This window comes from Ascaphus truei, chromosome 3, assembly GCF_040206685.1.
Source record: "Ascaphus truei isolate aAscTru1 chromosome 3, aAscTru1.hap1, whole genome shotgun sequence".
NCBI classification, from domain to species: domain Eukaryota; kingdom Metazoa; phylum Chordata; class Amphibia; order Anura; family Ascaphidae; genus Ascaphus; species Ascaphus truei.
The window spans coordinates 312,928,778-313,072,956 of NC_134485.1; the positions used below are offsets into that span (position 1 = coordinate 312,928,778).

Sequence of the window (144,179 nt, forward strand, 5' to 3'; positions counted from 1 at the left end):
CAGGAGGGGCCAGGCGCAACTGAAGGGTCACCAGCAGGGAGGCAGGCCCCTAGACTGACCAGGTCTGGGAAAGCAGTCCAGACTGTCCCTTCCTCTCGGCGGCTATGGTCCCAAGAGCTATATATATCACCTCAAACACACCTTCAAACAACACGTAGACAGACGCCCATGCTTATAGGAGTTATTTACATATACTTTGCATATCCTATTAGCATATATTCCTCTATATCTCTATCTCTCTCCTATGAAAAAACTATATTTTAGGGTCTGGGCGAACTTCTGGGCGATTCGAATTTCAGGTTGAAGTGAATGTGGCTGCAGTCGGATTTGCATACATTCGCTCGAATTTATATACACCATCTTTGCATTCAAATATAATCGTGTGGGAATCAAATGTTGTACAAAAACAATATAGCGAAGAATTTGCAGACCAAATTTTGACACATTCGCTCATATATGATGTAGTCAAGTCTTAGCTCGGTACCTGACAAATTTTTACAGGTTTCAAGTGTAACCCCATTTCCTTATGCCTATGGGAAACTGCGGGAGATTATGCGTGCTGCTGTTACCTGTAAGGCTCACAGGAGGCCAAAGCCTCCACTTCTGGGGAGCCTGGTGTACTATATCTTGCTGTGCAGCGCCTCCACCTATGAGGATCCCAGCATAAGCGGGATGACTCCTCATAGGACACAATAATTACTATACAACGTGGTATAATATAACTGCTTTACAGTACAGTACAGTATAACAAACGATAACAATAATCACATCAATACAATACAATGCATTAACACCAATGGTGGTCCCCCAAAGTACTGAGGGTACTGTGGCACCAATACCCCTGGTGTCCCATCCCAGCAAGTCCCACCCAAATGTGAGGTAGCGCTACCCCTGTGTGAACCGTTTGTACATGTGTATACCTTCCTGGGTACTCCTGTACCCAGTTGCAGCTGATGGAGAAAGGAACAGTCAGGTCCCACGCAGCGGGGCCTCCGACACCAATCCCCTCACTCCTTAGGGTCCTGATCCTCCTCACGAGGTGAGCTCCAGCAGGAGGGTCTCACCTGAATGTCTCAGGGTCCTGTGGCCTGGTCCTAGGCCGCAGGACAATGTGTGGCCGTCCGGTCACCGATGCCTCAGCACTACCACTATACTAAAGGGGAAGAGTCCCTATCTGGAGCCTTTCCAGCGACACCCCACTGGGTGGGGCTGGGGCCTAAGGGGCAAGGCCTAGACCTTGTCCAGGAGACACTGCTCCCTGGACCCTACCTTCTCCCTTGGGTCCTCCGTCAGGAATAACCACTCTGGCTCCTTGTACCAGAGGATATCCTGTCCTTTCAGGCTGCTTCAATCCCATTGGCTGGGACAGCCGACCTGATTTCCCCCTGAGGATTCTGGGACATGTAGTCCCGCAGTACTCTATGCGGAGCCATTCCAACATGGCTGCCACGCTATTCCCACAAAGCATGCTGGGGATTGTAGTCCTGCAAAGCCCTTCCAGTCAATTTAAGATGGCAACTGCGCCGATTGCCACTGCGCATGTGCCGAGCTCCAGAATAACCGCCGCGCTGTTCCCTCTATTCGCGTGGGGGCTTGCAGCGCAACTGGCCTGTTCCACGCACCGGAGCAGAGCAGGTTAGAGGACTCGGCTACACAAGGAAAGGAAAAATGTTTCTACGTTTTACATTTTACTTGTTACTGAGGCTTTTCAGCCTTGTTATTTCCAACACTCTCAACAAGATGAATGAAAAGACCTGCAGACAAAAAAATATTCACATCTCGTTACTATGGATAACAGGTGCAAATGTAAAAGCAAATGCCTTATATTTAACTAGAACCAGCATCTGAATATGTTTTATTAGATCTGAAATCACTTCTAAGAGTAGGTTTTCTGTCGCCTGTCTCAAGCTTGTTCTCAGTAATATAAAAAACATGAGGCTGTGCAGAGAGAGTAATGGGCTTGGCTTTCATACGATTTTCGTCTGACAATGACAAACTGCTAGGACCTCTCTTGTGTGCATGTTTGATATTGGCAAAGCTCCACAATACCTTAAGTTCCCTTCAAGCATAGTTGGCTGCTACTTCTTATGCTTCTTTAAATTCCTTGGAGAACACAACCATAACTGGATAACCAAAGATTACTTTCCATTTCCCCTGGGTTTATTCTCATCCAATACAATTTAGATTACTGTTTTTACTTCAATACATATTATATGTGTAGGCTTTACAGCGTGTCAGTGACACCAAAGCATTAATCCGTAGAGTAATGAAAGGAGAGAAATCAGATTTAGAATTGCTGTTTTGTTATGAACATCAGAGACTATAGAAAAAAGAGCCCTGACGTACATACCTTAAGGCAAGGGCGGTTTGACCGCAGTGCCGGGCTGCTCCTCTTCCTCTTCTCCCTGTTTTATTAGCAGTGTTCACCCACCCCATTGGTTTAACTAAGTGAGGGGTGAGGCAGGGGGGTGGCTGGTGGTGGGGAGGAGCAGAGAGTGGGCTGTGGATGTTATAAAGGGGTGAGGGAGTGGCATGGGAGCGCAGTCACGCGCTCCCAATCTAGGGAGGGGGGGGAATCTCCCACCTACCCTTCCTTTTTTTGGATGGTAGAAAAAAAAAGGAGAAAAAAATGGAGGGTATATATAATGCTTTTAGAACGGTTAATATGTTTGTCACCGCTGTGGCAATGTTGGTACATTGGGTGGGATAAATCACTGTCACAGTGGGTGGAATTACAAGATGAGGCCTAGGATAGGAAATTCGGCAGAGGAAGCTGCATCTGCTGGGCGGTGGGTACAGGGACCTTCTCTCAGCTGAGTTTGGTTAGTCTGGGAGGAGCCAGAGGGCTGGGCAGTACCTGGGTGGTTTCATGTGGTCACAGTCATGCGGTGATGGCTTGGTAACAGTTTGGGCACTCTGGCAGGGTAAAGTTGGTTTGAAAATTTAATAAATGTAATATATATATATTTATGGTTTAATAAAAGCTGCAGCAGTTTTATCTCCAGCTCAGGGTTTTGTTATTACTGCACCTTGTGCATTAATGTAGGTCGGTATGTTGGGGGTGGAGTATGGGTAGAGAGTTTGAAGGTTAGAAGGGCATGTTTCTAGCTAAAAGCAATACAATGGTTAGGGGAACATTAAAGAATGTTGTTAGTTACTTCAAGGAACCTCCAAATATTATGATACAACGAACATATAATGTTACTGTAAATTACACATACTCTGTTAAATGGAATCGAAAGAACTTATAAAGGCAACTCAAGTATTCTGTAAGAAGCTTCAACGTGACATTGACCCAAGTTGGAAAAGATGTTCCCCTATTATAGCTGCAGACAGACTTATCCTTGTCTGTTTTATGAGCTATTCTGATTTAAGGTGCCTTCAACCTACCAATCTATTGTTACTAGCACAGAATCTGTTCTGCAATGCACCTTTGGTTGACCCCCTTAGATTTTCAGCAAACTTTAGAAAACTTAGCTGCAAGAAAAAGGGAATTTAGACTAACAGTAAGACTTAATAGCAGTCACGTCAACGCCGTAAAACGGCTATCCCAAAATAGAACTAGGCTGACGTACAGGTAGTGATATCTTTAATGGGTTAAATCAGTGGTAGGCATGCTTCAAGGTTGCTAAAAAATGTGCAAAATCGCAACATTTAAGAAAAATATTCAAAAATAAGGCCTCTGAGCACTGAGCCCCTGCAGCCGCAATGAGAGCAGCTTTAGCAGGGGCTGCGCACACGTCCGCACGCTTGGGGAAGCGTGTCTCACGGAGGTTTCAAATTTGGCGCTCGCCGGAGCGCAGGGCCGGTCACGTGAGCGGTTCGCCCAATGAGGGCGAACCAGCTCCGTGACGTCACTGGCCCGCCCCCGACACGCCCACAGAGGGCGCGCTGTGTAAGGCCAGGGAAAGCACCGCTTTCCCTGAGCCTCAGCGCGCATCCGCCCGGATACAATCACTATGCCCCAGGCCTAAGATATTTAAACATCTCTAGTTTGTCACTTTTGTTTACTCACCCTAACTTGTTTTGTGTCTTGTAATACCCACTTACCAGCATCACGTTGCAAAGTCAGGATAACCATCCTCACACTGATAAGACCCAAAAGGTTGACAAAGCGGTCTGTGAGTAAGTTTACTGCATCTGCATTTCTTTAACCCAGGCTGTGCAGAAAAAGCGGTGTAATACAGCAGGCATACACTTATAGGGGTATATGTTAAAATGGACAAGAAACACAGTGTGTGTTCGTTTGCATGTCATTACCCAGAATCCTTAGCTCCAGTGGATGCATTGTATGCTAAGAGATAATGGGGAAAGGCAGGGTTCCAGACATGCAAATGTACCCACGAGTTGTGTTTTTATTTGCTGAACACACCTCTAGTAATAACCCTACTGAAGAGAAGGAGTGAGGCTGCACAATAAAAATGTGTACATGTGTATTCACAGCACAACATGAATGCTCTCCAACAAGAAAAAAAAACCCTGTATGTAATGTTCTTAATTAAAATTGTATGAGGTGGCATTTTTTCATTTATATATGTACTGTACAATAATCCAAAACACAGATCAAGGATAATCCTTGTAAACCTTATACATTTTGGGTGAATCCACAGACAGTAGCTGCAGGTGAATCTTGTAGGATGAGTAGCACAAGGTAGTGAAGGAGAGTTGGATATAGCAGGGGTTATGTCACTTTCTTGAGTTCAGTCTGATGCTGAATGAGGAGGGAGTAGTTGTGACTGAGGGACAGTACTTGAAATAGGTGCTAAATGACATCTAAAGTAGCAGGGGCATAGCTGTCAATGTCAAAACACCCAATTGAGTGATATTTCAGGACACAAATCATTGTGCTGTGTAAATCCCTGCTTCTGGTTTATTTAAGTATAGCTGGAGCAAAATATATTTCTGGATGTCTGTAACAAGCATGGTAAATAAAAAAATATCACTTGTGAGCACATTCACATGTCTCAAACAGGTCTGAAACCCTGCCTTTCCCCATAAACTCCTAGCATGCAATGCTTCCACTGCAGCCTGGGATTCTGGGAAATGACATGCAAATGAGCACACAGTAACAAGCACATAAACACATAATCAGAATAAGGCACAGTAAAATTAGTCCCAGTAGCATTAGACCATAGATCACTAGGATCAGTGAGTGAGAGACTATGTGTTAGGAGGGTGTCAAATATTAAAGTCCACACTGTTACATGGGTGTTAACACCAGTGCAAAAGCCCAGTCAGATGGTTAGCATTTAGTAAATGCTATCGTTTTTCTTTGTAGTTCTGGTGCTATTTGTACATTGGTTTTTCACCAGAAACCCTGTGCACAGGAAACCCAACTGGCTTAGCTAATCTGAGGGTGTGAGTGGAGGTTAGAGCATCAGTGAATTGCTGCCATATAGTATCAATTGTTTGAATTTAGCAAGCGTGGTGCTTTTTTTTTGCTCCTCTCTCAGTCCCGGGTCCTCCCATGTGCCCGTGACTGCTGTGTGAATCCTTGAGAACCCATGCGAGGTGTATTTGGCTGCTCTGACTGCTGAACTAACCACAGCCTCCTTAAAATGAGTGCAACTTCATGGAAAACCACTGGCGTGTGGAGTGAGCGGGGAAGCTTGCAGTGAATGAATGATGTTGCTGTCTCCAAATGCGAACAACCTGGCAGAGGCCACACATGCCAATACTTTCAGAGACATTTGGGAGGGAACATTTTTTTTTGCAGGGAGTAAAGTAAACAGTGGCACATTTTTCTTCTAAACTCTAGTCTCCCCAGCATGTTGGGAGTGACTGAGGAGGAGGGGGTGTGGGTGCATAAGGTATGGGTGTGACACTGGGCAGGATGCACCGCCTCTGTGGGTAGGTGGGCAGGTGCTCGGGGCACGCTTGGTAGGCGGGGTCACGTGGAGGTCCCCTGTCTCCCTGCACACGTCGCAGAGCCTGGGGTCTCAGACTGGGATCCGCAGCACACAATGGCAGAGACCTCGGAGAAAGTTCCCATTGCCCTGGCGGGACCTGAGGACGTGGAGCAGTGCCTGCCGCCTGTGAGTAACGGGGAGAGCACAGGACACTCACCCAGGCCACTGTGCAAACTCCCGCAGCACTTTGTGCCAGGCACATTACCACTGCACTCTTCAACCTGTCAGAGGAATGCGTTGCTACCCTCCCTCCCGGCAGAGAAGGGGTTAAGGGATCTCTGCACAGAACAATTATTTGCTGCCCTCTCTGCAATGATGCGATCAACATAACCAGGCTCAGATCCCCGTTTGCTCCCTAAATTTATGTTATTGGATCTATTTTTGGTTAGGATTTAGAGTTGGAGTTTTTTTTATGGGAAGTTGATCTTAGTGCATGTGGCAGTTTTGGGGTGGAGGATGTTCCCTTCCTAATGGGCTGCAAGGTGATATAATGTATTATGGGTGAATTAGTATAGTACAGTATGTTTTGTTTTTTTTCAGGTATGAATAATAAGCCAAATCCATAGCGTGGCATTTTACAGTTAACATACCTAAAATCATGTCACCTTTGTATACAATATTGGGATATTTGCAAACTGTGGCACATTTTATGGAACCTTCTTAAAACTTTTAGTTCAGGAGCCCAAGACCACATACACCAAGTTCTGTGACTGTGAAAGTTTCTTGATGTGTATCATTTCATATTGGTCCATATGCTGCAAAGAATTCCTACAGCTCTATGCTACATTAGCACCATGAGAGTAGGAGTTAGCTTTGTCAACATTAAAATGGCTAAATGCATTATACACACAATTATTAAATGAATACAAAATGGGAAAGAGAATTGTGCACAAATTATAATGAAAAGACTCAAAAGAAATAGGCTTAGTGAATGGGGATTTGGAATATGGAGGAGCTGGATATAACAGAGTTGGAAAGGTTAGAGCAATTAATACCACTTTAAACACACTTCCCTCATATTCTCCTACATAAACATGGATTTACAAAGGAGGGAACATTACGTGATATAATAGTGCGATTTTGTTCAAATTGTTTGCATCTCCCGTGTTTGGTCGCTATTTAACTTTAGTTCCAGGGAGAAGTTTAGTAAAATAATGTCTTTTACCGGCTCCCCTCAGCAGACTGTCCTGCAGACCAGTGTCAGAAATGTCCCATTAACCCCGTTTCTGCCAGAGAGACCAGCAGTGCATTGCTCAGTAGCAAATAGGTTACAGCATACTTTATAAAAGCCAATATTATTCTTGTTTTCACTATCACCTCTCCCTGCAGATAGCAGTATCACATGGGCTAGGGCTGGTAGACAGTGTGATGAGGAACCCAAAAGAAGAAGTGTAGGTAATTGTTGAACATCTGCAGCTACCTGACTGGTAGTTTCAATGAGAATGTGAGTTGACAAAAGGCAGTCACACAACTAAGACAAAGTATTAGAGGAGACTGGACCAAAACCTCAAGATTTTTAGTACAAGTGAAGCCAGAAATGGGACACCGGAAACATATCGAAGGCCCTTTACAGGCTGTCACTACAGTAAGTGGTTGCATTGCCACTAACATAACAGTAATGCACTCAGGTCCTTTTGGGTGATATTATGTGACAATGACCCAAGTCCTAATTTTGTCAGTACATGTAAAACCCTTGTATACAATACGTGAAAGAATACATGGTTGCATAATGTAATAATTGTTGGGAGGGCTGCAGCCCCTGGATGCCCATCTGGTGCGTTCACTTTGGTGGGAGTGACAGTGTGCTGTCCCCTCTGGCTTCAGGCATACACAGCGGTGACAGTGAAGCCGCCCAGCAGCAGTCGGCTGCTCAGAATCGGAGCTGTGGTTCTCATCTCTGGGGCACTGCTGCTTCTCTTCGGAGCCATTGGAGCGTTCTACTTCTGGAAAGTGAATGACAAGCATGTAAGTGACCGCCTAGATCTCTAGCTATCAAAGGGTATAGCAAGTGTTGTCAATTAAGACAGTAATAATAATAAACTAGGCACAATGAACATCTGTCCTGGAGACCTTACAATCTCACTGTTGTTTCCGAGGAGCAGATGTGGGATGCCCAAGGGCGATCTGAAAACCAAAAAGTCTATTTCACTTACTGTAAGTGAAATAGCCATTGACATGTCAGTGGTCATTCATAAATAGTAACACACCGCTTAGAGAAATTACTCTTTATCCTAAACCTTTTCAGATCTGCCCATGTATCACTGTTGCTATCAATGCAGTGCAGACCTCTCTCACAGTGATAGGGTTAATACTTTAATTTCTCGAGGCACCAGTCTAAGACTTTCATTCTGCAGCATATGTTATGGGGAAAGTCCCTTTACACCATATACCCCAGGTATCCACATTTAGGTTGTTAGCTCTGTAGAGCTAGAATTAATTCTGCATGTACAATGCTGACGACACTGGCCAGTGGATTGATGACTAAACCTGAGTCGTTGTGACACTGTGGTCCTTTCCAATTGTTGGTTTTCTTTGTGTAATACAGAACAGTCCCAGGATGCTTTGAAAGAGATGTTAAAAAAAAAAAAAAAACAACCAGAACTCATTCAACCTGTATAACCTAGGACCAGCTGGCAACCCTAATTGGCAGCAACATAAATACATGCATTATTAAAATGGATCAGTACAGCGGTAGTGGTGAACAACTTGTAACTTGTCATAATAATTGGCTTTGGTGGAATAATTAACTATGAGAATTGAGCTGCAGTTTCTTAGTATAAGAAAATAGAGACAGTACTTAAAATATTTTTTTTTTAAACTAAGTGATTGTGTTGTTCTATATAAAGTGTGATAGTCCTTGATGTGCCTTCAGGGCGCATGTATGGGGCTGGCCTGCTCCTGCTCTGCAGCTTGTGGTCTTGTAGGCTGAGCCGGGGTCAGTGGTGACTGCTTCCAGACAAAAGCCCCTTTATGTCTGACTCAATCAGCTCTTGTATATCGGCCAGACACTTCCCCCAGCACTACCTCCAACAGCAGCAAGCGCTGAAAGTAGCCTACAGTATTTCTAAACCCAGCCATTCCTGTGCTGTGCACATACAGCCAACCTTATGTTCATTTTTGTTTTGTCTATAAAAATACACAGACCTTAAAATAATATATTGTAGGAGTTGTTGTTGGCCTTGTACTTCATCTCTGTAAGGTCCTTTGTTTGCCCTTAAGGCTGGCAAGGCATCTTTCTAAGTTGCCGCTAGGTTTTCAAATTACAAAGTGGCTGCACATGAGCCTATATTCTGTTTATATATCAGTGTTTAGGGTGTACTAAGGACAGATTAGATAGTGGGGGGGGGGGAATATAACGCAAGTGGATATTTTTTTTTTAATCAAGAATAGACACATTTTTGACTGTAAATGGCTAAAAACCCCTTTGTGATTAAACATGATAAATCTCATGACCATGAACTCAGATACTTCTTACTTTGTTTCAGGATGGTTAAAATCAGCAATTGCTATGAGGTGCTAGTAATACGCATTCATTTTAATGGACCATCTTTGCTGAGAACCAACAGACATAATTTACAGGAAAACATATAACTTTTATCGTTTTGATCTATTGCTGCATTTAATAGGCTGCTTCAATCTTATTACAAAAGATCCTCATACTTATTTGTTTATTTCTGCTTAACAGTGACCAGTATTTGCAGGGCATTCCATACAGAATCATTTATCGCCAACCCTACACAAATAAACTAAAATAACACACAAAGCCTAATTTGTACACTTTAAGACACTTGGGAACGGATGTTAAAAAGGGGGGATCTCGAGGTTACTTTGCATTGCAGAAAAAGTGCACCTTTGACAGAGTATAGAATGACATTTTAATAATGCAGAACTACTGTAGAAGCGGAAAACGTTTAGAAAGGCATAATATTTGAAGGACAAACTGGAATGGACAGAGAGACTTTCAAAAGTTCACAAGAAACCTTAAAAAGTGTACAGTACCTTTTGGGCATGCACATAATAACATTCATTTTAAATACAACAACATTTCTAATCATTTCACTGGGCAAAGCTTGGGGAAAAAAATCAATGCAAAATAGCTGTGCCAGATTTATATTAAAAAAAATCTCACTGCTTTATATGGGATTCTTATTTAATAAATCTGCTGCAGTTTTATCTGGTGTTGTGGCCAGGAGACTGATAAATAAACCCTTATGTTTGACACAATTGTATACTTATATCAGCTTTCCATTTGCACCCATCTTAGCAGAGAGGCAGTTGTGTGAATGCAATATTGTTGATATGCAGCTTAATTGCCGTCATAGTTCCAATGGTTTGGATTTGCCTCACGTAAGCTCCATATAACTGCCTCCATATAACTGAACTATTGTAATAACCACATGGATGTGCCACACGTCAGAAAGATCAAAATGACAACGTTTCATTATAGTCAAATCTTGTTGAGCCAGGAGAAGGATTGAGCGTAACATCCCATCCCAGAGTAAATATTTGAGGATGCTGGAATGTTCCAGGGCAGACGGCAAATGTTTTAACTATCTGCAGGCGACCAGAACATGCAGTGCCGGATTACCCACTAAGCACGTGCCATGGGGCCCCTAAGGTTAGGGGACTCCTGTAGGTTGCGGTGGGGCGGTGCAGAACCCATGCAGCAGCCCTGGGCTCACTGTCTGCCTCCTCCAGTCGGCGCCGGATCCAACTTCAGCCCGACCGGAGGAGGGAGCTTCAGAGTCCCAGGCACTCACCCAATGTAAGATGTGTGTGTAAGGCCGGGGCCATGGTAAAAAAATACAGCACTGAGCCGCACTGAGCCAGAAAACTTACCTCCGGCATGTGTGGGGCTTTGGTAGACGCTCAGCGCTGTATTTTTTACCATGGCCCCGGCCTAAGAAAGAGACAGGGGTGTCTCTTACCTTCTACGGAGCAGCCCAACTCCTGCAGCGTCACGTTGTCATGGCGACCCGACATCAAATTACACTGCAACGTCATGACGCTGCAGGAGGAGGGCCACCTCGAGAAAAGGCCCCCAATGTCTTGGTGCCTAGGGACCCCAGATGGTCTTAATCTGCCACTGAGCACACTTATGTCCTGGGGGCCCCAGGAACACTTTATAGGTCAGGCCAAAGCATTTTTTTTAAATGTATATTATACATATAATATTAGCACATTTAACTTATTTCAAATCAATGTGGAGAACTGATGTCTTTAAACAGTTTGCATTTAAGCCTTTCATTCACCATACAACAACTATAAATAAAAGAACCAGAAGACGGTATAATAATTAGGTTGTTGTAAAACTGGCCACAGCGGGTATTTTTCACGGTCTTTTTTTTTAGTTTTCCAATATTTTATTCACTACTTTTACCTGTTAATTATTTCATTTCTCTTTCTGTTGCGTCAGTGCATGAGTGGAATAAAAGTTGGATACATCCACCATCAGCCTCTGTTACTTTGAAGAGAGAGTATTTCATAAACTCCCAAATCAATTAATCACATTCCTGAACTGAGCAGCGCTGCTTGCAAAATCGTTTCCTCGTTTATTGACACTATTCCATCTTTGATATGGGTGTTATTTATCAGTCTCAAGGGGGGGGGGGGGGGGGGACAATACATGTGCAGAAAAACAGCAACAGATTTACCAATGGGAAATAAAATCCCTTGTGTCTTGTCCCTTTGATAAATTTGTGCTCTTTTTAATTCTGCAAGTGGAGAAATCTACACCACCTACTTTGCATTTTGAAATGAAATTGCTTTATGGTCACTGCTGAACTTAACATCCCCGTCCTTCAAGTGTATCGCTCTTTCACTACTGACAACCGGAGCCAATCAGCTGCTGCTTCCTGTGCAGTCAGTCACAGTACTCACAATACAACGAATACCTTTCCTAGGATCAATAGGGAGTGTAGGATACAGGTAAACCAAAACAGAATATGTTTCCATGAATGATTATCATTGAATATAAATATTAGCAAGCTTACATGCCAGCAGAATATAAAGTTCTGTAGGTTTGGTAACAACAGCCTAAATTCACTAAACAGTGCTATTCCAACCTTCTGGCGCCGGAAGACCCATTCTGGTCTATTGTAATGAATGGGCCCATACTGGGTCTTCTGCTATGGGAGGGTGTCTTGTGGATTAGCACTCCTTAGTAAATATGACCCAATGTCTTTTTTTTCATATATTTAATTAACAAGGCTCTTCTAACTTAATAATTTGAATGTGTATATATATTATTATTATTTTTTTTGCAGGTGTACAATGTTCATTACACAATGAGCATAAATGGCAAAGTGCAGGAAGGGTCCATGGAAATTGATGCTGGTAACAATTTAGAAACCTTTAAGACTGGGGCTGGAAACGAGGAAGCGGTGGAGGTGCACGATTTCCAAATTGTAAGTACCCATGTACCACCAGCAGGAGTACAAAGAAACCCGTCTTCACTGCTCCAAAGGTACACCCCCAAAACAGATCCCCTTAACTGGAAAATCAAAGAACTCCTCAATAGTTTCATCTTTACAGAACATGCATACATATTACATGTAACAAACTTCACAGAACCATTTGCTGTCAGGATTAGTTCTAGCACTGATTATGACACATTAGTATTATACGCATTCATGTATGTGGCACCAAAATATATATTTATTGTATACTAGCAGAGAGACCCGGTGTTGCCCGGGATGTGAATCCCTAATAATTGTTTTGTGGGGGGGGGGAGGAGGAATCTTGGGTGGGTGGTGGGGGGATGAATCTTGGGTGTGTAGGGGGGGTGAATCTTGGGGGGGTGAGGTGAATCTTGGGGGGGTGAATTTTTGGTGGGTGGGGGGTGAATTTTTGGTGGGTGGCGGGGGTGAATTTTTGGTGGGTGGCGGGGGTGAATTGTTGGTGGTTGGGGGGGGGGTGATTTTTTGGTGGGTGGGGGTGATTTTTTGGTGGGTGGGGTGGTGATTTTTTGGTGGGTGGGGTGGTGATTTTTGGGTGTGTGAGGTGAATTTAGGATGGGTGGGGGGGTGATTTTTGGGTGTGTGGGTGGGTGTTGTGAATTCTGGGTGGCTGGGGATTGTGAATTCTGGGTGGCTGGGTGTGGGGAGGGGGGGGGGGGTGAATCTTGGGGGGTCAAAATCTTTGGGGGGGTTAATTTTGTATGGGTGGGGGGTGAATGGTGGGTGGGGGGGTGAATGGTGGGTGGGGGTTGTGAATTCTGTGTGGCTGTGTGTGTGGGGGGGGGTGAATCTTGGTTGTGTGTGGGTGGCTGACATCTTCCCCCCTGCATCTTCCCTCCCCCCGCACCCTCCATATCTCATGCGGCGGCATGAAGATAGTGGGCAGCCCGGCATCCCCCCCACACCTCCCATACCTCACGCGGCGGCGGAGGCATGTAAATACCTAGCGCTCCGCCAACCGGCGGTAGGAGTGTGCAGTGGCGGCAAACGGGAGGTAGCGGGGAGGTGAGCTGCGGGTGAGGGGGGTGATGGAGGGGGGGTAGCCGGCGGGAGGTGAGATTTGGGTGATGGCGGGGGGATCCAGCGGCCCAGGCCGCGGGGTGAAGAGGAGAGTGGCCGGGTGGTTGTGCGTGTGTGTTCCCCCCCAGCTAAGCAAGCAAGCCAATGAGAGGCGTGCGGGGGCGGGTCCGGGCCACGGACCAATCTGTGGGCCAGAGGGTGAGTGACAGACCAACTGACCAATCAGATTGCCCATAAGCACAGCAAATACACAAGGTTTTCAAAAAAATATATATAGATATATTATTGTAGCGCACTTTCCCCCACCCCCTGGGAGATATACTGTGTTACCTGTGGCTCACAGGAGGCCTGAACCTCCGCTTCTGGTACCCTAGGGTGTACCTGATCCATCTGATGACAGGGCCCCCACCTCCGCGGGATTCTAACAGTGTCGGATAACCCAGTCACAGGACAATGTACTCAATAACCCACCAGGATATGCTATAACGATATTTACAGCAGGGCCCCAGGCATGCGGCGAGTTCCGTTCTATGGGCCCGCCGCAAAGCGAAAATCGCCGGAAAGCGGAACCGGGAAATGTGAGCATGCGCAAACCGGCAATTCCCCCATTCTACGCATGCACACCCTCGTCAACCGCCCGTTCTGCGCATGCGCGACCCCTGACTTCCCCGTTCTGCGCATGCGCAGACATGGCGGCCCCCTTCTCGGTACCGCCGTATCAGCGGATCGCCGAGAAGTGGGGCCTTCCTGTACTAAGCACAACGGATAACACATATATATTACACACCCACACCGTATAGTACATATAGCAATAGTCCCACACTGTAGTCCCACAGTAACTGGGTGCAGGGGCACCAATGTCCTAGCATCCGGCCCCCAATTGGCACTCCCACCCCAAGTGTGTGTGACAGTGCTGCCCACAACTAACGTGTGTAAAGTTGGTGCACTTGATGATGCCTGCCGGGTGCTCAAGCACCCTGTTGCGCCGACTGTAGACAAAGGGCCTGTCTGGTCCCACGCCGTTGTCGTCAGCGACGAGTCTGCCTCCGCGTTGGGTTGTGTCCATCAGGAGTGTCACAGCTTAATAGTCTCTTACTCACTCTCTGTATGGTGGTCTGATCTCAGACCACCGGATTGCCAGTTCGCCGCCGCGTCCCTCACACTGGTACTACAGTGGCAGTGTCCCTAACTACTGGGCCTGCCCCTGCAATGACCACAAGCTGAGGGGAGTCGGGGCCTAGCTTGTGCCTAAGGGGGTCTCTGGCCTAGTGCAGGGGTCACAGATGCCCTACACACACAACCTACCCTATCCTGGTCTCAGCTCAGACTGGCGTGCTCCTAGCGCGCAAAATGTATCTATATCTTCAGAAGAGAGAATAGTGTAGCCCTATTGGCTGGTTCGCGCTATGTGAGCTGCAGTCCCAGGGGCTGCTGGGGCTTGTAGTTCCCATGGAGGACCTTCCCTGCTATATCCGCATCGCGTGCCCTCAGCCAAGATGGCGATGCCTTGCAATGGGAGCCGCCAGTAGCCTCCAGCGACCGGGTCGCCTACCGCAATCTCCCCATGCTCCTCCCCCTCCCCCCCCCCCCCCCCCCCGCCAGCCTCCGCTGCCAGACGCAGCTGTAGCCAGAAGTAGGGGGCAGACATGGGACCAGCGGGACTCAGGCTATATCAATCTATATATATATATATATATATATATATATATATATATATATATACACACACACACACACACACTAGCTTTTGTACCCGGCTTCGCCCGGGGAATGTAATATTGAATACATGACCCCCCCCCCGCCTCCCCCCCCCCCTTGCTGGCGGCACATCTCCTTGGCCCTCCCCCCCACTGCTGGATGTAGTGCGGGGTGAGATTTGTGTCTGTGTGTGTGTGTCTCCCCCTGCTGCCGGAACATGTCCCTGCCCCCCGTTCCCCCCCCCCCACTGGCACATCTCCCCCACTCCCCCCTGCTGGCACATCTCTCCCCGCCCCCCCCCCCCCCTCCACACTGGCACATCTCCCCCCCTCCAGCTAGCACATCTCCCCCGCACATCTCACAGAGACACAAACACAGCTCCGATCCAGGCAAGGACACACACCCTCCCTTAGTAGCCACGCCCCCCACCCCCTGCTCTAACATTATTGCTGGACAGCCGAGGGAAACTTAGAATGTCCATAATTTAGGAGGCGAGTCACATTGGACGCTCAAAATAGTTGTGTTGACCTACAAATCCGCAGCAGAATGTACAGTGAAAGTTTAGTTGTGCTACGTGGTGCCGTTTCTGAGATTTCGATGCTTCTGACATACAAACAAACGGAAAACGGAATCCAACTTAGAATTATAGTGTATATATAACAACACAGAAAAATGATAGCTCCAAATGTGAATATCAAAAGGGAATTACTATATAATAAAAACAATAAATTGACATGTATTGTGTAAAATCACTAAATAGTGAGTGATGAGTGAGAAAAATGAGTAAATACTTTACCGGTATATATGTACTAACTGTGAATATATCCAAACAGAGTCTGTTAGATGAGAGGGTTTGGGGAAGGAATAGGAGGTGTATAGAATCAGAATATACTGTGGGGCTGCTTCTAGCGGAGACCAATCCGATAAGAGAAATAGTGTATGTGGAATGAAGAGCTCACCGCAGATTATACATTTTGTGTATTGACAAAAGATACAATATTAAATTGTACGCAAAATGTATTATCTGTGGTGAGCTCTTCTATCATTCTACATACAATATATATACATGATGGTATCTCAGATGGCGAGCTGTTCTTGAGCAATTATGAGCCCTGCTGTATAATGTGCGATAGCAACGATCCGACACCACCACGCGAAAAGTCCTATTGAAGTCAATGCAGTAGCACTGGAACTATGCTCTCACCCTTTATAGCAAAAGCCCAATGTGATGCTATGATATATGGTTTCATCTATTTTGCTTTTCATGTGTGCATGACAGACTATAATAAACTAAAATAATAATCAAGGGTAAAAAAAAGAATGGTTCTGTTGTATTCATCGATTCAGCCTTTTTTTAATTTAAAGCCATAGTGAGTGGAAATACTTGTATTTATAGTATGTCCAGAGGAAGACAAAAAAAACCTCAGTGCAACATTTACCAATTATGTTTCACATGGGAAAATACACATTCCTTCCTTACTGCAGTAACTGCGAAGCACATTTTCTCTGGATCAATCGATTTTATAACTTGTTCAGCAAGCCCCCGTTTACCTCTTTTTCACTAAGAAATCTAGTTTTCTGACACTGTGTTAGATGGCTCTGCAATGCATGCTACAGAGTCCCTTTTGTTACTGAGTGTGTCTAAGGCCTGGGATACCCTGAAAGAACTTAGTCAAGTACAAGCTAACGCACTGATCATTCACTTGTACCAGCCGTAAGGGAAGACCTAGAGACTCTGTGAGATTTATGAGCTCCGGGATTAGACTTCCACTTCAATTACACATCACAAACAAGATGCACTAGGAGCTATATTTGTGAGATGTCAGCTAAAATGGAATTATATTTTTCTGATGACAACCGCAAGCACTCTGCATCGCATTTCTGCTTCTGTTGCTGTTTATCAAGTGTGAATATAAAATCCAGTTTATACTTCTGTTGTAGAGGCTACAGGATATCCCCCTTATGGGAAAACCGTGCTGTAGAATTACTGCAGAACACACATGGGATAACCTACAAGTGCAGCATTGTAATGAGCAGTGTTTTAAATAAATTAGGCCTGCGAATATTTTATTTTATTCTTTACTAAACTGTCATTCTAAATGTGACGGCTAACAACAAATCTGCAGAAGTGACATTTGTCATCCTAAAATCTCTGGTAATATATTTTATTGTTACGTAGTGCTGTCAGTGTACAGAGCAGAATTTAAAGGCACTGTGGGGATAATTCACAATGGCACAGTGGCTGTACTGCATGCGGTAATCCTTTTCTATTCAGTTGGCTTACAAAGTCTGCACAGCTACTGTCTGTTAGTAAAACAAAAGCCTTAAGGAGTCTGAGCCCGGAAGAGATTACAATCTAAACTTGGTGCTCAATAAAAGGATTTCTGCATCGTCCCCAGTACCTGGCGAGACTTGAACTGGAATATTTAACTCTTCTCTTATAAGGAGTTTCATGTAGTCATTAAGAAAAAGATGCATCAGTATGCAACAGAATGTTTTTGCAGGGACAGTATGGTAGGTAATATTTATCTCTATTTATCAAAGGCTACATTCAATATGTTGTCAGTTCTTTTATAAACGGAGCTCCGCTGTGCTAAGTTATTATACAATGTTCCAAATGTCACAATGATTAACATAGACAGCATCGGGTTCTAGCTTATTTGTAAAATTCCTCCTGCGAGATATTATTACAGTGCAGGCTGTGCTATGGGAACATTTCTTGCATTTTAAGCTACTCTGACACTTTCTCAGCAACCTTGTGTTAAGGTTCTGTGTCACTTATTTGAAGGTCTCAGATTCTTTGATCTGCTCTCACCTGTAGGGAGAGGAATAGTGACTGGGGGCTTTATTCTATATTGTCAGGTACGGCCATTTGACGCTGTTTTCTCTCGCAAATACCCATTGAAGTCAATAGGAATTTTCAACTGAAAACACTTTAGACAATATAGATTGACCCCCTAAGAATTGGGTTACGTCTTCCATTACTACTGAACAATGGAATTGTAAATCCAATTGAACCATTTTTTTTACCAAATCCATTTTGTTTAATTCGATTTACTTTACAGTAAGTTCACATTCCTTCCTTCTAAAATTAAACACATCCCAAGTTTCCATGTGCTACTCGCTGAAAACCCAAGAAGCAATTAGAATATGGGAATTACTTTCAGATGTATTAGGGCTCATGCTGTTTGTAACATGATGAATAATCTAATTGTACATATCTTCCAGGGCATTACTGGCATTCGTTTTGCTGGAGGGGAGAAATGCTACATTAAAAATCAAGCAAAAGCACACATCCCAGATGTTGACAGCATGACAAAGGACAGCCTCTCATTTGAGTTGGTAAGAATGGTACAAGGGAATCTGAACATGCCATTGTCTGAAGTCATTGTGTCACAGAAGGCTGAATGAAAATATATATTTGTCATATTTCCGGCATATTAGAAAGCTGTATTAAAGTGCTGTATACACTGGTGAACAGTGCAACGAACACTCCAAGCTGTACTATGGATGAAAAACTTTGGGGAGGTGGCACTCATGAGAGAAGCCGTCATATTTCTGATACCCTCCATAGGGTATCAGTGACGTACAGTAGCTGTACCCCAATCTGATTTTCAAACAAGATTTTGTTGTGTGAAGCAATTCCACGTACACAGGTGCTGTCCGTGTCCAGGGCATGTGGCTGCAGCCCCGTGCATTTGGCGCGTGCAGCCGAATTTCCAGGTCTGCAGAGAGCTGCAGGGGGAAAGACAGCGGGGGCTTGACGGGGGTGTGGCCATGACGTCACCCGGCAGGTTCGCTCTCATTGGCTGAACCGCCGGGGGCGTGGCCTAGCGCTCCGTCACGACTCCTGATCTCAATTTTATTGAGCAGGAGTTTCTGTCGGCGCAGCGCCCCCCCCATTGTGGGGCAGCTCTTGTAGCCAGCGGGGACCTAAAGGGGTAATTTTATATTGTCCGAAGCGGCGGGTGGCAGTTTCGATCGGGCACTTTGGACAATATATACAGGCATACCCCGCATTAACGTACGCAATGGGACCGGAGCATGTATGTAAAGCGAAAATGTACTTAAAGTGAAGCACTCCCTTTCCCCCACTTGTCGATGCATGTACTGTACTGCAATCGTCATATACGTGCATAACTGATGTAAATAACGCATTTGTAACAGACTTTATAGTCTCCCCGCTTGCGCACAGCTTCGGTACAAGTAGGGAGTCGGTATTGCTGTTCAGGACGTGCTGACAGGCGCATGCGTGAGCTGCCGTTTGCCTATTGGGCGATATGTCCTTACTCGCGAGTGTACTTAAAGTGAGTGTCCTTAAACCGGGGTATGTCTGTAATGACTCCCTAATAATAGATACTCAGCTGCTCCTTTGTACAGAGTAATTTGGCATTTACAGCTTCCTTTCTGAGTTTTAGAACAATTTAATCATTGAGTTAATTCATATTAGCTCTACTCCCTGTATCTTTCCTCATGCCAGCTCATTACCTCCTAGAACCCCTTTCTCAGATACAACCCTCTGTGCTAAGGTTGGTTCTCTTCCTCCATCTTGTATGGGAATGAGCCTCTCCCAAAGTGGAACTTGAACAGTAATAAAAAAAAAAATACAAACAAAGCGCACCAAGGTAAGTATATACAAATCTATTACAGATTTAGAAAATCTAAAAACAAACGTCCATAATCCAAAATATCAGTTCTGTGGTAGCATTTTTTGTGCGACCCAAGCGCCTCCAAAATGCCAACACCATGGAGAAGTCAAGGAAGCATTTAGACGAACCAGAAATGTAATCTCCGAGTACCCAGAAAACCCCAAGTTTTTCACACAGATGGTGCTTCATACTATATGTGCATGGAGACGCAAAACTAACCTATATGGAGACGCAAAACTAACCTATATACAGCAAGCATAAATCTGATTGGATATACAACACTGAATAATTATAATAAACTAAAATCTGAAATATAAAAATATATTTTTAAATAACATTCTCTGTAGGTCTCTATTTCTAGAAACCCTAATATTTCCCTCCTTAACACACTATCTTCTATTCTTCTGTATTTTCCTTTGCCTTTCAATTTGTTTCAAGTGCTTTATTTGTCCCAGCATTGAAGTCAGCCCTTTCATTGTTCTGGTCGAATATCTGATTTTATCTTTGTCTCTTGAGTACCCGCGTGAGGGAGAACAGAGGCCAGATATCGGATACCGGCAGAATAAACACCTAGAGGTGCTCTGAGTCCAGCGTCACACTCCTCTTTTTGGGAGCATAAATTAGACCAGACAAGAACTTCTACTATTACGGCTGTACTGGGCTTGAAGATCAGCCAACTGGGAAGCAGGGAGATGGCTTCCTCCCTGCTCATTTAAGGAGACTTGGCCAGCAGTGCATTATAGGTGTAACATGTCTGGTATTTAATATAAGTGTCAAACCATCCAGAACAATCCATTGCATAATATATCAACTCAGAAAAAGGTTTTACGACAGGCTAGTGAGTAGGAAGTATCTATCATTATGTATATAAGCTTCAATATAGTTATTATATCAATTATTTTCTGAACTTTAAGAAGATATGTGCGGCTTCTATATCATTCATATCCCAAACATGTGACATGGTTATATATTGTCCGTCATACATGTTAAACAAAATTATTACCAGGCAATATTCATAATTTTTCTAGACGATGATGAACATATTCAGTAAGAGTTATCTGGAAAATAAACAACCTTCAATGTATTAACTTAAAAAAAATAAGAGAATATCAGTGATGAAAGAAGAATGCATTGAAAGATAAATTCCTTCTTCAATTCCAATTGAAAAACAAGGCTGTGGCAAGGGATTGTAAAATGATCCACAATACAATTAACAAAATTAAAACAACATTGTTGAGTTTTAGTCGGCTATCAAAACATGTTTCCTTTAAAATCAATTACGAAAAATATTTAAAAATGAAATATGAGTCAACTCATCCTGTGTGCAGTGTCAGCTAACCCCTCCAAGGGATTTTATCTGTGTAATAAATGTTTTAGAGTCAATTTATATTTCAGAAAATCAACATCAGCTAATTTCAAATGGTGTCATAAACCAAAGGGGATATGAATTATGCACTGCTTCACAAGCCGCACTGGATTATGAGTTTATTCATCTGAAGACTGAATGCAAATCAATGTGTACAATAAAGGAATCCCCTTGGAACATTAACTTCTACAGCAGAAAGTCACATCAAACTAAACTCCTGAAATTCTGAAGTTAAATTTAATATGGCAGCATACATTGTTGTGTAATGTTTACAAATGTCATATTTGTAGGAATGGGGTAATTACTGTAGTAATGTCACATTCATACTGAATAAAATAGGAGAGTTTGATCACAAGGGTGTAATAATGTGTCCTATCTGATAATAATAATAATATAGGGGTTGTGTTTTTATAGAGACGTTGTATTTACTAATGCAATGACTTATGTACAGTATCCAGAAGGAAAATGTCCCATCTAACTGTCATTACCTATTACTTTTCCTGATACTGTTTATGGAACACAAGTCAACACATACGGTATACAATACCGTTGCAGTTTGTTAATATTGTTAAATACGTGTATTGGTGTTTACTGTACATGGCAAAATCACTTGAAGATCGCTGAGTTTATAGTCAGATGTAGCCATTTATATGGCAATGTAATAATTATAGCAATACAGTACTGTCATATTAAACAATAATGTTGTTATAGTAGTTTAGAAATGCTGTTTATTACATTGTGGTAATGTCTTTAGTACATAGTAATATTTATAGAAATGTAGTACCTACATTGTTATAGTTATGCTGCCAGTCATAGAGTACTGTAATGTTGTAGTAGTGAAGTTTTGTTTATATAAAGATCATGTTTAACAGAACACAGCGATTCCTATAGTAAAATAATCATTTCTTTTACGTTAACAGTCAGATGGTATACCAATTAAACATTTACAGCAAAGTAGTAATTCCACTCGTAATATCGGGTCATATTAACTTAGCGGTGCTATTTTACAAGACACCTTTTGGCTTATTTGGTTAAATGCATTGTAAGGTGTCTTCTGGAATAACCACTGCTATATGGGCCACAATCTTTATAGTAATATATAGGTATTTATATAGTATGTCATATCTGGAGGGATTATGGTAATTCTCACAGGTAGCAGTGCTATAATTTCTGTACATACAGGCATACCCCGGTTTAAGTACACTCACTTTAAGTACACTCGCGAGTAAGTACATCTCGCTCAATAGGCAAACGGCAGCTCACGCATGCGCCTGTCTGCACGTCCTGAACAGCAATACCGGCTCCCTACCTGTACCGAAGCTGTGCGCAAGCGGGGAGACTATAGAGCCTGTTACAAATGCGTTATTTACATCAGTTATGCACGTATATGACGATTGCAGGACAGTACATGCATCGATATGTGGGAAAAAGGGAGTGCTTCACTTAAGTACATTTTCGCTTTACATACATTCCGGTCCCATTGCGTACGTTAATGTGGGGTATGCCTGTATTATATTATATATAAATGTATAATTTGATAGCAACCTAGTAATTTATGTGCTAAAATAGTAGTTACACCCATTGTAATGTAGTACACTCCTTAGCAATATATTAATACCACACTTACTGTATAGCCACATAGACGTTTCTAAATGATTGCAGCACAGCCATATTTAATGCAATGTAATAATTTATTTAGTAATGTTATGCCTACAAGCAAACAAAACTGCAATGAGATAACAAAGTATTCACTCAGTTGTTAAGTGGCCATATGTTACCTTGGCAGAATTTGCATGATAACCTGACTCGGGAGCACCTTCCTGCTCTAAATATCAACTGGCACCGCCTGCGCACATTTGTAGCATGTCATGCAAGTGGTGCTAATTTCGGGCAGACGGCCTGCAGTTTTCTAGTGATTTGAAGTAATTGATATGACTTCCAGGGAGGCAATGGCATAAACACAGCCCAGTGACGGGAGAGTGGAGACTAAACCGGTGCCGGCACAATTTCAGGGTCAAACATTTTGAAATTCAAAAATTGTGACAATTTTACTGGAAAGTACCAACAGGTTTTTCATTTATGTTGTTCATGGCCGGGTACCAAAATGGCTGTAGGAGCCAGATAGATGGACATGTGAATGAGATATAGATCATTACAGAGCAAGCTCTCACAGTCTTCTTCGCCATTTCTGAAATGTCCTAATACATGCGTGGCTGCCAAAGAGCTACCGACATGAAGACTTGGGGTCCCAGAATCTTCACTAGTGTCACATTGTTATGGTTTAGGAAAAGAGGCATCCCATCAGTAGTAAAATGCACAGCACTAAGTAGAATACTTCCCCACCCACATTTGACACATTTACAGGTAAACCATTAGGCAAACACTCACACACAAATATAGTATCACATTCAAACTTTCAATTTATATGTATTTCTCCTATTCTTCATTAATGCATACCTGTATGTCATAGGAAGCTAGCTGTGTCAATATGTTTTAAATAATGGATAAAAAGATGCTTGTCATGGAGGCCTCAATTAAAAACAAAATATTTGTTGTGGGATAACAAATGTATAGGCCAAATATTAATGGGGGAAAAAATGCAGGTGGGTTGAGTGTAAATTTGGTATGTTGTCGATTGTTTACGGGCATTTTGTATGTTGGCAGGAAGATGAAATCATGCCAGCGAAGTTTGATGAGAATTCTCTTATCTGGGTGGCTGCAGATCAACCTGTGAAGGATAACAGCTTTTTGAGCTCAAAAATCTTGGAACTTTGTGGAGATCTACCTGTCTTCCGGCTCCAACCAATATACCCGAAAGGTACACTGCATAGTGGTCAAAAGTGTGGCAAACAGTAATAGACTGAATTATGCAAAAAGCATGTGATATTGGTATGAAGGGCACTACATTGGTATGATAGAGATAATAAATATAAGGCTTGAAAACTAATATATAACTCTTCTAATATAAAACACGGGCAAAAGAGCAAGCTAAAGTTGGAAAGTGGTTGGCTTAGGGTAAATGTGACAAATATATTTCTTCACTGGTAGCAGATGAAGAAGGTATGTGCTGAACTCCGCATACTAAAGCAGGGGTCCCCAACTTTTTTGTGCCCAAGAGCACACTTGAGCATTCAGGAGATGGTGGGCACCAACCAATGCGCCCGCACACACAATACACTTACCTTAGGCCGGGGGACACCTCCAGTGTCGTGCTGGTCCTGCTCGCGGATGAAGAAGTTGGGCCCGACTTCCGGCGCGGACCAGCACACAGCAGCAGTCGGCGGTACTGAGGTTGTGGGCACCAACAAAAGGCTTGGTGGGTGCCATAGTGCCCTCGGACACTGCGTTGGGGGCCCAAGATTGTCTTGTTTCTTCCAAATGCACTTCATACCATCTTCATTCTCCTATTGATTTCATTCAAAAGGGTCCCGTCCATTGTTACTAGCCATCTACGGTAGACATAGTCTGACTTTTTCTAGTTCTAGTCCATTTGTTCAACGTCACTTTGGTCTTGCTGAGATTCATACAGAGGCCCACTTTCTTACTTGCTTTGGCAAGTTCACTGATTTGTTGCTAGAGGTCTTCTGAACTTGTGGCAAAAATAACAATGTGATCTTCAAATCATAGGTGAGTCAGGAATTCACGGTGGATTTTGATTCCTTTTTTTTCTCAATGCAATATCTTGAACAATTCTTCGAGTTACTGTGAAAAGCTGTGGTGACATGGTGTCTCCCTGTCGTACTCCCTTGCGGATCCTTATCTTTCTTGTGTCTTCATGTAGTCTTAATGGTTGATATTGCATTCCAGTAAATGACATATTTAGCCATATGAAGTACGCTTCATCGATTATTTGTCTTAATGTATTTAGAACAGATGAGTTGTAGACAGAATCAAATGTTTTTTTTTTTGTAATTTATTAATCCTAAGCTAAGTGATAGATCGTATTGATTACTTCAAGAAATCACTTCTCCTACAACTTGGATGTTGTCCATTGTGTTGCATTCACTGCAAAATCCCACTTGTTCTCTAGGTTGGGCAAAGTCCAGGGTCTGCTACAGCCGATTAGCAAGTATCTTCATAAAAATCTTGTAAGTGATTGGAAATAGACTGATTGGTCTGTAGTTCTTGAGGTCTCCTTTGTCTCGTTTCTTGTGGATGAGGATAACTATGGAATTACTCAATTCTTCTGGAATTTACCTGTTCTTCAATGATCTTGTAAAGAGTTTTGTAAGGATTTTCTTTACTTCTCCAGCTTCTTTCCATATTTCAGGTGTAATTCCATCTTCCCGAGGAGCCTTCCCATTCTTCATGGATTTTATTGCCTTTGCCATTTTTTCTGGAACGACGCATGGTACATCATTGTTACCACGTTTTACAAACCACCAATCAGTACTCATACTAATCAAAGTGGTAAAAAAAAATATGTAATGGTACTGGGAACCCATAGGAACCCTTATATCCCTCAGAATAAATGTAAACACCAGAAAGTGGGAGCCCACACTGAAAAAAATCAAAACCAAATCGCGATAAGTAGGTAATGTACTAAATATCTGAAAAGTAGGACACCCTATGGAACATGTGTAAAACCAAAACGGGTACACAAATCAGAGCTCAGGAACAGCAAAATGCAGTAGTGGCAAAATGACATATGCAATAAAGAATGATAAAAGATACTTATTTAAGCTTCTTCGCTAACCTCTGATGCATACTCAACAAAAAAGGAGAAGGGGAGGAAGGTGGCTAGTAATAAGGGTTGGTAACTATTGAGATAGGCAGATCAAACAAGAAAAAGGCGAAACAAAAGTACTAATAACAACAAACTAAAATAGAGAAAAGGATACAAATGTTAAGATAAGGAGGGCAACGTTGAGTATGCATCAGAGCTTAGACAAGAAGCTTAGATAAGTATCTCTTATCCTTCTTTATTGTATATATCATTTTGCCACTACTGCATGTTTCTGTTTCTGAGCTCTGATTTGTGTACCTGTTTTGGTTTTACACATGTTCCATAGTGTATGTTACTTTTCAGATATTTAGCAAATTACTTCATCTTATATCGATTTGGTTTTGATCTTTTTGAGTGCGGACTCCCACCTAGTGTTTACAATCATTGGTGGTTTCTTCTCGCTCGTCCTCTGCTGCATTATGCCCTGTGTTATCTGTGTTCTCATAGAATTTAATGTAGAAGACCACAACTCACTTTGTGCATGGTCTTTTGTGTGGATCTATCGTCTTGGTTGAGTGCAGTAATTTGCTTCTTCCCAATCATAATTCGCTGGTCATCTTCTGTAAGCTTTTGTTATCTTCGATAGTCTTATTCACCATATCACAGTAGTACATTTGCGGATCGTCTTTCATAGCTCTGCATATTCAATTCTTGCATCTTGGGATTGCTTCATTTCTTGTGGTCTCCTAAGTAACTGCTTTGCCTAATCAAATATTTTCTTAACCTGATTTTTGTTAGCGATTCCTCCAGTGTTTTCCGCACTGTCAACTACAATATTCATAAGTTCTTCCTAATTGTTATCGTGTCCCCATGCATTTCGAACAATTTGAAGCCATTTTTCAGCTCTAGTTGAAATTATCTGCCGTTATTCTTGAGGTTATTGATGTTGAATGTTTTCTTTTTAATCAGTTTTCTGCTTTCCAACTTCGCGTTCAGATGTAATTTGCAGCGAACCAATCAGTGATCACTCCTTGTGTTAAAACGGTTAAGGACCGTGCAGCCTTCAATCACGTTTATCTTGTTAACTGGAATCTTGTCAATGTCAGTCTTGATTCCATTGGGTCCATTCCATGTCCATTTTCTATTTGGATTCTCCTGGAAGAATTAATTCATGATGTAGAAGTTTTCACATTTGCAAATTCTGTCCATGTTCATTCCTGTTACAGTAATCATACTTTGCAACTGATGCTTCTTCTTTCTGCTGGGCATTGAAAAATCTGCCATAATGATCCAGAGGTGACAACTTGATTTGTTGTGAAGTTGGTTTACTGCCACCAAATATAAATAAATATATATATATATATATATATTTATAGTGTGTATGTATGTGTATATATATATATACACATATATATATATATGTGTGTGTGTGTGTGTGTATATATATATATATATATATATATATATATATATATATATATATATATATATATACAGTGTGTATCTATATGTATATATAATGTGAGAACAGTGGCACGCCTTAAAAAAGCAATAAAAACTAATGCGTGTGCATGTATATTGAATAAATAAAAGGCTATATATCACCCAACCCGGAGCTATGAAGAAATAAGAAGAGCACACGGATATTATTGCATATACAGAAGTATATTAACGTCCAATTATTACAAAGGACCTTCCAAAGAACTCTGAGGAAGGCCCTCTGTAATAGGGCCGAAACACTGCCTATAATTGAACTTTAATATACTTCCTTATACTTGCTAATATCCATGTGCTGTTCTCATTTCTTCAATCCTTTTTATACCAGATGCTCTTATATCTGTTTTATATTTTACTTTGCCAATGTAGATATGTTAATACTATGAGATGCTTAATTAAGTAGGTGACACCATGTACAATGATATTACATGGATTAATATAGGTGTTTGCAAGTTTCTTATCATATGATACAAATGTAGTTTGTATAGTACATTTATAATCCTAATTTGTGTGCATATAATGCATTACAACTGAATAAAGATGACCATGTTTTTTGCAAGATCAACTGTACGTGTACCAGCCAACAACTTTTTTTTCAAGAAACAATTGGTGCATTTATAATGTACAGATAGAAGGAGATATGGAAATTAAATAAAGGTGGGATACTGGCCAACAATTGTCTAAACCTAAACAAAGCAAAATGTAGCCTCATGCCTAACAGAGATACATGTCTGGCATTAAATAGGTTTGTCAATGTTCATTATGGAAGCACTAAATCAAATGTTGCTAGGTTTTCTTTAGATTTGTGTTATACGAGTGACTTGTTCATCTGTTCCAAAATTATCTAATAGAAAATACCCCCAGGATGGTCTTATCCAAAGTTATAAACTGTGATGCAAACATCCCTGGCAACATTTGTTGTGTGCCATTGTGCTGCTAGGAAGGTTTGGGGCCTACATTTGTGAAATGACTAAACTTGTACTGTATAATGAAACAAAAGATAAACATGTCAGAGAAGATGATCCATGGTTGAGTGTTTTCCCTTGCAGATGCATTGTTTGCTAAGAAGGACCCCTTTTAAATAATGCCCCTAATAATAATAAATAATACTTATTTCCAGAAAGTCAAAGAGGTAAAAGGGAAGTTGGAAGAAAAGTTCGACAAGCTCAAAACAATCTTAACACTGACCAGTTTGAGGCCGCAGCAGAGGAAGTAAACACGAGACGCCAAGGAAACCGGCGTGTTCCGAAAGCCAACGAAACACGACCAGAACCTGAGCGAGACTCAACTCCACCCTTCAACCCAGAGAACCCATATCATGTAAGTTTGAAACTTTACTGTAAAGTATACTGTATGTGATTTCAATGGTGAGACAGTGTGGGCTGATTTAGTACAAACATCTATAAAGAACACTGTGTTTGTTCATTAACAAGTTTGCAAACGTGCAGAAGGATTTACAAAACATAGCAAAAGTAAGGCCTTGAGGTAAGCATGAAAATGGCAGAAAATGGATGAAGTTATGTATTGATAAATATTTTAACTACATGGAGAATTGACATGTCCAGCTCAGCATTCTAAACATAGATTGGACTTAACCCCTCTCAGTGGGAATGTTAAGTATCTTATATTTCTTATCCTTTTACTACTTTTGTGGTTAAAATAGCCAGCAAGTATATACAGTACTGCGAACATCATGATACTTTATATTAAAACCACGTAGGAACCAATTTTCATAACTGTTCTTTTGTCAAGATTGCAAATTCAACTTTTCACGGTATACCATGCTCTCAGAAACTAATGTAAATCATGAATTCCATGATGCGTACACACTACTTTTTCTTTCCTTACCCGAAAATATCTTAGTAATTTAAAGTATATTAAAAAGGATTTAAAGAGTATGCTTTGAAAGGAAAATTCAAACATATTGTCAGTGGAGAAAAACATAAAATAGATACACCTAGTAGAAAAGCAATATGGAATATGTTTAGCATTGGAATCAATGTAATTCCTATGTTTTTAAAGCGGGGTTATTTAAACAAAATGTACACTTTCTGAAGCTCACAGAATGTAGTTTATCAGTATTCCACAATACCCTTCCCTCTAGGGATTATTGCCAGTTCTTCCAATAAGGTATTGTTCATCAACCTCTTACCTTACAAAGTACTGACAAGTTTGCAGAATAAATGAACACTGCAGCTGCACTTTGAGCAACACCAGACTTGAAAAAGCAAAGATATTTTCCCCAATTCCACTGTGCAATCAAATCTATATGCACAGTTTTGTGTGCAAAGGAGCAAGGGCATTATTCACAATTAAGATATATCATTGGAACAGGTGCAAATAGTTTGTTCATATACAATCTCTCATCAACGGTACATCACCAGATGAATGTCATACAATTTTTTTTTTTATAATTTTCATGGCATTATTTCTTAAAACGTAATCCTTTTCTTCAGGCACTTTGTAACATTGTCCCTTAGTTTGTCACCCCTGGTGCCAGAATCTTTTTACTGTTACATGTTTCCATTTGGATGTTATGTTTAGCAGCATTTGTTCATTTCACTTGTCATATTATGTACCCCTTCTGTTTTATGCTGCTTGTTATACTGTCCCTCTCATTCTCATGTTACTCTGTGATTGGACCATGCATTCTGTCACTATCAAACTTGCTACCGTTTTAGTGCATTTCCCATACGGTTTCACTATGTGTTCCCAGGTGTAAATTCTTGCTCCCAATATCGAAGTAATACCAGACATTAAAATATATACATACAGGGTCTCACATACCGTGTCGCCTTGTCAACCCAGCATTTCCTATCACCTTTCTCTTTAAACACAATTATGTTATCCAAATTGTTATACATGTCAGGGTTTAATTTTATTTCTGCAGAAAAAAATACATTGGGAGATACCTGTCGTTATCATGTATGTCCTAGGTACAGCATATTAGATAGCTTGACAGATAGAATCTAATTACATTTGATGCAGTGAGTGCTTGGATTCTGTGGTTACACATTTAATTCTGTTGTAAATGAAATGTGTTGCTCTGTGACTATTCATTCAAAACATATTTTTCCTTCCATGTAAAACCACTATTTTAGTTTTATGGCTATATCACTTATACGAGCTCACATTCCAGTAAGATACAGCAAGGAGAAGGTGTGAAAGAAAATCTCACACATTTGTCCTGGACAGCCCTAATGTAATCAAACCTAGGTATCCCTTCTGCAATGCCCATTTGTTTGTACGAGTGGCAACGGTAATCGTTTTTTTCCCGTCTTTTTATTAGCAACTGGAAGGAGAAGGTGGCATGACATTTGACCCCATGCTGGACCACCAAGGTATTTGCTGTATTGAATGCAGAAGAAGTTACACACATTGCCAGAGAATTTGTGAGCCTCTTGGCGGCTACTACCCATGGCCCTATAACTACCACGGGTGCCGTTCTGCATGCAGAATCATCATGCCCTGCAGCTGGTGGGTTGCACGCATCTTGGGAGTAGTGTAAAGTGGAGCACAAAGTATGAACAGGAATGGTAAGCTAAGTGGCGCCAAGGAAGAATTACAATTTTCAACTGAAGATGCTAATATATGCAAATGTGATTCAAAAGTCATCTGTTGTAAATAAAAATCTAAGTTAATAATTGATGCCAAGATTAGTTGAGTTGTACTGTTTAATCTGTACGATACATGTACTGAATGTGCAATATACGTAATACAAATATTCAAGCATTTTTACCTGTTTTGGATGTATAACCTTTCCTACAGTGAGACATATTGCCTAACGTAATTTAGAGCTACTTTCTAAAGGTTAACCTGACTCGTGCAGTTTTTCACATTTCTGTAGTTTGACGTAAATAAATCTCAAGTTAAGTTGCTCCCTGTTGTTATTGGAACAGATACCTTTCAAGTAGCAGTAACCAGTTGACGACAGGTTTTTGCTTGCCGTTATTTGGAAGATTTCTACTTTCTTTGAGCTGCTGGCTGACATTAGGACAAAAAAGTAGCACCCATTTATATTTTCTTGACAATGTAATATAACATTTACAGTTTATCGCAATTTTATATCGAACTACATAATAAAAATGGTAATTACACTTGACTAAAAATGACCGAGACACTCATGCTCATAACATCTAATACGATTGGACACTTTTTGTTCACCTGAAGTTATCACCTTCTGTCATGCTTTTATACAGGACTGTCATTATAGAGGATGCTGCAGGACTGAGTTTTGGCACCTTGTTTTAGGGATCAACAAAAGACTCCAGAAAGCAATTAAGACATTATTAGGAATGGTGCTGGATTACCAACACTGAATAAATGATTTTCTAACAACATTTCCTTAGTTAAAGTGAAGTTATTTAGTTGAGATATTAATAATATAAAAGTTTTTTTGCTTGAGGTTCTAGCTCCTTTTTTTTCTACAACCCGATAAACCATGTAGGTCAAACCAAACCTGCTAAAGAGATGTTCTCTCACCACTGGCATGGTGCTGGGCTCTAATAATTAAACAAATCTGTTCGCAGCGTCTTTCTAGCACATAGATCATTTACTCTGGTAATTCATGATTAAATACTTAAGTCTGTCTTTAAGCAAAAATCACTGAACATTTTTCTCTCCACCCTTTTTTTTTTTCCCATTGACGATCAGCGTTAAACTGTATGGTGTACAACAATCTATTGCATGACTTAAGTAACTGATGTATTTAATCCACAATTTTATACTGTGCAATAGTTTCTTTTTTTTTGCAATCAGTAGGCAAGAACTGCATTTATCAAAAAGCCAGTCATACCTACATGAAATAATGCCTTGAGGATTCTGATAACACAACTTCACCGTGAAAGTCTCCTGCAGTTTTTTGTTCTGGAGAAATATTGATTGAAAGATTTTTTGCAGCCTCAAGAAATTTTCTAAAAACGGCTTTATAGCTCATCCCTGATTACCTTTTATTTTAGTACGAGCACCTGTTGAAAACATTAGTCACTGTATTTTCAGTGGTAATGGTTTGTTCGTTGTGCTTCATGCAGTTAGGCTTCTAAAGCCATTATTAATCACACATTATCAATAGATTAGCTGCGTGAGTGTTATATGGCAGAATGCTTTCACTTTATTGTAACACATATATATTCTTAAGGACCCCTAATTTATAGTCATAACTGTCTTTCATTGTGCAAAGTAACTGATGCCACTTACAGTACTTTAGTTTGCAGACATTTAGATGACAATACAAATTCAGTTTTCATTCCCTTGTGTATTCTTCAAACTCTTTGTTGGTGGATACACAAAGGTGGCTAAACAAGGCCTATATTTTGCATACTGATTTTCATCAGTTTATGAATCAATGCACATGCATATCAGCAGACAGCAACTACTGCATCAAGTGGGTTACTGCACTTACTATGCCAGTGCTTCTATTCCCTGGAAGGTATCCATTTGTGGCTCGCTCAGCATGGAATAAAGTTAAAGGGTGTCCAACAAAGCTGGCAAAAATGTATTTAAAAAAAAAAAAACTTTTCAATGTAATCGATTTTCTTTGCATAATGCTATCACACTTAAAGAATTGTTATTTATTTTGTGTGTAACAATGCTTTTAAGTTTCTATTTTGTTCAGGTTCCACGTAATTCTGATGTAGTACTTATTTTTTTTTATACCTTTTGGCTAATAATACCACCAGAGTGTGGGCTACCAATTTGCCTGTAAACACAAAGGTACAAACAAAAACTCGCCAACGCATTTGGTTACTTTGTATAAGGCTACCAATATTTAGACAATACTTAAACCTCTGTTTAAGATGTAGTGGCATTTTCAAAAGGTAGATATAGTTAGTCAACATTAATGCACGTTAATACTAGGAGGTAACCTTTTAACCCATTCAGTGTCAACTGGGCCTGCAACACACAGCAGAACAATGTGTTCAAAATAGTTATTACGTTTTAAAAACTCCAGACCAAGCATAATTTAAAAGCAAGGATTACAACACTATAAAAAGGTATGGGGGGGGGGGGTGGGAGGGAAGAGAGGGGTTGTGAGGAACTTGCCCAGAACCACCCTCCTATGTGCTGGATACCAATAACAAGTTTATAAAGCATTTGCTATTTCTATTTCCTTGCATGTGTGAATTGCACCAATTAAATTCTGGTTTCAACAGAAAAAATATTGCCGTAAGAATTTCAATCTTCATTTGTTTTGTATACAGTAATAGTGTTCATATTTCCCTAGCGACCAATGCCTTTTGTACTCATTTTTTTTTTACAAATAGTTTGTAAACACCTTCAGTCCGATTTTCTGTTATTTTATATTAGTGAGTGTTGAAAAAATGCTTGCACAACCAATACCCTCCTTTTTCTCTCATCAGATCCTTATTGTTTCTCCAATAAGGTCAAGGTGGGCCAACTCATATAGGAGAAAAAAAACACACGTTTATGAATAATTTCCAGAGAAACAAAGCCAAATCTATGCTTTAAACAGTTAGATTAAGATAGCCAATTAGTGCTACATTTTTAATAAAATGGCAGGATATGTGGGATTGTACCTTTAAATAGCGTAAACACCCATTTTTGAGTACTCCAGCACTGGAGCAGAAAATAGATTTTCATCTTACATGAAAAATAGTAAGCTGGGTGGATAAACTGATATTACATTAGCTTTAAAAAGTTTTAAGGGATATCAGGGTGAACTGCAGAACTTGCTAAGCAGTTGCATAGCAGCAGTATGGTTGGAAGGTGTTCCATAGCAACGGTATTAATTGTTCAGTCAGTCTTGGAAAACACAAAGCATTTTTAGAATATAAATGGTAAGTACAACTCAAGGTTCAGAACCAAACCAACAGGGGCAAGCCACATGGGTGGTTCTTTGGGTACCTCATTAGGTAAGGCAAGTTGGCATGGTATCCAGATGGCACAAGGGAGAACCACATTTACAAAGATTGAACAGGTGTGGCCGTGCTCCATGACTCCACCTTCACGCGTATTTAAGGATTATGGGTATGTAGTGACACATTTCTAACAGTCCATATTCAGAACTGTTCCTTTAAAAAAAAAAAAAGTGCCATGATCACACATTTTAAGTGAAACTTTTGTCTTTCGTCACAGATATTGTATTTGTGATGATGTTTTTAATTAAAAAACAAAACAATTTCAGTGCCAAAACGCAAAGAAGTTTGACTTGGAACACGTTTTATCTATTTGCACTTCTATATTTATAGTAAATGAATTCCTTGTGGGTGTGTCACTGTGTGTGTGTCTTCCATGTGTGGCGCTCAGGTGGAGGGTGCGCTCAGCATGTCCTGTAGGCTCTCCTAGCATTCTCTCCCCCCCCCTCCCTCCCGGCAGTGCTGCAGGGACACGGCGGACTCAGCACTCTCCCTCCCTCCGGTGGTGGTGTAGGAACATGGCCCATCTCCCGACCGGAGGAGATCTTGGGTGAGCCAAGGCACATAAGTTTGTTATGGAGAGGGGGGGGGGGGGGGGGGTTGGTGTGTGTGTGTATCAGTCGTCCTCCTCCTCTCCGGTGACTGTTGGGTGCTGGCAACACTGCTGTTGGCCTCTTCTGCCAGCAGTGACGTCACTTCCTGGACTGCACTTCCGTCACCATCAAGGCAATTTACTGCCAGGGAAATTTTCATGTGGTACAGTAGGTGCCGGCAAAGAAGTTTCACTTCAATAAAAAAATTTAAAATCATGTATAGGAGGTCCATCAGCTTAATCATTTAAATAAATAGATAGGATTCCCCTGGACCATAGCCAAAGAGACTTTACACTACGGTTCCCACTTTGTTCCAAGAAACAAAAGGGCGTTCCTACTTAAACACAATGCTCAGGTACTCGACATTCTCTAAAAGATTAAAATCGGTGTAAAACCACTTCAGAATGTAAGAAATAAGGCAGCAGGCACAGTCCGTGAACTTGTTTTTTCATGTATTCTGTTAATAAAGCTTTAAATACAAAACGGTGAAATGTCTTTCTAAGCTTTAATAGAATCTTACACCGACTGCTTTATTTCTTCATGTAGCACCCCGCATATATCCGCAGTGGTGTTTCACGCATACAAATAAAGTTGGCGCTGCTTCATTATTACATGCACATTAGGTCTTTGAATAAGAAAACTATTTTTTGAGGAGCATTTCTCATGATTGCACGTGGCCATCTGGTTCATTTTCTGAGAAACATGAATGCTCCTACAATGTGCCACTACAGCAGTATAGTTCATTTGCTTATTTCCAGTCCCGTCAATCAACCAGTGTTTCCCGTTTACCATGCAAATCAAACAGGACATCAATCCACAATACTAATGTACCAAAATTACAAACTACCAATATACATCTACAATACATTGAAATGTGCAGAGATTTCTCACTGCAAACAATTGAGCCCAAAAACACACAAGCAACATTTTTTTGGAAAAAGTATATTTACATCTTGCAATACATAAAAGGGCAGACAGCAGTTCATTTGGAAAGATTTACAAGACTGCCAGAAGTGATTAAGGTTACACCTCCTAATATTAATAGAACACCCGAGCCCATGTGCATTAGGAATCATTGTTCATACTACTTTCCTGGCTCCTGCTTCCCACAGCACAGGAATAATGGATAAGGTACACTTGTGATTCAATCATATGCAACATTTAATAGAAGCAGTGAACACACAGCATTCTAAATCTGACATTTTGGAAAGCAAAGGAAGAAGAGCTATGACAGTACACAACTGTTGTGTACCAGACTGTTTAGCCAACTGCAGATTTCACTCTGCACTCCCATGATGAAAATTAGAATTTTTTCCACTCCATGTCATCTGGAGGATTAACATCCACGGTCTTTTTACCTACGTCCGTCCAGTTGGTGCTAAGAACAGTGCCTCCAGACTCCATCTGCAAAACAGAAGGAAAATTAACAACTGCAAAGTGATTGAGTCCTTGCATAGGGTGACCCCTTACACATTGCACATTGATCTTAAACATCAATCAAATCAAGAATTATCTATGGTTAAAATACATTGAAGATTATTCATAAAACCACAATAGTGCAGATTGGGACACTATCGCACAGCAACTCCCATTTAAGTCAGGGGGAGTCAGATGCATAATCAACATGATCACACATTAATGAATAACCCCCACATTGACTATATTCAAGGTTCAGGTGTGTTGGCTACTCATTTTCAGGTCACAGAACTTAAATGGATAATGGAAACCAAACATTTAAAACGTTCACAACTAATTCTCAAGTTATTTACAGTATATATACACATACATACCATTAAAAACGGCATTACAAAAATGCAGAATTCAAATGACAAACATCAGGTATGTATTTTTTTTTGCTGCAGCAAATAATGCGACGTTCTCATCTTTCAGACACATTGTAGATGATGCGAAGAGATACATTTTTCATATTGTGGTCAGCATATTGGGTTTATGCTAATTTCACAAAACACTTAAATACAGTAGCTGGGTTTACATATAACACAAAAATAATACCTTCTCTATATTTACAAGATTGAAATGCCAACAAGAAGGGATTTAAATCCCTTTGTTCAGCATTGAAGGTCATGTTGGGATGGATACATGCGCTCTTGTTGAACTTTCAGAACTCCCCACGTTATGACCCTTTCAGGTAGCAGTTGTCTTTAATACCCAGGGTTTTAGTTATTTTTTAATCAGATGGGGCATTTTGATTGCCCCTCGTGCACGTTTTCATGATAAGCTGCCGTCCTAAAATATTTAAGACTCTTTAGGCAACAATTGTGATTAAGACACGAATTGAAAGATGTGAAGGGGATACGTTTCACTTGAGCTGGGTTTTTTTTCTTTCCGTTTTGTTAAATAGGACAGTATACATTTATCATAAAACCAGTGAATTAAAAAAAAAAAGTCAACATTATCCCGTTACTCCTAAATTATTTTCATGTATACATTTAAAAAAAAACAGTGCTTTTTGTAGGGGGAAAAAAAGGTGCCACGGAAATGCAAATGGACCATTTACACCACATTATGTTCTCACTCCATGAAAATAAGAAAATGAACGGGTTAGTGCACCTCTCCAATTGTTCTCACATGTGTCTGGCAGTTGAATTCTAACAATACTTATCCCCGATACAAAAGGTGTTTTTCTTTTAGTACATTTTCAGACTTCAATGGCATGCTGCTAAAATGGAAGCTCTTTTTAATGGTTATTAGGCACAGTCTATTTTCATTAAATAGTGCTAGCAGGATTTTATTGCACAGAAAGATTATGCTAATTTTTCTTTTCTGCATCAGTCATTTTTCCATCCAGAAGCTGCTGAAATTGTAGTCCTGGGAAAAAACAGTATTGCAAGTACTAAATTCATTTCCTTCTATTTTATGAGCATGATACATAATTTTACATTTTTTCCCTTCAGAAATGGATAGCTAACATAAGATTACATAAAAAAAAAAAAAGAGAGAATGTGATAAGGATGGAAAAAAAAAAGTTAATGAAAATAAATATAAAAAAAAATATATAACTGCCTATTTGAACCCTTGTGCTGCCAGGAGAGAGGATAATTTTGCAATGAGCTGCTAGGCCGCTCTGGCAACAAACAGGTAAAAGGGCAACACAACAATGCGTGTGCAGACACTAGGGGGCTGGTTTAACGGCATATTGAAAAAAATGTAGCGAGCATTGCGATTAAAAAAACAGAAGGTGTTGCCAGTACTTCATGGAAGTATAAATCCCCCGTTTCACGCGGGCCAATAGGAGACCTCTGCAGAAACGCGGGAGTTAAACCTCCATTTTGTTTCCTCTCGAAAGGACAGTGCCGCCAGCACCATTCCCTTGAAAGTATGTCGGGAACCAGGGGGGTCCCCGGAGCGGCAATTAACATAGTTCAGCAAAAAAAAAAAAAACCGGTAGGGGGAATTTCCCCTTCAAGAATTGTTTGCATTTGTCTTGTACGCCAAGAAAAAATTGACTGACTATTCTTACGCATATTTACATGTGTGCCACTGACCACATCTGCCTAACTCCACCACAGGCATTATTCCTTCATAAAAAAAAAAAAATGTTGTCGCACAACGCATGAAAACCGTTTGTATAGAAAGACACATACATTTGCTACTTTTCTGTGCATCACTTCACACAATTGCTTTTAGCAACGCTTTATACATAGGCCCCCTTGTGCAGATGTAAGTGCAGCAACTCATTACAAAGTCACCTATTTGCAGTACCTTACTTCACCATAAGAGTCAGGAAGACAATAACCGAGGTCAACTAATAAGATATCATACTGGTGGCTATTATGCTTAAAAACGAGAGGTAACTCAATGTATTACTTCCTGGTAAAACAGTTTATAAATAAATATTATGAAAGAAGGCCAATGCCCAATCAAAAATAAAATGTCTTCCAAAACTGAAAAACAAGCATGGGGTTTCTGGAGTAGGGCCACTGGACTCATACAACAAGATCCAATGGCCCCTAAAACAAAAACAAGTAGCTGGCACTCTATGTATTGAAATACAGTGGTGGTGCTAGTCCCATACGAATAAAATAAAACATATTACCATCCTTGCGTTAGGCAAAAAGAGGCAGCACTCACATCCAGAAGATAAAAAATATGTAATATAGCATATGTGAACAGACAGCCGATCCCAGGGACGCAAGGATGGTAATTAATATATATATATATATATATATAAAGAAGGAGTTAGTAGGGAATGGTCAATTTTTTTTTTCAAAAGCCTTAAAAAGACATGAAAAACAGAAAATCGACCAAGTATTAGGGGTTATCGTTGTGCTCGAACCACTTCGAAATTATATTTGGTCAAGGAAAATGAGTTGTGGAGGCTGGAGGTTTATGGAGACAATGTTTCCATCTCAGCATATTTAACGTTAGGGGGTTAGAGTGCAACCAATCAGCAAAACCTTATGAAATGCAGCGTTGGCAATTCTTGGTATATTGAAATTCAAATGAATGCGTGAAAGTATGCTTTCCGTATCAGTATAGTAAAGGTGGTAGGTACTCATGGCTCTGTATCTTACAAATGACTTGTTCATGGCCCGTTTCACTTCATCGCTACCATCGGAGTAAATCTGTTGAAATAGCTGATTTAGAGCCGCATCTCCTTCTAGTTTTTCATTTTTCTCCTCTTCTTTGATCTCGACCATCAGCATATCCCAGTTCTTGGTGTGGTGAGAAGATGATGGGTATTTGTGCATGGAATCTAAGGAGATAGAATATTGATTTTGGTTCTTAAGACCGTATGTAACAAATGTGCACTGTACCAACAGTGTTTTGGAAATCTATTAATTTATTAACTGCATCAACTATTGTTATGTACATCGGATAAGTGGGATCGGGTTTCCAAAGAATCCCGGTACATTTTTAAAAGTTCTACCAGACTTAAAAGGCTGAAATCCAATGCAATAAAACAACCTGAACAGTGACTTAACAAACTTCATTGGATGTTCTTACAGCCAGTGGAAGTGTGTATACAGTCAATACTGCAAAAAGTGCACCAATACACCATAGGCCAGCTAGCATGTTATTAGTATTGATAGGGGTTCTAATGAATACTCACTGTTATACTGACCTATACTAGAGTTGGGTGCCATTAAAAAAACATGCAATCACAAAAGGAAAGATTTTGCTGTAAAATATCTTCTCACATTAACAGTGTATTTTGACTGCACTGAAACCATTTTATTTTTTAAACCACTACAAATCACTCTGTAGAATGCATGTCACATCAACCAGGGGGTAGACATAGCTTTAATACCTTAAATTATCCATGGTTTATTATTGCTTGCTTAACTCCTACAGTGCTGGAGGTACACAGCTCTATCACTAACCGCTGGGCTCTCCCTGAACCATAGGAATGAGATCAGTACTAAAGTCTTATCTAAGGAGCAGAATGAGAAGCCTTATCATCTGCTAGCGAGTCAGCTCACCAGTCCTTGTCCCCGTATCATACAGCTTTACAAAATGCATTAACAAGATTATATCCCCTGGTGTGTCATTTTCATATAAAATGGCAATTCAACAGTTTACGCATGCACACAGATATGAAAAGACATAGCATTCAGGCCATGTTCACACAAATTAATGGGTTGCAAACTACAAATAGAATCCGATATTTCCATCTTCTCCCATTTCAAATAACTATTTGTAGGCTTTTAGATACAGGTAAACGAGAAACAAATCTCTCGTCGCTTTGGACAATGTATCATTTGAATATAGTCAAGATGTGAAAAGGGAGATAGCATACCTGTTGTAAAATGTTTTAAATGACAGTCTGCCTGGCCCTCTAATTTCTCCCATCTTAGTGCCTCGGCTTTCTTCATTTTTATCTCAATCTAGAAAAGAACACACAATAGCTGCAGGAAAAGTCGTTTCAGCACATAAGTGCAATTTAAAATTGCCATACCGACAGTGCTCATTTCTATCCCCAATGATATGTAAAAAGGAACTGTGAGCAACATTGCACAAAGTAAATCAGGAGATTAAATATAGGCCTTTTCCCAGAAACGTCTTACTTTAAGTAATAATCCCCCCAGGAAAGAGCATTACCTGGACATGAATGCCTGCGTGGCTTAAAGCCCATCTTTTGGGGATTATTTAAAAAAAAGGTCTCTGGGAAAATGCCTATATTTAAAGTAATAAACCCGAAGGACAGAGCATTACCTGACCATTAATGCCCAGGGTGGAAGACTTGACTAACCTATGAAGGCATTCATGGCCAGGTAATGCCCCACATGAGGAGATAATTACTATTATAGGCAAGACATTTTTTTACATAACAAAAATGATAATTTAACGAGTCATCCATCCACCTGGTCCTTTGGACCAGCTCCATCCACTCCCACCAACTAAACATGCGCCCGGCCCAGCAAGGAAAGAAATTCCAGCTCTTTGATTTGGCCAAGTGCCAAAATTCCAGGCATTACTGACTACGAACAACCAGAGAAGGGATTTCGGTAATGCCTATAATTCCAGGTAAATACAGAACAATTTGCATTTAATCAATATTGATTTTCTATCCCAAGCTCATTATTTGTTACAAATCTCTCAGACGAATAAAACAGAAGCAAAACATATCTATTTAAATATATTGGGAGGGTAAGACAAGTGATTAAAAAGCACCAATTTCTTCCCCCCTCCTTTTTTTCTTCTTCCAGAATTGGATGAACAAAATCAGAGTATGTAGAAAACAAAGGTCTCCACTTAGCCGGCTTTTTCCCCCAAAAAGGTAGGAGAAAGGGCATCACATAACATCAATATTATGGGTTGCACAGGGACGAGAACACCTTTGGGAAGGTCTGACTATTTTCCCCATGAGGAATCTTCAAATCAGGACCTCTGTAGTTTAACCTAAGAGTTGCTATGTGAGGCAGCTGCTTTTAAAAGTATACACAAATAGCAAGAAAGTTTAATAAATAAATCAAACGCACAAACAGAAGCACAGTATGAAAAAAAGGATAACAGTAGTAGACATAAAAGGGCTGCTTAAAATGTGCCAAGTACATTTTGTAATTGAATTTACACACAGCATCTAAATCATCGCAAAACAGGAGAAAAGAGAAATTGGTGAAAAAGTGAAACAAACCTTAAACTCCAAATGTGATTTGCCTTAAAGAAAATGGAGAACATCCCCAGGCCCTTCAATGTTTTGTTAGCACATCTTGCACTGTCGGGTGTCAAACCTAGGACAACCATATTTCCCACTAAAATTTGTTAACCCCCAAGATCAAAAACACACACACACACACACACACACACACACACACACACACACACACACACACACACACACACACGATATATATATATATATATATATATATATATTAATCCTAATAGAGGTATATTAGTATTTTATCTGGTAGTGTTAGGCCTTGCGAACAGGTGTCTGCCTTGTCGTGGCTCGCAAGCTTACAACGCTTTGGCCAAAGGGTTAAACTAAATGACCCTATTTCAAGAGAATATATAAGTATTTTACTGTGTATTTCTGTCATGTTGGATGTAGCATTGGGCTTCCTTGTCTGTTGTTTACATATGCCACGCTCAATAGCACTCAATTTTGACACATATACATATATATATATATATATTTTGTCCCCGGGGGCTCAGGGGTTCCCAAAAAGAGCGTACTGGGGTTCTGTGTTTCGTTAACCCATTCTCAGCTGTTCCAGCTGGTGGAGGTTAGTGGCTCCTCCTTCCCAGGTTTTAAGCTCGCCCCTCCCCACTTCCCTAGTTTGCAAGTGCATCATTCTGCTGGATTTAGATCCAATGTTGGTCTTTCTCCCTCCTAATAGAGGTAAATGAGAATTTTAATCCTAATAGAGGTATATTAGTATTTTATCTGGTAGTGTTAGGCCTTGCGAACAGGTGTCTGCCTTGACGTGGCTCGCAAGCTTACAACGCTTTGGCCAAAGGGTTAAACTAAATGACCCTATTTCAAGAGAATATATAAGTATTTTACTGTGTATTTCTGTCATGTTGGATGTAGCATTGGGCTTCCTTGTCGTCTGTTATATATATATATATATATATATATATATATATATATATATATATATATATATATATATATATATATATATTTTTTTTTTTTAATGTTGATGGATAGGCACCTTTTTCGTAAATCACTTTTACATGCATTTTTCCCAATGCTGCTTTCGTTTAAGGGTGAGAGGCAAAGGAGGTTTCTTTAAAATCAATTTCAAAGGGGTTTAAAAAACAGATTCTTCTTCTTACTAGTGACACTGTTAATGGAAATAACTATGAAAGGAATAGAAAACAGGAAACATTTTTACCTATATCCACCATATCCCAGGGAGCCCTGTAGACCCTGCAACAAAAACCCCTTTGTAGAAAGCAAAATACACATCAGCTACTAGCAACTGCTGACTTGAAGTTTAACATATACTCATGCCGTTCACTACACATCAGCTGCAGGTAATAGAAGCATTTCAGCCTCCTATATTAGGCTGAAATACTGCAGCTACAAATCTTTCCTTGTATGCAGCCCAAATTAACTTGAGTTCTGGTGTAAAGAGAGGGGTCACCTTAACGCTTTTTGTAATTTCACACTAAATTGCAATTCCAAACCCACGCAAGTCTCGGCAAGAAACTATTTTCACTGTAAATCTCAACTACTGTGAGGACCCAAATTGACTTAATACATTTTGGGTGCAATGCACAGCCTCTGGCCTCTAAACACTGCTTGGCCCTTGGGCACTGAATGGTTAGTTGTGCGTAAATAAAAAGTTCAATTGTAGAAAATCAAATTAAGCTCCGTGCAGCTCAACCTAAAAAAGGCAGCACACATAAATCACAGTTATAATGCAAGCGCCAATTGAATATTGTACAAGATTCAGTTGAAACACAGACAGGCAATTTTCTGATCAGGTCAATAAGACATAAGAATAGAGATTTTGCCACTTCTATAAATTTATTTCTTTAAAAAAATAATAATTGGTAGCATACCTTTTAGCAATGAAACCATAATTCTACAGAAACCTGCCACACATCTGAAAAAGGGGTAATGCTGATGCAAAACATCCAGGTCCCAATTAACTACAACAAATATTCATAAAATTAGTAAAAACATCTTTAAGGTCAAGGTTTGACCTAGGACCAAAAGGAACTAATGCCAATAAAGAAATCATTTTTTTTTTTGTAATTGATGCCTTTCAAGAACAGGAAAATCAGAAGCATTTTGAAATCATTTGTATTTTAATGATGGTTATAAACAGTGGTTGACAAATCACCAAAAAATCTACTCGCCACACAAAAAAATCTACTCGCCACCTAGTACCAAACGTGTGCTGCTTGGGCCAATATTTACTCGCCCAGGGGTTAAATCCACTCGCCCGGGGCGAGCAAATGTATAGGTTTGTCGAACACTGGTTATAAATGAAACACACAGGAAAAGGACCAAAGTCCCTTAAAGGGCTGATATTGTCAATCTTGTGTGCTTCACTCAAGCGATACGGTCATCAGATAAACTTTGGAACTACTGCACTCTTGGAGGATCTGTCCCCTACCCCCACCCCCCCCAAAACTAGCCACTGACACGTGTTAAATAGTGTAGTATTTATTGCTATATTTTTGGGACAATACTTGGAACAACTATTACATTTATTAAAGGATGTTATTACAATGTGACCCATGACTGATTTATTTCATTTTAAAATACAAGCGGAACTATGAAATAATTATTTTTAAACCTTTACATGAAAAAACAGAATGTCAAATTCAGTGTCCACAGATCTAGTGGTACAAAGTGCTACTCGGACCTGAATGGAAAAAAAGGCTGCTTCTTCTTTCAATGAGCCATGGATATGACCAACCCCAGGAACACTACAAAGTGGCGCGGAGTCCAGAAACTGGCCCAAATACCATAAGTATACCAGTTCCTGTACCCACACAAAAGGCACCAAGATGGTAAATACAGCATAACAGGTTTCAGTAACATGTTCTTATATTTGAATAGGATTTTGACTTGCTTGGAAAAAAATAAATATAAGCCAGCTTGCTCAGCTACACTCTCCATGACAAAAAAAAGCTAAAGAGCTGCAGCCCTAGCACACACCTTTACAAAGCAAGTTGGGGGTTTGCATCCCCAAATTAAATTTGCTCATCTGTCACCAAGAAAAGCAAGAAATGAAAAGGGCTTTCTATTGGTCCCTGCAGATGGAAGGTGAACAGGACGCCATTTGCTGTCCTGGAGAAAATATTCTTCCCCTGTGGATAAAAGAAGTGATATTTGAAGAACTGTGGGCTTCCCAGAGGTGGGGAGAGATAGGGAGAGATAGGAGCAGCTCAATTGCTCCCTTTTGTAAAGGGCAGAAGAAAAAAACCCAGCCAGACCAGACTGCAGCGTTTTCATTTAATGGACATGCAGGTGTAAAATATTGTTACGGAGTTGGAAAGTGAGCCAGGTTTAAAAAAAATCACAGGTTTAATTTTTTTTTTAAAAAGTGCCAACGTGTGCAACTATTGTTCCCATCTGTAGTGAATGCCTTTTGAAAATACAGAAACCTCTACTTTATAATCATTTTACATTTAAAATAAAACGGGGTTCATGTAACCGTCTTCAACGCTGTTGAGCATATTAGAAAGCTAAAGCCTTTGCACTGCTACACGAGTTGTGTTGTCTATGATTAAATAACGAGCATGTAGTCAGATGACAACCAGTAACACTATTTCTTCCTCGTTACTGAGAAATCAGATAACGCAAGTCAACAACATTCAGTCACCTTGCACTATAATCCATTTAAGAACGGTAAACACACGGTCACCAACCAACGGTTAGCCAGTTTGATGCCATGATCACAAAACTAGTCAAATAGCACCAACTGTAACGCAACAACAATACTTCTTACAATACATAAATATGCCAGAACAGAAAGTCCTTTGCAGCACATAAATGTGCTTCTCTGACTAGGGCTTGTGTAAATGGAGCATCCATGCCTTTCTGTATATAGTCTGCCACACAAGGACATTACAGCTAATTGGCATTCTTACTCTTTGTTTTAACGATTAATCTAATAAAATGTTTAATTTGCATATATTCCTATTTTCAGATGTAAGATATATGAGAAATGCCCCACCTAAACCTCAAGCTGCATGCAGGCCAACACATTATGACTAATTAGAAACTACGGTGCCCTAAATTAATTAGTTATGCTACTAAGCCTGTGCTTCTGTCAAACAGTGCAAGCAATTAAGGCTTGTGTTCCCTGCTCATCAGAGCTTTATTTACTGCCATCCAGCAGAATAGATATTCTCACAGACAATTTCTTTCATCAAGTAGATTTTCAATAACATTCTGTTTCCATCTCGGTTATGCCGAGAATGCTAATGCCTTAAGGGCATAAGATCCGTCTTCAACAGAATATTTCTTCATAAAACCGACCTTAGCCGGATACAGAATTCCATTTATTTTGTATTTTAATGTGTCATTTCCTAAGAACTATGTTTTTTTTTAACCTACTGTAGGAGCATTTCAACTTCCCCAAGCAGATTCAAATGAGGCATTCCTAGGGGAGGGTGCCTTAGCCTATATTTTCTGTAACAGAGATATAGAAAAGGGAACCAAAACAATACAAAAACACACTAGTAGTTATACCAAGCTGACATGTAATCAGATCATTATCTAGTTTAACGTAGATATGTATTTTTACCAACACACAAATAAAGTCAAAGTAAAATATAAATATACACTTTTTACATTTATAACATGCCACACTGGGGTTAACTGTTTAAACCAATAGAAGCATATTTATATATACCAACACAAATACAACAGATACTGGAGCTGGCTTGAGGTGGGAGGAAGGCCTGGTACGAATTATCGTTTATTTGTAAAGTGTCTACATATACCGCAGCGCGGTACAGTGGGGGACTCAGAGTGATCTCAATTACACAGACAGAATGACACAGATAAGGACAAAGCAGCTCAAACAGATACAGGAGCAGGGCCCTCATTCCCTTCTGTTAGCTTAAAACAGAGGAATATAATGCAGGTCCTAAGGGGCAAATGCCGAAAAAAAATAATAATCCACAAAGATGTAGCAGACAGCACTGCCCTGGTTAACACAAGGTGTTGCGTTATTGCTGGTGCGTTATTTAACAGTAGTGCTATTGAAAACAATGGCGATAACATGAACTGTATCGTGCTATTTTGTGCTAGCCTGCGTTAAAAGGGAGAGTAACGTCAGCTACATCTGTATATGGCATGACATTTCAAACATCTGTGGAAGTGTTTTTTGCTTTTAGTTTTTTAGTTCAACGCACATCCAAAATCACTAAAACACATACAGTACCATGCTGCATAAAGGTCCGCAAATATTTAAACACACACAATTTAAATTGGGGTTTTAATTGCAAATTGGGGTTTTAATTGCCAAAGTATGTATGATGAGCACGCCCACCACGTCAAGGTAACTAAACATCAATTTATATGAAATAGTAGAAACCGTTTAAGATGTGCAGGCTTTTATGCAGCATGATGTATGTAATAAGAAACGTAGGCTTTTAGTGGTTGTGTGGTCTGCTTGATCACACCTCAACAACACTCCAGTAATTTTTTTTCGTTATGTTGGATGAGCTTCACACATGGAACTGGATTAGTAGTTTTGGAAAGATGGCAACCACCTTCTATAATAGTTTTAATAAAGCTCCCTTCCCATCTATTGCCAGATCTGCTGTGAAAAAAAAAAAAACACATTTACTTGTGTAAAGCAGAGAATCTTACTCCATGAAAATGAGTGAGAAAAGCATGGGGAATTCAGGTCAGAGATTAATAATAATTTATTTTTAAATTAGAAGTTAGGACTTGCCTGAGCTTGGGTTAGGCTACGGCCCCAGTCACTGCATGCACGTCGGAGCACCTCGCAACGCGTGCACCAGTTTCAGCCACGCCCTGTGGAGAAGGGCAGGAGATTGCGACCGTGGGGGGGAGGAGGGGGGAGGGGTACGGCCATGACGCCACGCCACCGTGACATTGCAAACGCTCTGCCGCTGTGCCAAAAATCTGGTCTTTTGGCAAAGGTGGTCGCGCATTGCGCTTTCTGCAGGCGTGCGGTGGCAGTGACTGGGGCCGGCACCATAGAGGGCTGAATCTTGTTCGGGTCGCGCACGCCGTAGAGCAGTGGGGACGAGGCCTTACCTTTGTGTGGTAGGAAAGCTCACCATACTGTGGCCAAATATGTAATTAAAACCCCAATTTAAATGAAATATTGCAAATGGGTATAGATCAGGTTGTGTTTTTTCTGCACTGCCTCTAAGCTTTCACGTAAAATGTGTACATTTCTTCTTTTTTTTTTTTTTTTTTTTTTTTTTTTTTTTTAGAAAGGTGTCATTCACTTGCGAACAACAACTACATCACCCTTGTGACATTATAAGAATGGCTGCCACACTTGCTTCTTTTCTATTTGTGTCAGAAAGTGACACGACCACCTGAGAGCTACAAAGTGTTAGCAGGAATTATGCTGGCAAAGTTAAAACATGCCAATTGTGCTTTTCACTTTGGTCGTAGGTGAGAAGGTCCTTTTACCTTAAAGAAAACTCTTGGATTGTTCGATAAACTTTATTTTTGTCAAAATCAAAATGCCACACCAAAATCCTTCCTAGTGGGCAAGTGTGACAACACTCATTAAAAACATAACTTTGTTCTACAGTCCCAACCTTTAACTGGGAGCTCAAGTCTCCAAACATATTTAAACATCCTGGTATATTTTTGACCCGACTGGGAAGACAAAGCTTCAACCTAATGGTTTTTCCTAATCCTATGGTTGATTCCTAGAAAGAAGAAGAAAAAAAAAAAAGTAGGTCCGCAACCTTCTAAAGTGGTCCTGGAATGTCAATCACGGATTTTAGAAAATGTTTAGCAAGCATAAGGGGATTTGTTAAAGCAAATGTTATTTATTTTCTCCATTCACAGTAATTTGTTTATCTTTAAGCTCTCAGCAAGTTTTCCATTTACGTTAACAAAAAAGTTGCTATGGTCCTCAATTCTATACATTTCGAAGCAGCCCGTCACGCTGTTTTTGCCTCCAAATTCTGACTTGCACAGGGATTTTAATCTGAAAACAGCACGAACGGCCCACGTCGACGTACATAGAATCACTAAGAGGAGATATGATAACGATATACAAATATATTCAGGGACAATACAAGGAGCTTTCAAAAGAACTATTCATCCCACGGGCAGTACAAAAGGACTCGGGGTCATCCCTTAAGGTTGGAGGAAAGGAAATTTCACCAGCAACAAAGGAAAGGGTTCTTTACAGTAAGGGCAGTTAAAATGTGGAATTCATTACCCATGGAGACTGTGATGGCAGATACAATAGATTTGTTCAAAAAAAAGGTTGGACATCTTTTTAGATAGGAAAGGTATACAGGGATATACCAAATAAGTATACATGGGAAGGATGTTGATCCAGGGATTAATCCGATTGCCAATTCTTGGCGTCAGGAAGGAATTTCTTTTTCCCCTTATGAGATCATTGGATGATATGTCACTGGGGTTTTTTGTTTGCCTTCCTCTGGATCAATAAGCAAGTATAGATATAGGATAAAGTATCTGTTGTCTAAATTTAGCACAGGTTCAACTTGATGGACGTACGTCTTTTTTCAACCTCATCTACTATGTAACTATACATTGCAAAGGGTAAGTGGTGACTGTAACAAAGTTACTAAAACCACTGTGGCTGTGCATACAGAAGGATTTACTTTGTGTTATATGGATATTGCAAAAATGAAATAATGTATTAACACAACCCCCCTGAAAGTCTCAGGGAATATTACAATATAGGAAACTATTTGTGCACGCAGTGAAGCAAATTGATAGAATTTTGGTATTTGTCATATCACCCCCTCAGGCTATCTTCAGTGCTAATCACTCACTACAGGCAAGAAAGGTTACTGCTATTTGCACATTTTACAGTCTTTGATACCATTCCTCAATTTATTTTTTTATTTTCTCCCACCTTCCCAGGAAAAATGTTAAGAGTATACAAAGATGCACATTTCAAGCCTGGAAATGTACTACTGTTCCAAAGGATATTGAAAAACATGCCATGTGAATTGCTAAAAGAATATACTTTGCACTTAAAAGGCTCACCTTTGTTGAAAGCACTTTAAACACACTCTGGTCTGGTACGATAGAATGAAGAAGAAACATTGCTAAATTGTAGTCTTCTCCTGAAGGTAGCTTCACGTTTGCATTTAACTGTGGGAAAATTAATAGTTTATATGTTATTAAATATAGAATCAGGATGTCTGCAGTTTGAAACATTTTTCTATGCTTTGCAATTTTTGCCTTCAAGATGACCACAAAAAGATTTTTTGAAAATAATGCTTTTATTTGGAAGCCGGGTCAGATGGGGAAAAAAATAAAATAAAAAACATCTAGGCAATTTGCTCATAAGAAAGATTGTGCCCAAATGGATACATGCAGGTGCTTCTTTTCAAATCTGACATGACTCACGCTTTAAAAGAAATGGGTGAGTACAATTGCCATAGGACCAAGGCTTTTTCCAAAATTAAAAAGATGCATATAACATGGCGCTCTATAAAAATGATTTGCTCACATGCTAACAAAACATGGGCAGCTGCTCAATTACAGGAAGAATGACCATGATTTTACAGGAAAGAACACACTTGATGGGCATTGATTGAAAAACAACTCATTTTCTTGATGCCTCAGCTCTTCGTTCACATGCACTTTTCAGGGTAGGCACTCGCTGTGAATGTACAAATACAGAGCTGTATACACTCACACACACACACATTTTTTTGTTTTTTTTAATAAAAGAAGCAAAATGCTTTAAAATTGAAAGTATACCAGTCCGTTAATATCACACAAAAATTACTAAATGGAAACAATGTACTTTAATAACAATGAATGCTTAATTACGGGTTAATAGTTTATTACTGTATCATTACATTTTATTTAATCCTCCATTAGATATATAATCAAGGAATACTTCATTTATGAGTGTAGTAAGCTACAACGCACTTCTGGACACCCTAAAGCCTATTTCCACAGCTGGTCAACATACCCTTTCCTTACACTGGATTGTTTATTTATAATACACATCAAAAGTGTTTTTTCAACCTTTCGAATACACTGGTGAATGGGGAGTTCGGGTCGATGTCCTAAATTGTACGGTTGTAGCAATCTTGTAACTGGTTAACATTAAACAGTAAGGAGAAACGGTAAGATTCCAAATGAAACTCGCGCACGTTGGGGTAGGTCAGAGTGTCGTTTTAAACGTCTACAACTATATTCCTGTCTCCTAAAGTACTGCCCAAGAACACGCTTATCAAGTTGGTGTTCTTTCTTCAGGAACCTAGCTGTCTGATAATAGAAGGTTCTTGGAATATATTAACATTTAAGACTCATGCATGAGCTAACGTTGCAGATACCTTTCCACCTACACACTTCACAAATTTGGAAGCTTTTTTTTTTGTTTTCATTATTCTTTTGTCACTTGCTGTACCCTTACACCAGTCTCCTTTTGATTATCATAAATTATGGACTTACAGTTAAACATGCCTTCAGTCTCATGACTGCAAACCATCATTACTTTACTACTGTATTCAGCACAAGAAGAAAAAAAGAATGAAAAGAAACTGTGCTACACAGATATGGGAAGACAACAATTGTAATGTGTGCTTTGTTCTTGGTTTACCTTATCATACGCTCATCTTTTTATCTATGTTGCTTCTTGGGGTTTTTTTAAATGCAGAATGGGTTAAGTACTACCTGAAGGGTGGTGCTTTATACTGCTAAGCAAGTAAATGAGGATTCAGGTTTTACATTCCTTGCAATATGCTGCGTTCAATTACCCCTGAAAATATGGGGGCCACAAAAATGTACATCCTCTTGGTTCAATATTTACATACTTGCATAGTAGATGAGGTTGAAAAAAATAAATAAATAAACGACATCAACCTATGCAAAATTTGGACGACGAATACCTGCACTATATGTGCATTGGCAGTATTTTGATCCAGAAAAAGCCAAACAAGAAACCCCTGTGACATTATCCAATGGATGTCTCAAAAGGGGAAAAGATCATTCCTTCCCGACTCCAGTCTTTAGAATATTAATTTATATTTTCTTGGAGCGGACAGGTGAGCAATGGAATTGAAAAATTATTATTTACAACCCTGGTTCACGTTTAACTACGTCTTCAGAACAGTTAAAAGAGAAAGCCATTAAAAAAAAAAAAAAAGTGACACTGAAGTCTATTTTCGTCTATATATTTTTTTAAAGGGGTGCAGGAAGAATAGTTATGTAGGAATCAAATAGAATTACCTCTCTCTCCGAAAACTGTATGTGGACATCATTCTTCTCTGCATTCTTGATCATTATAGTAATGATGACTTGAGATTCTGTTTGGTACCAGTCATGCCTGGAAAAAACAAGCATTTTTGCTGTTGATTAGTTATTTTAATAGTGCAGTCACATATAGGCTTGTTCTGAAATGATCACATTTTGACCTTTGCTCTTCCTTCTGATCAGTACCTATGCTTCATTATGGCATTCGCCATTGGTGTAATAGTTTGGAAACGTTATGGGATTTTTTCCCCATCTACATTTAAAAATAAATAAAAAAATTGTACACCGGTGAAAATGTAGCAACACAAAAATGTGTGATCTACTTGGAATTGCTTTTTCTCCTTTGATTACGTCTCTGCCCCACATTTGTTGGACCACATAAAAATAATGAAAGCACTCGCCTCGTCAACACAAATACAAATTCCAATATATGCTGCCAAGTTGATCTGCACAACAGTTCTCGTTTTTACAGGTAGTAGATTCCTCCAATGCAAAAGCAAAACGGCATAGAAAACAACGATATATATATATATATATATATATATATATATATATATATATTTTTTTTTTTTTTTAAGTATTAGGGCTTCAATTTAGAGTTAATAATAAATACTGTGCATGGTAACATATCTTGTCTGACAAATTGCTCTACATTCGCCCATGTATATACCACTTCCATAGAGCACACCTTCACCTGATCCCAAATAATAAGAAACAAGTAACATCTTTACTTGTCACAGCAGCCACTCAAGCACATTGGCAGGAAAACAGGTGGCCCTTGGGGGTTTTCCCTGCAGCCCCCAACTGCTGCCACCAAAGCTGGCAGCTCTCCCTCTGCACAGAGGAGAGACAGCGTGGCGATGTTGCTAGTATGGATCATAGCTTCTTCCCACTCTCTGAGCTGCCTAATGATGGTGCTAATCACTAGTTCCCATAAGGCCGAGTCCATAGCAGGGGAAGCCGCGCTGAGCCGTGCTGACGCTCCGCGCTGAGCTCCTGCATCCTCCATGAGGATGTCTTTAGAGGGGGCTCACGCGAGCGTCCGCAGGCGTGCTGAGGCGCTGGATTTTTCAGCCGACAGCCGAGCTGTTTTTCAGAGCGCTGTCGGCTGAAAACATCCAATCAGCGCGGAGCAGCGTCAACGTCACGGCGCCGTGTCGTTGACGTCGGTGCGTCGCGGGCGATTGGTCCAGCGACATCACTGCCCCGCCTCCCTCAGTCTCCCGATCGCGCCCGCTGGCTCGCCTGCATGGGCAGGAAATCGCACAGATTTCAGCAGGCGAGCCTCAGCGTCAGCGCGGTCCAGCACTGCCAACCCCTCTATGGCCCCAGGCTAAGGCTGCGGCCCCGCTGCCTGAGCGCCTGCGAGGCTGGCGGCGCGTGCAGCCGAATTCCCCGGTCTGCAGAGAGCTGCAGGGGGAAAGACATGGGGGGGGGGGCGTGACTGGGGAGTGACGGAGGCGCAGCCATGATGTCACCTGGCAGGTTCGCTCTTATTGGCTGAACCACCTGGGGGCGTTGCCTAGCCCATCTCAATTTTCAGCTCTGGAAGAAAAACTCGCAGTGGGCCCGGCCCCATTGAGAGGCGGCTCTTGTCCCCGCAGCGGCCGCCATAGCGAGCGCTGCAGCAGCCAGTGGGGACCAAGCCTCAGGAGAGGAGTGGGACAGAGTTCACGAGCACGCTGGCATTAGGAAGCTGACTGGAAGAGGTGGGGAGAGGCCTGTGCACTATATGTGCAGCCCTTACGAGGTGCATCATGTTGCCTATCACTGCACTAGCACAACCATTAAAAAACACAGCGACTGGATCAGTGTTGAGCTGCAAGGAAAACCAAGAAGATCTCTGCATATAACTAGATAGATGTTTAAATAAACATTAGGTTGAGAATATAACTTTGAAGGCTGGAAATGATCTTTTCTGGCGCTGAGGTGAGGTTGAGATGAGTGGATTTGTAGTTTCTTCTAATATGCTTTGACCTCAGGAAAGGAGAAAAGGAAAAGACAAAACATGCAGGGAACCTGCAATGGTGTATTACCCAAGGGATAACAAGATAGAATAAAGAAGGAGCAATTTATTGTTAAAATAACAAGGTTAAAAAACCATGGAAAACAATTAATACAATTAATACACATACATTGAATATAATAAAATTGAGTTGGACCAAGTTCTAAATCACAAGAGTGCGGATAGTGCTTAGGCATCTGTCTATCATTCATTTTATTATATTCAATGTATGTGTATTAATTGTATTAATTGTTTTCCATGGTTTTTTAACCTTGTTATTTTAACAATAAATTGCTCCTTCTTTATTCTATCTTGTTATCCCTTGGGTAATACACCATTGCAGGTTCCCTGCATGTTTTGTCTTTGTCTTTTCTCCTTTCCTGAGGTCAAAGCATATTAGAAGAAACTACAAATCCACTCATCTCAACCTCACCTCAGCGCCAGAAAAGATCATTTCCAGCCATCAATCCAATTCTGGGTAGAAGATACCAGAACTATCTTTTCAAGGCAGCTCCAGGACTACCTATTGGACTCTGTATCTAAGGTTTTTTATGATCTGTTATTGTCATTTGCACTAGCGCTGATTACACACCTATCATTTCACAAATGAGAATATAACTTTATTGCCAATTGCTTCAGGTGCTTACATCGATTAACGCTTTTAAACATCGCACCCGGTTTTCTTTCATTTTCACTCAAATTGTGTATTTACATTATAAAACAATAAAAATCCAGCAAGGTGCGTTTTTTTATTTTTATTTTTTAATAACAAATGTTATTGAAGTTTGTCATGCTTCAATATGACATATGCATATGAGTCACAACAGTTATACAAATAATCCAACTTGTATGAGAAAAAAGAATTTAAACCTAAACCAGGAGGGGTGAGAAGGGGAGGGGGAAAGAGTCTGCCTCTCCATTTTCTGATCCAAGCTTCTGCTCTTCCAGAGTTCTAGAGTGGTCTCCCATGTGGCCAGTCTCTCTGTTATCCATCTAAAGTGCTCCGTTAGGCCCCTTTAGACAATTGCCTGTTTATTTTTTTTTTGTTTTTTAAGTCAGCGGAGAGTGTGTTTCCAAGACTCACATTAGGATTGAAGTACCATTCGCCCCTGGGAAGTCTGTTTGTGCTGGCCAAATAATCCAGACTTTTAGAAATGTAGTGCCAGTATCAACCAAACTTGTTAATTTTTCCATCTGGCATACAAACCAAATTCTATTCCTAACTGCAGGAATAGTTGGGATTTCTGCCTGTTTGCACAGTGCTGTGATCACGCACCTCATCACTGTTGCGAAATGTGCTACTAGTTTACATTGTGTTCTAGAGAGCCCCTCTACTGGTCTGTTTAATAGGAACAGCCAGGTGTCCAATGGGATTGAGGCCTAAAATCCTCTGAAGACAATCTTTCCTTGTTCCCACATGGGGAGCACCCGAGGGCAGGACCACAGCATATCATATGTAAGGGATCTGCCTCACCGCCACATTGTTTTGGGAGTATCCTGGTACGAATTTAGACAATTTCACCGGGGTGAGGTACCACCTCATTAACACTTTACACACGTTCTCCCTTAACATCGTACATATGGAGCTCTTAGCCGCGGCTGTAATTATTTCTGTCCATTCCTCTTCCTCTAAGATTTCCCCTAGGTCCTGTTCCCATTGTGTCATATAGTTCTGTTTCTTTGAGTATGCTGCTCCCGAACAGACCACCTCTCTGTATAGTCGAGAAATGAGTCCCCTAGTTTGTGTTTTTAATATACAGAGTTTCTCAACATTTGTCAATTGGGGGCAGGGCAAAAATTTGTTATAAAATGCTCTGATCTGGAGGAATCAAAAGAATTCTGTATGTAGAATGTCTTTTTCTGACAATTTATTCGATTGTTTTGATGCTGCTATTTCTCCCCTCCAGATCCCCAAGTCTGGAAAAAAAAAAAAAAAACCCTTTCTGTTTCCAAATTAAAAGCAAGGTACATTTTAACATCCACTGAGATTAACATCCAATGCAGAAGATACCAAGTACATAAACCAACACTGCAGACTAGTGGCCGCCCACACAAACACAGCAACACAAGACTGCGATTTTCAGGTTTCAATTGTTATTTTATCCTGCAATTTCATATTTTGTCAAAGCCCACAAATGTACAAAAAAAAAAAAAAACCATTTAAAGGGGGGGGGGGAGGGGGTATTTTGCACAAGCCACTCATTTAATTATGTGCGGCAATTACACAAAAGTATCACTAATGGTGAAAAATCATTTTGTTCTAGTCTAAACACTGCAGTACACACGAGAGCACTGCTGATCCTCCCATTAGAGGTTGAACATAAAATATATAAAAAGGATGTGTATTTAGTAGTCATTTCTGTCTATAAACATCAACCATAATGAGATCGCAATTCTATAAAATCAGAGGGGGGAAATGATAATTGCAGAATTAGAAGGCAGCCACGGGAATCAGAAGTAAAGTAACCGTCACACCGAATTGCCATGGAAACGCATAGACCTGGCCTGCATTGATGGATCCCTCAAGAACACTGAATGCTTTCCTCCAGAGCACTGATGAAGTCTTCCTAAGCCAGCAGACAATGATCCAGGTGTCACAACTTTTTTCTTAAGGCACAGGAGTGGTCCGGAAGAAAGTGATGTGAGCTGCATCTCCCATGGGTCAATGGGTTACAACTTTTTTAGTTGTGGGTTGCTTTTTTTTTTAACCTTCCACGTGTACATATGTATTTTGTGTTGTCTAGAAAAATGGCCTTTACTGCTTCCGTTGTCCATCAGCAAAAAGGTCTGGGAATTATTCGGCAGTTTTGTTCACAAAAAATGAACAAAGCCGAGTTTACGGTTTACCCAGTTTGTGATGGCCTCTAGGCAATCGCTACTTCCCCAGGGAACACTAAACAAAAATTGTATCTACGGTAATTGATGTGAAGATAGATATTTTTTTTTACAATATTCCTGGGTGGTGATGCCATCAATAACTTCAATTAAAACATTTTATTTTTCGTTTATAACTTGGGTACAAAGATAGAGGATGGTGCGATTTTAGCACCAACATGTGATTTCAAGACATCACAGGTGCAAAATGAGCCTTTGTCCATAACTATTCAAGATTCAGAATGATGGTACATGCTGCACACTCATTTTGCAACATAACTTTTTGATGACACGAAGACAATCAACACACCTTCCCAAAATATGGGTTTCTGACACTTCTAGAACAGCAATCCTTTCCCATTTTCTTATACGTGCTTTAGGCCTCGGACATGGTGACATTCACAGCGCTGACAGTCATGCTCTCCTGCTCAAGCAGGAGCTTTTATGTGTCCCTGCATGAGCGTCAGCGTGCGCACTTGTGAGCCGAGTGGGAACCGGGCGGGAGGCGGGGCAGGAGGCGGGGCTAGCGCGCCACATCACGGCGCCAACATCATGGACGGCCATTGGCGGTCACGTGACCGGTCCTGCGCTTCCCTCAGCGGGAAAAATTAAATTGTGCTGTTGGCTGCAATTCCACACGCCTGCGGAAGCGCCATCTAAAGCCGTGCTCAATAGGGATGATGTTTCCCCTCAGCGCGGTCTTTTTGACCATGACCCTGGCCCTAGACAGACAGTAAGGAAGAGGACAGAAGAATCAGGAGCCATTAAGATATTATCAAACACCTGCTTTAAGTTGAGCTTAATTTTGGAAACGTATCACTAGTGACTGGAGCTACTCCAGTGGACTCAGAGAAAGCCTTTGAATGCGGATGATACAGCAGTATTGGAGAAGAAATGGCTAATGCATGCTCCTGCCAGCAGGGCTCTCGTGCCAAGTGGTCCGATCTCAAGAACTTGCTACAGGAGCATACAACATGCCTTGACTCCTGCCCACAAGGACAAGTTTTCCATGGATCACACAACTGTCAAAGCAAAATAAAGTCAGAGACCGATTGTCCACCATGGACGCATTTGATCATCAAGTAGGCAGCAGTGCCAACTTCACCAAAGCTAGAACTGTAATTTGTTTATCAATACAACTAGCCCTGAAGCTACCACAATGATTGTGTACTCAAGCACAATTATTTTCTACTTAACCAAAAGATGCACCATCAGATTCCAGGCACTGCTATGGGGACAACGTGACCCCACATATGCCACCTTATACTTGGGCTGGTGGGAGGAGTGTACAATTTTCAAGGAGATAAAAGGAAAAATACACAGTGCACATTGAACTGTGGTCCCACTACATAGACATCATGCAATAGTGGTGAGGCCCTATTGACATTTTACATGAATGCATTCATATTCTGAATAAAAACGATCATAATTTTAGGCTGACCTTTGAAATGGACAACCCCCTTCCCCCCCACTACTTCCTTGATCTGAAAATATCAAGAGACGGAAAGCAATATTAACAGCACTGTGTACCGCACGAATAGCCTCATGCTGGCTGCCAGTCACCATCCTAAACCATTTGTCAATAATATAACAGTAGGGCAATTCCTTTGAAATCCTTGTTATTTTGAACAGTTCCTGTGTATTTTAACAGGCTGCCAAAAGGAGGAGGAGGGGGGGGGGGAATAAAATAAAAAACTTCTGAAGCGGGAATACAGTAGAAACTAGCAATACAGCATATAAAAGAGCCAAAGCCACTACACTAACTGATTTGCTTACAAGACACTTACCGCACTAGAAGAGAAAATTAGATTCATAGGCACATTCAACTGCCAGTGGCAAACAGTCAATTCGGTTCTCAAGAAGCCTTGGCACATACTTATGGAAGATGAGGACTTGAGAAAGGTATTCAAATCTTCTCCAATCATGGTGAGCAGACGTGCCATCAATCTAATTGACATTTTAGTCTGCAACCACTTCACTGATACCCAAAAACCTATGGGATCCTTCAGATGTAGTGGCTACAAGGCCAGCTCGTCTATGCACTCTACCAAAGTATTCTTAAATTGAGACAATACCAAGGAGTTAAGGATTCGTCAGTTCATCAACTGCCTAACAAGTGGTGTCATATATACCTTGATTTGGGAATGTGAAAAGAAATATGTTGGTAAAACACACAGACAAATGAGGAGGCAAGTGGCTCGAACACCTAGGTTAAATTAGAAATAAACTGAAAACTCACATTGAGACATGTGAACGATTTACATAATGGAAACACCAATGTCCTTAAATTCCTTGGTATTTACCATTTCACTATGGGTCGCAAAAGGAAATTGGGCTAAAGCACTCCTACAGTGAGTGTGCAAATGGATTTACACCCTACAAACCCTCAGCCCTAGGGGCCGAAAAGGGCTTGTATTTTCACCCTTTGTTTGAACATAACTTACCGTACACCCCACTGCAAGGGTAGAGTAATACTTTGTCCCCTTGGCCACAAGGCCCCAATATATAGGTCAGTTAAACCATGTGTTCTATTTAAGTGAAATGTTTTACATGTATGAACGCAGACTGCCATCGTCCCATGAGTTGCACTTCTACTGCCCCCATCCGGCAGCGACAGTGGCCCCCAGAAATGTATTTTGCCCAACCTGAAAAAGAGGCTGGCCACCCCTGGTGTAGTACCTGCCTCCAGGCTTTTTACTACATCCAATGAGCTCACAGTGGGGCTGTCGGATGCAGATTCACTAAACGCTGCTCTCTTTTAGACTAAGCATAGTGCAACTTCAACACTTAGCAGGTAGATGGTGTATCCAACATGGTATGGTCTCCATGTGCCCCGTGTGGCTAAACCACACACGAACAACATTTGTTGTATCTTAACCTTTAGAACTTCAAAAAGCTGTGCATTGCACATATTGCAACATCACCTATGCTTTAAAAAAAATGATGGGTACACTGGGTAGAACAGTGATACAATTCTTGCTACTTACTTACTTGCTGAAATATACTGTCAGCTCTGCAGGCAAGAGAATTGTATTGCTTGCTCTCTGATATCAGACCTCATTCAATGATGCAGACAAGATTTCAACTTTGGCTCCCCTTCCTCAATACATACGATTACACATTTTAGATTAACATTCAGATTATTTGGACTATTGGCATAAAATACAAACAGTTCAAGTTTGTGAATTTACTTTCTGGCATCAGATTATATTGTGAAGCAGTCCTTGAACAGGAATATTCTTTAAAAGAGCCCATTACTTGGCACAATGTACTGTATACTGTTCACTACACTTACCACAGTTCATCCCCCAGTATTCTGAGGGTCACTAGTGGATTAGTGAATACTTTTTCGGCTGTCTCCCCTACGATTTTAATTTGCATCAATTTATTTATTGTAAATGTAATTATTTATTATTCTGACCCATGGATTCTCATTTAGGTATTTGCTCGTAAACGTTAAGTTTGAGTAATTATTAGGATTTCGAGTGCATATACATAGGGGCTTTCTTTCGCTTCCAATATTTTGTACCAATTTTTCCCTTACTGCACCTTATCCTATTTCATGGTTAGGTTGAGCAAATAATTAATCATGTGTTGTAACCCTGAAGCTTCCCAGGAATCGCAGAATCAGCAAAGTTGACTACTGCTGGAAGTATCCATTCTTTAATGTGTACGGCAACACAAGTGACAATGAGGTGCTATACTGGATCTCCTTAAAATGGTTATCCTCATTCTATTTTGAAAAACAGTATCACCTCTCTATAAAACTTATGTTTTGCCCAATCACTTTGGTCTTTCCTTTTTATGTTGCACTCCATGCACACCACTTTATACCTTCTAGATTTTAGGGATAAGAACAAGATGGCTGCCTTTTACTCCATAGGAGAGAATGGTTTGAATTTAATGTGCATGGTATGAGTCTGAAGCAGAAATATGAATAGTGATAAACATTTAAAAATACTTTTAATTACGACATATTTCTAAAAAAAAAAAAATCTTTTGGGATGTATTGCATGTTTAAAACAAAAGCATGCTGCTTTACCATATCCATCACTGGCCAGGAGAAAACACCAGTCATGTAGAAGTTAAGGTACTGCCTTGGATTTCTGCTTTATCAAGCCCAATTGTTTTTGTCTGGCCTCTATTTGAGAGAACATATAGGCGGCACTCCGGTGGACTTGTATTAATAAAAAATTAGTCTTCATCACATCAGGTGAGTAATGTTTCAGCGCGATCTTAGAAAAAGGTCCAAGATGGGACCGAATTGTTGATCAGCTGATGTATTCATAATAAAATGGAGTCATCGCAAGTCCACTGGAGAACCGCCTATATAGGCATACCCCGGTTTAAGTACACTCACGAGCAAGGATATATCGCCCAATAGGCAAACGGCAGCTCACGCATGCGCCTGTCAGCACGTCCTGAACATCAATACCAGCTCCCTACCTGTACTGAAGCTCTGCGCATGCGGGGAGACTATAGAGCCTGTTATAAATGCGTTATTTACATCAGTTTTGCATGTATATGACGATTGCCGTACAGTACATGCATCGATAAAGTGTAGCACTACCCTTTTTCCACTTTAGATTTTCGCTTTACATACATGCTCCGGACCCATTGCGTACGTTAATGCGGGGTATGCCTGTACTTTGTCCCTCAATGTGCACCTGTGGCAGGATTACATATAAGGAATTGGGAATGCTCCTTTTTTGCAATTTTCTATTAGAGAAACAACAATATTTATGCAGAACTGAAGCTGTACATTTGGTCTCTTTTGGTAGGAAATTTGTTAAACACCAATATCAAAAAAAGGGGAGAGAGCAACATTTCACTTACTTATATTTTGAAGATGTCTGCTGATCTGTAGCCTGGATATGAAAACAGACAAATTCCACATGAGGTCACCACAGAACAAACATTGTATGGGCACATTGTGAATTACACAAAGGGTCTACACCGTGACGTTGTTACAGGCTCAACCAAAAGGCTGCACTAAATAACCCAGACTAAGAAAAAAAAATGAATCAAATAATTTGTCACGTTGGAGGTGCATTGGGGTTTCTGCTTATGGTTGTGTATTTGAAGTCACTTTCCCACTAGCACTCCAGTTGACATAATATATAATATTGTGAGTTTGGGTTTTGAGCTTGTTAAGATTGTGTATGTACCATCTTTGAATCCCCAGACGTCCATTTTAAAAACGCTAAATATATAACTGCGCAGAAGATAATTGTATGTTATGCTAATGTATCAGCACTTTTTTTTTTTTTTTTTTGCTACCACCGGATATATTTTCATCCTCTTAAAAATGGCTGTTGAGGAAGAGACGTTAGGATTTCTCACTAGAAACAATACTTTTGTTGTCTTGCGCAGGAAATATTGCCAAGAATATTTTTATTTCTTGTATTTAATCACACCTTTAACCCATTCACTGCCACTGGCTCCTGAGGTGAAAGAGGTTGAAGTGGGGTTATTGAGTTTAGACTAGATGGAGATATTCAATTCCTTGGAAGTTTAGAAGAAAAAGAAAAAAAGCTACAATATCTTACTGTGTCGATATTTGGGAACATTAGAAAGCACTTAACTTTAAATATATCAAATGAATAAATCGGCAAAAATTATAAGACATTTTGCAGATGATTAAGAAAAGAACAACTTAAATGGTGTCAAAATAAAGCAATACTTGTTTAAACATGGTGAAAAAAATACCAAAAATAAATAAATAAAACTTACCAATTCAGGCGTTGGTGAAACTAAAAGTGGGGAGGAAAACAAACACTGTGTAAATGGAAATAGCATTTAGAAAAGTTGAGGTTTTAAATACCTGAATTAGACAAGTAAAAAAAAGTAATTCAATTGTTAAACTTTGTCATTCTCCCCTGCAACATTCAAGGAATAGGACAGCAAATTACTCTCAGGGTAGTATACTCACATACTACACGAATAAAACAGGCGGTTTGACCACTCTGGGTCCTGTAACTCTGTAATGCTGGAACGTCCTGTATCTCGTTGTGAATCGACCAAAGCTTCCCCACTTCTGGGTTTCAGATGGCGGGTGACAGTGGTAATCCACAATCAGCTCAGGGTAACCCTACGTGTTTCGTTCGAAATATCCAAACTTCTTCAGGCCCACCCCTGAAGAAGTTTGGATATTCCGAATGAAACGCGTAGGGTTACCCTGAGCCGATTGTGGATTACCACTGTTCCTGCATTTGACTGCTCTGTAGCTGTGAGACCTAAGTACCCGCTGTGCCTTTCAACTAATACCGCTGACGGTGTCCGACTGGGAGACCAGGCTTGGATCCCCATTGGCTGTGAAGGTCTGTAACATCACCTGCCATCTGAAACCCGAAAGTGGGGAAGCATTGGTCGATTCACAACGAGACACAGGACGTTCCAGCATAACAGCAGGACCCAGAGTGGTCACACCGCCTGTTTTATTCATATAGCACGAGAGTGGAAGGAGCTCTTTTGCTCTGTCATATGTTCATTAAATTGTATTGCATTATATATTTTTTTCTCTTTTTTTATACTACCCTGAGAGTTCCTATAACCAAATTCCTTTTCTAATCATCAATTCACTACAACCAACGTTAGTTTTGCGTTCCAAGTGATTTCTGTGACGTCTTCTGAGGTGGTGTGGAACTCCTTATGCCAGCTGCATCTCCTCTTGGTGATATTAATTTGTATTTTAATCACTGGATTTTATTTAATTTGTGTTGGGTTTGTGCTTTAAATTTCTGTAATAAATTGCACATATGAGAGAATTTCAACCTGCAGTAAGTAGCATCTACTAACTTTTCATATAGAGGACTTGAGGAACCGAGAAAAATCAAACCAGCAAATCACAGGCATGCTACTTAGCGGGAGGTTATTATCTCATGCTAAACGGACAGCGGAATGCAGATCATGGATGCGACGGCCAAGTAGGAGAGGATTCGTATAAGACATGATAGCTCAATGATCAAGCTATGGCCAATCTGGCACTGCATTACAACCAGTATACACACCCTGCGATATGTATGTTTTCATACTTCAATTGAGTAGCAGATCTGCTCACCGTTTAATTTTTCTTCACATCTCCGAATCCATACAGAAAAGGTTGAGTCTGATGCTAAAAGAAATACATATTAAAAATAGGACATTTACACCATTAAGCCATGTTGTTGTTGCTGGAGTCCCACTGCCTATTTGCATCACTGGTAGTGAAAAATTGGCAGCTTCAATCCAATCAATTAGTGGGGTTTGTAATCTGAATTTGGCAAGAGAAGATGCCAGGATAGACAAAAACTTTTCATATACACCGTTAAACAAACTTGACTCCTCAATAAAAAGGTACGGCAACCTTCAGCTAATTCTGATGGGGGGGGGGGGTGAACAAAAACTTACTTGCATAATATATCATTCCAATATTAAATAAAATATGAAGTTAAATATATTTACAGTTCTTTTCAGTATATATGCACAAGTATATATTTGAATACTATTTTTCCCAAAAATGTACACTTAAAAATGGTCACATCCTACAGACTAAAATTATTTCTATTTTTCTATATGCTCTGACACCAAAATGTTGTTGAAATGTGGATGAATGGATTGCAGGAAATCCCTGACCCATACATTTTTTCATTTTCTTTAAACAAAATAAAATAAAAAAATAGATTTGAAAACAGGGCTCCAAAACAGATACCAGTGCTTCCTTTGGGCATTTCCCCAAAAATATAAAGATGCACCTTAAGATAAGAAACGTCTAGGGGGGAAAAAGGGGTTCTCAATAAGCGTTTTGATCAACATACTTTTCATTTACTTATGAAATAAAACCGCTGTTACTCTGGGCCAACGCGTCTATAAATATTACCAGTTTAATTTAGCAATTTGTATGATACGCATGACCTTACATCAAGGTCATAATTATGTTCCATTTTCAAAATGTTCTTGAGAAAAAGGCTTACCAGTATCTGAAATACTCTACAGAACTCTGCAACAATTAATTTATTTTGAATATGTTGGTTCTTTAATGTGGGTAACAAAACAAAAGGACCACACGTTGAACACTTTACAAATAAAGGGAGAGAACTAAACACAATCAGGGCTCCGTAAAACAGTTCACAATAGTTTTATAGAGAGCCTCATAAAAATTCCTAGAGACTCCAAGGGGGTAATTCTATATTGTGGAGATCTATTATTGTATTATAGTGCAATTCTATTATTGTGTAGAGTTTCAGAGGAAACCAGCAACTTTGGAACATATAGAATAAGGCCCTACACAGGTGCATTGCTGGTTTCAGATGGTTTCAGGAATTTTAATCCCCAAAGAATGCAGATGTGCCAGGTTGTGAGAGATTACAATGTAAAGAATGGAAAGGTTGATACATCAGGTGCAAAGGCAGGAGATGGTAGAGGTGTCAAGAGCTGGAATACCTGGCTGCCAGCAGCTTCATTCCTTCCTAGTGGTGGTAAATAAACCAGATGCCACCACAGTTAAAGGAGAGGAAATCAGAAGAGAGCTCATTCAAGTAGGCTCTCAAAAGAAGTTAAGGTATCTTTAAATGTGGAAAGATTGAAAGTCTGCAAACTTGGCAAAAAAAAGGTTAATTTTTGTTAGACAGCGGTGATGCCCCGAAAAGTAGGATGTCCACCTGCCCAAAACAAATAGGGAAGGCCTTCACCATAGTACGAGTCCTCGTATTAATGCTTTCAGAGAGTTGAGAGCACCAAGAGGAGGCGCTAATGTCAGCAACCACAATTTATGAGAGAATCCCAATATAATGTATATAGAACTCCCTCTTTGGCATAAAAACATTTTCAACACATTGTAAGCATTCAGAGATACTCAGCACTGCTGCATGTTCAGTGGATTTTTTTAGTCTTATTGGGAATAGTCTTCAGGTGCTTTCTGAAGAGCTGAAAAATCTTAGTGTTAATAAATGTCTTGTTCTTTTGGTTTTGCTATATTGCAAATTAAAACAACTTGGGTGAGGTTGGATGAATAGTGACATCTGGTGGCTAATTTGAGTATTCGATTATGTCAACTAAAAATGTCAATTTTAATACTGTGTTGCAAGCAACACAAACCAAAATACAATAAAGACAAATTACATTACCTAAAACAATACAAGCTATTGTATCCTAAGTAGTTGTCTAATAAATTCTAGTATGAAAGCAACGATGAAGGAAAAATAATTTGGTGCACATACCAGAAAAAGTAATTTGCCTAATTTAAAGTTTACCATCATTATATCCTCTGTTGCTGCCCTCTGGTAACCAAAGTGAAGAACCATAAATCCTTACACAGATTAAATGTATACCCTGTCGGCACCCACCGTTGCACAACGTTAAACACATTTACAGAGCAGTAGCTATACAATAACTGAACCTAAATATAGTTGCACAGACATTTTCATGACAACTATCTGCAATTTAAAATCCCATTTACAACAGTGAAGCACAACGAGATACATTCATTTTCAGATTTGTTGTTACTTCTGCCGCAGTACCATTTTTTTCATAGCAGTGAGGAAGACCGCAGGTTTGTAGAACAAACCAGTGGGATTAACAAATAATCTTAACTTTCAAACCTGTTTGATAATCCAAGGGCGGCTCAATGTTTTTTTTTTAGATTTCATTTTGCAGTTTGAAGATCACAATGTTAAAGCAGCAATCTCCCACAATATATATATTTATTACAGAATTAGAATCAGTGGGATTTTCTAGCGTTGAATCGCACTATTTTCAGCTCAAAAAAACCCTGGTTGCTAAAATCCTTACCAGTGAAGTCATCCATATTACTTCCACTTTTGTTTTTAAAGGAGATTTAAATAGCCATGCAACAGAAATCCAGAACCAATGATGCTGCAGCTTTAGATTGGCCCGAGGTGGGTCAGCATGCTGTCTACAAAAGGTGGAGATATAGACTCAGTAACTTCACTGGTAAGTACTGTATCTACAGTAGGGAACTGGGATGTTACCAAAGCAGGGAGTGCGGATCAACTCCAGTGTTCCCATCCTGTAAAGAAACTGGGAAAGTAAAAATAGCTTCTGCAAAGTTCGAAAGGCCAAGAAGTATATCAAAATGCATATACTGCAAATGAAATCAAAAAGGAAAACATCCAGCCCTGTTGGTATATTTTTTATTAACATTTACAACATCATTTCAACCCAATACTTACAATCTACCTTCTGTCCTTGCGTAAAAGTGTCTTGAGCAGATGTATAATTCTTTAAGTGGTACTCGGCCTCCCTATAATAAGAAAGGGGCAGTCACTTAGGAGCCTTTATTTTCCTGTATCCTCCTCATGTTGCCAAGTGTCAAAAACATCAGACACCTGAATTCCCATCATCTCTTATTAAACATGCACAAAGATATTGATATGTTTTCGAAGTTAGAACTAGCTGACCAACGTTGCAAAAAAATACCTGTACTTTGCAGTTTTTCGTTTCAGACCCCTTGACAAAAGTAATTTCACACTTGTGCTTCTACAATAATAATAATAATGATTATTTTTTGTTTTACATAGCAGGGTCTTTTAATCTTGCCTTGATCTATTCACCAAGTTCTCTACACCAAACATTTCCATCTTGCACATCCCCCAAGCTGCAATAAGGAAAAGCAGGAGGAGGCGGGGAGGACACTGTGCGTTGAGCAGAACGTGTCCTATTCCACAATGACAGCAATGCACCTGGGAAGAGACTCAAGGGGGTGGGGGAGAAAACCTCCCCGAACTGCTGTTGCTATGGGAATAAAACTAATCCAGCATCAGACAGCACTATAATTTAAAAAGGTGTTTGACTTTACAAAAGACATCAAATAAACTCATTAAATATATCAGTGTCCTTCTGGTCCACATATCTCCATATGCCGCGCTAGTAAAATGAACAGAATCAGACTAAAGAAAAACAGTGTATTTTTTTTGAATAGAGTAAAGCAGGGAATTGTCATTTGCTGGAAGGACACGATAGGTCTTTCAGGTGGCATAAAGACAATGTAATACATTAGAGGTCTTTCTAACAAATGAAAAGGTTTAAAACTATTTTTTTTTTAAAGTCAAATATGTCTCTAGTTTAGAATGATGCTAGAAACAACTGTCAATGTTTTTCATTAGCCCATTAGTATTCCTCGTCTTTTCATAGGACAACTTCATCCATATTAGAGCAGCACTGATGAATATCCAATTTAACGCTGCATGGCCAGAGGTTTTTTAGACGGTAATAAATGTAATTGGAAACTAGTACTGACACGTACCCTTTCCTGAGGAAAGCGTTAGCATTGTTAGACTGGAGCTCGAGGGACCTCTTCGCATCCAAAACAGCATCTGCATTAAACCAAAAGCATTGAGAATTCAAACACACACTCCTGAACTACACTGGGAAGCCTTGCTTCCACTGCAAACTATATCTGCAATGGAACGTGAACAGAGGCAGTTGCTTAAGCAGGTACAAGCAAATTAGAACCCCTTTCTCTGGCGGCGGGTGGAAACCCCTCCAGCTGCAAAATAGATTAAGCCTGTATATAAGGAAAGATCTGAAAAACGAACATGGTAGAAATAAAGTAATACGGATTATTTCAGCAGAGTTCTATTTTTTTTTATGTCCTTGCAGTGGCTGTCACTTTCTGCCAGCAATAGCCCTCAAAACTGACAGCATTAGTCACAGGACATTCTTCTAGGTACTCTGCAAGGCTGCATGTCTATTACTGTGCCAGGGTAAAGCCTTCATACTGCCCGCTACAGCACAGCATCAAAGAGTAGGGAGTAAGCAACATAGTTTTCAGACAGCCAAGTCTTTTGTTACAGGGACGCGATGTGTGTACTGCTGCACTATGACCCGCCACGTTTAGGTGGCCATCCTCCATCCTCCATGCGCGGACCGCTGTTCCGGCACTTATTTTAGCAGCCAGAACAGCATACTGGTATTTCTACAGGGCCCTCCCCCCCCCCCATCCACTCTGCACACCCTCCCCCGGGCCCTACTAGGCAGTGGCAGGAGCCCACCTAGGAGGTACCAACAAGGACATTAAGCCCAATGTTCGCAATCACCGCCTGGATGGGCCGCTTTTGTCGCAGCTGCTCCACAGGTGTGGTCCAGGGGCCCTTTTTGCTTTAAACTTGCACCGGGGCCTTCCAATGCCTAATTCCACCCCTGACGTCACCAATCAAATTAAACTCCTACTGCTCAATTAAATGTGGAGTAACAAAAGAGGGACAGGGAGTAGGTGGTATGTTACCTTTTATTGGGCCATGTGGGCTACTTCTGAATCAGGTTTCCTTTACCTTTTGCTCATTTTGGAAAAAGTCTATTGTTAAAGAACTGATCATAAAAGCAGGTCCTCACAGGCTCTTTGAGGAATAGTAACACAGGGTGTCAATTTAATATAACTTTGAACGGATGCCATTTATGAAACTGAAAGGCTGCAGTACTTGGAGTTGAGTAACTAGTAATGCATCTCAAAGCAACCGCAGCTTCCCTTCACAATGTTAGCATATATATTTACCTTATTTGAACAAGGGAGTCTGAGCTGAACCTCATCTCAACAACCGGTGGGGTTGAAGTGCAATTTAATGATGAATCTCCCAGACAAGAAGTCTTGTCCGAGAGAAACATTATGGCTTCCAGGGTCAGACTGTGTGAAAGCTGCAATGTTATTTGGAGGTTACATTGCCACTTCCTATTGTTTTCCCTTTGCCATCTTTGTTTTTCCTTGTACTAGAAAATAGTAAAATCTCAGCAGCTCAAGGTACCAGTTTAGCTCTACGAGGCCCCTGGTTCAATTTAGGTTAAATAGAACATTTCGGCTCTAGACTTCAAATCGCTACTATTCCTTTCCATTGGCTGACTGGGTAACCCGCTCTTGCTTGTATTTCAAATTAAATGCAACAGTTACAAGCATAATGCCCAACTATTTATTGCACAGTAAAGATACAAAACCTGGGTGTGTAGTATTGGATACTACTCCCCTCCCTCCCCCCGTGCCCCCAGCATTATGTCTTCTTAAATGCATATTAATGAATTAAGCTTACATTCAAAATCCGGTGTTTGTTTTTTGTGTGTAGAATCAGATAAAAAATTTTTTAAATGCAATCAGTATTAACATTGACTCATTATGCCCTTTTTAACTAGTTTAAGCATTAAGCATCCTTTGGTTGCTATAGCAACCAATTACAAAGGCATAGTACTTCCTCTTTGGAAACAAGCGGCCATATTGTGAGCCCTGGAAAGCAGGATCTTTGCCGATTGATCACGGGAGAACGGATCAAATCGGCAGCTTAGCGTATTGGCCCGAATATAGTACGGCCTCGCACATAATACAACCCTAAAGTTTTGAATGTGTTCTACCTGAAAAATAAAAAAGGTGTTAGGCTGCGCTTACAATACAAGTACAGTTTCGGAAGGATATTTTTAGGAAAACATAGCACTATATTTCGGACCAATACGATAATTACATTCCTTAAAGCTAAGGCACTACTGCATCAATTAAAACAAAACATGCAAAGTGTATTGTCACCACGAAGATTGCAAAATGTGTCTATTAAAATAAAATCTTTAATACCGATGTAGGCTCTTTCCTTAGCTTATTTGCTACTCTGCAAAACTCAGCAGTGGCAAAGAACGCTAAAATGTCAACGAATGGAAAGTACAACCGATATTAGAAAATGCCAAATTGAAAGTCAGAAAAATAATTACAACCAAAAGTTGTATGTTACCATTGTAATTCCGAAGCAGTATGTGAGCATAAGATCTCTGGCAGTAGTATTCTGCGTCATCAGGTTGCTCTTCCAAAGCCTTTGTCAGCTCCTATAATAAAGACAATTTTGTTTTTCGGTTGTCTTCAACACAAAATGCTTAACCCTTCTGATGCCAACACAAAGCTGTTAACTGTGGTCACTTCTGGCAGCTAAAGGCTGAATCATTATCTATCACAATACAGGGTACTAATTCGATACAAAAATTGTACCAGTAAATGCGGTCAACATATACACGCCATTAAAGCACAACAACTTTAGAAGCAGACGCTAAAAAAAAAACAGAACCACTAGTGTTTATAATGTACTTTAACCCCCTCATGGTCACAGAAGTGAGCAATGGCCAAAACTGTACGCATTATTCTAGATGCGGGTGCATCACAAGGCGCATTATTATATTTTCAGTTTTATTTTTGAAACCTTGGATTGCCCCAAACATTTGATTTGTCTTCTTGAATAGTGCTGCACAGTAAGCCATCTACAACCCAAAAGGTCTGTCCCGAGTAGTAGTAGACACACACCCCCATCAATGTATATCTGAAATCTGGACTTGAACATCATTTGTCATTTTACAGCTGTCTCCGTACAGTGAAGAGCTGCAAAAGATTGTTCAATTTTGACTTCCCAATTTTCTGAAGACACCCAGGATAGAGAGTGGAAGAAATAGTTTGGAAATGTAGATACTGAGAAGACTTGGTTGCTTACTGGAGGATCATGTGGCGAGATTGCAGGAAATGAAAGGGCATTAGGAGAGAGCAGAAATTGCACTGGCGGAAAGAAGATAGATTTGGGGTATTATGGGATTCATTTTGGGGCATGGATTTACTCAGGAGCATGAAACTAGAATAGAAAACATTTATAACAGCTTAATAATTTCTATTATGAAAATGAATGTTCAAGCAAAATATATTCAGACCTTTGTGATACGTGATAGCTGCACTTGTGCTCTTTAGATCTGAGATTTCCCACAACTGCTGCATTCTGTACATTTAGTAATGTGTACATAGTGAGCACAGACCAGGCTATACTACAAAAGCATACCAGAGGCGTATAAAGCCATTCTATGAAATGAAAATCAAGAAAAGCTATTCTGTAGTGCATGAAATATTGTGAGCAAATCCTTTTGCCTTTGGGCAACAGCACAAGTTTCAAACTGCTAAGTGCCAGGGTTCCACACTCCACATTATTTGGCAGACAAACCACACGTCTTTTGGATTGCACTTTCCAAAAACAATAAAAAAAGAAAGACATTGTTTCTAGACAAGAAATGCCCTTGACCTTACAGAACCCATCAGGGTCACCCAGCCTCACATCTTGGGGAACGTCCCTACAAGCAGGGCCACACCTTCTGATCTCACAAGAATGTTCCTACCAACAAAGCCACCCCAAATTTCACAGGAACATCCCTACCGGCAGGGTTATGCTGCCCAACGTCAGGAATTCTTCCCCTCCCTCTCCCTCTCCCCCCCCCGCCCCACTCCCCCTTGTGCTTCACCACCACTCTGTGTTAATAGGGAGCGAGGAACTCAGTGCACAACCGTCCATTCTTAAATTGTTATATAAAGACAAGTACAGCAAATGTTAATCTGTCAACTCATTGAATTTTGGGACATTCAGTAAGCCGTGCTATGTCATAAGTTCTTTTTGCTACCGGAAGACATCTTATAAAATGCCACAGCATAGTAAATATGGGTCAACATCAGTTTTACTGTCAGATTTTAACCAGCAGTTTGAATAGCCACACAGTGAAGTGCTCATCTGGGTCAATCAGGTTATTGATTTGCTATTATTTGAACTTCAGGTTTAAACCGCATTGCACAAAATGCCTATTGAGGAAAAAATGAAATAGCAATGGAAGTTTAAAAAAAAAAAAAAAAAAAAAAAGCAGCAATACTGCAGTCACCCGTTTTTTAATTTTCTTATTTGTATATGTAAAGCATGTGGCAATATATAATTCTATATTCTTACCTAAACTGGCAATCGTTTGCTGCTCCTGTTATAAATCTGTAAAAATCCTGATTGTGTGCCTAACATAATGGCTGCTTCAGTCAGTGTTACTCAGCAGCTACAATAAAGCTCAACCCCGTTATAGCGCAATCTGCTACAACACAGTTCCGCTTATAATGCGGTCTGAGTCTGGCTCCCGTTTTTTGTTGTGGGCAAACTAATAACACATCACGGGAACCTTCACCAATAGCGCACGCACACTGCATCTTTGAAGTGAAATTTGAAAAAGAGGATACTGGTAAGGGATAATAGAAGACCCACTTTGAAAGGAACAGTGTTCACAAAGAGGGTCATTTTTAAAAATGGATGAGATGTTAACTGTCCTGGAGGCACCAAAATCAGTTACAAACCACAGAAAGTGACATTGCCAGCCCCATTGCGATTGTGTGTTTTGTACAGTATATTTAATAATTATTACACATCACATAGTTATGAAGTATATACAAAAACAAATATACACACATTATATACATTTATCCCATCTGATACACATGCATACACATATATCCTTCCTTATACACTTTGATAAATACACACACATGTATGCTGATATAATACATGCAAATGTTTACCCTCACCCATTAGACAATTATGAGTAAAACAATGAAAACAGAACAGTATCCCAGAGCAACCATGATGCTCCCATGCATCCCAATACAACCATTAGCTCCCATGAATCTCACTGCCCAATCCATTCCATTGACCTCTTGATTCCCATGTCTCGGTCTTGGTTCCTTCTTGACTCTTAACTTCCCCCCCCCCCCCCTATGCATACTAGTAGCCCCATCTAAGGCTGAGGCCCCGCTTCAGAACACCACCTTCTGGTAGCACTGGCCGGCTGACGCGTCACAGCACGTAGTAAGCCACGGAGGGAGGAGGCAGCAGGGAGAAACAGATTGCAGGTAAGGAGCTGGTGGCGCATGGGGCCGCACGCAGCGTGTCCTCAGCCGCTTAGCCCACCATCATGCTGCTGCTTCTCCACCCCTGCTGAGAGACACACACACACCACTTTTCCCCCCTCCCTCCCTGTACCTCTGCCGGAGGGGGATGATGGGGGAGAAGAGGGGAGGAGAGGGGAGCTGATTCCGGGCCAGGGCACTCACACAGACAGCTGACAACTCTGTTTTTCCAGACTCCGTGAGATCCTCCTCCCACCCCCCCTCGCAGTCTCACCAGCTTCTCCTGCAAAGGACACAGATGAGCTGCTGGGTAAGTCCTGCGTGGGGGTGCCGTTGCGACGCCGGCTTCAGGGAGTGCTGGGAGAGTTATCCCAGCTCTCACCCTCCGGCGGACGCGAAACCCCTGATCGCGGCAGCCATTGTTTTTTATTTAATCGCGATCCTGGTTATAATGCAGTCTCATTCTGTGGACCCCGAGCACCGCGTTATAATGGGGTTCAGCTGTATATCCTTACTCTGACGAAGCGCCAGCTAGGCGTGAAACGCGTAAGAGCTACCCTCCATTCCTCTGTCTGCACCATGATGTTCGAATAAAGATTACCTTTTAACCACAAGCTGTTATCCTGATCATCTTTGGCTGTGCCCTGAAACACTGCGTCCTGCAGCATACTCATCTACTCATCATTATCACGGATGCACGCCACCAACAAGAAGAAGACAGGCTTTTCTCATGTGAGTGTTTTATCCTTTTCTTTGCTGGAAGGTGTATTATCAAGGTGGTTGCAAGCGTGTGTGACATTGTCCTCATTAGGAGTAATGTGGTGGAGCTAATCATTCTCCACTCACAGCACCCCTAGGACTTCAACATATATGTCCTATACACAACGCTCACCTATACACTTATCACTCACATTTATATCAGATGCCTGCATCACTATATCTTCAATCAAGAAATTCTATATGGACATTATTACAAGTATTCCTCTACAGTCATTCTGAGCACTATTGATGAACTTTTTATCCTTACTAAGGTAACATTATCCATTACAGTTTGCAGCTCAAACGACTGGGAATATTGGCAACAAATTATCACAAACAGCTAAAGCCTGCTATAGAAATCAGCCGATGCTTTAAAACATTAAAAAAACAGTATAAAAAGGAGCAATCCAAGATGCAAAACTATTTTTTTTTAATATAGAATTGAAGCAGGGAGTCTGCTGAACCCTGTTAATTTCAGCTCAGAGGACCCCTGGTTCCATAGATATTTACCTCTAAAATAGGTGTCGATTGTGCCGGTAGGGGTAGATTTGGCTTCTTGTAAATAAAAGATTATGCCCGCCATTACCCCTACCTGTCAATATGATACGATGCATTTATTTATCTATGTACAGTTTATTGTACCAGTCCTATATATGTTCATCTTAAATGATGAACACCAGTGATACAGCTCTGTTCAAGAGTGGGGACCTGTAGGGGTTAACGCTCTTGCAAACTGAGCTGTAACCACATCCGAGTTTGGTATTGTAGGCCTGGACACTGATGGGATTAGGCCCATTGTTGAGGAACCAGGGAGAGGTCGACCACCTGCTGAGTGAACTTGCGCTGCAAGAAAGCTGTAAGAGGGAGTGGGAGTGGCTCAGCGAGTAAAAGACACTGACTGGCACTGAGAGTTTGAAGCAGGGGAGCCTGGTTCAATTCCCGGTGTCGGCTCCTTGTGACCTTGGGCAAGTCACGTTATCTCCCTGTGCCTCAGGCACCAAAAAACATAGATTATAAGCTCCACCGGGACCTGTGCCTGCAAAATGTCTCTGTAAAGCGCTACTTAAAACTAGCAGCGCTATACAAAAACATGCTATTATTATTATTATTATTATCATCAAACCCTGGTGCTTGTATTGTTTGCCTGTGGAAGGGGATTACATGGGCACTGTCCTGTGCCTATATCCAATGCTGCTGCGGTCTGTGTGCAGCATTGGCAAGAGCTGTTTGGAGTGAAGTAATGCCAGGGAATTTAAAAACTCCTAGCTAGCGGAGAGCAAGGCAGTGCTGCCCATACTACCGAGGGCAGGGACGCAAGTTGGGAACGCGTATCGGGGTAAGCCTCCGGACGGAGGTCCCCGCACCTAGGATTTTATGTTCAAACCAAAAGATAGTACCAGCACTCTCTGTCTCACAGCTACAGATATAAGCGAGTACCAGTGTAGGGAACATGAATAATTTAATGACACTAATAATAAACTGAAAATATAGCAACAATAGCCAATACGCCAATGCAAGAATAAATATCACCAAAGAGAAAGTCAAAAAATAAAAGGGGGTAGAGGGGAAAGAAGGAGAAGGGGAAAAAAACATGAAAGAAAAGGAAAAAAAATCACAAAAATGTGCTAGCACTCCACAGGGCACCAGGAGCTGTTGATAGAGGGTTTACATATACTTGTTCACTTATTGACATCTGATATCTGCATATGTTCTGTGTCTTACAATATTCTTGTATTTACATTTATTGAAAACAGAAAAACAAGGCGCACAACGCACATAGTGTAATAGAGTATAAAACGTGACTATGATTAAAAATAAATATATCTGCGTACATCAAGATAATGATTACAAGCGGTTGGTTATTAGGTTTACCACACCATGTGATGACCGGAGGTAGCACCCTTGGTAAGTACCAGCAGGGGATGTATCAGCAAGCGTCTCGTCTGCTTCTTACTTCACAGCTGCGGGAACTCCAGCAGGGGATATATCAGCAAGCGTCTCGTCTGCTGCGGGCTCCAGTGCTCCCCGTCTTGGGATGGTTTGTGTGAATGTCCTATAGTAGGAGTCCCAGAGCACACGGCTCCAAGCGGCGTGCTGTTCCTTGCGGGCCGCCCGGCGATGACGTCACAAATCGCCCATCGGCTTCCGGAAACCTTCTCCTGGAACGCACGGCGTGCGTATCAAGTTGGAAGTAACCAGCAGAATGGAGTAGACAGCGCGCATGCGTCAAACAAATCAGCTTACTGACAGTGTCCAGAGACGCTTCAAAATACTTTGGGGAAACGAGCAATGACACCCTTCTTTCCAACGCGTTTCGTAACACTAGGTTACTTCTTCAGGAGTGTTTTTCTGTTTTCTGTCTAGTTCCAGGGGTGTCGAGCCACCCCCAAGAGAGGCTGCAGACCCACGCCAAGTGTCACCCTCACATAAGGTTTACAATATTGTTTCCTAATCACGGTGCACAGGTCACTTTTTGTTAAGTACTAGGTATTAGCTGCGCACTAATTTCCATTGTTTTCACTATTTACATTTATTGTTTGATATTTGATATCTGCCCTCTTTAGACTTTAGATTTATATCATTAGCTGAGTGTGGGATTATTTGACAGTGGGGAGGGAAGGCTTAGGGAAGTACCTCTGGGACCCTTTGGGACCAGGGGGAATGGGCCAGATGAAGAGGTCACCCCTCGAAACGTCGCCCCCCTAGTTTGCTTTCCTTTTTCCATTTTTGTGATTTTTTCCTTTTCTTTCATGTTTTTTTCCCCTTCTTTCCCCTCTACCCCCTTTTATTTTTTGATTTTCTCTATGGAGATATTTATTCTTGCATTGGCGTATTGGCTATTGTTGTATATTTTCAGTTTATTATTAGTGTCATTAAATCATTCATATTCCCTACACTGGTATTCGCTTATATCTATAGCTGTGAGACAGAGAGTGCTGGTACTATCTTTTGGTTTGTTAGTACTTCTGAAGGGAATTATGGTCCCTTCCTGTTCCGTGCACCCTGCAACCTTGCTCAGTCATTGTGTCAGAGTGCTGTCTATCACCCCCCCCCCCTTTCTACCATAGGATTTTATGTTGTTCCCTCAGTTGAGTGAGTTTCTGTGTGCGTTTTATGTACTGAAAGTTTGAGGAATTTTTATTTATTTTTTCAAATAAATTCACTTTAGTTCAACTCGGCAGTTTTATCTAGTGTATGAATGCCTGGTGTAATTGTCCTAGTCTCCCGTGACATCGGTAGTCGCTCCGGCTGATCCAGCAGGGAATTAAAGTTTAAAATGCCCACATCACATGGGCCAATAGGAAGCTGCACCGTTGACGTTGGGGCTTTCTATTGGCCCGCAGGACGTGAAAACTTTCAACTGCGGACTCCAAAAGACTGTTCATGGTCCCAAGGTTCAACAAAAGTATCCATCCGCTCCTCCTTCTCTTACCGTGCACCCCACAATTGGAATAGTCTACCGGAGACTCTCACAGCCAAAACTAGTCTAAGTTTTTTCAAAACTAAAGCTCTCACTTTTTAATCTGGACTGTAACTGTTGCATACACTAATAACATACATTATCTCCTACTATGCATGCAAATGTCTTGTATATAATGTATAACCCTCCTCACTAAATGTAACTATGTATCTTTCATCATAACTCTGTGCCCAGGACATACTTGAAAACAAGAGGTAACTCTCAATGTATTATTTCCTGGTAAAACATTGTATACATGAATAAAATAAATATTGTGAACACTGGTAGCCGAGGAGAGCGACTCCAGGCACCTAGTTTGGAGGTATTGACCGAAAGCAGGGAGTCCCCGGAGCTGAAATTAATTAATTCAACTCAGGAGACCACTCGCTTCAATTATATAGAAATATAGATTCGCAAAAAAATCCACCGGCTTGGATTAACTCTTTAAGAGTTAAACAACAATAAAAAAAATACAGTGGGTATTATCTAATATTACAGAACTGATTTATTTTGAAAAATCTATAAAAGATTTCACGTTTTGTTGCTTTAATAATGACTATTTTAAGTTGATCTTACTTTTTGGGGGCATTCCCATCTAAGACAAAAGTTAACCAACTGTTAAATGTAAAATTGAACTAGTACAGTATAAGTATTTTTAAATAGTTATTTTTCATATTTCCATGGTTAACAAATGCGTTGGAGGGTTTAAACTGAAAATCTTCCATAGCTTTTGGTGATGAAACTAGTCCCCAAAACGGAGGTAAATAGTCCTTTCTGCTCTTTTCCTGATTTGCAGAGTAATTATGAAGATACTACTATAAAGGGGATGAGACCGCTCGTCCAATAATACAATCTAAATTCTAAATAAAGTGAGCAGGTGCTCGGAAGGGATAAAGTAGTCAATGTGTAACAGTGTTTATCCAAGAGGGATCAAAAAAGTATCCCCATCGCACCCGGCACTCAATGCTGGATAATTTATTCTGGACGACAATATTCCAATAGGGAAAATTACCTATGTTTAACAAATGTATAGGGAATTAATGACCCTTGTACCAATAAGTCCCAAGAAAATAATAAAGTTTTATTAGTCTAAATACTTGTTAAAAACACACATATATACATCATTCAAAACTGTCCACAGCCACAAACACACTACTAATGGCCAACAGTCATCACCCCAAGCATGTGACAAATAATATACAGACGGGCCAGTTTTTGAGGCTGCATCGGAACTGATCTATAACACCAGAGTTTGTTCGACAAGCAATGGATATGTCAGAAAGATTCCGAGCACGGGGATACAGCAACACACTTATTAAGAAGGCCTATTACAAAGCACTAACCTCTCAAAGACAGGGTCTTCTAATAAGTAGAACCAAGGAACCCAGTGACGAATCAATTAGGTTCAGGTTCATCTCCACATACAATAACCAGTGGCAGAACATTAAGAATGTATTACAAAGACACTGGCACGTCTTACTGGGAGACCCAGACCTGAGGAAGATTTTGAAAGATAGACCTACTACAGGGTGTAGACGTAACACCAATCTAAAAGACAGGCTAGTACACAGCCATTTTAAAATACCACCACTAAAAACCTGGTTAGGAAACAAACCGCAGGGATCATTCCCATGCGGTAGATGCAAGGCCTGTAAATTTATGCCAACATCAAGAACATTTACAAACGCTACTGACACGGTTATCTACAAAATCAAAGATTTCATAAACTGTCTCACGTGTGGTACCATTTATCTAATGACGTGTGCTTGTGGCCGAAAATACGTGGGAAAAACCTACAGACCACTAAAAACGAGAGTTCTGGAACATGTGGGAAGTGTCCGAAATGCTATTGACACACAAGTGGCGAGACACATAATACAAGATCATAAAGGTGGCCCAAGTGTGATGCGCTTTAGTGGGATTGAATGTGTACCGAGAGATCCCAGAGGGGGTGAGTGGGATAAGAAACTGTTACAGAAAGAATGTCGATGGATATACCAGCTAAATACCCTCTCCCCTTTGGGACTCAATGAAGGATTCATTTATTCATCCTATCTGTAACAATTTGCAATCTCTTGGTAAATATTAACACATGGCAGTGGAACCTATTTTTAGGTCATTTGATGGGTCGGGCCTAACTACCTGACCATACATTATGGTTGTAATGTAGGAATATGGATGTATGTACATATGGAAACTGACAAGAACACCATCATATAATCCAACATGGCCTCACGTCACCTAATGGCAACATGGGGATCCGAGACAAATTCTAGGATTGGTTACGAACATATATAAACAGATAGAATATCCTCACATTCACTATTCACTCACTTAGCAAGGAGATCAATATGATCCCCTTTTAATTTTACAATTTTTATTCTTTATTTTTTATATATATATGTACCTCACTTCTTCACTTAACGTTTAGTATTGCACTATAGATTTAGACACAGCAATTTAGCATTCACTACATCACTGGAGAACATTGTTTCTATTGGGGACACATGGGGATCCAGGTATACAGTAAACTTTAAGGATCTGTATTGACCGTATATGGGCAGATCCAACTAGCGGCACCACTCCTACATCATACACTTACTTATACCACTATTATTTATTACAAGGAATCACTATGATGCTACAAGTATTGTTCATTTCTGCACTATAGATATAGTCTATATAATAAAGATTCACAGCCCTGCCCTGGAATATTATACCTTGTTATTACATATCCCATAAATATTTAGGTAATATCCAAAGGTTATATAACCTCACGACATGGGGATCCAGGTATAAAGTATTAGTTAACCTAAGATCTGCATTGACCGCCTTTGGGCAGATCAACATAGGGCTATTTCACTCCTACACCATATACTTAACCTGTCCTTAGGAACCACTATACATACTTTACCCAGGACCAACCACTAAGTATAAACCACTACACAGTTATTGCTAAGATCCCTGATGTAATGCCATCTTTTTCCGCTGCCATACTAACTTGATCATAGGATCGGATTTGATCGGCATCGATCAGTATTGATCCCTACTGTGTATACTCACCAACTCCTTTTAGGGGTATCCTAATTACATCTAGGAATATATCCCAATAAATAGCCACTATCACACTATAGACAGCTAGCCATTTTTGCCACTATATATGCCTACAGCAACTGTGACACTATGCTGTATATACATATAACCACGGAGGCACGGACCAAAAAATGTAAACACAATGTGACAACGCAGTCAGTACCTGTAACAGTTTATTTATTTCTTTATTAAGGGAATCGAATGTCGATGTTATGATATCTAACAGCCGTGTAGAAGGATCACGGGTATAACCCTGCCCCCTGACGCAAAGAGTGGCGGGAGTATCAATTGAAAAAATAGTTAAATACTTACCACTAAGCCCAGGATGAGACTCCTCCTCCCCTGAAGAAGCGTAACCTTACGCGAAACGGTCGTCGGGAATAGACGTCACTAGCTGACGTCATCAGAGGTGGCGAGTTCCCAGTGATCAGCCATACATAGAGAGAAGACAGGCTTGTATACCGCAACGAGTCTTGATACAGACTCAGTGTGTGACCCGCCGTGGTCACGGAGCTTTTGTGGGGTTGAATTTAAGATCTGGACACCCACATGCGCTTCCCGAATTTATTTAAACCATATATGCTGCATTAGTAGGTCATAACACTGCTAGACCTCTAACACCGAGTGTATACCATATGCTCACAGAGCAGACCCAGCACACATATAGGGTCAGCGTGTAGAGGGACAAGACTTTGGATGCATTTGTGCTGTATATGTCAGGTTTACAAGCCTAAATCAATTGATAAAAGGTGTTACTACCAACTAATTGTTACACCACCCACATGCGCTCCCTGAATTTATTCAAGCCATTTATGCTGTATTAATAGGTGATAACACTGCTAGACCTCCAACACCGAGTGTATATGATATGCTCACAGAGCAGATCCAGCACACCTATAGGGTCAGCGCATAGAGGGACAAGATTTTGGATGCATTTATGCTATATATGTTATATTTACTAGCCTAAATCAATTGATATAAGGTGTCACCAACTAACTCTCTATGATACACCCAATGGCATGATTCACTGCTAAACATATATGAGAATCATTTTGATCTCCTATCTATGATAGATAGCTCACTGTAGTGCTATTTATTTCAACAGCCACCTCTGAATGGGTTTTTTTTAACAGTTTTGAATGATGCATATATGTGTGTTTTTAACAAGTATTTAGACTAATAAAACTTTATTATTTTCTTGGGACTTACTGGTACAAGGGTCATTAATTCCCTATACATTTGTTAAACATAGGTAATTTTCCCTATTGGAATATTGTCATCCAGAATAAATTATCCAGCATTGAGTGCCGGGTGCTATGGGATACTTTTTTGATCCCTCTTGGATAAACACTGTTACACATTGACTACCTTATTCCTTCCGAGCACCTGCTCACTTTATTTAGAATTTAGATTGTATTATTGGACGAGCGGTCTCATCCCCTTTATAGTAGTGAAGGTCTTTTGGAACAGCTTCTGTTCTGTCTACATGAGATCAGCTCCCAACTCAATGGAGTTAAAGAGCTATTATTAAATACCCTAGATCACTCACCTTTATTATAGCGTCATGACAAGTTTCCTTACTGAAGGACAGGAGTTAAGCAATTGGCTGGATGAGGCCAAGGAAATCTTTTCCACCAACCCCATATCTCAGGAGGGAGCTCCCACAGCTGATATCAATGGATATTTCAGAGATTTATATAGAACCTACAGTTCAAGGGCAAAAATATGGTGGGAGGTAGCTAGCCTTGAAAATTTATTATTTTCTTGGGACTTATTGGTACAAGGGTCATTAATTCCCTATACATTTGTTAAACATAGGTAATTTTCCCTATTGGAATATTGTCGTCCAGAATAAATTATCCAGCATTGAGTGCCGGGTGCTATGGAGATACTTTTTTGATCCCTCTTGGATAAACACTGTTACACATTAATTATGAAGATAACATTAATCAAAACACATACAAGCATAAGTAAAAAAAAAAAAAAAAAAAATACTGGTTTCAATCATATGTACTAAACTTAATATTTATAGTTTTTCATAAAGTGTCGGGAGTAATGAGGGGGAAAAAAGACAGGATACAATTATAAAACAAAAAGAAAAAACAACATTCAATATAAAATAATTACTTAATAAAAATTAATGGGAATGGGAGAGATATGTTTCTGAGAAATGCGATGACGCTTAGGCTGGGGCCATGGTGCCTTCTCCCGTGTGGCGGCGCGCAGAGGCTGTGGGAAAGCGTGTGCTTTCCTTGGCCATGCTGGACGGGCCGTGGGGCTCATTCCTGGGGGCGTTCCTAGTGACGTCACGAAAGCTGGTTCGCCCTCATGGGGCGAACCGCTCACTTGACCTGTCTGTCGCGCTGAGAAATCAGTTTGAACTGATTTCTCACGCAACTCGCTCCCCCTCCTGCTTTCGCGCGGACACGAACACTTCAGGCAGTCTGTTCGCTCAGCGTGCGGACGCCCCCGCACAGTCTGCAGTACCATGGCCCCAGCCTGAGTAACACTTCCATTCTAAGGAAGCCAATTACACAAAATAGCTCTACAAAAATAACAAATTATGCTCATCATTCCATCCATAGATTTATAGTTACAATGTTAAAAAATAATAATGACAATAACCTCCCGTCCTTGCCGTGCTAATGAGACGAGATGGAAATTATGTCTGGGAAACATGAAGTGCCCGCTCAGGAATCCTCTAGTTACCTTGTACACTGGGGTAATAATATACAACAACCACCAAGCCCCTCCCCCCAAAAAATGAAACACTGTAGTCATGTAGAAAATATACTCTTTAACCCTTTGAGTGCCCCATGAAATAACTGCTATGTCATGTTGTCTGGCACTCAGGGGGCCGCTAAAAAAAGAAAATGCAAGTTTTGCTAGGGTAGGATGGGGAACTGAAGGGGGGTGACTCCTCCCCTTCCATCACGTGACCGCTTCAGAGATGTGGTCATATGATTGCGGGTGCCGGCACTCGAAGGATGTAAAATGTTATAAAAGCAGAACACTTATGGTTGGATAAGATCTGATACAGGGTTCGCATCATTTTTCTAAGAGGTGCACACTAATTGATGATCAAAGAACATTTAGCTAATAATTTAACAAATCGAATTGTCTTCTTTAAAACAAATAACTTGTTTAAATTCTAAAGAAAAGCAGCCAAATCTAGTGTGCAATTCCTCTTTGAGGCCTCTGAATAAGGGGCTGTTTTGTCAACCAAGCAATTCCTCCACCTCCATCCAATTCTGTCCTTAACAAAAAGGTGACATAACGTGAGGAAGGAGGAGAAGGAAATGGTTTAGTCTGTATAGCCACAAACACTACCAAAAAAAAGGAGAAAGGAAGTTAACCAATTAGCTCCGAAGTTTTTGCTCACCATGTTAACAAATGGGATATGAAGATGCTAGGTGGCAGGTTTTGGCAAACAAGTAGAATAAAGCTATATCCCTGATTTAGCCTGTTAAACATGTCACTGCTATTTGTACACTAGAAAGGATTGCCCATTTAACGGGCTGGCACACATCACCTTTTGAGATCCTGTAGGGTTGTGATCTAAACGGACCTCTTGGCCGTTTGCGAGCACATGGTTGAGACAAGCAGGACTCTGGTGTCGCAACCCTTCTGGCATTGAAAAGGTTGCACACAAATACAAAACCAGAAGAGAAAAAATAAATATCGTGTGCTACACGCAGTAACAACTTTTCCTCCAAGTGCAAACAATTTGCTGATAGGCGGCTAAAAGACATTACAGCTCCTTCCAGCTACCAAGAGGTTAAAAACAAAAAGCACTCACATTTACGCTCCTCCTTTTTATATATTTGTAGTGTCTTCTCTTTCAATTGCTTTGTATGTAACATGAAGCCTTTGTTATCTAAATGTTGATCACATCCACCCCCTCTTTTCTTAATTTTGAACTCCAACCCCCCATCCCTTCATATTTCTGAATATTGTTTTTTTACCTTTAACTTATAAAGACAATGGGTGTTTTCTTAAGGTGGCACCAGGAAAAGGTCACCAGGTGGACAGCTGCAAGATGGTGGGTAAGGTTAGACAGCATATAAGTAGAGGACAAAGCGACCAGATCAGATAACAGAACAAGTGCTCACCTGCAGGGATCTTTGTGGATCTTCATCAATGTAATTGTCAGGAAACGATCTGGGGAAAGACAACCAAATAAATGCAAAGTGAGAAGACCTAGAAGCTGAAATACTTTAATGGATATATAAATCTATAATTGGTTATAAATACAGAATGAGATACTGTAGTAACATCTTTATTTAGAAGAGAGAGGAAAAGGGTTTGTATGACATTTCTATATTGTGTCCCATCCTCACTTTGCGAGAGTACAACGTGTTAAATATGCAGTTCCTCAAAGCACTAAAGTGAACCAAAAGACTGGGACTTCCATAGAATGTCTAGCGGCATAAAAGTCCTACAACAACTATTACAAGGCCCTTAAATATGAATTGTCCCTGATGTCCTGAAAGGAGTAAAATACGATCAGCTCCGAGGCCGCGCTTATAGTACCGTCAACGCAACCGATATCACCCGTCGCCATTGCGAAAGTTATATTTAAAGTTTAGGCGACGTTGCTAACTACAAGGCCAGTGATGTCAGAAAAAGGAGAGGGCAGAGGCACAGAGAAGCTTCTGATTGTCCGCAAGGGGAGACCGTAGCAACAAATTTAAAAAAATATATATATCAGTGACTACTGTACCAGCTTTTTGGTAGCACTGTTGCTCCGTCGCCATCGACTAAACGCCGGCGACAATGCATTTCTTTTGACGGGACGTCGCCGGCACTATAAGCGCAGCCTAAGGCCGCACTTATAGTGCTGGTGACGAGACCGATGACTGTCACCGTCGTCACCCGCGAAAGCTATAATTTAACTTTCATGAAGATATATTAAATGGAGTATCCCTGCTCAGCTACAATACTGATATGTCTCAAAAAAGGGTGCTATTATTAATCACTCAAAGAGGTTCATCTTAGCGTGCTTAATAGGGGATATTTTGTATGCAAATTGTTGAATTGAAATGAACTAGGCATGACAACCAAAATAAGGTCCAGCACAACGGAACGAAGTGGGCCCAAACAACCCCACTGAAGATCAGAGAAACACAAAATAAGCTCTATTAGTGTATTTAGGCATGACAAACCAGGTTTTCGATAATCCCAGATTTCTGGAAATTTCTGGGGTCCTTATCAAACAGAGACATGGGGGGGAGGAGAACAACAGTGTCAAGTATTACAGATTCAGAAGTACAGAGTATGATGTACTCACAGTGCAGGAGTAGTTACTGCTTCCTCTGTCATGTTGTCTTGAGTACTGGGTGCTGTCTCAGCGTCTCCTCTGGATCTCACAGGGTGGTCTCAGTACTAGATTCAGATGCTGTAAATCTGGACTTCGCTGTATCAGGGTACTTATGAATCCCACGGTGTGTGTATCTTTGGAGTATCTATATTTCAGGATAACAATAGTGTTTCTCTCTAGGTCACAATGTATCTGTAACAGTACATATTGGGCAATTGATAGCATCATTGTGATAATAAAAATGAAGATAAGGCAGCATTGAAAATGTTCGTTATCAGGTCAGCCATGGGAGTCATTAAAGTTTTCATGACAACTTGTAACCTGCAGTTTAAGACATCATCTTAAAAGCTGCCAATTTAAACATGTAAAGGTAATCTTGGCACCTGTGTTGGACTGGGTTATCAAAGGTCCACAGAAGAACAGGACTACAGGGGTCCAGTACAAGGCCATAATAGACAAAACGTTATAAAAATGAGCTTGCATTCATAGACACATACTGTATATAAATATGTACATGCTATGACCACTGTCTCCCTCCATCTATAAAAGCACTGCATTAAATAAAAAATAAAAAAACAACCACCACTACACAAACACGCCTTGGTCACTGTGGGTATAAACACCTACTCACACGCCTCCCCACCCCCAGTCACTGGACAAACATCTACGCAAACACCGTTCCCTCTGATAAAAAACACCTACACAAGACGTCCCACTCTGTCACCATGAATATAAATGTGCAAAAAAGGTGTAATAAAGGTGCTATAAGCCCTATAGATACCAAGTGACTAAATGTGATTTCCAGTGCAAAAACAAACTCACAAGTGGAAAATAAATGTACAATCTAATGTAAAAAAAACCCTGCTTCAACCCTCCGGTGGGGTTGTTTTCACTCTCCCCCAACTGGTAGAACTTGTATCACACGATCCAGGGGGAGCATAAGAGAAAGAAATATAAAAAAGCGAGAGAGAGGGAGAAGAACGCACAGAGACGGTGTGGGCTTTCGTCCAGGCCGCGTCACTTAGCTTTTATAAGCTGCAATGCTGATTTTATTCTTATACACTGCAAGTGTGCATTTTATAAGTTTATGTCGATAAAAGAAATTGTTGCCAGATCTGTGCTACGTGCGTTCTTCTCCCTCTCTCGCTGAGGTACACCCCCTGAGTGACGGAGGCCAGTGGTACTTCTTCATCTGCTTACTGATCTCTATTGCCTGAAAAACTCCTATTTCTTGTGAGTAGGAATAACATAGGAGCCAAGATTGATAGGATTATTCCCAGCACTGTTTATACATCTGCACTTAAGAGTGTTTTCTTTTTTATATTGCTTTCCCTTATGCTCCCCCTGGATCGTGTGATACCATGAATATAAACACACACACACACAGACAGTCACCGTGGATTTACACACAGTCCTGTCAGTCAGCATAGATGTAAACACACACCTCAGTCACAATGGATATAAACATCTACACACGGCGTTCGCACGGATAGAAACACACACACACACACACCGCCACTGTGGCTAGAAATGTACTGCCTTGTGGTGTACCAAGTACCCGGAATTACCCAGCACATTTCCAGCTACCCTGACATTACCCGGACCCGGCAACTGAGAAGTGGGCCCGGCGCCAGCTAATACCCGGCATCGGGTAATGTCAGGTCAGCTAGAAATAATCTTATTACTTACCTTTACGAAGACATCTAGGACCAGCAGCAGCGGTCCTGTGGCGGTGGCAGCATCAGAGGTGTCTTCAGCCGACGGGGGAGCTGAAGGAATCCCTTCCACAGCACCGAAGCAGGTAAACAGTGCGTGTGTGAGCCGCCAGGGAACCACATGACCGGAGCAGAAGACGGAGTGTTCCTATTGGACAGCCGGAGTCTCCTGCTCCGGTCACGTGGTTCCCCGGCGGCTCACACACAGACACTGTTTACCTGCTTCGGTGCTGTGGAAGGGATCCCTGCAGCTCCCCCGCCGGCTGAAGACACCTCCGATGCTGCCACCACCACAGGACCGCTGCTGCTGGTCCTAGATGTCGCCACCACTCTGCAGGTAAGTGCCAAACCGGGTAACCGGGTACCACCATTGATTTTGGCCAGGTACCCGGTTTTTTTTTTGGTTTTTTTTTATAAATGAGGACTTGGTCCAACACTAGTACTGCCTGACACTTTGCAAAGTCTAGCTGCTCTGCCTGGAGCCATCACAGGAGCCGCCAGCGCTGGGCTCGAGGGGGAACAGTTGGAGTTTGAATGGGGAATTGGGCAGTTGGAAGGGTTGGAGATAGGACTCACACAGACATGTATAGAGATTGACATTACTACAAGGAGATGTAAATAATTAGTTTAAAGTGCCAAGTTGTGCCACGTTTTCCTCCTGCCTCTCCTTGGAAATTATGGTGGTGTTCTGACTGTTATTTGGTGAATTTTAATAGGATTGTGGAACCATGGGAGGGGGACCCTACAGAAACATCTATACACATACCGTCCCCTCACGTCACCGTGGCTATAAACACACGCCCCCCCCCCCCTGGTCACGGTTGGGGGTATACACACACACACTCACTGTGGGTATAAACATACCACGTCCCCTCTGCTCCGGTGGATATAAACACCTATACGCCCGTCTCCTCTGTCACCCTGGACATAAACAGACATACACACCCTGTCCCCATCGGTCAGGGTAGATATACACACAGTTCCTTCAGTCACCCTGAATATAAATAGACACACACACACGTCCCCTCAATCAGGGGAGATACAAACACACACACAGACTGCCCCGTCGGTCAGAGTAGCTATACACACATATATACACCTCATCCCCTCAGTCAGAGTAGATATATACACACATAGACTGTCCCCTCGGTCAGGGTAGAAATACACACATACATACATATACACATACATATAATATATATACCCCGTCCCCTCGGTCAGGGTAGATATAAACACACAAATATATACACATTGTCCCCTCAGTCAGAGTAGATATACACCCACTCTCCCCTCGGACAGGGTGGATAAACACATATATACACACACTGTCTCCTCAGTCAGGGTAGATATACACATGGTGTCCCCTTGATCAGGGTAGATAAACACATATCACACGCACTGTCCCTTCAGTCAGGGTAGATATACACAGTCATGTGAAAAAGAAAGTACACCCTCTTTGATGGCCATGGTTTTACATATCAGGACATAACAATCATCTGTTCCTTAGCAGGTCTAAAAATTAGGTAAATACAACCTCAGATGAACAACAACACATGACATATTACACCGTGTCATGATTTAACAAAAATAAAGCCGAAATGGAGAAGCTATGTGTGAAAAACTAAGTACACCCTTACTGCTTCCATAGGAATTAAGATGCGAAGTAGCAGACAGGTGCTACTAATCAAATGCCCTTGATTAATTGATCATCAGCAAGTTTGACCACCTCTATAAAAGCCGAAGTTTTAGCAGTTTGCTGGTCTGGAGCATTCAGATGTGTGTTAACACAATGCCAAGGAGTATAAACATCAGCAATGATCTTAGAGAAGCAATTGTTGCTGCCCATCAATTTAGGAAGGGTTATAAAGCCATTTCCAAACAATTTAAAGTCCACCATTGTACAGTGAGAAACATTATTCAAAAGTGGAAGACATTTAAGACAGTTGCCAATCTTCCCAGGAGTGGACATCCCAGCAAATTCACCCCAAGGTCAGACCGTGCAATGCTCAGAGAAATTGCAAAATACCCAAGAGTTACATCTCAGACTCTACAAGCCTCAGGTAGCATGTTAAATGTTAAAGTTCATGACAGTACAATTAGAAAAAGACTGAACAAGTATGTCTTGTTTGGAAGGTTTGCCAGGAGAAAGCCTCTTCCCTCTAAAAAGAACATGTCAGCATGGTTAGATTTGCAAAGTTGCATCTGACCAAACCACAAGACTTCTGGAACAATGTCCTTTGGACAGACGATCAAAGTGGAGATGTTTGGCCATAATGCACAGCACCACGTTTGGTGAAAACCAAACACAGCATATCAGCACAAACACCTCATACCAACTGTCAAGCACGGTGGTGGAGGGGTGATGATTTGGGCTTGTGTTTGCAGCCACAGGACCTGGGAACCTTGCAGTCATTGAGTCGACCATGAACTCCTCTGTATACCAAAGTATTCTAAAGTCAAATGTGAGGCCATCTGTCCGACAGCTAAAGCTTGGCCGAAATTGGGTCATGCACCAGGACAATGATCCCAAGCACACCAGCAAATCTACAACAGAATGGCTGAAAAAGAAAAGAATCAAGGTGTTGCAATGGCCCAGTCAAAGGCCAGACCTCAACCCGATTGAAATGCTGTGGCTGACCTTAAGAGAGCTGTGCATAAACAAATGCCCACAAACCTCAATGAACTGAAGCAACGTTGTAAAGAAGAGTGGGCCAAAATTCCTCCACAACGATGTGAGAGACTGAAAGTCATACAGAAAACGATTACTTCAAATTATTGCTGCTAACGGTGGTTCTATGAGCTATTGAATCATAAGGTACACTTAGTTTTTCACACATGGCTTCTCCATTTTGGCTTTATTTTTGTTAAATAAATCAGTGTAATATGTCGTGTTGTTGTTCATCTGGGTTGTATTTACCTAATTTTAAGACCTGCTAAGGAACAGATGATTGTTATGTCCTGATATGTAAAACCATGGAATTCAAAGAGGGTGTACTATCTTTTTCACATGACTGTATATACACACGGTGTGTCACCTCGGTCAGGAGAGATACACACACTGTGTGTCACCTCGGTCAGGGCAGATATACACACACACTGTGTGTCACCTCAGTCAGGGCAGATATACACACACACACTGTGTGTCACCTCGGTCAGGGCAGATATACATACACACACACTGTGTGTCACCTCGGTCAGGGCAGATATACATACACACACACTGTCACCTCGGTCAGGGCAGATATACATACACACACACACACACTGTCACCTCAGTCAGGGCAGATATACACACAAAGTGTGTCACCTCGGTCAGGGCAGATATACACACACAGTGTGTCACCTCGGTCAGGGCAGACATACACACACACTGTGTCCCCTCGGTCAGGGTAGATATACACACACACTGTGTGTCACCTCGGTCAGGGTAGATATACACACACACTGTGTGTCCCCTCGGTCAGGGTAGATATACACACACAGTGTGTCGCCTCGGTCAGGGCAGATATACACACACACAGTGTGTCGCCTCGGTCAGGGCAGATATACACACACACTGTGTGTCACCTCGGTCAGGGTAGATACACACACACACTGTGTGTCACCTCGGTCAGGGTAGATATACACACACACTGTGTGTCACCTCGGTCAGGGTAGATATACACACACACTGTGTGTCACCTCGGTCAGGGTAGATATACACACACACTGTGTGTCCCCTCGGTCAGGGTAGATATACACACACACTGTGTGTCCCCTCGGTCAGGGCAGATATACACACACACTGTGTGTCACCTCGGTCAGGGCAGATATACACACAGACTGTGTGTCACCTCGGTCTGGGCAGATATACACACAGACTGTGTGTCACCTCGGTCAGGGCAGATACACACACAGACTGTGTGTCACCTCGGTCAGGGCAGATATACACACAGACTGTGTGTCACCTCGGTCAGGGCAGATATACACACAGACTGTGTGTCACCTCGGTCAGGGTAGATATACACACAGACTGTGTGTCACCTCGGTCAGGGTAGATATACACACACACAGTGTGTCCCCTCGGTCAGGGTAGATATACACACACACGGTGTGTCCCCTCGGTCAGGGCAGATATACACACAGACTGTGTGTCACCTCGGTCAGGGTAGATATACACACACTGTGTGTCACCTCGGTCAGGGTAGATATACACACACACGGTGTGTCCCCTCGGTCAGGGCAGATATACACACAGACTGTGTGTCACCTCAGTCAGGGTAGATATACACACACACTGTGTGTCCCCTCGGTCAGGGTAGATATACACACACACTGTGTGTCACCTCGGTCAGGGTAGATATACACACACACTGTGTGTCACCTCGGTCAGGGCAGATATACACACACACTGTGTGTCACCTCGGTCAGGGTAGATATACACACACACTGTGTGTCACCTCGGTCAGGGCAGATATACATACACACACACTGTCACCTCAGTCAGGGCAGATATACATACACACACTGTCACCTCGGTCAGGGTAGATATACACACACACTGTGTGTCACCTCGGTCAGGGCAGATATACACACACTGTGTCTCACCTCGGTCAGGGCAGATATATACACATATAAACACAGACTGTGTGTCACCTCGGTCAGGGTAGATATATACACATATAAACACAGACTGTGTGTCACCTCGGTCAGGGTAGATATATACACATATAAACACACTGTGTCCCCTCGGTCAGGGTAGATATATACACACACTGTGTCCCCTCGGTCAGGGTAGATATATACACACACTGTGTCCCCTCGGTCAGGGTAGATATATACACACACACTGTGTCCCCTCGGTCAGGGTAGATATATACACACACACTGTGTGTCACCTCGGTCAGGGTAGATATATACACATATAAACACACTGTGTCCCCTCGGTCAGGGAACATATATACACTGTCCCCCCGGGTAGATATATACAGATATACATACACACCCCTCTCTCCGCCGCTGACAGGAAAGTTCGGGACGTCCCCTCGGTCACAGGGTAGATATATACACACACGGTCAGGGTAGATATAGATATAGATACAGTATATACACGTATATACACACCCCACTCTCCGCCGCTGACAGGAAAGTTCGGGACGGGCCGTTACTATGAACAGAGGGGAAGAGACAAGCGAGGTGAGAGCGAGGATAGAGTGGCGCGGGGAGAGAGCAGCGACCCCTAGCGCGCGGGAGGAATCACAGGCCGAGGGAATGCTTGCAGGCAGTGTAATGACTCTCCTGACTGTACAGTATACACACACCATGAAGCAGGGCCACAGGGGGACAAGCCTGTGTGTTGTTGTTGAAGCGGACAGACATCTTTCTATGGGTGAACCATCCTACCAGTAATCATGTATAAGTGTCACACAGGGCAAATATTTTGTAAGCACACATTGTAATGGATTTGATGCTGCAGCTACGGTGCTATGCTGGAGTATAGAAGCATTTCTGCAGGGACGCAGTGAGTCAGCATGCTGAGTAAGCAGCCCCACCATCACATACACACACTACTTGTACATTCTTAAACAAAATCATCACACAATTGATCTTGAACACAATTTAAACGCGTTTGTGTTATGGGAATCCCCCCTTATGTTACATATTAGTTATCATGGTATGTTTGGTGTCATCTCTCTTCAGGGTGCAGAATCTTAGTGATGTTGGATGAGGAGTGTCAGCTCCCAGGACATGGCTGAGGCCACCTTCCTAGCCAAGATGGACATGAAGTTCAAGGACTTCAAGGGCAAGGCTGGCCAGCCACAGTGATAAGCGTATCGCTGATGCCACGTTGCCCGAAGGCTGCTTCCCTCATTGTGCTGGGCAGGTGAGAGCTAATTAATTCAGAGATACACGTCTCTATCACTGGAGTGGACAGATGTCCCTTATCATAGTGTAACAGTGTTTCCCCCACCCTCTCTGAGATTCTGCCATTTCCAGGTGTTTGGTGCATGTTATCTGTAGACTCACAGAATTGCTGAGTTATCCGCCGATGTTCTTGGGGACCCAGGACTGGCTTCTGCGGTATATACCAGACATTAATCTCTAGGGGTACAGCGCCTCCATCTGCCGCAGATTCCAGATGTATGGAGGCAATCTCCTACGGTAGAACACAATCCCCTCTCCTTCCTCGGAAAGATTACACACCAGGCAGGAGGTATGAATAACTGGAACGGTTTTATTCTGTTCAGCCACACAGTCACAGCAGTCTTCTGCTCCATACAGTCTCTGGCTTCTTATCCAGCTGGAGGATGGTGCCTGGACCTACGCTACGGGTCAAGGGGCCCCGCAGCAGTCCTTGCTCTTCCCTGACACTCTAACAGGGTCAGGGGAAAGGTACACACACTCTCCCCCAAAGGGAAGAGGAACAGGGAAGGCCAATATGCAGGTGACCTGCCTCTATCAAGTGGGGAGAGGCACTAACTAAATTTGGGTTGCAACGCCCCTAAGTACAGTGGGAGTAGGGCACCAGGTCTGACCCAGGATTAAATAGAACCCAGGCCTAGTTCCACCTACTCCCCTGTCACTCAAGGGCACTGCTGTGAGTGGGGATACCCATGATGGATCCTAGCAGGCCTGTTCTTACCAGGGCTTACTGCTAGGGAGGGCAGACATAGCCAGAAACCAGTTCTGGCTACACTAGTCCAAAGTTCTAGCATCTACAGCTAACGAACAATGAATTGACCCCTTGTTCCACTATCTGCTCCCCTCTCTCATCCTCTGCATACTATTTATTACCTGTCTTTCAAAGTTATTACAATGCAGGGTTCAGGTAGTTGTGCTTTGGCGCTGTGCAATATATCTAGGCTATTCTACTGACGACAAGTGTGACCACTAAACCAAAACTTCTTGAGCTCACAGATCTGTATGGTTAAGGTCAGTCTTTGAGCTACCTAACCACGTGAAAGTCTTTTTTATCAGACTGATGTGGACTATTTCTTTTGATATAATTATACCTTCTTTCCTAAGATGACAATCGTTTGGTGCTCCTGTTATAAATCTGTGACAATCCTGAGTGTGTGCCTAACGAAATGGCCACCTACTAACTGTGTGCTGCAGTCTGTGACATGCTGCAGCTGATATGAAACATTATATTATTAAGTGTAACACATTATTGTTAGAGCTTTCAGAGTAATATTAGAAACACAGCAACAGTTCTGTTTGTGATACTTTGTAGCCAAAGGGTACCGCAACAAAAGGTGGGTGTCAGAGCCGGTTTCAAAAGAAGTGGATATGACTTTCTAAATGGTTGCTGTAGCAACCAAAGGATGATCAGTACATTAAAAAATAATTAAAACTGGCAATAGGAGTTACAAAAAAATGCAGACAGTATTATCTAATACTACAGAACGGATTTATTTTTAAAAAAATAAACATATAAGATTTTTCACATTTTGCTGTTTTAAAACGTGGAATTGAACAGAAAATACTGCATCTCCACAGCATGTTCAAGGAATTAAACGAGAGAATGTAACCAATGTGTCTATTACTGTGTTTAACTCATCTGACAATCACTTTGCTGGCATTGTTTATTATTATGGATATACCACTCTCCATGTAGGAAATCATTGGGCATTGATATAAAGCCGTTTCGGAATATTACAACAATGTTTTTTCTTATATAGTGCGGATAGTATATCTAGTGCTGTGCAAATAATTTTGCAGGTCCAATGAGTCCTGCCCTGAAGAACATACAATCTCTTGTTGTTGCTTGGCCCAGGGAGATAAAGTGACTTGCCCAAGGTGACAACCATTCGAACTAGGTTCACCCACTTCAGACCAAGGATGAGAACAGAAGACAGTTATGTCCTTAACTCCTACAAATCACCCTCAAAAACGTTTTTTTTTTTATAAATTACTCATTAAAGAATCAATAATTTGAGAGCGGTCTTGTGCTTTCTCAATTCTGATCTGCATTTAAATGTGGTCTGCATTATATAAATTATGTATGTTTACTTATTTGGTGAATCCCATTCAGCCTGCAGCAGTATACTTTGTGTATGATACTGAAATACTCCTCAAATTTAAGGCCGTGCCTATAGTGCCGTTGTTGGTGACGGCGGGTGACGTCACCCGTCGCCACCAGCGAAAGTTATGTTTCGCCGGGCTGCGGGGTCGCGGGATTCCGGCAATTTGATTTGTTCCAGGGTCGTCATGTGACGCGACAGCCCTTGAAAAATCAAATTTTGTCGGCTTCCAGTTTCCGCGACGTCAACGTCGCTCCGTCGCCGTCGCGCGCAATATAAGCGCACGCGGTGGCAATGTATTTGTTTTCGAGCAACGTTGCGTCGCTGTCACTATAAGTACGGCCTAATACCCATAGACGCTAGTATTATTATCACATACGCCAGTGGTTCTCTTACCTCTCTTCTGGGCTCTAATTCAGAACAGATAATGAGACAGCCAATCAGTGATGAGGGGGAGATCTGACGATGAGGGGGAGAGATGCTGGTGATGATGATGAGGGTGAGAGCTGCTGATGATGATGATGATGAGGAGGAGAACTGCTGATGATGATGATGATGATGATGAGGAGGAGGAGGGGGAGAGATGATGATGGGGAGGGGGAGAGATGATGATGGGGAGGGGGAGAGATGAGGAGGAGGAGGGGGAGAGAAGGATGATGAGGAGAGATGATGATGACTTGTCAGTGGTTTCCAAACTTTTTTCGATTATGGAACCCTATGTGAAATTCTGAGGAACCCCGACCCTCTCTAATAGTGCGTTTGAGATCAGATGCATTGTAAGGAACCCAAACCCTCTCTAATAGTGTGTCTGAGATTGTAAGGAACCCCGACCCTCTCTAATAGCGTGTCTGTGATCAGATGCATTGTAAGGAACCTCAACCTTCTCTAATAGCGTGTCTGTGATTAGATGCATTGTAAGTTCAGCTGTATTTGGTGCAATTTTGAAAGTGCCTAAAAATTACTGGGAACCCTTTAGGGATGATAGGGTTGAAAAACACTGCTTTAGTAAATAGCCTCCTTTAAATAGGTGAATGTGAGGAGTTGGTTGAATATCATACATGGGCAATGTGACGGTACGGGTAAATATTGCTGCTGTTAATAAAGGTTAAACCTGCCATTACCCCTACCTGTCAATAATACATTTGTGTTATATATATATATATATATGAGGAAAAAAAGAAAAGAAAAAGCGCCCGATCCTTGTGTAAAATCAGATAATAAAGGGTTTTAATTTGCCATGAACAGACGATTGCCAACTCACACTTTGTCAAATAAAATCAAGCAATTTATGGGACAAGCCCATGCACCACGCCGACGTCCAAGTTTCAGAGGTCTTCCATCTGCATACAAATATAGCTGCTGTGAATCAGCTCTGCTGTGGGATATGCTGCCGGTACAACCTTTTTCCTTCACCTCTGCAGGGATAGTAGGTATTTCTGGCTGTATACAATCTTCCACCGATCGAGTAGCAGGATGCAGGAACTGACGTCTGTGCTCTGGAGCTTGAGCTGCTTGGCCACCGTAGTTTCCTGTACCACGTGACCCTATGCGTTTCATCCGTCTCAGCGGATTTTTCTTTTCTTTTTTTTCTCTTAGGTATCGTTGGGAGGTTGGTGAGCCCAAGATCTAAGCTGCCCAGGACTGCAATTTCATTTTTTAAGGGTTTGTATGGACATTCTATATTCTTATTGTCAACATTGATTAAGAGACTTACACAATTTTTATAGTTATATTTTCCTTTTATTTTGTTTTTGTTGCCAACCCACATTTTTTTATATATCTTTATATTATTTTTTCATTATTGAAATTTTTTTATGTATATTTTTATTTTCAATTTTTGTAACTTACAATTCACTTAGTTTCCTGCCACGATATTATGTATTGTTAGACATCTGTGCTGGGTACATCATTCCACAGTGTGGGATTTGTTTTGCAAGGATACAGGTGTGTGCTAATAGGGGCGCTGTTAATTATTTTCTGTTTGTTATATATATATATATATATATATATATATATATATATATATATATATATATATATATATATATGACAAACAAAAAAGAAAAAAGCAGCGCCTCTATTAAGCTGAATCTATAAAGTTCATAAACCAAATAATATAATTAATGAATAATAATAACTAATATGTACCATATAGTAAAAATTACATATATATAACCAAATCAATCAAGCTATAAACCAGGAAACAATATGATAATTGTATACATATAGATAATAACAAAAATAAATAAACAGAGAAACAAAAGGAATAAATGGATAATATAAAAGAAAAAAATTTGTATAAAAACCAGTCCTCAAAAATAAGTCCAGTAATGGTGTTGGTTCCGGTGTGGAGGGTCTCCGGCAGCTCTCAGTGTGGTCAAACCAAGTCCACAGTGAATCTAGGGGAAAAACAGGAAGAGAGAGCGCACGCCCATAGCGTAAAATAGTATTTTAATGAGGGGAGGTGGAGAGGGGGGATAAAAAATGCACTCACAAGGGTACAATAAAAACAAGCATTGTGTGATATAATCACCACCATCCGGTTCGTGACCCTTTGAAAAAGTTACCCGAGAGTGACGAAACGCGTCAGGGAGCGTCATCACGTCAGACGCATTGACACTGACGTCATCACCGAGCGCTGGAACGGACGGATCCATGCGCAACTGCTGCAGAAGCCTGTACTACACGGAGCCATCTTCCAGGACTCTAATACAGTTGTATTGAATACTATCTGCCCTGGATACCTGTTGGGACTACGATCCTGATACTGCAATACTGGGACTGCCCCAAGACGCTGCAGACACGAACCGGATGGTGGTGATTATATCACACAATGCTTGTTTTTATTGTACCCTTGTGAGTGCATTTTTTATCCCCCCTCTCCCCCTCCCCTCATTAAAATACTATTTTACGCTATGGGCGTGCGCTCTCTCTTCCTGTTTTTCCCATATATATATATATATATATATATATCTGTATCTTGCCTGGTTCCAGCAGTTCGAGAGGGGTTAACAGTGTGTCAGTTGGAAAGTTGCAAAGATTGTCTGTGACCTTTCCATGTAACTCTTTAATGTTGCCTTTTTGTAATGTTGCATTCCTACCAACCAGTCAGGGCCTGGGCACATAGTCAGTACCTAGCCCTGAATGTTGTAATCTGGTGGGTTAAGGGTATAAGAATGTGGGGAGGGAGAGCTGCAGATCAGATAAGTCAGAAGAGTTGCTGTGACAGAGAGAAGCTGCAGTGTCCACTCCAGTGCTGGTGTCAGGCTTGGAGTGCTGTTCCTGAGGACATTGCAAGGAAGAAAGAACAGGGGAAATCTCTGCAAGGAGATCCCTGCAACTAGACCTGCAGGGTATCCCTAGTTTCTCCAGTTGGGTATGTGTGTTGTTTATATGTCAGTTGTGGATACTTTTCCCAATTAATTAATTTTATAAACTCTTGTGTTTGTCTGGTGATATTGATCCCTAGTATTAGTAATTGTCTCCCGTGACAGGCTATTTTCTAGTGGTAGCAGTGGGATCGCCAGGCTCAGCACCAATATCATTCAGGGAATATATGTCCTGAGTGATGTCTCCATTTTGAAGACCACAGAACTCACAGTTACAACTGTACAGTACTCAGACACATACTCTTACCAGCCCCTGTAGCTTAGTCAACGTAAAGATATGACTACAAGGATATTAGCCAAGTATCGCTCCGGGACCAAGGACCAGATCGTACTCTGGTGTGAGGAGTGCGGAATACCTACCGGGAACCGCAACAAGACGCAGCTGATCGCCGACCTGGTAGCATATGAGGCGATGTGCTCAGTGGTTAGAGCTGAGGCACTGGCCAACCCTGAGGTGGTTCCGGACTACAGGAATCACTGCCAACTATAGTGAGGAGTCAGGGGAGGATTCGAAAGATCCGCCTGCAGCGGAGGTGGGCATGCCAGCATACATTCGGCATGCACTGGACGACCTGGGCAGCAGGGTCACTGCTGCTGAGCGAGTCGCCTTCCAGCTCCTGACTGCACACGCACCCACCCGATTGTCTCCTGGAAATCGGAGGTCACGTGCCAGTCAGGAACCCCGAATCAAGTATGGCAGCTTTCCCGCGTTTTGCAAGGACACGGGTGACATCGATGGATATCTGCGGACCTTTGAGAACTGTTGCAAAATGCATGACTTACCTGAGGAAGACTGGGTCAAATACTTGGTCTCTCAGCTATGCGGCAAAGGAGCCGTGGCACATCGTGAGATGGATGAGGCAGATGCAAGGGACTACCCGGTTATGAAGGCAATTCCCCTGGCACGGTATGCCATTACCCTGGAGACCTACCGGTCCCAGTTCAGAGCCCTAAACAAAGGGCCTCAGGATACGCACCTTGAGTTCATGTCCCGGCTACAGCACCAGCCTAAAAGATGGATCGCCGGGTGTGAGGTGACAACATTTAAGGCACTCCCTGACCTGATGGTCAGCAGTTTACCTGAGGTACGAAAGTGGGTCGTCGACTGCAAACTGGCCAGCACAAGGCAAGTGGCTGCCGTATCAGATGACTTTGTAGCCGCACATCCTCAGCTCTTAAACCTACAGTACCGTTACAGCCCCAACAGCCTGATCCCGCCCGAACCAGCACAAGCTCGTGGTGGCCAGAAACAGTGCCTACCAGCACCCGGCCGGCGCCTACCGAGTTCGAAAATGAATGGCGGTGCTTCAGGTGCAACCAGATGGGGCACATGAAACATGACTGTCCCAAGCTTCTCCAGCATCCCAAGTTGCCACGGTCGATCTTGGTCCCACGTATGTCCGGATCAAGCACCTCCGTCCGGTGACCATTGGGAACGGGATGACTGCCGGTATGCTGGATTCCAGTGCTGCTGTTACTCTGGTTTGGCCTTATATGGTCAGGCCAGATCACCTTTTACCTGGGGGGGGGGGATAAGGGTGACTCTGGCAAATGGGAGCAGCAAATCCCTCCAAGTTGCCAGCGTGTTCCTGGACTTGGGCGTGGGCCAAGGCATGCATGATGTCGGCATTCTGCCGGCTTAGATGCTCTTGTACTGTTGAGCAATCGACATGGGTCGACTCTGATGCCAAGGGGGAAAAGGAAGGTAATGCCGTAGCTGTGGCGACTCAGAGCCAGAGTCGCCGGGATCTCGACAAAGCATCAGCTGTTGTTCAGGGTTCTAATCCTGAACTCATCACTTCTAAGACCTTGGAGCCCCCAGCCATGGACGTTCCAGAGGAGGTTGACCGGGTAAGATGAGCAGAGCCTGCTTTGACTGAGACCGACATCCCGACTGTGTGACTAGGGCCAGTGGGCCGGAGCAGTCAGATGTTCCGGGATGACGTACGGACGGACTCAAGCTTGGAGGGCATTGTCACGGTAACTTATGACAGGATATAATATACACCAAATAACTGGGTTGAACTGAACACGGCTTAGATATAATAAAATAATTTATTCCTTAGATAGGTGAACACAGCAGATGATACAAATAACAAACAAGAAATACACTTACTTAGGAGGGGGAATGCAGAAGTAATCAGGAATCTTGATTAGCAATTCCACAGCAATCAGCAATCAGGCATCAATCAGTTGGTAAAATGAAGACAATGAATATAGGGCTGACATCAGTTTATATATCTTTTCAGCCCTATACTTACTATTGAGTGCAGGCTATTGGACAACATTGATAACCCATGCTCCCCAGCTAGATGGCACATGCGTACTGGGGCCCTGGGGGTTTCATTTCTGTAGCCCCACACCCAAGTCAGGGGCGCCGGCCAGTCTACCAGATGGGGTATCTGGTCAGGATACTCTTTGTTTGTAGGTGTGAGTTATAGCACTTACAAACCACTCAAGCCCTGCACTTCTCTGCCCTAATGTATACAGCTAGGGAGGCTGAGCCTTTGATCAGGGGGTCTGTTTGTAGACAATAGGTCGCCCCTCTGATCATTTACATTCCACAGATTGCAGAAATCTCCGCGGGCTTTTATCCCCGCTTTGAAACACAGTACAGTTTTTAATATCGAGGCATATTAAAATAATCCGTTCCGTTGGGCCGAGCAGGTTGAAACGGGCCAGTCTTTCCTGCCGGAACTGACTCTGCATTGTGGCCAAGTTTCAGCCCGCTGTGACCTTCCAGACCAGAAATACACAAATACAGTTTAAAACTTTTATTTCTTTAACACAGGATTCTCCGCTTTAAAATGAATCTCTGTTTTTCACTTTTCCCATTGAAATCAACGGGCTCCGCCGCCATGGGCTTTCAATGGAGCAACTCCGCCGTTGAAGTCAATGGGTTCCGCCGTCATAGACTTTCAATGGGGCAACTCCGCCATTGACGTCTATGGAACTTCTCCGCCATAGCCTTTCAATGGAGGAACACCGCCATTGATGTCTATGGGAAAAATCACCAACCTTTACAGTTGCCCATACTCCGTCTGGTTGATCGGAGAGGGTTGGAAATGGACATGCAGTCATGCCGTAACAGTGACTGCATGCAACCCAAATCCCAGCCCTCTGGTCCTTCCAGAACCGGAGATATGGGCTTATATATTTCATGGTTTCGGACTTAGCCGTTTTCTCGCGTTTCGCTTTGCTCCGCCATTGAAGTCAATGGCGCGACCCTTTACGGGGGACCTGGATTCTCGGACCCGGGGGTGGTCGAGTGTGGGGAGGCCTAGGAGCTAGGGGCAAAAATAATTTTATTTCTAGGTGCCCTAGAACCTAAGGTTCCCACGCCAATTGTCGTTGAACTTGACCTAATAGTGATGAAAGCTCTTTTTCAGACATTGTTTCCGCTTCTGCGGTTTGGATGGCTGCCAACCTGTTCCTGGAGATCAGCGTTGAGGAATCCCATTGAAGTCAATGGGCCCATTGACTTACAATGGGAAACCGCCGCTCCTCCTCTCGGACGCCACCTGCTGGTCTTCGAGGGAAACAGGTCCAAAACCGCTGGATTCGCCATTGAAATGAATGGAGCTGCAATGGCGACCTATGGGACCCTGCAAAATGGAGCCTGAAAAGGCGGGAACATGGAACAAAGGGCTATAATCACTTCCTAACTATTAACCCCTCTCCTCCCGGATGGATCCCTGTGTGTGTGTGTGGTGCAGACACTGACATGATAACAATACATGATAACAGGGGAAATACACATTGGAATGTTGTAGCAAGGTAAAAACCACATTCCTGGACCGCAGTCCAGTTAACCCCTTGCCTCCCTGGTGAGGTCAGGGGGTGGCCATATGGGGTGCAACCCCATTAATACCGGGCCAATCCCCCTCTCCCTCTACACCTCCCCTTCTTAATGGGTGACCTGTGGCCCACTGGCCCTCATGGGGAGTGGGTCACTGATGGCACCATTAATGAACTCAGTCTCAGAGGGATAGTCCTGACGAGAAAGTCCATCAGCATTGCTGTTTTCACTACCCTTCTTGTGTAGGATAGTGAACTCAAATTCTTGCAGGGCCAAGCTCCACCTTTGTAGCTTGGCATTCTCCCCTGATGCCCTCTGTAGCCAACTCAGGGGGTTGTGGTCGGTGATGACCGTGAAAGCCCACCCATACACATACGGTTGAAGCTTTCTGAGTGCCCACACAATGGCCAAGCACTCCTTCGCAATGGTGGCATATGCCACCTCCCGGGGAGCAGTTTACGGCTGAGGTACACCACGGGGTGCTCTCTGCCGGTTTCCCCCACCTGGCTCAACACAGCCCCAATGCCAAAGTCTGATGCATCAGTCTGTATAAGAAAATGTTTGGTGTAGTCCGGGGCAGCCAGTATGGGGGCCCCAGCAAGCGCAGTTTTCAGTGCTTGAAACGCAGTTTCACAGGCAGGAGTCCAGGTAATAAGCACAGGCAGTTGTTTTCTGGTCAAATCAGTCAGGGGTTTGGCCACGGCGATGTACTGTGGGACAAATTTCCTATAGTACCCTGTGGTGCCCAAAAATGCCATGACCTGTTTCTTGGTTTTTGGAACAGGCCACTGAAGTATGGCTTCTACCTTGGCTGGCTCTGGTTTGAGGTGCCCTCCACCCACCCTGTGCCCTAAGTACAGGAGCTCTGCCATCCCTACCATACACTTTGTAGGTTTCAAGGTAAGCCCAGCCTCCCTAATCCTAGCCAACACCGCAGCTACATGTCCTAAGTGGGATTCCCAGGAGTTACTAAAGACAGCAATGTCATCTAGATAAGCCCTTGCATAGCTCTGCATCCCTTCCAGTAGGCGGTTGACCAGGCGTTGGAAGGTAGCCGGGGCATTTTTCATTCCAAATGGCATCACTAAGAATTCATAGAGGCCACTTGGGGTGATAAATGCTGACTTCTCCCTAGCCTCCAGGGTCAGTGGGATTTGCCAATAGCCTTTGCTCAAATCCATGGTGGTCAGATACTTTGCCCCTGCGAGTTCATCCAGTAACTCATCCATGCGGGGCATGGGATAGGCATCTGACACCGTCCCAGCGTTGAGCAAGTCCACACAAAACCGGGTGGTCTTGTCCTTCTTAGGAACTAGGACTACCAAAACCGGGTGGTCTTGTCCTTCTTAGGAACTAGGACTACCGGACTTGCCCAAGGACTCTGGGACGGGGTAATTACCCCTAGGGTCAGCATCTCCTCTATCTCCCTCTCTATACTGGTCTTGACCTCTGCAGACACTCTATAAGCGTGCTTATGCAGAGGTCGCAGGTCCCCTGTGTCTACTGGGTGTTCTGTGAGGTGTGTTTTCCCTGGCATGTCAGTGAAGAGAGCCCTATACTTAGCTAGCATGTCCCTGGCTTCTCCCTTCTGCCTAGCACTTAACTGCCCCCCTATCTCCACCTGTTCCACAGTGTTTCCCTGCCTAGCCTCCCCTAGAAGATCAGGCAGAGCATTGCTCGCCGGATCTTCCAGCAGTGGGCTACAAATTGCCATCACTGCTCCCATACTTGGTGCTCTGTACTCCTTTAACATATTAATGTGATATGTCTTATGCCTCTCTGGCTCTACCTGTACAACATAGTTGTACTCATTCATCTTTCGGATGACCGGGTACGGTCCCGACCAGGCAGCCATCAGTTTGTTCTCCCGAGTGGGTTTGAAAACAAGCACCTGCTGTCCTGGGATGAATTCCCTGCTACGGGCATTCCGGTCATACCATTGCTTCTGCTTGGTCTGAGCGGCCCTAAGGTGGTCCTGGGCCACCCCCATGAGCATCTCTAACCGGTCTCGGAGATCTACTACATACTTGATCACTGAAGCATCAGTAGCAGTAGCCCCCCCTTCCCATCCCTCATGGAATAGGTCCAGAGGTCCACGTACCCTGCGGCCATATAGTAGCTCGAAGGGGGAGAAGCCTGTAGATTCCTGCGGTACCTCTCGGTAGGCAAACAGCAAGTGCTGTAAATTAATCTCCCAGTCTTTCCCTTCCGCCTCTATAAAGGTCCGAAGCATCTGCTTCAGGGTCGCGTTAAACCTCTCACATAATCCGTTTGTCTGGGGATGGTAAGGGGTAGTGTGCCGGTGCTGTACACTGCATGCATCCCAGAGACACTGTAACAGTTCACTCATGAACTGCGACCCTTGATCGGTTAGGATCTCACTAGGGAAACCTACCCTAGCAAAAATGTTCAGCAACGCTGCTGCTACTGTCTTGGCATCTATGGTGCCAAGCGCTACCGCCTCAGGGTACCGGGTGGCAAAGTCCACCACCGTGAGGATGTAGCGCTTCCCTGACCTGCTAGGAATCATGAGGGGTCCTACAAGGTCCATCGCTACCTTCTGGAAGGATTCCCCTATTACCGGTTGTGGGTTCAGGGGTGATTCCACACGGTCGCCTGCCTTACCTACCCGCTGGCAGGCATCACAGTAGCGGCAGAAAGTGCCCACATCCCGGGATGCCCCCGGCCAGTAGTAACGCTGTAATAACCGCGCTCGCGTTCTGTTGACCCCCTGATGCCCCGCTAACGGAATAGAGTGAGCTACCCGTAACAGTTGCTGTCGGTACCCCTGGGGCACTACTAGCTGTCGCTTACCGGTCAATCCCTCCTCTATCCCTGGGTTCCCCGCTTCTCTATACAGGAGTCCCCGGTGCTATAGGCAGCGCTCAGTGCCCTCCCCTGCCTGAGACTCGGACGCCCGAAGTCTCATGCAGGCCAGGGTGGGATCTGTCTTCACTGCCTCCCTAAACTGGGCTCCTAATTCTGGCCACCCCCCAGTCATGTCATTGTCAGGGGAATGGGAAATGGTGAGGGGAAATAGTAAGTCAGGCTGTGGTTGCAACTGATCCTGGCTTACCTCCCCGGGCTCCTCAGCGCCCTCAGCTATCGTTGGTCCCAAAGGCAGGGGGACTGGAGCCGCCGCCATCGCTGCGGTCTGGCTCCGGGTGACTGCCACCACAGCAGCGGGTCTGGGTACCCGGTCGTAGGTGCAGGACATCGCTCCCAGATCGTTGCCAAGAAAAACCTCGGCATCCAAACCGGGCAAAACCCCCACCTCCCGCACACCCTGTCCCTCCCCTCAATCCAAAAAGATCCTGGCAATTTGCAGGAAACGTGACTCTCTGTCTGCCACAGTAATCTGCATCCCAGGTCCTGGGAGCAATTCCTCTGGCCGGACCATATCATGTCGGACCAGGGTTACTGCAGCACCTGAATCCATCAAGCCGATTGCTTGCCGGTCACCGACTGTGACCGGGGTGAGGTGTCTGCTCCGGCCATCCATCTGCTGCATCGTAGCGCTGGGATGTCCTCCGCTCCTAGCTGTAGGCACTGAAGAAACCGGGACATGCGTTGCCTGGGACGTCTCGCTGGGAGTTGTTTCCATGACTGGTCCGGATTCTTTGTGGAAGCCACCCGCACGCAGGCTACCGGCTTCGCAGCTGGGGTGCGTTGCCCCTGATGGGGTCCACTGGAACGCAGAGGTTCTGGGCAATCTGGTCGGGTGTGACCAGTGCAGTTGCAGTTGTAGCACCGGCACTCGTGCCGGAGGTCTCCCGCCTTCTGTGGACCGCTGCCCGCTTCTGAGTCCATTGGGGAGTACTGACAGTCTTTTTAGCTGGGGCCGCCGCCGCCTTGGCTGCTGCTTTTGCGGGCATCAGCGCTCGGCTGGCGACATAATCATCTGCAAGCCTTGCTGCCTCCTGGTAAGTCTTGGGCTTTTTGTCGTACACCCAAGCCCTCACCGCCGGAGGACACTGCTGCATGAGCTGCTCCTGGAAAATCAGATCCAGCAGGAGTTGGTGAGTCTTTGCCCCATAGTCCTCCACCCATCTGAGCCCATACAAGGCCACGCGGGTCACGTAAGTCACATAGGACTCCAGGGTCTGTCTCTCTTCCAACCGGAATTTGCCCCGGTAGGCTTCAGGGTTGAGACCATATTGAAATAATAACAGCTCTTTTAAATGATCATAGTCATCAGCATATTCCTCTGGAAGCGCCATCATGGTCTGCTTAGTCAAGCCGGACAGCAAGGGGTCCAAACGTGCGACCCGGTGCTGGGGAAGCACTTTGTACCGCTGGCACTGTGTTTCAAAGTTCTTTAAGAAACTGTCGATCTGATCAGTACCTTCCACGAACTTGGTGAGGCTGTGATGGTCCAGTTTAAGAGTATCTCGGTCCTGGTGGGCAGGGGGGCAATAAGCGGGCCGGTTCACCGCCATAGTGATGAACTGCAGCCGCTCCTCCGGTGTCCCTCTGTCACCCCACGCAGTAATCAGGGCCAGCATTTCAGGGGTGAACTGACTGGTAGCCGCAGCGACCAGTACCCCTCCTGCTGCACTGCTCCCGGGAGGTGCTCCCTCCCTGGGATTCTGCCGCCACGGCACTGGGTTCCTTCCCTGCTTTCCGGGCGGTTGCACAAGGGCAAGCTGAGCCGTATCTTGGGGCTCTGAAAGCCGGGCTTCGTGCTCTTCAATTGCCTCCTCCATCTGCGCGACCTGGTTCTCCCAGGGCAGTCCGTATTCTCGGCACTTGTCCCGCAGCTGAGCCCGGGTCCGGATATTAGATGAGCCGGCACCCTCGCTCATGGTTCAAGGCTGGTAGATGTTCGGTCGTAACAGTGAGGTAGTGTTATAACTTGCGTTATATGTTGCATACCGCGTGTTCAATATCTTTAGCCTTAGGAACTCGCAATTCACCCGAGTTCCAGCTGTATAACAGAGTCCCGCAGTAAACTGTAATACAGGTTCAGTTCAATCCCGCCGCTGCCACCAGTTTATTATAAGCCTGTCACGGTAACTAATGACAGGATATAATATACACCAAATAACTGGGTTGAAATGAACACGGCTTAGATATAATAAAAGAATTTATTCCTTAGGTGAACACAGCAGATGATACAAATAACAAACAAGAAATACATTTACTAGGGAGTGGGAATGACTAAGTAATCAGGAACTCGATTAGCAATTCATCAGCAATCAGGCATCAATCAGTTGGTATAAGAGAAGACAATGGATATAGGGCTGACATCAGTTTATATATCTTTTCAGCCCTATACTTACTATTGAGTTTAGGCTATTGGAGAACAATTACCTGCACCCAATCTCTAACGTGGGAACATTGATAACCCATGCCCCCCAGCTAGATGGCACATGCGTACTGGGGCCCTGGGGGTCTCATTTCTGTAACCCCACACCCAAGTCAGGGGCGCCGGCCAGTCTACCAGATGGGGTATCTGGTCAGGATACTCTTTGTTTGTAGGTGTGAGTTATAGCACTTACAAACCACTCAAGCCCTGCACTTCTCCGCCCTAATGTATACAGCTAGGGAGGCTGAGCCTTTTGATCAGGGGGTCTGTTTGTAGACAATAGGTCGCCCCTCTGATCATTTACATTCCACAGATTGCAGAAATCTTCGCGGGCTTTTATCCCCGCTTTGAAACACATACAGTTATTAATATCGAGGCATATTAAAATAACCCGTTCCGTTGGGCCGAGCGGGTTGAAACGGGCCAGTCTTTCCTGCCAGAACTGACTCTCCATTGTGGCCAAGTTTCAGCCCGCTGCGACCTTCCAGACCGGAGATACACAAATACAGTTTAAAACTTTTATTTCCTTAACACAGTATTCTCCGCTTTAAAATGAATCTCTGTTTTTCGCTCTTTTCCCATTGAAATCAACGGGCTCCGTCGCCATGGGCTTTCAATGGAGTAACTCCGCCGTTGAAGTCAATGGGTTCCGCCGCCATAGACTTTCAATGGGGCAACTCTGCCATTGACGTCTATGGGACTTCTCCGCCATAGCCTTTCAATGGAGGAACGCCGCCATTGATGTCTATGGGAAAAATCACCAACCTTTACAGTTGCCCACACTCCGTCTGGTTGGTCGGAGAGGGTTGGAAATGGACATGCAGTCATGCCGGAACAGTGACTGCATGCAACCCAAATCCCAGCCCTCTGGTCCTTCCAGAACAGGAGATATGGGTGTAGAGGGAGAAAGGGGGTGGCCCGGTATTAAAGGGGTTGCACCCCATATGGCCATCCCCTGACCTCACCAGAGAGACAAGGGGTTAATTGGACTGCGGTCCAGGGATGAGGTTTGCACCTTATTATACCTTGAAAATGTATGTTCCCCTGTTCCCATGTTTCATTGTAAGCATGTATATTAATGTTTTAAAGGTGCATTTCTGTATCTCCAATTCTGGAGGTCGCAGAGAGTTCATATTTGGCCAATATGTGGAGTCACTGTAGGCATTAAAAACTGGCAAAGGTCGACCCACTGAGCCCACCAGAATGGAACTTATTAATATGTGTAGATATTAAAGTGTATATGTATTTTATTTTGGATCTGTTCTGAAAATGCAGACGCCATTTGCTAGGCTAATAAGTCATGAAGGGCAGACGGCTGAGTAGCCTAAGCACGGTGATCAAAAAGTAACTGCCTTGATTGTTACCCAATGTCTAGGGATTAAGTATTAGTCAATCAACAAACTCTGCCAGTCTAATTGTTACCTGAGGGCATGGGTTAGTCTGTTGGTCTGTCTCCACATTAGAGAGTGGATACAGATAATTGTTCACCAATAGGCTGTGTTCAATGTTAAGAATAGGGTTGCACAGGTATATAAACTGTGTCAACCCTACAGTTTTTAGATGTGCTGGATTGCTGGAGTTGTGCTTCTGATATCATCTTGAATGTCACTGGACTGCTGGAGAATTGCTATTGGATACTTCTCCATTCCCCAACCCTAAGTAAGTGTTATCTTCATGCCTGTTAATTGTACTATATTGCTGTGTTCACCTTATTTAAGGAATAAATTATATTTTATTATATCTAAGCCTCGTTCAGTTCAACCCAGATATTTGGTGTTCATTATATCTTGTCATAAGCTACCGTGACAATGGGCTTATACATTTCATGGTTTCGGACTTAGCCGTTTTCTCGCGCTGCGCCTTGCTCCGCCATTGAAGTCAATGGCGCGACCCTCTTAGCGCGCGCGACCCTTTACGGGGGTCCTGGATTCTCGGACCCAGGGGTGGTCGAGTGTGGGGAGGCCTAGGAGCTAGGGTCAAAAATAATTTTATTTCTAGGTGCCCTAGAACCTAAGGTTCCCATGCCAATTGTCGTTGAACTTGACCTAATAGTGATGAAAGCTCTTTTTCAGACATTGTTTCCGCTTCTGCGGTTTGGATGGCTGCCAACCTGTTCCTGGAGATCGGCGTCGAGGAATCCCCATTGAGTCAATGGGCCCATTGACTTACAATGGGAAATCACCGCTCCTCCTCTCGGACGCCACCTGCTGGTCTTCGAGGGAAACAGGTCCAAAACCGCTGGATTCGCCATTGAAATGAATGGAGCTGCAATGGCGACCTATGGGACCCTGCAAAATGGAGCCTGAAAAGGCGGAAACATGGAACAAAGGGCTATAATCACTTCCTAACTATTAACCCCTCTCCTCCCGGATGGATCCCGGTGTGTGTGTGGTGCAGACACTGACATGATAACAATACATGATAACAGGAGAAATACACATTGGAAAGTTGTAGCAAGGTAAAAACCACATTCCTGGACTGCAGTCCAGTTATCCCCTTGCCTCCCTGGTGAGGTCAGGCGGTGGCCATATGGGGTGCAACCCCTTTAATACCGGGCCAATCCCCCTCTCCCTCTACAGGCATGAGTCTCCGTGCTGCTGAACCATCCTCAGAGTCTGGATCCGAGTGGATCCTGTGGCGCCATGGACTCTTCAACTGGGAAAAAGCCCTGGCAGCTCCGGACTGACCATGCTCAGCCAAATGTCAGTTGGTGATACCTACTAAGTATCATGCACAGTTGCTACACTTAGCGCATGTGATCCCGCTGGCAGGGCATCAGGGGGTTACACGTACGAGAGCCAGACTGACCCAGAGTTTCTACTGGCCGGGGGTATCGCAGGAGGCAACGTGTTCTTCTGCACCTGTGATACCTGCCAGTGAGTGGGGAGGCAAGGCGATCGGGCGAAGGCCTTCCTGAGGCCACTACCGGTGATCGGGAACCCTTTCAGCGGGTTGCGGTATACATTATTGGACCCCTGATAATCCCCAGTAGGTCGGAGAAAAGGTATATTTTAACAGTTGTGGAATTTGCAACCTGGTACCCGGAGGCAGTGGCCTTTTTCTCAATTGACACTCAGAAGGTGGCCGAGGCGCTTATAAATATTTTTAGTAGGGTAGGTTTCCTAGTGAGATCCTGACTGACCAGGGAGCACAGTTCATGAGTGAGCTGCTCCAAAGTCTCTGGGCTGCGTGTGGGGTGACCTCACTCCACACAGCCCCTCCCACCATCAAATCAACGGACTGTGTGAGCGGTTCAATGCCACCCTGAAACAAATACAGTAGGCATTTGTGGAGGCCAATGGAGGGGACTGGGAAGCACACCTGCAGCACCTAGTGTTCACATACAGGGAGGTGCTATGGGAGTCTACCGGCTTCTCACCCTTCGAACTTCTATATGGACGCCAGGTCCATGGACCACTCAACCTCTTCCGGGAGGGATGGGAGGGGGAGACCACCACAATGAACGCGACGGTGCTCAGAGATCGGTTGGCAGATCTGATGGGATTAGCGCATGCTAACCTCAAGGAAGCTCAGACCAGGCAAAAGCACTTGTATGATAGAAATGCCCGTAATAGAGAGTTCATCTCAGGGCAGCAGGTGCTTGTTATGAAGCTGTCTAGCGCAAAATAAATTTGGACGTATTAGGCGCAAAGGGCTGCAACAAAAAGACAAATGGGAGTATGGGGAAGATGATGAACTGAGTTGACTTATGTGTCTTATATGTGAGTACTTAGCTCAAAATAGAGTTCTCAGGAATACTTGATGTACAAGTTCTTTCTCCAGACTTCAGATGCTGGAACACTGGTGTACGGAAAAGACTGGTGTACGGTGTCCGCAGAGATTTTCACTTGTAGTGAACAAATGTCCATAAAAACAACCAATTGGCACTGGAACGCGCCTTCCTACGCGTTTCGTTATAGAGTTATTAAGAAACTTTTCCGGTGTGAGACGCGACGGAACTTTGGTGATGTCATCAGAGGTCTGCCGCGAGTCGGATACATGCATCCAGCGAGGAACAGAGTTGCTAAGGATTGAAGTGAATATCCTCTCCTTACCTGACGACCTATACACCAGCTGAGGTTCCAAAGACGGCTCCCTGTGAGAGACCTGCCTCTTCGATCTGCCCGACTGTTGTGTGCTGTGCTGATGTGCCGATGTGGTAACATGTCCATTACATGCCATGCTTTAAATTATCTATTTTGATGTACGTGAGATACTCACCTGCTGTCACATTATTAATATATATTTTTTATACTACACCATGAGGTTTTGCGCTGTTTTTTCTTTTGTTTTCATCTAGTGGTTTCTTAAATACCCACTTGCTGACAGGCAATAATTTGCATAATTGTTACAAAACTGGTTCAAGAGACATGAGGAACTTGTGCTGTTTCACATATAAATATAATTACTGTAATTGTACATTTGAACATTTTTATTTACTTTATTCTATTTTTGTGGTTTTTATTATTTTTTTATTGTGGTTTAAAGTGTACTGTATTTATAGATCATGACCTTTAAAGTGTGGCTTCCTACTCTGTTTTTCCTTTGTTCTGAAGCCGACTCGCCAGAACAAACTTCTAGCTGCCTGGTCCTGCCCGTATCCGGTAATCCGTCAGGTGACCAAGTCAAATTACGTGGTAGCTCTGGATCAGGAGTTAGGTAGACAGCGGTGCTACCACATCAACATGTTAAAAGAATATCATGCGAGTGGGCCGGTGGTGATGGCGGTGTGTAGCCCACCATCGGGAGATGCGGCAAGCAGAGCTCTGCCGATCTCCTAGGGGAGGCTAAGCATGGAGGCTCTGTAGAGGACATGAGGATAGGGTCCCAGCTCGAGGCTTCCCAATGGAAGCAGGCACGAGAGTCGTTAGGAAGGTATGGGAGTTTGTTCATGGACAAGCCAGGACAGACTCAACTCGCTGATCATCCGGTCAACACTGGTAATCAGAGGCCCCTTCGTAAGTCCGCATACTGAGTGTCTGTGGAGGTAAAGCGGAGCATGGAGGAGATTAAGATGTTGTAGATGGGGGTGATCTCCAAGTCGCAGAGTCCCCAGGCCTCGCCAGTGGTCATTGTCCCCAAAAAGGACGGAACCACCCGGTTCTGCGTAGACTACTGGCAGTTAAATGCCCAGACCGTGACGGATGCCTATCCCATGCTTTGGATGGATGAGCTGTTAGACAAGCTCGCCAGGGCAAGGTATCTGACCACCATGGATCTGAGCTGTAGGTATTGGCAGATCCCATTGATCCAGGAGGCGTGGGAGAAGCCGACCTTCATCACCCCAAGTGGCCTGTACGAATTTTCAGTCATGCCATTTGGAATGAAGAACGCACTGGCTACCTTCAAGCATCTGGTCAATCGCCTGCTGGATGGAATGCAGGGGTATGCCAGGGCGTACTTAGACGACCTGGTGGTCTTTAGTCATTCCTGGGCTGACCATCTTACTCATGTAGCTGCAGTCCTAGCCCGCATGCAGGAGACCGGGCTAAAGCCAGCCAAGTGCCAAATAGGGATGGCAGAGGTTGTATACCTCGGCACAGGGTAGGCGGGGGGCATCTCAAACCTGAGCCCACCAAGGTGGAAGCCATTGTGGGGTGGCTGGTTCCCAAGACCAAGAAACAGGTGCTAGCCTTCTTGGGGACTGCAGGGTATTACCGCAAGTTTGTACCCCACTATAGTGCCCTGGCCAAACACTTGACCGACCTGACTAGGAAGAGGCTCCCTCACACGGAAACCTGGTCACCAGAGTGTGAGGGTGCCTTCTCAGCTCTCAAGGCTGTCCTGGTAAGCGCTCCAATCCTGGCAGCTCCCGACTATGAAAACGGTTCTTGATCCAAACTGATGCCTCTAATTTTGGCATTGGTGCCGTGTTACGTCAGATGGGTACAGATGGGGTTGAACACCCAATTGTGTATCTGAGCCGCAAGCTATTGGATCAGGAGACTGCCTATGCTACCATTGAGAAAGAGTGCCTGGCCATAGTATGGGCCATCAGAAAACTGCAACCGCATGTGAATGGCGACCCTTTTACGGTCATTACAGACCACAATCCCCTGAGCTGGTTGCAGCGGGTGTCAGGGGATAATGCCAAGCTGTTGCGGTGGAGACTGACCCTACAAGAATATGACTTTACTGTACAGCATACCGTTTACCATTTGAGTGGAAATATGCTGGTTATCTTTTCATACGAGTAGATTGGCACGGTGCATTTGTTCTTCCTAGTGGCACAGATAGAGAAATGGAAGTTGGCATATGAGTAGCACCTCGGCTAATATACACAATTCATAAAGCCTGGCTCCCTGCAGACGCAGTTACCAGAATGCCCTCCTACTGTCTCTGTACGTTCTTCCTACCTACCAATTAGATTGTGAGCTCCTCGGAGCAGGGATTCCTTTTCCTAAATGTTACTTCTATGTCTGAAGCACTTATTCCCATGATCTGTTATTTGTATTATTTGTTATTTATATGATTGTCATGTGCATTACTACTGTGAAGCGCTACGTACATTAATGGCGCTATATAAAGACATACAATAGTTACATTGATTCCTATAATACACTAAGGAAGTCCAGCAGTGCACATATTGCTTATAGACTGTTATTTACTGCGGACGTTGGAAGCTTGTGCTTTTTTTTGTCCATATGGGTCACCCCTGACTATTGAAGAAAAAGCAGAATGTTATATTGGTGACATTGGCTTATACTATACACGATACATAAAGCTTGGCCCCCTGCAGACACACTTATCTGAATGCCCTCCTACTGTCTTTGAACCTTCTCCCCACCAATCAGATTGTAAGCTCTTCGGGGCAGGGACTCCTTTTCTACAATGTTACTTTTATGTCTGAAGCACTTATTCCCATGATCTGTTATTTGTACTATTTATTATTTATATGATTGTCACGTGTATTACTGCTGTGAAGCGCTATGTACATTAATGGCGCTATATAAATAAAGACATACATACATAGGCAAGAGTCCATAATAACTTTGGCAGATTATACAATAAAGGAAATATACTGTAAATATGTATGAGAAATATTGACCTGGTGGTGAAAGCCAGTGGTCAAAGTGGCTTATAAAAATAAAAAGCTATTGGTCACGTACCCGACTTTACAAAAAACTACATTTATTGGACATTGAGGGAAAGCTATTCTGAACTCAAAAAGCAGAGAGTATTTCTGCAATAAATCAAATGTACTTTAAATAGAAAGTGGAACTATCACATTAAGAATACTAGTCAAGGCATTGAGTATAAACGGCAGAAATATATTACTAACTGAATCCAGTTCATTGGGATAGATTTAAGTATTTTTTTTTTTTTTACTTTTTCCCTCCAACAAAATAGTTATAAATCTAAGCTTTTTTTATTATTATTTTTTTTTTAGAAATAGAATTATCCTGTCACATGGATTGTCAACACCATTGTACATCCACTAGCTTTTATAGGGACGCAATTAAAAAAAAAATATGCAATGCTTTCATGTTCTCTCCTTTTTGTTCTCCAAATTTTGAACCACAATTTGAATTTTGACATTTTGAACCACAAAAAAGAGTCCCCTTCCCCCCAAAAAAGAACTTTGGAAACTTCCAAATATAAAACTAGTGTTTATGGGAGATTGGAAGTTCTCTTTTAAAAGTGTATTCCCCAAGTTATAATTTCAATCATTCCAAGGAAAATTAAAGTTCAATTCCAACAATGTAACTGCATTTGATGGCAATGTTAAATTAAAGGCCTCAAGCTGGACTCAATCTACAACCTGAGAGATCGCCAAATATGTTGAATTGTGCCATCAGGCTAGGCAAAGAGATGAGGGGGTGTCAGAAGAATGTCGCCTGCAAACAGACAAATGTTTGACTTTCTGTGAAGTAGGGATACTTTATATTTGAGTTACCTATAATCTGTGCAGCCAAAAGATCCATGAACAGAGCCAAACGAAGGGAAGATAAGGGGCATCCATCTTAATCCCCTACAGGGAACCTACATTTGATATTAATGGTTGAGGCATTTTAACTAGTATAGATCCAATTCTTGCATCCATGTCCAAATCCAAAATGTACCTTGTGCATGAAGTAGGACAGTCCAAATCAATCTTTCAAAGCCCTTCTTGGTGTCAAGAAGTAGCAATTAGGAGGGAATAGTATCAGAAAAAGCATTATGCAATAGCTTCATTGACCTTCTCATGCGGTCCTCCACTAGAGACAAAACCAACCTGATGCGGATGGACCAGGTAGGGGAGAAAGGAGCCAAGTCTGTTGGGCATGTCTTTAGTGACCAAATTCATCCAAGACACGGGACAAAGATCCCTGCAGTCTGATCTTTTGTGGTTATATTTTAATATATTTATTTGTAAAGAACCATTGGTTTTTGATATTTGAAAAAGAGCACACGACAGGGCAGAATGGTCTGGTTAAATAACTACTATTCATTGTGCTGTCCTTGGCATGCATGCACTATACTGCGGTGTGTTCTGAAGATAGGCAAACAGGAAGTCATCCGCAAGGCAGCAGCTTTATGTCATCAAAAGTGACGCGGTTCTGAAAACCGAAAGTTTTATAACAAGTCACACATTGTCTGCAAAATCTGAAATGAAATATTTGTGGGGTTGGGAGGATGCTCCACTCATTTCATAGTCTACCCCTAACTGCGTAGGAGTTTTAGCCGCGGCAGTTTAGCCGTGACCCTTTTAATCGAAAGGACATTTGTCCGCCACAGGTAATGTATCCCCTAACCCCGTACCCCAAGAAGCCTAACCCGTATCCTAAAAAGCCTAATCATAACCTCGTACCCTAAAACTCGAACCCCTACTCCTAACGCCAAATGTCCCTCGGGTGCTGAATAGCTGTGTCTAAAAGTCCTCTTATGTCTCGGTTATTCCAAACCATATTGCTTCACTACGACAAAGTTACATGCTCATCTTTCAGTGGTGGGAAAGTCAAAAAGGCAAACTTGAAGGCATTGTGTGATGTGTATGAGCAGCCTTAACAGAGCAAATTACAGGAAATGTGCTAGAAGTAGGTTCAGAGAACCAGCAATGCAGCTTCCATGTTCTAAATTGTTGGAACTCTGTGTTGCATACAACAACAATCTTCACTATTTGTTAAAGAAAACAAAATCACCCTCATTTTTCTGCGCACGTGATTTATTCTTTTTTTTAATAAACCAATTAAAAATACAAAAACAAGTTGAAAGGTGTTTCAACAGTTTCAATTTTCTTTAAATACAAATTCAATCTCCATCAGTACATAGAACATGTGAACTCTAAACATATATTGATCTCTTGAGTCTATAAAAATTGATTTTTTTTTCCTTCTTTTCCTTTTAATCTATTTGAAGAAATAGAAATGAGCAGTATCAGGCATTAAATTTGCAATTTTTTCATAGTTATAGGTAATATACATTATTTACAAGTAAAAAAAAAATGTTGCTCAAAGCCATTAAATCATTTTCACAACACCTGCGGTTTTTCTTTTAATGCATCTTGTGGTTGGTTTGAAACTAAGGCACGATAGTTTTTGCTACAGATCTACTAAATGAGATACGTTTATCAACTTGTATATCAGCAAAATGCTGTTTCAAAAGGCATGTTCCTTTCCTCTGCACAGTTTGCCCACTGTGGTACATAACATAAAAAGGAGAATGTGGTTATTGCTGGTGCTCAAGTAGTCGTTTATCTATAACGGAGTATGAAGAAGACAAGGTCCCTTAAAAACATCGTTGTATTGGCCTAACTTATTTACAAGCAAACAAGCGATACATTTACAGAAAGCGCAGCTTGTATGAACACATTAAAAGTTTGACAATACACTTGTAGAAAAAGATTTGCATCAGAGAAAGACAGCAAAATTGTCTCCATAGCACAAAATGCCACTTTCCTTCACGGTTGGGGCCTGAAACAAATGATACTCACACTGGAATTCTAATTAACTTTCCTGATTGCTATTCCAGAAAACACAGAAACCTTAATAGAAAAATCAAAACCTACTGAACATTAATTATGCCTTTCATTGCCAGCGTATAGCACGACTTAAGAAAATATATCTGCTTTGAATTAAAAAAAAAAAAAAACAATTTATACAATTGAGGAAGAGCCTATCACATTTGGGAGAAAAAAAATTAAATATAAAGGTTTTGGTTTGTTAATTTAAGCCAAATGCCCATTGGTCATTATTTTCTTGTTTGATTTCCAGTTGCGATGGAAATCCATTGGGACTGGATAACAGCAGCACACATGGAGGTTGGTATTTCTGCTCAGGCTGCTCTGCGGCTTCTACTGTGCTTTCCTGCAAACCGTGGTTTATGGATACAGGCAAGAGAGTCTGTTTGGCTTCAGGCGCCTTGATTACCGACGTGATGACTGTGGGATGGTTGATCAGAGGTGAACTGCTGGTTGAAAAGGTCATCACTGGAGTGGTCGCACTGAAGGTTGGAGATGAAGGCACACTGACTGATCCATTGCAAAGGGTCTGAACGTTGCTGCCGAGAACCTGCTGAATCTGGGCTGAGCTCAGTACAATGGACGTTGGTGGCGAGATTGCTTTCTGAGGCTGTAGCAGCATGTTCTCTTTGAGCACTGTCATAGGATGCGCTGAAGGAATGGCTTGCAGTATAAATTTGGGTGGCCCTGCCCCGGATACTGGATCTGTGTTAGTTATGACTGTGGCGAGAGGCACTGTTTGGAGTGTTACAGTATGCAGCTGCTGGCTCCCAGGCGAAACCACTACTGGAACTTGTCCCGGAGACTGCATAGTCCTAGCAAGATAAGGGATACAAAAAATAACCATTGAAGATGATCAGGCCCTGGGCATATCTCACACACATACTACTTGTCAAATCAATACCACTTGGCCAAGCCACTCGCATTTTTTTTCTCTTTTTCATCTTAATACCATATTTTTTATGTAGAATATTCTGTTATTTTCTTGCTTTTTTTTTTTTTACAAGAGAAACGTCTACTGCTGTTGTAACTGTTTTTTTAGATCTGGTTGGCAACTCTGCTCTCATCACAGTGACTTTGCTATTGCATCCTTTCATTTCCTGGGGGTGAAGTCCTTCCTAACCTCGAGCATAAACCACATAAAAACATTTTTCTATAAAAAGGTGATGTCACACGGAAAGCCCCATTGACTTTAACGGGGCTTCCCATAAAATACTTGATAGAATAAGGGACGTAAAATGTATATTTCATGATTTATTTATTTTTAGGCTTTTCAAAGTTAGGCTTTTGCATCTACACTTTTTTTTGCAACTAAATTATTAAAACCATTCAAATTGTGGAGAAAATGGTAATTTGATACGAGTTCACTTTATTAAACTAAAGGTGTTCTGCACCTTTGAGGTAGAACTTTCATATGTCCTAAGCTTCATGGGCGACAATTATTGATGCTTAACAGATGATTTGGAATGCCTTCAACTTGAGTGATTAGTCTCCACATCATGGTTAATCATCAAAACATTTTATAGTCATAAAATCACTTTGGGTTAGAAAGCAGAGCTAATTGCAGACTGTTACATAGTTATAGACTGGGTCCTGTAGTTCCAAGTTCTAGAAACCGTATTGGTCCTGGAGAAATGTAAATCATTGTTGGTTTTGTTATCCCTTTTAAAGAAGCAATCCAAGCTGTTTATTTGTTTTCTTTTCTTAATACAAGATTCAAGCAGGGGGACTCCGAAGCTGAACCCCATTCATTTCAGCTCTGGGGGTGCTCTGCTTCCAGAAATACTTCTGTAGTGGGTGCCGGTAGCCATGCACCACTATATGGCTACTTTTCAAATCTCCCGGATCCCAGACCCTGTAGGCCAATAGGAAGGCATGACGTTATCTGGTGCGGCTTCCTATCGGCCTATGTGACCGGGGGCTTTAAGCTGCAGGAGATACTTATCTCCGCAGGGGGTGGCAGTATCTCTGGAAGCTGGGAGCCGTGGAACTGAAATTAATGGGGTTCAACTCCGGAGACCACCTGCTTCAAACCTGTATTTTACACAAAAAAAAAATGAAAGGGGGGGGGGGGGGGGGGAGAACCGGCTTGGATTGCTCCTTAAGATGACTTCGCTTGCAGAAGAAACCTACGAGGTTCTGAAAGAATGGTACATTCTAATTTCATGAAAAACCCCAAAACTGAATCTCAGGAGAAGCTATTAGTTGAGCTTAAAATCCATTGTAGTGATTGCTTCAGGTTGTATGTGTTATGGTCTGTTCCACTGTGTGCATGCACTTTTACTTTGCAGGGACCATTCATTGTCTTTTCTGTGGGTAGGCGGGGGCATAGTACGAGTTCCTCTCCTATCACATGTACTGTAACTAAGCATCTACCCCATTTGTAAATAGTTTCTACATTTTACTTTGCATCAGGCTAAAACTAGCGAAGGTGCAAAACTTGGCACCACTTGCTAAATAAACAGCTTTTTGCTAGCATTTGCCTGTTTTCCATCTATAGTAGCCACTAAATAGCCTGGTTTTCACCTGCTAGTTTAAGGCAATGATGCAGCTGACCCTCATGTGGAGAATGGCACAGATTTAGTTGCATGTACTGTCCCGCACGCTTCTGTAACAGTCTATGCCGAGAAGGTGTCAGAACACATTACATTATGTCTTGGATGCATACAAATAAGGCATATTGCTGGCTCCACTGACTGACACACTTACACATTCTAAAGCCTATGGGAACAGTTGCTGCTATTCAGGTTTTATGTTTTTCTAAAAATGTGCTAATCACCTTAATGAGCAAAACATATGGGGAGTAAAAGAATCACCCCAAAATGTTACTGTGTATACAGTGGCGAGAAAAAGTTTATGAACCCCAAAGATAATTACGGAAATTCCATGGATTTTCCATGATAACCTTCTTGAGTAAGAACCAGTCTTTTTTTAAATATCCAATACGGTTCATATTAACCAACTCCATGTCTTTTGAAACAAAAGATTGTATGAATTAGACAAACAATGAGTAATTAAGATACAGGGTATGTGCAAAAGTAAGTGAAACCCTGGTTTATCAGCTAAATAAAGGGATAATTAGAGTTTTTAACTAATTAGGTAGATCTTGCAGGGTGAGTTTGAGAGACCCCATCCTATATAAAGATTAGAAGCTTTGTGAGTTTGGTCTTCACCATAAAGATGTATGGAAACAGGTCTTTGTTACATTAAAAAAAATAATAAGTTTGTGGCAAATGGCCTCTTTTTAATATTTTATTCTCAAGGTCTACGTCTCCAATCTCGTACATATTAAACTATGCCCTCATTAAACATGACCTCAAATCGATTGATGATATCAAATCGGTGCCTCACTGGGCTGCCCAATTCAACTCCATCACTATAATTCAGTAAAACTAGAGTGAACACTTTGTTTATTTTAATAGTTGTAGCCCTAACAAGACATTATGGGCTATATTTACGAAGTGAGGGTAAGCCGTAAGCACCTTATGGCCATTCATTTGCATTAGCAATGCTTAGCAAACATGCCCTAACTTCAAAGAGCCTAGGTTTTTTTTTTCTAGTTCCTCACCTTATGGTCTGAGCAGAAGGCAAGGTATCATCCTGAATGGTGCAATTAAAGCCTTGTTCTTGTCCAGGTTGCATTACATGCACTGTCCGAAAAAGCCGAGTTGGGTGTGGCTGTGTTATTTGTGCAGTCTGCATTGTCCTCAACAACTCTGATGACAACAAGGGCACTTGTTGCTGAGCAGGCTCCACTGGTTCTTCAACTTTTATGGATTTGGAGGCTCCAGTTTTTAGAACAGTGGTTGAGCAACTTCTTGCCCCAGAGTTTGAAGTCACTCTGGATCTACCAGCCTGATTCCGGCTGGGAGTAGAAACGGAAGAGTGCAAGGAGAAATCAGAAGACAAGTTTCCAGAGTACTCAGCGCTGGAGCTTGTCTCCTCCTCATCTATATATACAAGATCCTTTGGCATTTCTTTGAACTGATAGACTAGGCGCTGACCTTCTACTTTAGCTAAAATACCTCTTTGGTAATAGTACCTGCAAAAGAAAAGAAACCACCATTTTAAAATAATTGACCATAGAAGGTAAAATAGAGAAGCACATGGAAGAACTCAAAAATAGCAAGCACTCATTTTTTTTAAAGTTACTCCTAAAATGTAAATTGTATACATTGAATCATTAGGCAATTCTCTTTGACAAAGGGCGACGGCCCGAAACGCCTTAGAGCTTTTACTATCCCAAACCATGATGTCTACCATGGAATAAAGGATTTTTATCTACTCACTGGTGTCTAGCCCCCTTCGGTGGTCTGCTGTGCTCCGTTACTTCCCCTGAGGATATTTCTTCTGTACTACCATTACGTGACACACGCGCTGGGAACCACCACTCTCATCCACGACCGTGAGTACCCCAATCCGTGCCTTATGGTCTGGGTATTCAATATACAAGTGTCTCTCTCCAGGGGGACGTGTGTTACTGTGTAACTGGGTGGTCAGATATTTATTACTGACTTATACCTAGCATACAGGTCCCCATACATGTGTAAGGAGTTTATATATGGAGATACATATTATCTGAGCATCAATAGTGGTTTTGTTCCCTGCTACTTAGACTTATTATTGAGACTTTCATGTTCTCTAAGTGATATCCTACAGCTGAGCATGGACTTCTGGAACTCTGTTTCCTATTTCCTATTAAAATAATTGATCATAGAAGGTAAAGGTAAAATACCTCAAAATAGAGAAGCACATGGAAGAACTAAAAAATAGTAAGCACTCATTTTTTAAAGTTACTCCTAAAATGTAAATTGTATACATTGAATCATTAAGCAGCAAAACATTAATTGGCTAGGAAGAAAACAGCAGGCATTTTCCCTATCTCCATAGCCTAAACACAGAAGGCAGTGCTACTCCACAAATCACCTAGGACCAGAAGATATCTTATGGCCCATTCAAGTAAATAGGTGCAAGTTAAAGCTTGTTATTGGACAGCTTGTCCAGGTATCTTCCGGCAGCAGAAGACATCATATAGACCAACGCTTCGTATATATGGGCCTTGATGTGTCTTGAAAGTCACAGTACAGTATATTGGACAGTCATATGAAGTGTCACCAAAATGTGTTTCTTATCTCTGTGCTTTAATTCACCTGAGTGCTCTGCCCATCGTTTCATAGTTCATGTCGGGCTTGTTTTTGTGCTTTCCCCACAGTCTTGAAACAGCTTTGGAATCTACCAGCTTGAAGATGCCCTTCTCTCTCTGTGTCCATTTAATGTACTTCGGACACGTCGCCTTGTCCTGAAGCAAAGCCAGTAGAAACTCCCACAGATAAATTGTATTTCCTGAAAATGAATATAGAACAGGATTTCAAAACAAAATATAGGAATATAAATGCACGTGTATGCAGATATGTGAACCATTATTCTCTTAGGAGAGACGGAAAGGAACTATTATTCGGTCGGTTAAATCTGATCTGGAAATGTACTGGTTCAGAACAACATTTTGACTGGGACTTAAAGTATCAGATGATACTGAATTTCAGATAAAATACTGAGAGATCTACATTTGTAGTTACAACACTTGGAGATTGCCTTTACTTTATACAAATACCTGGAACAATTTCGCTTTTAAGTGTGTTTGTGCAGCTTTTCCCCAAAAAGAGGGATCAAATAACATTCAGAGCAAACAGGTTTTGGAGTAGCCTATATTAATACATATGACTCCAGATCTCACATCTAAGTAGCAGACGGCTGATAAAGATGTGCTGTATAGCTTTGGGAGGAAGCCTCTGCTTCCCTATGGGTAATGTGTAGTAATGCGACTACGGAGCTGGAGACTCTCTCTGTGCATCTCTTCACATCTGATCAGTGTATGTATGAAAATATTTCATCATGGCCCTCACAAAGCATATCTCCATGGCTTTGGCATGGAAACAGATGATATAAAGGCTTTTGGTACTCCTAGGTACATATTCAATAAATGACCCCAAGCCTATGCACTCCCAAAATTGAATTAAATGAATGGTATTTACGGACAGCTAAGGCGTAGCACAATTTAGTGCCCTAGTCTGTCATTTGACGGGATTGAAGCTGTATTCTTTCCCTCTTAGGTACAAGCACCTAACTGGCCCAATGAGCAGTAAAGATTTGTATTTTTGGATCATTTGTTATTAACCTTTTAGTAGTTGAGCTCTTAGGCATACATTCGCAAGCCTACCCATATTATGCATAGCTACAGCACACAGCTAAAATATGTTGCCGAGTGGGACTGCACCTCTAAATCTGCAAACTAGTTAGGTGCCGCTGTATGACTTAGTGATGCTTCACTGGCGTCAGTAAGTGTAAGAGTGAGCTAACAGAGTCGGATGGTGGTTGCATTAGGATAGGGAAAGGCAGAGGACGCTGCAGTGGATTATTAAGCCCACGCTGCTGTTGGCTGCCTATTGGTCTGTACTAGAGCCATTTATGTCACAGCTGAAACTAAAGACTTGGTAAGCACAGAAAACTAACATTCTGTTCAACCTGTTCACAAAAATAATTACCGCACACATTCCCAGCAAGCTCAAACCCAAACACCCAGATCATAAAATGTGTGTGTGTGTGTATGTGTGTATGTGTATGTGTATGTGTGTCAAAAGGAGTGCTACGGAGTATGGCAAATGTATATAACAAAAGACAGGGAAGCCCAATGCTACATCCAATTTGACAAAATATATACTGGTATGTAATAAGTATAAAGTGAAATACTTCAATAATAATATGTTCTTGGTCATTTAGTTAAACCCTTTGGCGCTATAAGCCTGCATGCCAACGTCAAGGCATAACCAAATATGCAGGTCCTAACACTACACTGTGAACCTTCCCTTTTACCTCTGTATTATAGTCAAATTGGATGTAGCATTGGGCTTCCCTATCTTTTGTTACGTTCACAAAAATAAAAAGATGTGTCTGTGATGAAGTAGAAAGTAGACCATGAGCAGCAGAGTTGTAGGAAGGGAACTAACTGCAAATTAAAAGGACGTGCCTAGATTTAGTAAAACAGTGCCACGCGAGTTGTCCATTATACGCCTTAAAGCAGCAGTCTGCACATTAACAGATGAACGCAGAAAATAGAAGCGTTTGAATTACTGCACGTGTCTTGGAGGTTAAAATGAAGTTGTCCCCAGAGCTCATTGCAGTCTAACGGTTACCGTGGTAATCTCAAGATAGACATTAAGAAAACCATGTTTCATAGCACTAGAAAAAAGTATTTACATGCTCAGCGGGCAAGATACTGTATGAGAGTTACCACATATATATAGGCTTCTGGAGCAAATTGACGCTTTTACTGTATGCTTAGCACTGCTTAGAAAATGTTTTCTATGTATAGGCACTTAACCAAACTCAAATTTAGCAGCAGAGGTTAGTGTGGCAAACGATATTCCTCACACTTCAAACACGGAATATACTTCTCATTTTTACATTTGTGTTGGACAGTACATTCTTTCCCTGGAATAGTAACCGTGTGGGAGGGAAAGCCTGGGCAAACCACACATGCTCAGTCTAAGCGATATGATACTAATGAACACAGTGTTCTTCTCATACAAGATATGGCATTTATACAGGTGCCTCACTGGGATATGTCCATGGAAATGCCCTCTAAACCAGAACACGAAGTTCCACTACAATTGAATGTAATGTAGGTACACGGATTCTACAGAGCAATTAGAGGATAGTGTGTGTAAAAAGAAATTGGATGGCCATCACGTAAGATTTCATCTAACAGGGGATCTGCACAGAGAAAAACAGAATTGAGAATTGAGAGCGTAAAGTGGACCTGGAAATGCACTGCTGTTTGTTCTCCAATGTATTGATGGCCTCTCCAGAAGAGGACGTTTTCAATGTCTATAACTAGTTGGGACCTACACCCTTTTGGCGATTTTTCCTTCTTTTTTATTCTGAGTGTAACAATTATAATTAATATATGGCTCATATCACTAAAGGGTAAACATGTCTGTGAAAGCAGAGCTCGGATATGCTTTTCTTTCTGTTTAAGAAAGCTGCTCAGACGCCAGAGAAAATGCTTTTCTGTTCCCCTGTTGTGCACTTTCCCTGCTACTTCCCCATACCTGTACTGTATTCCCCATGCATGCAATTTATTGCCCTGCAGTCTCATGCCTGAAATATGTTCCCTATGCTTGTAATGTGTTCCCCATGGGTTTCACATATTGCCCCGCAGTTGTCCTTTGATTCCAGGTACTATAGCGCTGCCCAGGTTGGGACGTGCGCCCTGGACCCTCCCCCCGTCGCCACCTAGCTTATTTTGTATGCAAAAGACTGTGTGCATCTTTCCTTTGTAGTCACCCCGACCTCTAGGTGCCCTGCTAATTGGTATGGGGTAGAACGGTCCCAAGGAGCCTCGTGTTCTCTGTACCCCAGAGTGTATTCAGACCTGCATCCTGTGTGATGGGGTTACTGGTGTACATACAGCGTTTGTAAAGACGGTGTGGCTATCTACCTGGACGCGAGCCTGGGAAAGTCTTTTTCATGACCGTGCTTAATAGTGTTCCCTCATTAAGACGACCCTAGGAAGCTAGCAAGCTACCAGCGGAATTAGGTGTTCTCTGTTGTCCCCTTGTACCGGATTGTTCTCTTTTTGCGGACTGTGCTGGTCTTTATAAAGACTTTCTTAGCACAAAATAAACACTTTTTGTTCCGGAATTAAGAGGACTCCAGAAGGTAAGCTAGGTACGGCAGCGCCCTGCCCTATTAAAATTAGGTGTTTCACGTTATCCCCTTGTGCCGGTACTGTATCGTTGTGCGTGTATGTAGTTTGTGATTTTACTGTTGGCTCCGACTAAAAAAAACTCTGCTTTGTTAAACCTCTGTTCTGCCTGGCGGCAGTTCGATCAACCTGATCGTGGTCAACCTGATCATGACCATGTCTAAGCTTAGTAAGAAAACGGAACAGATCTAATTACCTTTGCCATCCTTGTTTTTCTTCCTCACAGAGATATTTGGGGTGGTCGTGGGAGATTCAGGACGAGAGAGTTTTGGTTTTCTCCCTAAAGCAGAATAGGCATTCTTTTAGATAGAAACAACCAGCTCAAATAGTTACATTACAAAGGGACTGATAACCATTAACTAGTTACTTCTGCGCGGGCAGTTGCAGAGGTCCCGCGCTCTTCCCCTCCCCCCCCCCCCCAGGCATTTAAATTAAATGCCGTGGGATCACGCGAGCCTCTGCAACTGTTTTCTTACCGGGATTCAGCCGGCTGTGGCGCGTCGTCATGGCAACGCGACATCATCTGACGCCGCTGCGCCATGTGACGTGACACGCGTCAAATTACGCCACGAGTCACGTGACGTGAAGGTAGGCGGGGGGGAGGGGGCGCGAGAGCCAGGTGGAGACAGGGGGGCGCAGCACTAAAAGTTTGCGCTCCCCTGGTCTAGAGGAGTGTGTATGTGGAATGTGCATGAACTCTATGCCCTGCACACAGTGCTCTGTATACTGCGTTGCAGTTGGCAGCCTTCGCAAGGTTAAAGAGTTCCGTACCTTTCTTTTTCTTGGGCTGTTCTAGCAGGTGAGTTTCTGGTAGCTCTGAATACATGTCTGGGTGAATCTCCATCACTTCTGGGATTCCATCAACCGTAACCGACACGTGTGTAATTGGAGTGCCCATCAGCTCATCTTCAGATGTACAGAAAATGTTGGCTAAAAAGGGAGGGGGGAAGCAGTGGTCACTAGGAGTAATAGCAGCAAACTCGGTGTCTTCAGATGGACTCCCTGCTTAGTTGAAACATAGGTCATTTTCTAGTGTATGCCTAATCAAGTTCAATCAATCCACTGTGAAGAGATCTCACTCACTGATCTCCCAGATCTATCAGAGAATAGGTTTCGAATGTTTGCAACAAAACAAGTGCAAGGGAGAGGCACTCACGTTCACAAGATACATGCAGTTCAGTGCAGGCAAGAAACGCTGTGAGAGACTCAAACTCCTGACGGGTAACACTATAAAAACAATAGCATACTCGTCGCACTGAAGGACAAAACTTCCTTCAAGGTCAAACCGGCTTCATAAAAAAAACTTTTATTGCAAAAAGAATGCACAACATTTCGGAGGGGGGGGGAAGTCCCTTCTCTCGGGTGTACCTGAGGGGACGTTTTGCCCCAAAACGTTGTGCTTTCTTTCTGCAGTAATTTTTTTTTAGGACGTCCATTTCACCCTGAAGGAAGTTTTGTTCTTGAATGCGACGAGGGCGCTATTGTTTTTGTTTACAGGTTTTGTATGTTACCCAGTCTGTCAGAAATGGAAAGGTGGAACTGGACAATAACAAAGTCTTCTATGAAACAAAGATCACACAACGATGGGCGAGTAAATCGTAACTCTGGACAAGCCTCTTGAAGTCTGTGAGCCACATACAGTATGTGAAGCTCCTTGGGGCTTTAAAAAAATAAAAAAAAGTAGGGCCTAAAACGGTAGGTTTGGGAATGTCAAAATTATGATCACGTCCGACTACTGATGGCAGGTGTTCACAAAACCTGTAATTGGTGGCGAGGCTGAAAATGGAATTAGAAGTCATGCGCTAGAAGGGAATGTTTCTACAAACCATGATAGCTATTAGACTTTGAGTCTAATGACCAACTTGCCATTTTTATCAGGGAAACCTGATTGCTGCTGAAAATGTACAAACAAGATTTCCCTCGTTTTCCAGCGTGCTGCACAGATGTGTAATGGGAGCACATTGTGCGGTGATGGAATGCTCGGAGAGGATGAGGAGTTGCACAGCTGTTTTAAAGGTGCAGACCCATCTAAGGCCACACTCGGCTAAGGAAAGATGTGGTTTTTTTTTGTAATGGGCAATTGATTCCTTTAAAAAATAATAAAATGATAGAAGCATTTAAAGCATGTTTATACGTCTGAAATGTTCCATTGCGGTCACTTACAGTGGGGGATCCTGCAGTGGTGGCAATTGTCTATCTTGCTTGCTCCAACCTAACAAAAGGGCAGCAGATTGATTGAAGGCCCATGTATGACAAATAACCGGCCAGAAAGACATGGAGATATAATGGCAGAACTCCCATAATAAACTGGGTTACAATGTTTACAGACAAGGATAGGACTTTTTCCCCCCAATACTTTTACTTGTCTGATGTTTCTAGGCATCCTGTTTTTTTGTTTTGTTTTTTTATTGACATTTTCACACATTGTACATGGGAAACAGAACAGGAATCATTAAGGGTATAATAGCCACATTGTGCAAGCACGGTATTCATCTTTTAGTTTTTAGCCTATGAAACATCATATACATTTGCTTATTTGTTCATTTTGGTCCTACATCTCATCTCCGCCAGAGTCAAAAGTGTCCGCAAACATGTTTGAAACTTACTATAGTACTTCAATTCATACAAATTTGCTGTAAGAGGCCTAGCACTGCTTAGCAAGTGTGGCCTATACTACCTTGCCACAGTGTGGTCCACACACTCACATCGTAGTATGAAAAATGAATTCAATACCCCTCAAGCTCACCTAATCTTTTCTCATCTAGCAGAGGATCAGGAGAATCCATATTTAGAAGTGCCTCGGCAACTTCAATTGTTTCCATCGTATCATCTCCATTATGACAAGATGCTTCAACTGAAAGGCAATGATGAGACAGACATTGTTAGAAACCCTGCATTTCTACTGCCCCACAATTCTACTGCCGAGTCTTGTTCTCTGGGAACACTTGCAAGGGAACGTACCGATCCTGCTTAGCAAGTTACACAGATTAAATGTATTCGTTTGAAAAGATGACATACAGAATATTTCACGTGTGGCCTTGCTTTCTCATTTGACTCCTACTAGCAAACAGGTTGCTCCCTCGTTACCGCAGAATCTATGGAATTGGCAGTAAAGTTAAAAAAAAGTCGTACATATGAGTTTCACACATCAGTAATTACGTTTACAGTAAGCAATGTGTGACAGTTTGCCAAATTTAGATTCGAACAGCAAACCAACAACTACAGTAGAATATACAATAAATATGACTTTTCTTAGCGGTTACTCTGCATTCATCAGACCGGATATACACAGCAGATGAGCAAACCACAGATTCCAAGGCTCTAACAATCAAGGTGAAGTTAGAAAGAAGTTCTTAGAACATTGGCAACTGTGGCTAATCAAAAGAGGCCTCGCACGTAATACTGTGCCCAGGAGTCGTGAAGCCGCGATGCGAGACGCCGCGCCTGACCTGGCAGTAACTTTCATTCAAGGCAATGGCCGTTAACGCAAGAACGAGCGTGATGTCCCACGCCGTGACTTCATGACGCTTGGCCTATATATCCACAATTCACCAAAAGAGAGAACTTACTTGGGGACTTAATGCAATGCTTATTAGGGGGACAAAAATGGGCAAGCAAGTAAACACAGAGTGGAACTAGGGCAGGCGCGGCCAACTCCCGTCCTCAAGAGCTACCAACAGGTCAGGTTTTCTGGATATCCCTGCTTCAGCACAGGTGGTGTAGTCTTTGACTGAGCCACCTGTACTGAAGCAGGGATATCTTTAAAACCGGACCTGTTGGTAGCACTTGAGGACTGGCATTGGCTACCCTTGCAAAAAGGCACAAACCTTTTTTGATGCCAATGTGCGGTACGCTGCAAAGATGTTGCATCTTTATTGCCCTATTTTGTTCTTGGTTATATAATTATCACGTGTGTAACCTGTCCAATGCAATAACCAACTCCCAAAAACACTGAGTGATATCACATTAGAATGGTTATGTGCTGGTTTTGTGCCGGACATAGTTCTTTTATTTTATTTTATACAAAAAATATGCTCGTTTTCCATCTGCTTTTTCCAGGCTGAGCAAGATATTAAAACAGATGATCAAAGTAGAAAAATGGGCCATGTATGCATGGATTTTATTGAGCAGCTTATGGTTAAATGCGTGTTATAACTAGTTAAAATCCAAGATTAAAACATAAAAAGAAAAAATGAGCCAACTAAAAATCATGGCGACAATGAGGAGTTATATAGGAGAACTATCACACTCGCTTCCATATTGCTAAGTAGGTTCATTATTTCCAGACTTGCCTTCTTAAATTCTATTATCCTGGTACTAAATGTTCTTTATTTAAACAGAAAGAGCAAGGCGAAGGTAGTTATGCAACCAGGAACGGATTACAGTTACCCTCAAGGAAATATTAAATTAACAATCTCGCTGCAATTGAGAGAGAAGCAAGTGTTAGGAAAACCATTATAAACAAACTGCTCCATGCAGAACTAATGAAACTTAACAGCAATCCCGCTTCTATTTAAAAAAATACATATTCTGAACCATCAGGTACGTTTCCCACGTGATTTTCATTTGTGTCTGAACTTTTTTTGGGGGAAACTAATATGGCCACAAGATCATTCCAACAAACCCAATAGAAAATGACGTTGCAGCCGGCCATTTTGTTTTTATTTTTTTACTTTGCTGGTTTTATACTCGCAAAGAAAAATGGAAATATCTTACTAACTGGAGGGTTTCTGAAGCATAAAATAGCTTGGCTCAGCACTGGTTCTGAATCAGTCTTAAAGTGGGAGATTTCACCTCTAGTACATACTTGAAAACGAGAGGCAACTCTCAATGTATTACTTCCTGGTAAAACATTGTATTAATACTGTAGTATGTATGCATGTCCTGGAGCTTACGTGTTAACTAGAATTATATATAAAATGGTATTTAAACTGTACAACATTCCACTGGCAATACCATCTCAGAGATTTGGAAGCGTGGTCATTGTTAAAGAGCAGGACGGGTGACTTTATGACAGCAACAACATAACAGTCAAGAAACACGACACTAGAGGATTGCCTTTCTATATTATTATAGTTAATGGGTTTTCTATGTATACTGCTAGTGTGCTGCGGTTTGAGTTTTTTGGATTCATCTTGAGCACTTACTAAGTTTCAGCCCTTTTGTCCATCCCCAAAACTGCAAACCTGTAAGAGTGAGGTCGTCATCATCTTCTATGATCTGCTCCTCTGCCACATCCAAGGAGTTCTCGGTGATCATGTCATTTGGATCATCGACGCAGGTTAAGCCAGAGTAGCAATGTAGCAGGTCTGCATTTGGAATGTGCTCCACAATGACAGCAGGGAAGATAGACGGGTCTCCGAGCTAAAGATAGAAAAACGGTACATGTGAGAATACATAGTATGCAAAGGTTATTTAAAGCGGCAGTCCCCACTGATTAACATTTTTCTTTTTGGCATTACTTTTTATTTAAACATTTTTAGGTTTAAAAATTGCGTGTATATATATATATATATATATATATATATATTATAAATATATATATATAAATATATTGCAGAATAAATGAGTTCTTCAGTATTAGGTGATACCTTTTTTATTTGGACTAACAATTTATGTCACTTGTATATCAGTATTGCTTGACCTGAGGAAGAGAGAAAACTCTCGAAAGCTTGTCCTATGACATAAATTGTTAGTCCAAATAAAACAGGTATCACCTAATACTGAAAAACTCATTTATTCTGCAAGATAGATAGATAGATAGATATATCGTTGGTTTTGCACATATTACATTGGGGGGATTACAATGGAGTTATCCCCAGAGCCCACTGTAGTAACCTCAGACTAGAGATTAGGAAAATCATGATTTTCAAACACTAAAAAAATAATAATAATAATAAAAGAGCGGGTGTAACATTGTAGGAGTGAAACGCATATCGGTTTCTGCTTTGAAGTACATTTAAAATGTCACTCAAAACATACATAGAACAGTGCACTACGATTTGAGACCTTCTCCCACCTCTCTCCTCTGCACCCCCAAGCTCTTCCCCCCACCCCAAAAAAATAAAATTTATTCTGCAATGGGTCTACGTAAACGAATGCAGGTATATTCAGCAAACGACAACAGAAAATGGGATTGCAAGTCTCTGGAAATTACAACCCTTCCCAACCAATTCCCGCTACCCATAAATACCAGTGGGAAACGGTGGCTTTAACACTTGTTAAAAGGTGCGTAGTATGGTTTAGCACCATTTAGGCATTTTGGGCCTTAAGGAGAAATGTATCAAGATGATCAAATTGATTACGTAGACTTGGTGCAAAGTGTTTAATTTTCTTGCAAGTTGCACTACCGGTAAATATAAAGCCCTTATTACTTGGGTGTGTTACACCGGAGGCTGATCTCTGGAGTAGACAAGGTTATGGCCACCTCAGCCCTGATAGAAATTAGACGAGGAAGGAAAACTGCATCATTTACAGATGCAACTCCTACCCAAACAGTACTGTAAAGCACTTCCCAAATGCCTCGCCGGTGCAAGCAGAGCAGACACGGCGCACACGATACACTGATACAAAAGGACAACGTGCAATGACCTTCTACACTACTCTTCACAGCTACTGTAACGATCACTGTTGCTCACAGGAAAGCAGGGACAGCACCACATTAAATTCACATTTCAGACAGCAGAAAGCTTTTTACAGATGTTGCCCGTTTCTTCGGAAGAAAGAACAGTTAAAAGCTTCCCTCGCTCCTCAATACTCTTCAAAAGTCGATGTTCCTTATGTACCTTATAAGCCAGGGGTGTGCAAACTTTTTGCCCTGCCCCCCCTCCCCCCCCCCCTGCCTGTTCTCCCCCAGTGCTCGTGCCACCCCTTAAGTTTTCTAGAGCGTCAAATGACGCAGCGGGGTCATGTGATGTCACAGGGTCAGGCAACGCGTCGCCCGAAGCCGTCTGAGTCTAGGTAAGAGAGTTAGAGGCCTCGCGTGGGTCACTCCCACTAGTCCATTTTGGTCACAGGATGGACCGCACAAGACCAAGTCACACAGGGACTGTTCTCTTTTTCAAGCTATTGCTTTGTTGGCCGATGTTTAAACGTTACCAGATTGGTATTATCCTTTTCCTAGGACATTTTTTTATTGATATACTAGAGCAGTGGTTTTCAACCTTTTTCCTGTCAGGCCACCCCGGATCACAATGCTCAGTTGCCAGTCACAAAACAGAGACAGACACAGAACACAGATAGACAGTCACAGGAGACAGAGGGCAGAGCCACAGAAAACACACACACCAACAAGACAAATACGCACAGGACAGAACAAAGACACACAAGACAAAGCCTCACCTCTCTGGCCGCGTCCATGAAGGGTAAGTGCGCGAGGCCGTGCGAGTGGCTTCATGCTTGCCTTTAGCGATTTGTGTCTTCTAATTGGACACAATGAGGGGGCGTGTTCTGGGCGTGGCATTACAGGAACTGGTTCGTCCTCAATGGGCAAACCGCTCGCGTGATCCGGCCGTCGCGTGAGAAAAATGTATTTGTTTCCTCGTGCATCGCGAGTGCCGGAGCTTTTGGTCGCGCGCTGTCAGGACAGCCTCACAGAGGCACATGTTGATTACGAGGGCGATTGCGATAATCATGGATGCGGTCTCAGCCCCATGCTGCTTGCCTCCTCAACTTGGCCACACCCCACAGGCTCCTGACACCTCCTCCCGATTAGCTGCATAACCCAGCAGCAGCCGATCAGGATAGAGGAAACTGTCCAGCCCCCTAGCAGCTGCCCTGCTTTCTCCCTTCTCTGTGAGATCGAGGTTTTGGCACCCTTTTGATCCTCTCTCAGAACCCCAAGTGAGAATCACTGTACTACAGGTATAAGACACACACACACACACACTTCCTCCTGAAGGCATTCAGCTGCCTGCCTCTGGTACCACGACCAACCAGACCATAGTCTGAAGGATGATAGGGTCAGCGGGATGGGGGAGGCTCACCCCCCCCAAAAAAAACCTCCCCCCACATCCCCCCCTCCTGTTACCCCCCCTCTTTTTCAGACCTCTCACTCCCCTGGTCGTTAACCCCCCCCCCCCCCCCTATTCTTCAACACGAAAACCAGAAAACCAAAATGTATTAGGATACTGTGATGTAAGCCTGTAATTTTGTCTGTTTCCTAATAAAAATGTTTAAAAAAAAAATCCACATTTGTAACCATTTTCAATAAACACCATATGTGAGTATGCACAATATTATTAAATGAATTTCACTGAAAATAGGTCGATTCCACTAAATCTACCTCTGAGAAAACATTTCCAATCTTTTGATTAGCTAACCTCACCCTACAGGTTATTCTAACACCGATTTCAATTCATTTTCATATTCAGACAAGCTGGAGTCACGAAGGCAATAAGGCGACAGGAACTGGACTACAGCAAAATGTACCTGCCAGCAGATACTTAGAAAATAATCCAGAACTGCTACGTACTGTACTATATTACTTCAATACATTGGTTTCACAAACGGAAAAGCTAAATATGTGAAGTCCTCCAGCAGCAGCGGGAGAAAACGCGGAGCACAGCCAAATGAACAGGACAGGGTAAACGTGGGTGGTGACTTCAAAAGATTTATTCAACAGACAGGTACAGCTGCAGGATCAACTGACGCGTTTCAGCCCTAGGGCCTTTGTCAAAAAAGCTAAATAGAATGGTCACAACAGGATGAATATCATAACATCATCAAATACCAGGAAACAACTAAGGGGTCAACACCCCAACGTGCGCTTCAGAATACAGTCATTCACTTTCAGTTAAGGCCTCAATCATTTGTGATTTCCCTTTAGCACAGTCATTCTCAATAGGCTGTTATGTAGAATACAAATTACAGTTACAAGACCGATTACTGGAGGTCATATTACAGAAGTTCAGTGCCTTAGCTTTTATCCCATCCCAAGAACACCTTACCCTTGTTGCTCTGTTTCTGCAAGCCATGAATGGTAAAGTATGTGTGGGCGAGGGATGGAATTGGGGCAGGAAATTACCGCAAAGCAGTAACTTCAGGATTTTCAGCCTCTTTTCCACAACATTAAAATATAGAGGATTCCTCATCAGGCATCTACAAGCATAAGCATGTAGGTTTCATTATATATTATTAGCATGTATAATGTTCCAACGTGTCCTGCAACGCGCAGTACAACAGGGTGTGAAGACAAGAATAAAAATACAACATTAATATACATTGGTGCAGTAGGTACAGGAGGCCTCATCTCAATGGAGTTTACTATCTAAAACGAATATAGCGATAATCAGTGTTCGACAAACCTATACATTTGCACGCCCCGGGCGAGTGGATTTAACATCGTGGCGAGCTCCTATTGGCCCATGCAGCACACGTGTGGTACTAGGTGGCGAGTAGATTTTTTGGTGATTTGTCTGGCGATAATTAATATATTTATATATCCAACTCAAGACAGGTAATTATGGGAATCACTAGGAATGTCTCACATAGGGCTTAGAGTACGACATCTTGTGAATACAATAATAAAGTGTTTGAAAAATGGATGCAAATGCAACCAATATACAAACATCATTGGATACTCAGAAAACTCTTAAACAGTATATCTAATGAATACAACCGTGAGCAATGTCCTTTTTAAATGTCCAATCACTCCACTGCTGATGAAGGGATCAAGGTTGAACTCGGCATATGAAAAGAACATACCAAACATAATAATGTGATATTGTATGTAAAAGTCAATATTAAACCTAATGGTTAAAGAATGCTGAATTCCTCAGAGGTAGGAAATACTCCAGAAAGTGAGATAAAAAAGGTGCATTTAATAAACATTTAAACCAATCAGAATTCAATCCACTCCTTATGCCAGCACAAATTGGAGATAAGTAGGTCTTGCACATTGAATAGTGGCCTTTGTATAGGAAGTAGCTACCCCTCGTCCCCGGCGAGGGCCTCTGGAGTTGGGTGCATCTTATCCAGACCCGCTGGTGCGCGCGGGTTCTCCTATGACCGCCGGATTGATGGCTCCGCTTCTCTTCTCTTCCCTCCTACCGGCGTCTGAATGACTGGCTGCCTGGAATCGCGCTTATGCTCTCGCAAGAGCAGATGGAAGAAGCCGGTTCCGGTTGCAACTCGGTCAATTCAAGACGTCCTCCAAGAGGATGCTGCGCACTCCTATGCACGGTGATTTGCAATGGCGTGGGAATGTGGTAACTCCACCCTACGCGTTTCACAAATTGCTTCGCTTTGTCAGGGGTATGAGAGTCGAGTCCATTCTCTCTTATAAATAGCCCCATCCATTTGTCCATTGGGGAAATCATGCGAATCAATTAAAAATCAGTGCACATATTAGCCTAAATTCCCTGTATTTCCTAAACCTCTGACTGCTCAAATTTGATTAATACAAGAAAAAAAGATACATAACTTCTTATTCCAAGAGAACATGTTGAGTCAAAGATATTGATCCACAATATCTAGAAAATGGTTTACATAATAAATGTTCTCTAATTTACACCATTCTTCATATATGTCAAAATACAGATATCTACATAGAAAATTCAAGTGTAGCGCATTGTTCTATATCCAATATAAATCACTGTGTTCTCATGTATTTCATAATACAACCTTTTTTTGCGGCTGTACACTCAGCCTATGCTGACGACAAGCACTTTACAAATGTGGGACTAGTTCAGGGAGTAAATGCCTTATATTACTTCAAATTTTGTCACAAAATGGATTGTAAAAAATAAACCCATTGCCTTGCCATAAAACAATGTTTCTAGATTAGGAGATTACCATATTGTTCTTACAGAAATCTTCAAAGAAAAAACTTTTTTTCCTGATCGCAATTGTATATGGATACTGATCAGGTTGTTAATGAATTAGAAGATTTCTGTATCTCCTCTCACCTAAGGATTACGGTATTTAAACTTACATACAGTAAGGCCCCGTTTTTCGGCGTTCCACAATGTATACATATGTCCATTACGTTCAGCGCTTGTTCCGTTTCTCCGGCATGGCGCGCTCGGCAGCTGAGTATCCGGCTGTCACTAAGCAACCTTTTTCACGCGTGCGCATCCGTATTCTCCCTGTCAGATGCCATTAGTCAGCGAAGCAGTCGGTTTTCAAAGGTGCACTACTGCACAGTACTATACAGTACAGTACATACAGTTACATATTTGTTGTGTGTTAATTACAGTACAGTAACTGTACAATGGCATCTAATAGTACCTGTAGTGTTAAAAAAAAAAAATGAGTCGTAAGCCTCTTACTTTAAATGCCAAGTTAGAAATAATCAAATTAAGTGAGCAAGGTATGTCTATGGCTGATATCGGCAGAAAGCTAGGATTTGGCTCGTCAAACAGTGAACACTAACGTAATAAGAAAACGTGATCACCTTATTGCTGACGTGGAAAAAGTTTTAGTGGTGTGGACTGAGGATCAAAGCAGTCACAATGTGCCTTTAAGCAGAGCCATCATCCAAGCCAAGGCCCTAAGTCTCTTCAATACTATGAAGGCTGACAGAGGTGACTTAGCTGCCGATGATACATTTGAAGCTAGCAGAGGCTGCTTTAATAGGTTTAAGGCTAGAAGCCAACTCCACAACATCAGAGTGCAGGGTGAAGCGGCCAGTGCTGATACAGAAGCTGCAGAAAGTTATCCACGAAGGTCATCGAAGAAGGTGGATACACTAAGCAGCAGATTTTCAACGTGGATGAAACGGGCCTATATTGTAAGAAGAAGCCGTCTCAGACTTTTATTGCTAAAGAGAAGGCAATGCCTGGCTTCAAAGCTGCAAAAGACAGGATAACTCTCTTGTTAGGCACTAATGCAGCTGGTGATTGCAAGTTAAAACCTATGATACTTTACCGATCAGAAAATACTAGGGTACAGGCATACCCCGCTTTAAGTACACTCACTTTAAGTACACTCGCGAGTAAGTACATATCGCCCAATAGGCAAACGGCAGCTCACGTATGCGCCTGTTATCACGTCCTGAACAGCAATACCGGCTCCCTACCTGTACCAAAGCTGTGCGCAAGCGGGGAGACTATAGAGCCTTTACAAATGCGTTATTTACATCAGTTATGCACGTATATAACGATTGCAGTACAGCACATGCATCGATAAGTGGGAAAAGGTAGTGCTTCACTTTAAGTACATTTTCGCTTTACATACATGCTCCGGTCCCATTGCGTACGTTAATGTGGGGTATGTCTGTACTATGCAAAAGCTAGCCTCCCTGTTTATTATAAATGCAATTCAACAGCTTGGATAACTGGCCTTCTTTTCTCAAATTGGTTCACGGACTATTTTAAACCTACGGTTGAGGCTTACTGCAGGAGCAAGAACTTTCCTTTTAAGATTTTACTTCTCACAGAGAATGCCCCTAGCCATCCTAAAGCTCTAATTGGTTTGTACAGGGAGATAAAATGTATGTTTCACCTGCAAATACAACTTCATTGCTGCAGCCTATGGACCAAGTTGTAATTGCAGTGTTTAAATCCTATTACTGATGCAGCGGCCGTTATTCGAACGGATCACGAATTGGAAAACGATATAATCCCCTAATTCTCCCCGGTTTTGGCGCGTTATTTTTTTGAACTGACCGCGGCGCATTAGCTTCCCAGAGCAGGGACCCCTGCTGTGTGAATGCTAGCGGCGTCTGCCTGTGTGTAATAGACGCGCAGAAAGAGAGTCTGAATCAGTCCCTCTAACTGCGCGCCTCTCACAGGCGATCGCGGGGGTTTTATTAAAATTCTAAAATTACAGTTTTGTAGCAGGGGGTCTACTGAGCTGAACAAAGTTTATTTGAGCCTTGGAGACCCCCTACTTCCCGAGTTACAGGCCCAGTTATGGGGTGCCGGTATACCCGCCATGTTAAAATCCTGTGGGTCACGTGACCGCGGGACTAGAGGGATACGGGCACCCCATAACTGGGCCTGTAACTCGGGAAGTAGGGGGTCTCCAAGGCTGAAATCAACTTTGTTCAGCTCGGAAGACCCACTGCTCCCCCACACTAGTATCAACCCCCCCCCCCCCCTCCAAATAAAAAATCATTACCTTAGCAGATAGCTGCTAAGGTAATGAAGCTACTTACATTTTATTTTTATTCATAGTGTGCGTGAGCGGGGGGTCTCCTGAGCTGAACAAAGTGTATTTCCGCCTTGGAGACCCCCTACTTCCCGAGTTACAGGCCCAGTTATGGGGTGCCGGTATCCCCGCCATGTTAAAATTGTGGGTCACGTGACCGCGGGACTAGAGGGATACCAGCACCCCATAACTGGGCCTGTAACTCGGGAAGTAGGGGGTCTCCAAGGCTGAAATCAACTTTGTTCAGCTCAGGAGACCCCCCGCTCACGCACACAATAAATAAAAATTAAAAATGTAAGCAGCTTCATTACCTTAGCAATGCCCGCTAAGGCAATGAAGGGGTTAAGGCACAGGTGCCAACCCTGTGTGTAAAAAACCTAAAACATGACCTACACAGTACAGCACATTTAAATAAATCACCCACCGGCACCCCATAACTGGGCCTGTAACTCAGGAAGTAGGGGGTCTCCAAGGCTCAAATAAACTTTGTTCAGCTCCGGAGACCCCCTGCTACAAAACTGTAATTTTAGAATTTTAATAAAACCCCCGCGATCGCCTGTGAGAGGCGCGCAGTTAGAGGGCCTGATTCAGACTCTCTTTCTGCGCGTCTATTACACACAGGCAGACGCCGCTAGCATTCACACAGCAGGGGTCCCTGCTCTGGGAAGCTAATGCGCCGCGGTCAGTTCTCTAAACACAGCGAGCTTTGTCCCCGTTGTGATCACGGTTTCCCGCATTAATTGCCGCGTGAAGTGTTCGAATAATGGCTGCTGCATCAGTACCTTAGGAGAACTTTTGCTAAGGCTATTGATGTCCTAGAGTCCTAGACAGTGACACAGCAGCTGGGCATCGAGAAAATAAATTAAAAGCATTTTGGAAAGGCTTCACAATTTTGGATGGTATAAACTATTAGAGATGCATGGGAGGGTGAAAGAATCAACATTAAAAGGTGGTTGGAGGAAGCCAATTCCCACACTTATGGATGATTATGAAGATTTGGAGAATCACGTGGAGGAAGCCACTACAAAAGTTTTGGAAATGGAAAGGCAATTCAAATTGGAAGTCGAGCCCGAGGATGTAAAAGAATGGCTTGTATCCCATGACGAGCCCCTAACAGACGAAGATCTTCTTCTGATTGATGAGCAAAGAAGGGTGTTTTGCAAAGAGGAGTCACATCCTTGTGATAGTCCTGCTGTCCCTGTAGAAATGACAACCAAGGGTTTGGAAGAAGCCATCAACTGTATAGAAACGAGGATGGCAGCTTTTGAGAGGATTGATCCAAATTTCGAAAGAAGCTCTAAAGTGAATGCAAGAAAAAGGGGAGAAGGTAGAGCACTGCCAAAAAGGAAGCAAAAGGGCTGGGGCAAAAAATAACAATTATTTATTAGGCCTAATAAATAATTGTTATTTTTTGCCCCAGCCCTTTTGCTTCCTTTTTGGCAGTGCTCTACCTTCTCCCCTTTTTCTTACCTTTATCAATCATTGGTATAGCAGCACGCCCCGGTACACATCATTGCAGAACAGCTGTTCCACCTGGAGGATTTTCTCTACTAGCTGCTGAGTGGATCGGGTTTTCAGCCAGTGTGTGGCCGGCACTCCAGTTCCTTACCTGTGCACCGGGAACAGAACACAGCTGACGGAGACGAACATTGCGGAAGAGTGGATCGTCCTCCGTCTTCCCATCAGCCACCACCCCCATGACAGCATCGGACCGATACATCGCGGGAGAATCACCTGGCACCCGGTAAGGCGGCGGGAGGCTCTGCTTGCAGGTCTCTACTACCATCAGCTTGTCCTTCTATACCGGGTAGCCGTTACCGCATGTCCGACTGAGGAGGGTTTTACCCCGTCTGCTTCGGGGGGTGTGTACCATCGGATCGGCTGGAGAACATACCGGTTCATCACAGGTGAGGTGGGGGTCGTTTAGGCTCACACACACCATCGGCATTACCTACGGGACACTCATTGCCTTATTTTTTCATGCATACCGGTTTGCTATGGCATCTTATTACAGTTTATAATATAGACTTTGCAGTATTTGCAGCATCAACTTGGGGGTTCCCCCCTTTTCTTCCCTAAAGTGAATGCAAGCCTTCCAAACGGGATTGCTTGCTATAAAGAACTTATACGGGAAAGGAGACGGCAATCCTCATGGCAAATTACATTGCTTTCCTACTTTAAGAAAGTACCATCACAACCTTCAACTGCAACAGCTACCCTGGAAGAATCTTCAAAACCAACAGTAACCAACACAAAATCCTGCAAGAGATTCATCCAATTCTCCATCTTCAAAACGAATAAAATGTGTTGCGTCCTATGATGATGAAGTGCCATCTACTTCATCCTTTGAACAATAAATATACAGTAGTTACAGTACTGCATTTATTACTCTTTACTCTACTGTTCCTTTTTACAGTACAGTATATGTTTGACAACCTATGTTTAAGTTATGTATTTTTTGCATTTTCACTTTTTTCAGAGTTTCGCCGAGTTTTTGGATAATGCAGGGACCATGTGTGACACATTGGGGTGTCGGATTATTCCAGCCTAAGCACAGTACTGTACCGTATTCGGTGTACAGTACAGCACAGTGTTCAGTGGTTGTCATGCTACACAGTACAAGATGCCTCCAAGGTACCTGTACAATGCTGTGTGAGCCTTTTTCTTGTCATGCGTGTTGGCAGGGATGCTGGTTCTGTGCTTGAGTGCTGCAGCTCTATATGGAAGCTGCTGTGTGCCGGAGCGATGGCCTCCTCCGTATTAGTAGCGCTGTGGTTGCGCTATGGATGCAGTGAATGGTTGCCATGTGATGCTTCCTGGTTGTCAGGGACGCTCTGGGATGACGTCTCTGCTTTGGGGAAACCATACACCCTTGCCGTGGGCCACTGTAGAGCCAGAAGTAGTGCGCTTTGGCGCACAATTAGTCTTTCCCTTCCCGCGCTGGATAACGGAGCGTGATCATTTGAAATGGCGGCCTGATTTTAAAATATCTTTTAAAAGTAAGCAATGTACATTACTTTTGCATGTATCGCTAGGGCCCTGCTTTTCGGTGGGGGGCCTGGAACGAAACCGCCATATTAGTGGGGCCCTGCTGTATTTAATCCATTAACTAATCCTAAACAGATTGTGCTACTGGATCATAACACTGCCATTAAACTTACCCATATAAATACACTGCTAATAAATCAATACTGTCAATATATAGAATAAGGGGAATGAACCCCATAATGTTCGGTGCTCTAGATAGTGTATATATATGGGTCAAAATAATGATAGACCTTGGTTACTTGAAAAACTTTGAATAGAGGCAATTCCACTGCAATAAACATATGTGGTACTAAGTAAATAAATGGAGCAACAATGATGCAGACTTGAACCTTTTAGGGGGCCCATTGTGCAGGGGGTTGGTAAAGAGACTGGATAAGGAGCCTTGTAAGAGACTCCTCTCCTGTACTCACAAATCAGTCAACCGCAACCTGCTGCCCTTAGCCCGCCTGGTATCTTCACTGCTTGCTCCTCTGCTGTACTCTCGGCGATTACTCCATGTGTGCGGCGCTGCGGTGTGACGTCATCATCATCGCCGACTTGGTGGATCCGGGAGCCTTGTACAGGGCGCGTCACGAACGCCGGCTATCCCCGTGACTGCAAAGGGAGGAGGTGACGTGGCGTCTGCCCCGTAATGCAGGGAATCCTCAGCGTGCCCCAGCCGTTAGAAATGGAATAGGCAGATAGAAAGAGGTCTCGGCGGTCACTGCAAATTGCAGTGACCGCCGAGACCTCTTTCTATCTGCCAATACTGTCAATAAACTGCTGAAAGTAATAATAATGTGATGGGTGCAAAAACAATTTGCCATAAATATATAAAAATTTAAATAAAACTTCAAAATTCACTGGGTGGTCAGATTCACTGATTGGCAGCCACATGAACA

The 144,179-nt window shown here is 42.3% G+C and overlaps 3 protein-coding genes and 1 long non-coding RNA gene across 9 annotated transcripts in view; 2 read left to right on the forward strand and 2 right to left on the reverse strand.

Annotated features, from left to right (window-relative positions):
* The first annotated feature begins 5,821 nt into the window (after positions 1-5,821).
* On the forward strand, positions 5,822-31,139 carry CNMD (chondromodulin). The gene is made up of 7 exons (XM_075591053.1): positions 5,822-6,035; positions 7,734-7,874; positions 12,176-12,316; positions 18,314-18,427; positions 23,765-23,918; positions 28,384-28,583; positions 30,553-31,139. The coding sequence occupies exons 1-7, from the start codon at positions 5,964-5,966 to the stop codon at positions 30,769-30,771; spliced, it is 1,041 nt and encodes a 346-aa protein (XP_075447168.1). The 5' UTR covers positions 5,822-5,963; the 3' UTR covers positions 30,772-31,139.
* Positions 31,140-35,874: 4,735 nt separating this feature from the next.
* On the reverse strand, positions 35,875-93,149 carry SUGT1 (SGT1 assembly cochaperone of MIS12 kinetochore complex). 3 transcript variants are annotated; one of them, XM_075591055.1, is made up of 14 exons: positions 93,059-93,149; positions 86,211-86,385; positions 85,033-85,081; positions 70,664-70,754; positions 68,206-68,275; positions 67,133-67,203; positions 64,024-64,077; positions 62,697-62,716; positions 61,800-61,831; positions 52,061-52,157; positions 49,859-49,966; positions 40,493-40,580; positions 39,267-39,448; positions 35,875-36,135 (listed from the first exon to the last, which is right to left on the reverse strand). In XM_075591055.1, the coding sequence occupies exons 2-14, from the start codon at positions 86,240-86,242 to the stop codon at positions 36,034-36,036; spliced, it is 996 nt and encodes a 331-aa protein (XP_075447170.1). In that variant the 5' UTR covers positions 86,243-86,385; positions 93,059-93,149; the 3' UTR covers positions 35,875-36,033. The 3 variants fall into 3 exon arrangements, with proteins under 3 accessions (XP_075447170.1, XP_075447169.1, XP_075447171.1); XM_075591054.1 differs by having other exon boundaries at positions 92,940-93,061; XM_075591056.1 differs by lacking the exon at positions 93,059-93,149 and adding an exon at positions 92,936-93,052.
* Positions 93,150-93,250: 101 nt separating this feature from the next.
* On the forward strand, positions 93,251-97,626 carry LOC142491087 (uncharacterized). The gene is made up of 3 exons (XR_012800274.1): positions 93,251-93,472; positions 93,635-93,818; positions 97,555-97,626. It is a non-coding gene; the product is annotated as an uncharacterized LOC142491087 (long non-coding RNA).
* A 19,955-nt stretch (positions 97,627-117,581) lies between these two features.
* Positions 117,582-144,179, reverse strand: part of ELF1 (E74 like ETS transcription factor 1) — a 123,018-nt gene continuing 96,420 nt past the window's right edge. For 3 of the 4 annotated variants that reach the window (XM_075591057.1, XM_075591058.1, XM_075591059.1), the window contains 7 exons: positions 132,306-132,522; positions 129,905-130,012; positions 127,930-128,088; positions 127,355-127,438; positions 123,545-123,737; positions 121,963-122,436; positions 117,582-119,209 (listed from right to left, as the gene is read on the reverse strand). In XM_075591057.1, coding sequence (XP_075447172.1) covers positions 118,597-119,209; positions 121,963-122,436; positions 123,545-123,737; positions 127,355-127,438; positions 127,930-128,088; positions 129,905-130,012; positions 132,306-132,522 — 1,848 coding nt within the window. In that variant the 3' untranslated portion in view covers positions 117,582-118,596. The remainder of the gene's footprint in view (positions 119,210-121,962; positions 122,437-123,544; positions 123,738-127,354; positions 127,439-127,929; positions 128,089-129,904; positions 130,013-132,305; positions 132,523-144,179) is intronic. The other variant, XM_075591060.1, reaches the window with a different exon arrangement.

Bases quoted from the DNA above. Each gene is read 5' to 3' on its own strand.
- CNMD (XM_075591053.1), top strand. From the start codon at position 5,964: ATGGCAGAGACCTCGGAGAAAGTTCCCATTGCCCTGGCGGGACCTGAG. The intron at 6,036-7,733 runs GTGAGTAACGGG...CTCTGGCTTCAG, and splicing joins TGGAGCAGTGCCTGCCGCCT to GCATACACAGCGGTGACAGT. The intron at 12,317-18,313 runs GTAAGTACCCAT...CATATCTTCCAG, and splicing joins AGGTGCACGATTTCCAAATT to GGCATTACTGGCATTCGTTT.
- SUGT1 (XM_075591055.1), bottom strand. From the start codon at position 86,242: ATGACAGAGGAAGCAGTAACTACTCCTGCACT. The intron at 70,755-85,032 runs GTGAGCACTTGT...TCTTTATTATAG, and splicing joins ATCCACAAAGATCCCTGCAG to GAGCTGACAAAGGCTTTGGA. The intron at 49,967-52,060 runs GTAATTCTATTT...ATTTTCCCACAG, and splicing joins TACAGTTTTCGGAGAGAGAG to TTAAATGCAAACGTGAAGCT.